At 54.8% G+C, this 130,975-nt stretch overlaps 1 protein-coding gene and 2 long non-coding RNA genes across 9 annotated transcripts; 1 reads left to right on the forward strand and 2 right to left on the reverse strand.

Moving 5' to 3' along the window:
- Window positions 1-672: 672 nt before the first annotated feature.
- On the reverse strand, window positions 673-101,080 carry WNK2 (WNK lysine deficient protein kinase 2). Of its 7 annotated transcripts, XM_038527375.1 has the most exons (30): window positions 100,424-101,080; window positions 76,022-76,194; window positions 75,617-75,837; window positions 72,604-72,761; window positions 70,399-70,487; window positions 68,823-69,042; window positions 65,234-65,516; window positions 61,975-62,177; window positions 60,685-60,816; window positions 60,224-60,415; window positions 58,473-59,027; window positions 56,486-56,779; window positions 55,981-56,030; window positions 55,120-55,288; window positions 54,919-55,035; window positions 54,515-54,685; window positions 54,269-54,314; window positions 53,691-53,810; window positions 30,371-31,104; window positions 30,029-30,098; window positions 28,297-28,358; window positions 27,524-28,215; window positions 25,189-25,400; window positions 24,325-24,513; window positions 23,606-23,704; window positions 18,385-18,429; window positions 16,883-17,142; window positions 14,499-14,610; window positions 3,333-3,438; window positions 673-876 (listed from the first exon to the last, which is right to left on the reverse strand). In XM_038527375.1, the coding sequence occupies exons 1-30, from the start codon at window positions 101,078-101,080 to the stop codon at window positions 870-872; spliced, it is 6,438 nt and encodes a 2,145-aa protein (XP_038383303.1). In that variant the 3' UTR covers window positions 673-869. The 7 variants fall into 7 exon arrangements, with proteins under 7 accessions (XP_038383303.1, XP_038383305.1, XP_038383304.1 ...); XM_038527377.1 differs by lacking the exon at window positions 23,606-23,704; XM_038527376.1 differs by lacking the exon at window positions 14,499-14,610.
- Window positions 86,321-91,423, forward strand: LOC119870862. Its single transcript, XR_005354386.1, has 2 exons — window positions 86,321-88,469; window positions 90,884-91,423. It is a non-coding gene; the product is annotated as an uncharacterized LOC119870862 (long non-coding RNA).
- On the reverse strand, window positions 95,016-97,779 carry LOC111097145. Its single transcript, XR_005354387.1, has 2 exons — window positions 96,571-97,779; window positions 95,016-95,331 (listed from the first exon to the last, which is right to left on the reverse strand). It is a non-coding gene; the product is annotated as an uncharacterized LOC111097145 (long non-coding RNA).
- Window positions 101,081-130,975: the final 29,895 nt, after the last annotated feature.

Here is a 130,975-nt window from a genome sequence, read left to right on the forward strand (position 1 = left end):
CCTGTGACAACCGCAGGTCCTGTGCAGCGGCGGGGCCCCGTGTGCTGCTGCCCAAGGTTAGAGACAGCAAAGCTCCAGTTCCTTGTCCTGACCCCCAAGTGAGACCTCTGAGCTGACTCCAGGGTGGCCCCTGAGACCCCCACCACCAGCCATGTGGCCAATCTTCCTCTATCTGTCCTTGAGGCTGCTGGCATGGTTCCCACTTCCCAAGTGAGGCGCAGTCCTGCCTTGGCCAGCAGCCCACCCTGCACTGTAGCCAGAGGTTGTAGGCTGCTCTGGGGACCCCTTGCCCAGAGCGTGGATGTCAAGCTTCCAGAGACCGAGTGGGGGAGTCCCAGGCCAGCACGCTGGGTGGAGCCACGTGAGCCCAGGGATGGCCACCAGCACAGATGGCCACTGTGGCTCCGGAGCTGCCCTGGCATGATGGGGAAGATGCCTAGAAACCATCCTCGGCCTTGGCCTTGTCTGGGCAAAGTGGGATCCGTCTGAGGATGCTGGGCTGACAGGTGCTCTGTAAAGCGCCAGGTAAATGCTGAAGTTGACCAGCAGGCCAGGAACCCCTCAGCCCAAGGGCCCCTGGAACTGGTCCTGTTGCTGCTCTGGGACACTCTGGCCTCCCATGTTCCCTGCTGTCTTGGGCCACCAGACAGGACAGAGCTGGAAAAACCAAAGTCCCATTTCCCCCAAAATATTCTTTATTCTTGCATTACATTTGTGTTTCCAGTTGTGAATAAAAAATGCTTAGAAAGTGGTTACAAAACAGCGTGAACTGGACACGAGGTGTGGACTCGCCTTCTCCACGTGTGACGACACAGGGCCTGGCGTCGGGGTCGGGCGGGCCTGCGTGAGCTCAGTCGGGCTTCTCACTCTCAGAATCTAGAAAACAAAACCGCCACAGCTCATTACAGGCCCAGCTCGGCCACATGAGGCCCTGGAAGGCGGAACAGCATCATCAGAGGTCATCCTCCCTGAGAAGCCAGTGGCCCATGACCTCACACCGTGTGGGGCCAACCCCAGGTGGCCTTTGCCGCCGCCCAGGGCCACATGGGGCCACCCAGCACCTGCTTGTGCTGCATCCAGCTCCCCGGGTACAGCGAGAGAAGCTGCAGCCCTGAGGCACCCCGGGGCCAGCGCTCCGACAGGTAGATGGGGCCGTGGGGTCTGCACTGGTTCTGAGAGGGGCCCTCCCTCCGGCAGCTCTGCCACAAAGCCGACAGCCTCTCAGCGGGCAGGGGCAAGAGGCACAGCAAACCCCAGCCTGAGCACCTGTGGGGCGCGTGCAGGAGCCCAGACTAGGGAGCCGGACCCTTTGAGGGTGAGCTGGCTGCAGACAGGCCCAGTGCCATAGGGGTCCTCCCCATACACGCCCGTGCCCCAGCCGTCCCTGTGAACCCAGTGCTGATTCAGGAGAAGGTACTAAGGTGCCCACCTCCCCCAGCTCTGGCCGTGATGAGTGACCGCCAACCCGGCTTTGTCCAGTCAGCCCATGGGGACAGGTGAGATTCACGCCCTCCACGAGGCAGAGCCCACCCCAAGAACTACATGCAGTTCAGGTCTAGAGAGGTTAGAAGCCGAGCAGATGGGCCTGGAGGCCAGCAGAGCTGGGTCCTCAGGTCCCGGGCCACATGCAGAGAACGGGGATCCCTCCTAACACCCCGCGGTCGCCCCAAGCCGGCTTGGCAGCCGGCATTCAGTATGCAGGCGTCCTGGGCAAGGCGTCCACTGTAGCTGTGGAGCCGTGTGTAGAGCTGCACCTGGGAGTCTGGCTGGCTTGCTGTACGAGGGCGGGGGGAGGGGTAAGGAAGAGAGGTGGCGCCACACTGTTTTCAAGCAAAAATGTTTATTTTTCTCCTTCATAGATACAATCTCTTGGGGGTTCCGTGCCACTGACCATTCATGTACAAGGCCAGGACCCCAGATCTCACCTCTGCTGCGGCGGGCAGCGGGGGGTGGGGGAGCAAGAGAAGGCAGCCTCCGCCACGTTCGGGAATCAGGTGCACGAAATTCTCCCCCAAGGAAGCAAGGGCATGTTACAGAGAACAGAAATCTCTGACTACAGCATCGTGCCCGGCTGAGACCACGCATCACCTCGAAAACTCAATTCTAACTGAATTGATGGAATAATACACTTAAGATCATTTAGCCAGTTCTGGTGAGGGCCCAAAGTGGAGCACAACTGTCCGGCTCACAGCCAGGTGGCAGCCCTCAGACGAGGACTTGAGCTCCCAGGGCTGTGTGGCCCGGCTGGACGAGTCCCCTCACCCCCAGGGGCCCAATGCTGCCCCCCGGGCAGGGCGACCTGCATGCACAAGGCCAAGTGAGACGCAGGCCTCTGTGGGAGTGACAACAAAGGAGGGGCAGCTGGCGGGAGGGTCAGCAGAGCCCAGGACCAAGGGAGCCATGCGGTCTTGGCGGGGTGGGAGGCCTGCCTGTGCCCCACAGGCTTGGGGTCAACATGGTGTGGGAGTTCATTGAACACTTTCCAGCAGCTCAGCACAGCCCAACACAGCTGCTCACATTCCCTCCTGAGAGCCCTACGGCTGCCAGCGACACGCTGTCCTGGTCACCACACAGCCCTGGGTGACTGGGGGGCAGGACCCAGAGCCCTGCAGCCAGGGAAGGGGGGGGTGTCCATCTGCTCTCAGTGGCCAGAGAAGCCCAGGGAGACCTCGTTTACAATGGAAACCTAAAGGTCAGGCTTTTGCCTTCGATTTATAAACGATTCGTATCTCTGACTTAAAATGGGTTGGGTATCACTGCACAAGCCAACTGTAAATATGATATATAACTTTTCCAACATGTGATTTTTTTTTTAACATCTCCTTCCATCAGGGAACAGAAGCTGGAATTCAAGGCACTGTACTTCCACAGGGTGAGCACAACATTCTAACCATCGATTCAAGCACAGGAGGTGGGTGCGGAGGCTGCCAGTGTGGACCACGGGGACCTGGAGTCAGCTGCAGTGCAGGACGCAGGTACGGCTGCCCGCGCACCGGCCCCCACGCCAGGCACCCCCGGGCAGGCGGAGCAGAACCCGGAGGCCAAGCCACAACCCCGTCACTATGGACTGTTTGGCTTGGCACTCCGGCCGCAAGTGCTAAGACAGAGCTACGTGATGTGCAGTCTAGGGCCAGGCACGTTGACCACCGGTGGCCGCAGGAACACGGGCAGAGCAGGCACGCCCGCTGCCCCCGAGCCTAGGCCAGGGCTGAGGCTCTGGCCATCCACCCGGGCTGCCCAGGGCCCCCAGGACACCGGAGGAGGGAAGAGGATTCCGTACTGACCCAGGGGCTGTGTGCAGGGCGGGGCCGCGAGGCTGGGAAGGGCAGTACCTGGCATGGGTAGGACTGGGGTGGTTCCGGGAACGGCTGCGGTGCACAGAGGGCCGGGTGCTGGAGCCAGACACGGCATCCCCACTGCTGCTCGAGGGACGTTCATCTACAAGACAAGAATAGGAAGGCACAGGTGGCTGCCCACGGCCGGCCCCAGGGCGCCACAGATGCTGTATCCTCAGCAGAGTCAGTCCCAGACTTGCCGCGGCTCATGCCAGAGTGACGGCTTGGCACCAAAAAGCAGCCAGCGCCCTCCCGGTCTCCCTGGAGCTGCAGCCTGGCCGTCCAGGGCCCACAGCAGACCCCGGGGGGCTGGACCCCCATGGGCGCAGCGAATAACCACACAAAGGGCCTGCTGTGGACCAGTCAGGGCCTGAATGGAAGGAGCAAGGCTCAGGAGCCCATGGCAGGGCAGGCCCTCCACCTCCATACCTCAGAGGGAGAAGCACACAAGGTGGGGTGAGAGAGCAGAGACAACTGGACAGACCAGCATGACCATGATACAGAGATGCAGGCCAGCAGCCTTCAAGCCCCCAAGTGCAGGCAGATGTAGTGAAGCAGCCGCAAGAAGGGCGTAGCCAAGTAGGGTCGGCCCAGAAAGACAAGGCAGCTCTCCCTGTGGGTATCACGCCTCTTGCCCTAGGGAGCCCGGGCAACCCTCTCCACAGAAGCAGGGAGTGCAGCTAGAGGAGGTCTCCCCACTGGTTGGGCCTCAATGGAACCTGCAGCCAAATCTCCGCTGCCATGGAACGCCAAACACCCTTCCCCATGGTCGCCCTGCTCCCTGGGCATCCTCCATGGGAGGTGCCAGCCCAGGTGGGAAAAGGAACAGACTGGAAAAGAAAGAGGAAAACCAGCCTCATATGCAGAGGACAAGATTGTGTTTGGAGAAAACCCTAGAGACAAGACTAACAGACTTCCAGAACCAGTGGCTGTAGCAGGATGGTAGGACACAGGTACAAGCCTGGCACTGCACCCTACAACTGGGAAGCCAAGGATACAGTTGTTTCCACATTCTGAAACTTCACTTACTTGGGGATACATTTAATAAAAGATGTGTAACACCTACAACACTTTGCTGAGGGAAAAAAAGACAATGAAACAGATGTCATGTTGACAGGAACACTTAGTTTTGCTAACGCATCAGATTTCACCCAGTTGACCAACGCATTATGATCCCAGGCAAAATCCCAGCAGGCTACTAAGTAGAAAGACACCGTTTCTAAAACGTACATGGAAATATTAAGGAACTAGAAAAATCAAATTCTTTATTTTATAAAAATTTTATTTATTATTTGAGAGAGAGAGAGAAAGAGAGACCAAGAGCATGAGAAAGGGGAGGGGCATAGGCAGAGGGAGAAGCAGACTCCCTGCTGAGCAGGGAGCCCGATGTGGGACTCCATCCCGGAACCTGGGATCATGACCTGAGCCGAAGGCAGATGCTTCACCGACTGAGCCCCCAGGCACCTCGAAAAATCAAATTCTTGGGAGGTTATACCCAACTTGGTACCAAACACACAGTAAAGCCGCAGGACTTAAGGGGATGTGGCACCATCATGGGATGAGAGAATGGCTCAATGTGACAAAACAGTTCAGAAGTGAACTGACACCTACGTGACCACCTGACCAATATCTGTGTGACTCAGCGTGGAAAGGAAGGTGCTGTCACAACCAGATACGCATATAGGGGAAGGAAAACTACCTGAGCCCTCCAGCAAACCGTACAGGTAATTTGACGTAGCTTGCAGGCCTCGATGAAGCAGCTAAAATAATGACGGTTCTAGAAAAAACACAGGAATCTAAGAGAATATCTAGATTTGAAAGAGGCGAAGATCCCTAATATAGGACAAAGAAATCAAATCATTCTGTTTTTTTTTCCCACTTTTTAAATGGTGAATGTGAAATGGCAGAGATTTTAATGAAATGAAAGACAAGCCATTGACGGATAGAATGTATCCAGAACATGTAAATATGGGAAAGGATCTATAATGGACTCCCACACATCGATAATCAAGAGATAATTCAACTTTTAAAAGGTTGAGATCCCCGATGAGACAGCACAGCCAACGGCTGAGCACACACAGTGCAAAAGCCACGGTCTGAAAAACCCCTGCGTTTACACAAAGACTGACTGCTAATCTCAGAGCAGGTGCTGCAGGGCCAAGGAGGCTCGGAAACCTTCCCAAGAACGGATGAGCTTGTGGCTGCTATTCCCCCCTGGATACACAGACACCTCTGGGAACCAGGGCAATGGGGACACTCGCCCCGTTTGCTGCCGACAGCATGCCCCCGCCTGCCTCCTCTGCAGATGCCCACCTCCACCCCAGCTTCTGCACCAGCCCTGAGCACTTCTGACCCCCCGCTCCGGCTCACCTGCGCAAAATGTGCTACTCACACACACTCCGCCACCAGTTTTCCTGCAGACCTGCGCCCCCCACCCCGTACATGCTTGGCGGAACCCCTCTAAAGCAGCACCACCAGCCCAGCAGTGTGCAAGCAGCACTGACAGGCCAACCTCACCACAAAGTGACGCCTGCCCTGGGACAGGGGACACGATCCACACACAGCAGTCCAGCTGCGGCCCCAGCACTGGGCTAGAAGCACACATCTGGTCTGGCTGGACTGTAACACCCCACTGACCTAAACGGACAGATCATCCAAACAGAAAGTCATAGGGAATCAGTGGCTTTGAATGATACACTGGACCAGATGGATGTGACAGACAGATTCAGACACTCCATCCCCAGACAGCAGCACACACATTCTTTTCAAGACACATGGAGCATTCTCCAGAAGAGATCACATATTAGGCCACACAACACGTCTCAACAAATTCAAAAAGACTCCAGTCACGCCATGCATCTTTCCAACCACAATGGTGTGAAAGTAGGAACCAACCAGAAGTAGAAAATCTAGAAAGAACACAAAGGTGTAGAGACAAAATAACATGCTACTAAACAATGAACGGGTCAACCAAGATATCAAAGAGGAAACCCAAAAGTACATGGAGACAAATGAAAATAAAAACACAAGGATCCAAGATCATTGGGATGTGGCAAAAGTGTTCTAAGAGGGAAGTTGAGAGCAATACAGGCCTCCTGCAAGAAGCAAGAAAAACCTCAAATGACCTAACTTTACACCTAAAAGAGCTAGAAAAAGAGGAACAAACAAAACCCAAACCACTAGAAGGAAGGAAATAATAAAGATGGGAGCAGATATAAATGAAAACTAAAAAAAACAACAACAGAACTGATCAATAAAACCAGGAACTTGTTCCTTGAAAAGATCAACCAATTGATAAACCTTTAGCCCAACTGAGAGAGAGAGACAGAGAGACAGACAGAGAGAGAGGAGAGAGAGAGAGAAACTCAAAACCAGAATTGAAAGAGGAGGAACAACCAACACCAGGGAAACACAAAGGACCGTAAGTGAGTACTATGAAAGATTACATGCCAACACACTGGACGACCTAGAAGAAATGGATACATTCCTAGAAACATAAACTACCTCCCCAAACTGAATCAGGAAGAAATAAAAAATTTGGACAGACTGATCACCAACAATGAAACTGCATCACTAATCAAAAAACTCCCAACAAGCCAAAGTCCAGGACCAGGTGGCTTCACAGGTGAATGTTACAAACATTGAAAGAAGAGTTAATCCCTATTCTTCTCAAACTATTCCAAAAAATAGAAGAGGAAGGGAAACTTCCAAATTCATTCCATGAGGCCAGCATTACCCTGATCCCAAAGCCAGATAATGACACCACAAAGCTAGAGAACTATAGGCCGATATCTCTTAATAACACAGGTGCAAAGATCCTCAACAAATAGTAGCACAGCAAATCCAAGGAGACATTAGAAAAACAATTATTCACCACAATCAAGTGGGATTTATTCCTGGGTTGTAAGGGTGGTTCAGGAAATGGAAATCAATCAACGCGATGCATCACATCAACAAGAGAATGCATAAAAACCATATGATCATTTCAATAGATGGAGAAAAACCATTTGACAAAATCCAACATCCATTCATGAAAAAAACTTGACAAAGTGGGGTTAGGGCTAACATACCTTGAGATCATAAAGGCCACATAGGAAAAACCCACAGCAAACATCATATTTAATGGGGAAAAGCTGAGAGCTCTTCCCTAATATCAGGAACAAGACAAGGAGACCCACTCTCACCACTTTTATGCAACATAGTACTGGAAGTCCTAACCATAGCAGTCAGATAAGAAAAAAAAAAAGAAAAGAAATATTTGAAGTACAGAAAGCATATGTGGATGGGGTATAGAAAACAAATATAAAATTTTCAACTAAAAGATTACAATAACTGGGGGCACCAGGGTGGCTCAAGCAGCCAACTTGATTTCAGCTCAGGTCGTTATCTCAGGGTTGTGAGATGGAGCCTGGTGTCAGGCTCCAAGCTCAGCAGGGAGTCTGCTTGAGATTCTCTTTCTCCCCCTCTCTCTTTCCCAAATAAATAAATCTTAAAAAGCACAGGAACTAGAGTTTAAAACTCAATTGACAGGGTTAATAGCAGCACAGACACTGGGAATAATTTAGTGAACTAAACAATCTGAAGAAAATATCCAGAATAAGGTATCAAGAGAGAAAAAATGAGAAAACATTTAAGAGAGCAAGGATAGAGTAAAAGATCTTATATATGGACTGGAGTCTCAGGAGGAAAATAGGGGGAGGAGAGGAGGTCAGCAGTATGGGACAAGGTAATGGCAGAAAAACATACAAATTTGATCAAAAAAATGAAACCACAGAGTTAAGGAGCCCTATGAAGTCTAAGTGGAATAAAAATGTATATTCTTAGGCATCTCATAATAAATCTTCCAGAAACAAAACTATTAGAAGCCAGAAGAAAAAGAATTATCTTTCAAAGGAACAACACGCTGGCAGTTCACTTACAAGAAGGGAAGCCAAATAACAGAATGAAAATGCCACAGTGCTTAAAGAAAATTGTCACTAACCTAGAATTCTATACCCATTAAAAATATCCTTCAAGAATGACAATAAAAGGGATCCCTGGGTGGCGCAGCGGTTTGGTGCCTGCCTTTGGCCCAGGGCGCGATCCTGGAGACCTGGGATCGAATCCCATGTCGGGCTCCCGGTGCATGGAGCCTGCTTCTCCCTCTGCCTATGTCTCTGCCTCTCTCTCTCTCTCTCTCTCTCTCTCTCTCTCTGTGACTATCATAAATAAAAAAGAATGACAATAAAATAAAGATACTTTTATGGGGCACTTGTGTGGATCAGCTGGTTGAGCATCTGACTCTTGGTTTCTGCTTGGGTCGTGATCTCAGGGCCATGGGATTGAACCCCATGTAAGGCTCCTTGCTCAGTGGGGCGTCTGTTGGGGATTCTCTAACCCTCTGCCCCTTCCCTCCTCATGTATGTGTTTGCTCGCTCTCTCATATAAATCAATAAATAATTCTTCCTTTTTTGAAAACACATTTTTAGACAAAAACTGAGACATAAGTCACTGGTACACATACATTAAAGGAAATTCTGGAGGAAAATGCTCTTAGAGGGAAGATTAGAAGAAGAAATGAAAAAGCACAATTAATAGATATGCAGATATCGGTGAATATTGATCGATGAAAAAGACATTGTGAGACTGAAACTCAACCTGGAATCGAAAAAAATAAATGTTAGGAAGGGAGCAAAAGTGATGAAAGTGTTTTATGGTCTTTCCATTGTCTAGGAAATGGGTAAAAGAAAATTAGACTGTGATAATTTAAGGATGTATGCTATCGTATTTGGAATAATCATTTAAATGAACATTAAAAGAAAGTAAAATTTTCAGGCTAATAGTGGGAGGGAAAAAAGAATAAGAAAATATATCTAACAAATTTGAAAGAACACAGGAGAGAAAAAGGAACACAGAACAAATAGGACAAACAGAAAATATATACTAAGATAATGGATTTAAGCTAAAATATAGAGTTGGCTCTGAGCAACATGGGTTTGAACTGTACAGGTCTACCTGTAGGTAGATTTTTTTATAGTGCATTATTGTAAAGGTATTTTCTCTTACTTTTTTCTTAATAATATTTTTTCTCTAGCTTAATTTACTGTAAGAGTACAGTATATAACAACATAAAATATTTCTTAAAAAATATTTCTTAATAAACTGTTCATGTTATTGGTAAGGCTATCAGCAGCTAAGTTTTGGGGGAGTCAAGTTATATGTGGATTTTTTTAAAGATTGTTTATTTACTTATTCATGAGAGACACACAGAGAGAGGCAGAGACACAGGCAGAGGGAGAAGCAGGCTCCTTGTGGGGAGCCTGATAAGAGACTCGATCCCTGGACCTGGAATCATGTCCTGAGCCAAAGGCAGATGCTCAATCAGTGAGCCACCCAGACATCCCATGTACTTTTGGTTCGAATTCCTTTTTCCCTATATAATTTAAAGGGTAAATGCATCATACAATAATAATAATTATGTTCATGGGCACAGAGCATATAAAAATTCAGTCAGTGAGGGGAAAATTACAAAGGGGGGGAGAGATGGAGATGTACAGGAGCAAAGTGTTTATATACTATTGAAACAAAGCTGGTATTCAAACTAGGTCATTATAAGTTTAAGATGTTAACTGTAATCCCCCAGGGAATCAATTAGAAAAAAACTAAAATATATAACAAAGTAAAGAAGGGAATACAAATTACAGAATACAAAATAACAACTAAAATTTAAAAAGGCAATAACTAGAGGAATTGAGAAATAAAAACCTATAAGACAGAAAACAAATAATTAAAAGTCATAATTCCTTTTACTTTATTATTTTAAATGCAAATGTATTAAACTTTCCAATTAATAAGCAGAGATTAACAGAATGGGTAAATAGGCATGGTCAATCTATATGCTGCTCCCAGAGACTCACTTTATTTTTATTATTTTTGCAATTTTTCTTTCCTATTTTTTTTTTTTTAATTTTTATTTATTTATGATAGTCACACCACAGAGAGAGAGAGAGAGGCAGAGACACAGGCAGAGGGAGAAGCAGGCTCCATGCACCGGGAGCCCGACGTGGGATTCGATCCCGGATCTCCAGGATCGCGCCCTGGGCCAAAGGCAGGCGCTGAACCGCTGCGCCACCCAGGGATCCCTCTTTCCTATTTTTTTTAAAGAGAGAGAAGCATGAGCAGAGAGGAGGGGCAGAGAGAGAGAGAGGAAGAAGCAGACTCTCCACTGAGCAGGGAGCCTGAGGTGGGCTTGATCCCAGGACCCCGGGATCATGACCTGAGCCAAAGGCAGACACTTCACTGTCTGAGCCACCCAGGCACCCACCCCAGAGACACACTTTAGATGCAAAGACACAAAGAAGTTGCAAGTAAAAAGATGGAAAAAGAGAGCTGAAGTGGCTCTTTTATTACCAGACAATACTGATTTTAAGTCAAAAAGATTATGAGGCAAAGAACAACACCATATATTGATATAAGGTTTGATCCACTGAGGTACAACAATTACATATGCACTTAAAAACAAAGCCCCAAATTATATGATGTAAACATTGAACTGAAGGGAGAAACAGACAGTTCTAAAATAACCATTATAAACTTGAATTTTAATAAAGGTTAGAACAATGAGACTGATCAATAAGGAGAGGACCTGAAAAGCAACATATACCAATCAGCCCAAATAAAACTCTACCCAACAAGAGCAGGATGCACTTTTTAAAAAAAAATATTGTACTTATTTGTTCATGTGACACACAGAAAGAGAGAGGCAGAGACCTAGGCAGAGGCAAAGGCGGAGGGAGAAGCAAGCAGGCTCCATGCAGGGAGCCTGATGTAAGATTCGATCCTGGTACTCCAGGATCATGCCCTGAGCTGAAGGCAGACGCGCTTAACCGCTGAGCCACCCAGGCGTCTCAGGATACACTTTCTTTTCAAGTGCATATGGAACCTCTCCAGAATAGGCCGTATATTAGGCCACAAAACAAGTCCTAATAAATAAAACAAATATAAACATAATACGAACCTGAACATTTTAAAATTCTACAAAGTCTCTTTTCTAACACAATGAATGAAATTAGAAATCAATAACAACAAAAATACTAGAGGGGTACCCGGGTGGGTCAGTGGTTGAGTGTCTGCTTCTCCCTCTGCCTGTATCTCTGCCTCCCTCTCTGTGTCTCTCATGAATAAAGAAAATCTTTTAAAAAAAATACTAGAAAACTGGCATATATGCAGAAACAAACTAAGCACATACTCAAACAATCCAAGGGGTCAAAGAAATAATCACAAGACAAATTAGAAAATAACTTCTGAGACAAATGGGAAGGAAACACAAAACATAAACGTTTACGAAATAAAGCAAAAGAAGTTCTCAGAAGGAAATTTATAGCTGTAAATGCCTACAAGATCTTAAATCAATAACCTAACTGTACACCATAATAAAGATAAATGAAGTAGAGAATAGGAAGTCATAAAGAAAAAAATAAAGGAAAGTTAAAAATGAAACCAAAAGTCGATTCTTTGGAAAAAAATCAGCAAATTGGCAAAGCTTTAGCTACCAAACTAGATAATTTAAATGAAATAGAAAAATCCCTAGAAACAGAAAAACTACCAAGGCTGACTCAAGAGGAAATAGAGAATCAGAATAGACCTATAACAAGTAGTGAGATGAATCAGTAATCAAAAACCTCTCAACAAAGAGAAGCCAGACTTTTAAAGAAGAATTAACACCAATCTTTCTCAAACCCTGCCAGGAGTTGAAGACAGGAATAATTCCTAGCCCATTCTTTGTGGCCAGCATTAACCTGCTACCAAGGCCAGATAAATACATCACAAGGAAATTACAGACTGATACCCTAATGAATATTTATGCAAAAATCCTCAATAAAACATTAGCAAACTGAATTCGTAAGAGTATGTACACCATAACAAGGTGGGATTTATCCCAGGAATTAATGCAAGGGTGGTTTAACATGAAAATCAATTAACATAATACACCATTAACAAGATAAAGGATAAAGAAACCTACAATCATCTCATTTAATGCAGAAAAAAGTACTTAATAAAATCCAACTCTCTTTCATAACAAAAGCACTCAACAAACTACAAACGGAATTCCCTCAATATTATAAAGACCATATGTGAAAACCCACAGCTAACATTATATACTCAACAGTGAAAGTCTGAAAGCTTTTCCTCCAAGGTCAGGAACAAGAAAAGCATACCTGTTGCTGCCACTTCTGTTCAATATAATATTAGAAGTTCTAGCCAGAGAAATGAGGCAATGGAAGAAAGGTATCCATATTGGAAAGGAAGGAGTAAAATGGTTCCTTTGTTGTCAGAGACAACAAAATCTTACATGTAGATGACCCTAAAGAAAACACACACAACTCCTCCATGAATTCAGCGAGTTGCAGGATACAAAATCAGCTACATTTCCATACGCTAACAATGAACAATCTGAAAGGAAATTAGAGCAGTTATATTTACAATAGCAGAAAAATCATAAAATATTTAGGAATAACTTCAAGGAATTGAATGACTTACACACTGAAAGCCACACACCACCACCAAAGGAAATGAAAGAAGACATAAATAAATGGAACAACACCCCATGCTCATGGACTGAAAGACTTACATTGTAACTGTCAAAACTTCCCAAAGTGATCTATAGATTCATTGCAATCACTCTTAAATTCCCAATGGCATTTTTTTCAAGAAGTAGAAAAACCCATCCTAAAATTAATATGAATTCTCAAGGGACCCCCCCCCCAATAACCAAAACAATCTTGAAAAATTAAAACAAAGTTGGAGGACTCATACTTCCTGATTTCAAAACTTACTACAAAGATATGAAAATCAAAATGATGTGATACTGGAAAAAGAACAAACATATATACCAAGAAACAGAACAGAGAACCAACCAAAGGTTGCAATAGACCTTTGCAAATATGGTCAATTCATAGTCCCCAAGAGCACCAAATCCATTCCATGGGGAAAGGGGAGTCTTTTCAACAAATGGTGCTGGGAAAACTCATTATCCACATGCAAAAGCATGAAACTATACCCTTACTTCACACCATATACAGAAATTAAACTGGATAAAAGGCCTAAACATAAAAGCTAAAATTATTAAATCTTAGAAAGAAACAGGGAGAAAGTTTCACAACACTGGAGTTGGCAATAATTTCTTGGCTATGACATCAAAGACACTGTCCACAAAAGAAAAATAGATAAATTGGTCTTCACGAAAATTAAAAAACTTTTGTGCATGAAAAGACATTGTCCAGGGGCACCTGGGTGGCTCAGTCAGTTTAGCATCTGCCTTCCCCTTAGGTCATGATCCTGGGGTCCTGAGATCAAGCCCCACGTCAGGTGCCCTGATCAGTGAGATTCTGCTTCTCCCTCTCCCTCTGGCCCTCCCCTCCACTCCTGTTTCTCTCTCTCAAATAAATAAATAAGTCTAAAAAAAAAAAATACACAGTAAGAAAGCAATCCACAGAACGGGAAGAAATATTTGCAGATTACGTATCTGATAAGAGATTAAAATCCAGAAAATACAGAGAACTCTTAAAACTCAGTAACAAAAACAAATAACCGACAGGCAAAGGACCTGAACTACTATTTTCCTAATGGTCTACAAATGGCCAATAGGCACATGAAAAGAGGCTCAACATCCCTGATCATCTTGGAAATAGTAAAGCCACAGTGAGATACCACAGTGGTTTCAGGATGGCTACTATTAAAAAAAAAAATCAGAAAATAAAACATGTTGGCGAGGATGAGGAGACACGAGCCCTTGCCCACTGCTGCCCGGAATGCAAACTGCTGCCGCTGCTGTGCAAAACAGTTTGCGGTTCCTCAAAAAGTTAAAAATGGAATTACTACAAGATGCAGTGATTCCATTTCTGGGTATTCCTTCAAAAGAAATGAAATTCAGCAGGGACTCAATGAGGTACCGGCACACCTATTGATGGCAGCACTGCTCACAACAGCTAATGGGGAGAAGCAACCCAAGTATGAATCAGGAGATAAAAGGATGAAATGTGATGTGTACCTACACTGTGGTATTACTCAGCCTTAGAAAGGAAGGACATTCGGACACATGGTATAACATGGATGAACCTCGAGGACATAATGAGTGACACAAGCCAGTCACAAAGCGGACGAATACTGTAGGATCCCACTTACATAGGAACCGACAGCAGTCAGATCCACATGGAGAATTGTGGTTTCCAGGGGCTGCGGAAGGGGTACAGGCATGGGCAGTTCCTTTACTTCCTTTCCAATGAGGACAGAGTCTCTGTTTTGCAAGATGAAAAAATTCTGGAGATGCATGGTGATGGTTGAACAATTATGAATGCTTAGTGCACCTAAAGCTAGCACTTGAAAATGGTTAAGATGGCAGATTTGATGTCATGCATTTCACAATAAAAAAAAAATTGGGGAAAAAAATGAAGTGACTTTAAAAAAATTTTTTTTAAAGATTTTATTTATTTATTCATGAGAGACAGAGAGAGAGAGACAGAGAGGCGGGGGGGGGGGGGGGGGGGGAGAGGCAGAGACACAGGCAGAGGGAGAAGCAGGCTCCATGCAGGGAGCCTGACATGGGACTCGATCCTGGGACTCCAGGATCACACCCTGGGATGCAGGCGGCACTAAACCGCTGAGCCACCCAGGGATCCCCCGACTTTAAAAAATTTTAATTGAAGCATGGTTGACATAAAATACTAAATTAGTTTAAGGTGTGGGACACAGTGATTCAATATACATGTACATCACAAAATGCTGACCCTGATAAACGACTGACGACACTACTGACTGTACCCCCTATGTACTTCTCAGCCCCCAAAGGAATAATGCCCTGAGGCCACACAGCTACACCCTGGCAGCATTATGCTGAATGAAACACGCCAGCCAGGAAATGGCCACCACTACCCGATCCCACTTATGTGAGGGACCTGGAGATTTGACAACACTCCATAGAAAGGGGAAAAAATGGTAATGGGGCCTGGATCAGCAGCGGGGGGGTGGGGGGGGCTAGGGAGTATTTCTCAGTGAGAACTTTCGACCTGGGATAAGGAAGGTTGTAGAAACAGATGGTGTGATGGCAGCAAAGCCTCGTGAAGGAGCAGAATACTAATGAATTACACGCTTAAAAATGATTGAAATGGTGAATATTACGTTATACAGATTTACCACAGCAAAAAAATATTTTAAAAAAACCTTCGTAAGACTCACTGCCATTCAAACAAGGGGATTAGGGAGCTGGCAGTCAGGGCACGTGCAGATGGTGACCCTGTGGGGTCAGGTGGCTGCTGTTTCTAACACTGGGGGGTTTGAGGCCTTAGGGCTGCAGCTCTGGGAGGGACACTCTTCACTCGTCACGTGGAGGGGACAGCGAGGCCTGGGTGCCGCCAGTGTGGCAGGTGTATGTGTAGCATTGTGGCGGCAGCAGCCAGCAGGGCGGATCAACGACTGGGCCGAAAAGCCAGTCCCAGCACATGTCAAAGAACTGAAAACACCCAGAGTTCGTCCTCTCACAAACTCAGGCCAAAAAGCAATCCCAAAGAGATTCTGAGGGAACACATGCCTATCTCGCTTCAAACCGCAGCGGAAATGATAAACTATTTTGAACTGAAGCTCAAAGGAAATGCTACATGTCAAACCCTCCAGGATCGAGATGGAAACCAGGACGAGGGTTTTGTAGAGGTTGAACGCCTGTCATATAAAACCGGAAAGGCGCTAAATCGATGACCAGCACACATCAAGGAACTTTCTAGAACAACTGCAACAAAAAGCAGCCCAGACACAGAAGGAGAGCACAGAAGGAGAAACTAACAACGCATAACAAGGGTCATCTGAGCCACCACAAGTTCTCCGAGTTCTCCCAGGCGGGCCGCGGGGCACTGCGCGGAACGGGGAGGGGGCCACGCACACGTCACTAATGTCAGGCCCAAAACACCTGACAAGCTGCCAAGATAGGATATGATCAGCAGCTTCTGTCAGCTAATCTGAAAACTTGGATAAATTTAGGTATCTACCAACATGTTAAAAAAGCAGAGCTTAACAGAAAAAACAGAAAATCCAAATGGCACAAAAAAGTATAAACGAGGAAACTGGATCCGTGACAAAAACCTTACCCTCCAGGGGATGGAGGGATGTGTGAAAAACACAGCAAAATGTCAGCCACCACGGGCAGGCAGGGCACACAAAATTTCACTGCGCAATTTCCAATGCTTCAGTATATTTGAAATTTTTCGAAATGAAAGGTCACAGGGGACCCTTCCCACACTAAAACAAACAAAACAAAACAAAAAAACCAACCCACCCAGAACAACAACTCCCAGGCTAGGCTTAGCCGTGACGCCTGCTCAACTTTTCAGGAAGAAGTAACATGGCCTGCAAAGGCTCCTCCACGCGGAGCAGGGCACTTCCGCCAGAGGGGCTGCCAGGTGGGCACAGCCCCGTCCCCATCCCCGGGACGCATCCCACGGCTGCCGCCCCCCCAGGCCACGACCCCCCGTGCCCGCTCCCGCCCAGCCCTCCGCCCACACCCACTGCGCCCCACTTACAGCCCGCGCCTCCCCGGGGGCCGGGGGCCAGCCCGCCGTGACCTCCATGCCGTGCAGCCTCTGGGTTTGCTTCAGCTGGTTGAGCGACGGCTTCAGCTGGGCGGCCCCCGTCGTCTTGCTCGTCCACTCGTCCACCAGCTTGTGCAGGTCATCCGTGAAGGTGCCCCTCTTGTTGTTGCTGTTGTTGGCCTGTGCCTGGACGTGCAGGGCGGGCTGGGCGCCTGGCTCGGGGCCCGGGACCAGGCTGCTGGTGGAGGACCCTGGGGAAGCACACACAGGCCACGTCGGGGACGCTGCGCTTGCCGGCCAGGGCGCTCACTCTCAGTGTCTTGCTCAGGCCAGGCAACGCCTTGCTTCAGGAGATGGTCTGTGCTCGGGGGCCCACGCACCAGTGCCAGGCGCTCTGGAACGCTCCCCAGGCCACGAGGGCCAGGCTGTGCTGCGCAGCCGTCACCCGTGCTCGGCATCCACTGTGTGCCCACGCGGCCCAGGGCCCCAGACTCCCACACGGGAGGGAGCTCAGAAAATGCGGGCAGAGAGTCCCAAGGCCTCTGCGCTCCGGACTGGAACATGAAGCTCCGGGGAACAGGACGCTGCTGTCCACCCAGCGTAGGGCAACCGTGGGACAGGCCAAAGGGCTCTGTGGTTTGGAATTGAGGACACACCACCATGCCTCTCCTCAGCAGAGCGGGGTACAAGCACCCAAAGCCTTCCACTGCGGGCCCCAGGCCGGGAGCCATTTGCGGGGTGAGGCCTCCACTGGCAGAACAGGGAGGCCACAGGGAGGTCCGGGGCCATGGGTCAGGGGAGCTGGCCAGAGAAGGCACGCTTGCCTACTTCACTGGAAGATTATGTTTCAGTGTCCAACAGGGAACTTTTGTGTCCTCATCCCCAACATCCAATTTCTGGTTTGGCAATTTAGAATAAGCCAATTTGAAAATTCTCTGTATTAAAATGGCATAACGACCATCTCTTCAAACAAGCCGTTGCAAAATGTAGTGTGCGATGGCTAGCGATGGAAAAGCATGGACACAAACAGTTCAACATTAGTGATGGAACATCACACACACGGAGCTACTTCTACTGGAATGTTTCAGCCAGAAAAAAAAAAAAAAGGACAGGGGAAAAAAAAAAGGTGGGAGGTGAGGGCGGTGGGTGGCCCGGGTGGACAGATACCCATTTCTTCCCGGCATCTCTCCTCGGGGGCACTCATCTTTAGCACTTCAAGGACATACTCATTCCTACGGTTTTGGAAAAGGAGCCAATTAACGATGGGTCACGTGTACACGTTCCAGGGAAGGGGGGCGTCAGCATGTCCACCGGCCAGGACACACGGACTCTAGGAGCCACGGAGATGCGAGGTGCAGCCGCGGGGGCCCTGGACGGTGGGCGCAGGGCAGACACAGCCCCCCCCCCGCGGCCACAGAGACCCTGACGCGCACTAGCCACATGAAAGCCCATGCGATGGAGAGCGGACAAAGGGTAAAAAACCCGATAATTACGACTGCTGTGCTCTTTGCCTAGACAGAGACGCTTCAGGGCAGACCCTGCAAGGGAAGAAGAAACGACACAAGACCACAGCGTTAGGCAGGACAGCACACACGGGGGACAAGCCACCACACTCTAAGCACAAGTCATCAGTGTGCAAGGAGGAGCAAAGGCCAGCGGTTCGGAGAGGGGACCAGCCACCTGGGCTACCCGGGCGGCCCCAAGTCAGTGTGCGGGTTCACGTGAGCTGCGCCGAGGGGCGGAGGTGCAGGGCCGGGCCCCAAGCTTCGGGTAGAAGTGAGTGTGTCTCTAAAAGCGTATTCAAAAAAAAAAAAAAAAAAAAAAAAAAAGAAAAGAAAGAAGAGAAAAGGAAAAAAACAAAAAGAAAAAAGCAGCAGACTACTCGGTTTTCAAACAAGAGGCTTCAGGAGTCCCAGGGACTGAGGCAGAAAACCCCATAGAAGTCCACCAGGAGAGCTCTGAGAGCCGCAGGTTCCGCCCAGCCACACCCCCCCCCCCCCCCCCCCGGCCCTGGGGGTGTGTTTTCCAAGTGCAAAAAGATACATTGTTTTGCAGGTTTGAGGCCAATAGGTGCCCATGGAGGGGAAAGCATGAGGGGTCCTATCTAGGGAGGAGGGGTGGGGCTGGCCCCAGGGTCCTGAACTGCTGCTGCCTCATCTGGTGCCCTGCGTCCACATGGACAGGCTGGAGGGCAGAGCTGGCCCTCTGGGGAGCAGGGCGGGTAGAGGGGGATGGGCAAGGACGAATCAGGCGTCCCCAAGGTCACTCAGCAAGGCTGTGCTGTCCAAAAAGGTCTGTGCTCCCTCCCTGGCTCCACGCCCAGAGGGTGCTCCACACCCGTGCCCAGGAAGGCAGCCTGCCACCCCATATTTGGGGAGAGAGCACAAAGGTCGGCAGGCCCAGGCTCCAAGTAAGCTGCTGCTATGTTAGCTCAGAGGCTGATGTGGGAAAAGGGGGCAATGCTCTGCAGGGGTCTCTAACGTGCAAATAAAAACGAGAGCGCCGAGCAGGAGTGGTCCAGATCAGCTGTTCCCCAGGGGAGCTGCAACAGCTTTTGCTGGTCCATTTCCTGACTTGGAATCCCACTGGGAGCACCGGGCCCTCTGGAGGCTCCACAGCATGGGGGAATGGGGTTCTGGCTTTGAGTGTGCGGGCGCAGCCTTCCCCATCCAGATCCTGGGGCTCTACCATCCTCTGGGTCTCAGCAGCCCCATACAGATGGTCCAAGGATGAGGGACCAACCGGCCAGCCAGATCCCCACAGCCCCACAGCCCCACAGCAGTGGGACCTTCCAGGGCTGATTCCCGCCATCTCCTTGACAATAACGCTCAGCCAAGGAGCTGCCTGCTGGGAGCCCAGGCCTGTGCTCAGGGCCCAGACTCGCAGGGTACACAGGGCCAGGTCCTTCGGCCACCAGCTGCCACACTCAGAGCTGCAGAGCCACACCAGCCCACAGAGGCCTCCACGCCATCCTGGGGCACGGCCCACAGTGAGCAGAACAGACACTCCCTGTCCTTGGTGAACCTTCAATCAGAAACTGACTGGATTGGCCTCTCCATGCCACGGTCATGCCATGCGGTGCAGCGCAGGGCTGCAGTGTCTGGGGAGGAGACTGCACTCAAGCCACCGCCCTGCCCCCCCCACCGGGGGCCCTGACCTCCGCCTCAGTGTCTGTGCCCTGCCCTAGACGCCCAGCTCCACTCACACCCCCTGCCAGCCGGCCTTGGTGCTACCCTGCCCACGGCCACGCATGGGACCTAAAGGAAACCACAGCAAGTCCATGTGGGGCAGGAGGTCTCCTGTACAGACTGCCGTCCTTAGCCAGGGCCTTGGGAAGAGCAGGCTGGGGGCCCCAGGAGTACCTGGGGAGCTTTGACCTGAGCAGGGGTGGCAGTGGAAAGCCACGCAGCTAGCTGTTGGGAAAGTGTTCTCCTGGCCTGTGAAAGGGCGAGGCTGACAGGCAGCGCCCAGGCCCGCGGTGGTGAGGCTGGCAGAGGCGGCTGCTGGTGTGGATGGCCTGCCCAGCCAGGCACCCCCGCCATCCAGACCCTGGCCTGGCTGCCAGGAGGATGCCTCAGGTAAAGCCCAGGTTCTTTGCTGTGGGCGGGGTACACAGTGGCCGGGCCCGGGGCTGCTCCACAGCCTCCAAACACTGATGAGGCTCACGGGGAGCTCCCTGCCCCGGGACGAGAGGCACGTCTCCAAGCCTCGGCCTCACCCTGGACCGCAGCATTGGCCACCTGGTTCCGGGCCTGGAGACAGATAAGCTTCCAGTACTAGACGCCACTCGGGGCTTCTCTGCAACAAGCCATCAAGTCCTCACACGGCTGAGCAACCTGAAGCGTGAAATGGGATTGTCTCTGCCCCGCCCTGCAGTGACAGCCCCAAGGATGTCCAGCTTGGGCAGGCCTTCGTGGGAGTGGCTGCCCGAAGCCCCTCTCCACCCCCACTGCCACAGGTCCCTGCAGGGAGGGTGCAGGACAGCACAGGGGCAGGGCTGGGCCTGGGCCACGCAGAGTGGGAGCCTCCTGGGGAGTCCCAGGGACAGACCTGCTACAGCATGGATGGGCAGTGGATGGGCCCATGAGAGGAACAGAGTGGGCCCGATGCTCTGCGTGCAGACGCCCTGAGGTGCTGGCTCCTGCGCCAATTGGGTGAGCTGCAGCCAGAGGCAGGCAGGCCCGGCAGGTCTGGCAGCAGCTCCCACACAGATGCCTCTCAACCTGCCTGTACCCCCTGAACCCTGAACCATAGTCCCTGAGACCCCCAGGCCCCCATCGGCCACAAGGAAGGGTCTGTGCTTTGTGGGGTCCAGTCCTTCCCTCACAACAGCAGGCCTGTCCGGGTGCCCACCCCAACGGGGCACCCATGCCTTGCCCTCTGCATACTTCCTCCGTGGCCTGGGGTCCCCTCCAGGTCATCTGGGCCCCTCCCCAGCTTGTCTCTGACCTGGTCTGCGTGCTCTCACCATCTCTGAGCACCAAAGAACTGGGGACCGTTTTCTCTACTTTGTAACTTAACCCAGGACTGTTTTTCCAGAGTCTTGTCACCTGTTCTGCCAACAGAAAACTTCTGGGCTTCGTGTCTAGCTGCACCCACAGCCTGTAGCTGCGCCCTCCCCTCTCGGCTGGCCTAGATCCCAGGGACCTGGGCCCCAGGCATACACCTTGGGGTCTTCCTGCAGCCCTGCCCTGAATGCTCTTCTCTCAGCCCTTGGGGTGGTGCCCAGGCTTTACCAGGCACCCACACAGTGTCCTCAGGCCTCCAAGCACCCCAGTCACCAGGGAGCCAGTTGGTGCTGGTCCCCTGAGGAGCCTGGCAGTCTGGGCAGACACCGGGACACATGGCGCATCTTTGCACATCCATAGGCCACGCGTCTGCAGGTAAGCCAGGGCCACCATTGTCCCACATGCTCCTGACCAGCAAACCCAGAGCATGCAGGTGCCATGCCGTGGCCAAGACCAGCAAGGGCCCAGCCGAGTCCTGCCTGAAAAGGGCCACATCAAAACAATGACATCACTGAGCCCATAGCCCCAGCGAAGACCAGGCGAGCTGGGCTGCACATACCACCACCTATAACCAGCCCCACCGGCCCAGGCGTCCCGTCTGCCACCAAGCCCTGCCCTACACATTCTTCTCGGCCACAGATGGAAGTAAAACCTAAATCATACATCCCCGCTGTGCCTCCATTTTCTAAAATCTTAGAATAATCACAGTAAAACAAACGAAAACCCTAAAGTAAGAATGCAGAACCACGTGGATACAAACGTGGATGGGGACGACCTCACAGGGGCACACAGTGCCTGACCGCTCGCACCTGTTTACCCCCCACACCTGCTCTGCCAACCCTGCTTCCCGTGCCTGACCCGACGCCGCAGCCACCTGTCTGATCGCAAGATGCCTGGAGACCCAGGGGCCCTCTCCCCGGGCCCCAGGGGACAGCCACGCACACCTGGGCAGAAGGGGACCCACAGTGAGCGGGGAGCAGGATGCACTCAGTCCCCACCCCCACCCTCCTCAACTCACAACTAAGAGGCTTAGCTGGGCCATGGGCTAGGAGACCCCGGAGGGTCCCTGGGAATCCCTGTGGCTCTGTGTCTGTGACCTGTGCTGCCTGGGGGAGGGTGACACAGCCCCCTGATGGGGATGGATGACCACTGTGGATGTGGCCTCAGGTCCTGACAAATACAATGTATCTTTATTGTACCAGCAAAAAGCCACGTGCCCCAAACTAGCATTTCAAACCCAATTGAAGCTTAATTTTTGGTTTAAAAATCAAAAACCTGAAAGCCCCCTTCCCCCCAGCTTTGGATTCATTTTCCAATTGTTCTGGGGGATAAAATAACGTCGTAAGTAAGGCCCTGAGCCATGCACCCTTTCTGGACATGAGTCCCGGGTGCCAGCTGGGAGGGCATTCCAGGAACCCGAGGGCCGTGAGGCAAGGCTGGAGGAGGGGAATGACTGTCTTGATGTCTGAGGTCTGGGAGGGCAGGGGGTACACAGAGTATTGGGCTCCAGCCAGAGAGTGGCAGCGGCCAGAGGGAGAGCCAGCACCGGGGCTGGGACCTGCTGGGGCACCGAGAGGTTCCCCAGGTGACCGGAGCGGGGACGGGAGGGCTGTCCTAGCTGCAGCACCTTCTCTCAGGCTTTCCACATGCAGGGAGCGGGCATGGGGTCACGCTGCGGAGTGCTGCGGCCCTTGTACAGAAGTCACGCCCTCCAGGGACCTTCTAGAACTGTCTCAGCTCGCTACATGCATGTCTTCAGAATCCAGACACGTGTGAGACACACCATGCGTCTAAAGAAGGCCGGGGCTGGCTTTTTGTTGTCGCTGGAGCTGGGGACAGCGGACGTGTATATGCGCCACGATTGCAACACAAATCAAACTACGTCCAACGTAAAAAATACGAAATCAAACAAACGGGTGAGGAGGAGAAAAACGCAGAGCGCTGTGGGGGCTTGGGGCGGGGTGCCTGAGGCTGGGGGCGGGCGCGCCGCTGCACATGCTTGCGGGGCCGGGCCTGAGCCGCGGGCATGCGCGGGCGCGATCCGGGGCTCTGCGTGGGGCAGGGCAGGGACGGGTGGCTGCGGTGGGAGGGGAGCGTCCTATGGAACGTATGGAAGGTGATGAAGACTGGCGAGGGGGCGGGGGGGGGGCGGGCGGGGAGAAACCAAGGGCCAGGAGGTGGTAAAATACAAAGAACAAATACAGACAGATGGACACAGACACGGGTCCAGTGAGGAATCGAGCGCGAGGTTTGCTACTAGACTTATAGGTCAGTCTCTCAGACGTTGGGTGGTAAACCGTCCAGCCTGCAAATGAATATAGAGGGAAGAGAACAGAGAGACAGGCATCAAGTACAGTCTCTGGGATCCCTGCTACACACCACCAGCCACGGGAGCCTCGTCTTTTAGCGGCCACGGCTCCACCTAGCCCAGCCCGGAGGCCCGCAGCCACCGACTGCCTGATGGAAAGCAGGCCCCGCGGCGGCCCGAGCAGCGACCTGGGCGGGCATGCGGGGCAGGTGGCGGCGGGGTCGCCACGGCGTCTCTGGACAGAGATGCTGGGGAGAGCACCCCCCGCGCGGCTGCCGCACCCACGGCACAGGTGACGACACTTCCTTGTCCAGGCAAACCCGCTCGGGCGCCGCGCCCTCATCCCCCCCTGGCCGTCCCTCCTGACAAAGGCCCCGGGGCGGCGGGGGTGGGCGGAGGGCCAGCGCCCAGGGACCGACGCCTCGTCTGACCAGAGCACGCCTCCCTCTGGGCCTCACACCGCCAGACTCGGTGCCGGGTGGGCCGCCCACTGTCCTCACTCCAGGGCTACAGCTACCGGTTTCTCCTCAAGACGCCTGTGTGCCGCCGGCGCCCCTCTTACACCTCGGGGCCCTGCGCACCTAGCACATGCTCAGAGAGGGCAAGCTGGCAATCACCTGGGCCGTGCGCTCCGCCTCCGTCAGTGGCTAAGCCGGAGCAGATGTCTGCAGACAGGGAGGCCCGCACGGAGCAAGGCTGCTGAGTCTGAACTGCCTTCCCACTCGGGTCTGAAGCTGCTGCGGGCCCTGCCCCGGCGTGGGCAGGGTCCTTAGCAGGAGGGGCTCTGCTGCAGTCTGACAAGTGACCTGGGGGAGGGGGAGAAGGGGCGACAGGCACAGTGAGGCGCTGCAGGTCAGACCAGCCAGCGCGGAGTGCCTCCTACCTCCCTGCTCATTGCTGGGTGACCTTGGGGAGGCACTGGAGTCCCTGTAGCCAACACGCAGGGGTCAGGAAGGTGAGGGACAATGACCTCGGTCTCTGCCCATCGCCAATGCTGCGGCAGACCTACCGTGTGCCAGCATAGCGCGAGGACCATGGCACACATGGGAGGGCACACCTGGGCTCAGAGGCCTGCACACCTGCTCACTCTAACTGGGTTCCAGTTAGCATTAGGAACCATCCTGGCATTCACGTCATCTGCGTCACCTGCAGTTCCCGGACACACACTGCGCTCACAGCTGGCTTCCTGGTGGGCACACCAGGGGGTTCCAGCTCCAGAGGGCACCCCCTATCCCGCTCCCTGAAAGGAGCTGCTCTATTCCCACTTTGTACGGGTGACAGGAAGCAGCCCCAGACCCAGGCAGCACCCTGGAGGGCGGCAAGCTGGAGAGAGAGACCCTGGCCCCTCATACCTGCAAAGGCGGGTCTACTCCAGCAAAAGGAGACCCAAAAAGAGGTCTTTGGGGTGTGGGCAACTGCCTCCCGCCTGCCGGCCCAGCCCCCTACAGCCCCAGCCCCACCGCAGCCACGAGGGCACAGACCTGTGCTGGAAGCCACAACCTTGAGCTGCTGCACCAGCGGGTTGAGCAGCTTGCCAGCCTTCAGCTTGCTCTTGCTCTTCCTCCTGCGGCCAGCGGGAGGGGCCGTGTGGAACAGGCCTAGGTTGGGGGGCAGCGGCTTGCCCAGGCGGCGGTACAGAGCCTCGATCTCTTGCTTCTGCTGGCTCTGCAGCTCCGAGATCTCCTTCAGATGCCTGCAAGAGGGGAGGGGGGCAGGTGGGCATCATGGTTGTTTCAACACCGGCTGTTAGGGGAGCCCCCAGGGGCGGCAGGGCAGAGGACATGCGGGAGAGCTAGAGGGGCCCATTGAGGAAGAGTCCCAGGAGATTCGAGTTTTTGGGTGGCCTATCTCACAAAGCTGCCGCTTTTAGTGGCCAGGAAGCAGGGGACAGATAAGTTTGCATACCTAGGCTCCCAACACATACCCTACACATAAATCCAAGTGAACAGAAAAACAATCAGTGCTCAGAACAGAGCGGCTGCCTCAGCCCTTCCAGGAACACGTGTCACTTCCTCTGAGCCAGGGAACCAGAGGTGGGGCATTGCACGTTAGGGTCTCCTCAGCCAGGGACCTGGGCTTCCCGGAGCTACCGCCAGGGGGGCTCCCAGCATAGGCAACGGCTCCCCCTGCATACACGGGTGTGAAGCGGCCATGAAGACCCAGCTGCAATTACTGACTGAGGGTGATGGAAGTTTCTAGAACAAAGTAGAGAAGGCTCCCTAGGGGATCTGCTGAGCCAGTTCCCTGCCATTGTGCTCGCCTGCCTGCTCACCTGCCAGAACTCTGGGGGCCTGATGCCCCTCAGCCACACCCCAGCCCATCTCGTCAATGCATGGCTGGGAAGCAGCTGCTTCTCTGGGCTAGACTACAGGAAGCAAATTCTCATTTTTACCTCTTTTATCTTCAATGCCTCCCAGACTTTAGGAAAATGATTCTATACAGCAAACTACCTGTTGTGTCAGATTAGCTTCTGACAAGGTGATATTTAGGTGAAATTGCTGAGGGGGAGAGAGATGCCACCATCAGGAGCACCTGCCTCAGAAGGACTATGAGGAGACTGCCATTGTGAGGTCTCAAAGCCCAGGGCTCCTGGGGCTCTAAGAACCACAAGTGCCCTGCCCTGGGGTACCCATGGGGTCTGAGGAAACTACCTTCCAGCAGGTGCTATCAGCTTCCCTCAACTCAGTTACAGAATCTCCCTGCCCCTCCATGGTCCCTCCTTCCTAACAGAATCCACAGCCCCCCACCCCCACCCCCCAGGCAAGAGCCTGGACTTAGGGACGCCTGGGTGGCTCAGTGCTTGAGCATCTGCCTTTGGTTCAGGGCATGATCCTAGGGTCCTGGGATCGGGTCCCACATCCGGCTCCCTGTGAGGAGCCTGCTTCTCCCTCTGCCTATGTCTCTGACTTTCTGTGTCTCTCATGAATAAATAAATAAATAAATAAATAAATAAATAAATAAATAAATAAATAAAATCTTTAAAAAAAAAACGAGTCTGGACTTCCTCCCCCTCAGACTCCCCAAACCCTTCTCCTAGGTGGCACCTCTGGACTTGCCCCGCCCCCTCGGAGCTCTCCTGGCAGCTTCCTCTAGACCTCTGCCCCCCTCCGCCCCGCTCCTCTCCCGGCGGGTTCCCAGGGTGACCCCCCCCCAGAGTGAGAGTGTACAGACCAAACCCCCTGCTCCTCCACAAGGACATCCATCCCAAGACCAAGCGCCTCCCTGAGTGTCTCCAAGTCCAGTGCCCAGGGCACCAGGAAGAGGGACTACAAGTGCCTGGCAAGTGCCTTAGGGCGGGTCCTGGGACCCTGTCTGGGACAGGTCCCAGGGAGGGTGGGGCAGGGCCGAGCAGGTGGGAGGAGGGCAGGGCAGGACTGGGTAGGGGTAGGGGAAGGTGGGGCAGGGGTGGGTGGGTAGATAAGGGAAGTGGAGCTGGGCCGGAGCAGGTGGGAGGAGGATGGGGCATGACTGGGTAGGTAGGGGAGGGTGGGGCCGGGGAGGGGTGGGGTGGGTCAGGACTGGGTAGGGTAGGGCTGGAGTGGGGTGGGGCTGGGCATGGGGTGGGGGGCGGGGCCGGGCAGGCAGGTGGGAGGAAGGTGACTTCTGCCCCTCCCCACTGTGCACACCCCCATGTACAAGGCCAGATGCTGGAGGTCTGCATGGCGTAGTGTCCCCGCACAGCGGACAAGTCACACTTGCTGGGGGAGAACGCAGGCCCACAAGGGCCAGGTGGGGACCAGGGAGCAGACCCACCCCCAGCACAGGACCTGGCTGCGGACATCTCCCTGAGCCCCATGGCCCCTTCTCAGGACCTACTTCTCCCGGAGACTCTGCAGCTCCTTCCTGATGTCTGCATCCTCGATCTCCGAGTCATTGTCACTGCTGATGTAGGATGACTGGGAATGGAAGGAGGTCACGCTGATGGTGGGCACCTTCACGGCTGTCCTGCTGGGTGTGTCGGGACCCGGGGAGCCGGCCCGTGAGGGCCTGTGCAGGAAGGCGGTGGCCCTCTTCACCAAGTCACTGGCCACGCCACCACCACTGACAGGCAGGGAGGCATGCTTCTGTGCAGGGGGCCGCCTGCGTGGACACTCGTCCCCAGAGTCGCTGGACACCGGCTCACCCACGCCCACCTCGATGGACGAGGCTGTCTGCGCCCGCCGGACTGCCAGCTTCACGTCGGGGCTGTGGGGGGCCTCCTCCAGATACACGTCGGGCGGCGCCGAGTAACGCAGGCTGTGGGGGGAGCCCAGGGTCCACTCGTCCTGCGTGCTGACCACCGAGAACCGGCCCACGGTCTTGGCTGGCGAGCTGCCCTCCTGCTGTCCTGGGTGCTTCTGGGGGGACTCTGGGGCCAGAGAGCCCCGCGTCTGGGGGTGGCTGGCCTGGCCATCCTTGGTCCCTGTCCCCAGGCAGCTCTGCAGAGGCTTGGCTGAGGCTTCCCCAGGGGCCCCCCCGCTGCGGTCTGCAGGCTCTGGATGTGCAGGCAAGGCAGAAGCAGCAGCATCCTTGAGATGAAAAGGGAAGGTTAGCACACCAGCAGAGAGGAAACCCTGCCACCTGCTGGGTGCCCGGAAAGCCCTCTTTACCTGGGGGGCACCTGGTGCTGCGGGCAAGCCAGACGCCATCACTTGGCTCGAAGATGACTCTGCTGTAGGAACATCAAAATCATTACTCAGGCTGGTGTGCAGGATGAGGGCGGAGCAGGTGCCTCAGGCAGAATCAGATTAGTGGGAGGGCAGGCTGACCCCTCAGGGAGGGAGCCCCCGCAGGGTGTGTGCTCAGCAACTAGGAAAGCTAAGGGTCAGGAGACACCAAATGACAGGGAGGGGAGGACGGGTAGGCCTACCCCCACTCAGGTCCCCAGGGGCACCTGCTCCAGAACCTCGGGACAGCCATGCCCTCCACACACCTGATGGCCATCACCTGTCCCACCTGTCACTGCTAACACCTGACAGTGTCCATCTGTGTCACCTGTCATCTCCACACCTGAGGGCCTCCCTGACATCTCTGAAGATAAAGGGTCTCGCGAGTCTTGCATCCACAGAGCCAGTTCCTAACCCTGATGCTCCTGTCTGGGAAGGACCTGCCATTTGAGGCTGTCTCCATCCCCCCATCTACAGAGTGTGGATGCAGCCTGGCATTCCTGATCCCCTTCCCAGGACTGCTGAGTGACAGGGCAGCAGGAGCCATGGGCAGACAGGGACTGTGGGTCAGCCCACGGTCAGGATGACACGCTTGTAGTGGGGGTGACAGCTGCCGGCAAGGTTTGGGGAGACCCAGACCCAAATGTCACACACCCCTAACCCACAGGCAATGCTTGATGCCCCTCCTCACATCCCTGCAGTGGGGACCACCCAAAATGTCTTTGCACAGCTCCGGAGGGGGGGTTTACTGTCGATCATGCTCCCTCTCTTTCTGGACAGCTCTGACCTCCAGAAACGTTCACCTTTTCCAAACCACAGTGTGTCTCCTTAGAATTGTCCCCCAAGGCTGGCACTCTGGGAGGAGTCGATGTGGGGGTGGCTATAGCACTGGAGGTCTCTGTTGTGGACATCTTCTCAAGCACAGCGGTCAGGGGATGGAGCGTCCCTTCCCCAGAACATTCCTACTTCACCCCCTGACCCTTGCTTTCCTGGGTGCACACCATGTGGTGCAGCTTCTGACCCCAGTGCCGGCTGTCCCCAGCCCTCTATGGTGTGACACCAAGAACACAGCATCCAGGGGTCCAACCAAAACCCAGCAGACTGCTCCCCTCCCTCTGCAGATGGGGACCCCACTGACACACACCCAGGGTCCTCGTACAAGGCCAGTTGATCTGTATCTTGCTAATCTCCCAAGGAATGCCAGGCCAAGAAGAAATCCCACACCCTACAAGGTCAGACTGACACCCCTGGGCTGAGACAGAGGTGTTCAGGTAATGAATGAGCCCACAGAGACGCACAACACCCGGGACCCTTGGAGGACTGGGGAATGTGATGGCCACAGCCCTGCAATCTTCTGAAGAAACGTGGGGCTGGGGACCGCTGCCAGAGCGCTCAGAGAGTACCGGGCAGTGGGACAGTCCCTGATCGCACCCTGACACCAGCCATTCAGGCTTTCACCCATTTCCATGGAGGACTTTCCCACCTCAGGGCCTGAGTACGTAATGGTCTGGGGGAACACGGTGGGTTTTCACTAACACATCGTGAGGGCTCCTGCTGGGTCTGAGTCCCACCCAAGGTGCTCTGGGGATGCAGGATGGAGAGGCAAAATGGTCTGGGGCAAGGAATGGCACCCCACGAGCACTGGGGATCTGATGGGGGGTTTGGGGCTCATTACCTGTCATTGGCAAGGACCCGGCCTGCTCCAGTGCGGCCCCTGGCCCCGGGGCTGTTTCTGACTTTCCCAGCTGGAGGAAGACATGGAAATGGCCATGAGCCTTGCCACTGACCCCTGTGGCTAAGCAGCAAGTCTCCTGTATACAGGCTGGGCTCCCCCCTAGGCCGCCCTGGCACAGCCGGTCCAGGCCGGGTCCCAACCCCGCACGCACATGTCCCAATTCCCCAAGTGTGGCACATTTGCAACACACACAAGGGTGGCCTCTGAAACTAGACCGCTGGGGCCGAGAGGGGCAGCTGTCTGTGCCTGGGATGCCTGCCTCCCCGGGGGGCCAGGACTCACCACGGACTGGGGCTCCAGGGTCAAGTCTCTATCTCCCACCTCCACAGGGGTCCCGGCCGAGGCTGAGGAGGTGGACACATGTTCTTGGTAGAGCAGAGTTCGCAGCTTCTCGTCCAGGCTCTTGATGGTACTATCCACGAAGCCCACCCTGGGTGGTGGCCCCTCTCCATCAGACTCCAAGGCTGAGGGCGGCTGGGGGGCCACAGTGGGCCCCAGTGGGGGGCTGGGGAGCTGGGGGGTGGCCAAGCTCATGGCCCCCACTGCAGAGGGGAGCGGGGGTTGGGGCTGGCCCAGGACGGGCTGAGGGGTCCCACTGGGGGTGCCCTGGGCAGTGGCCTCCCTGGCTGAGGCGGGCTCTCCCAAACCTGTGGGGTAACGGGGGGCCTCCAGAGGTGGGACACAAGGCCCTCCGCCCACACCCAGAGGCTGCACAGCCAGCGGGATGTCTTGAGTCTCTGCCAGCAGCTGGGGGGTGTCACGCTCGCTGGCCATCCCCTGAGAGGTCCCTGGGGCCCCTGCCAGCACAGCAGTCCCCATGGCTGGGTCTGGCTTGGGGCTGGCAGCTGGTGCAGCCGGGTCCTGGGGCAGAGCAGTCACAGGAGGGGAAGATGGCATCAAAGGGGCTGATGTGCCACCAGGGGTGTCCCTGGGGCCTGCTTGGCTCAGAGTTTGCGAACTGGCTGGGAAGCCGGATTTTTCCTTTAAGGGCAGCTGATCTTTACAGGGTGCTGTGTCTGGAAGAAACAGGAGAAACCAGCCTGTACCCGCCTCCTGCAGTCCTATGTACCTGGTGCTTCTCTGGCCAGGAGGCCTCCTATGACCTGAGGCCCTGCACAGGTCTTCTTGTCCTTGTGTCCAGTGCACCGACTTCATGCACAGGTGGCCTGAGGCACCTCCCGCAGTCCTGCAGCCCCTCACCCCGGCTGTGCCCCCTGGGTGGCACAAGCACACCCACCCCCTTCCCTGAGGTCCTCCTGTAGCACTAGGACATCAGGCACAGCCCACGCCTCCGGTCACAGCCGCTGGGGGCGTATCCCAGACACAGCAAGGTGTGCAGGTAGGGACCCCCCACACCCCTGTACTGCCCAGAGTGAGCAGAAACTTCCCACCACCCGGCTTGATAGGGTTAGAAGCAGGTAACACCAGCGTCCTGCTAGGGACTGGGAGGGGGTCCTGGGGAGGCACCGGGAGCTAGTGATGGAACAGCGCCTGAGCCTGGGAGCCTCAGAGGACGCAGGATGGCCTGTGTCCACAACTGACGTGTCCTTTGGAGCCTACTTTATGTAAAACTGCATAAAACAAAAATGAGAAGCTTACAAAGGAGCCAGTGGGGAGCAAGAGCACCAGGATTCCCCACCCCCAGGTGGAGGCTGCCCCAGTTGTCACTATAGCACCGCCCCCTAAACACGTGGTGTCATGCCACAGGCCATTTGGCCTAATTCTGACACATGAGCGACCTTACGTTGGTTCTTCTCTATGGGGTTTCTCTCTCACCACTGGATCTGGGACATGCATCCACACCTACCAGGGCCCTTGCCTATTTTTCTGCTGAGGTTTTCGGATGGACAGTTCTTTGTGTGCATGGGATGAGTACATTTTGCTGCCTACCTGTATTCTAGATTATCTTCTCTCACGTGGCATGTTGCCCACTTGCTCCATTAGTGGTCTTTCAGGGAACAATACTTCCTAATTGAACATAATCAAATTTAACTCTTAGCCAGTCTTTCCTTTAGCACTTTTTGTGAAGATGTTCTCCAAAGTCACGATTACATTGAGATTCACAATCCAGTTGTAAGGAGTTTAATAGCATGAGGTTAGAAGCCAGGATTACTCTCCCAGGGTGCATAGCACAGGTGTATTTCCGGGCTGTTACATGTCTCTGGTTTTGTCAATACCATACTGTTTTGATTACTGTAGCTCTCTGTAATTTAGTTCAAAATCAGGACATGAGATGCCTCCAGTTTTGTTCATTTTTAAGATTGCTTTGGCTACTTGGGGCCTTTTGTTACTCCATATAAATTTCAGGATTGTTTATTCTATTTCTGTGAAAATGCCGTTCGTATTGGTATTGTACTGAATTTGTAGATGGCTTTGGGTAGTACAGATATTTAACAATATTAATTATTCCAATCCAAGAACATGGGATGCCTTTCCATTTATTTCAGCCTCTTTCATCATTTTCAGGTCTTTCACCTCCCTGGTGAAATTCATTCCTAAGTATGCTGTTCTTTTTGATGTTATTGTGAATGGAATTGCTTTCTTATATATTTTTTTCAGATAGTTTGCTATTAGTGTATAGAAGTGCAACTGATTTTTACATGTTGATTTTGTATCCTCCCACTTCACTGAATTCATTTATTCCAACAGGTTTTGATGTAGTCTTTAAAGATTTTAGATGTAAGATTGTCATCTACAGAGGCAATTTTGCTTCCTCCTTTCTGATTTAGATGTCATTTATTACTTTTTCTTGTCTAATTATTCTGGTTAGAACTTCCAGGATAATGTTGAACAGAAGTGGTGAGTGGGCATCCTTGCGTTGTTCCTAATCCAAAAGGAAAGCCTTTGGCTCCTCACCACTGAATATGATGTTAGCTGTCGCTTTGTCATATAAGACCTTTATTATATAGAAATACATTCTTTTAATATTGTATTTATCGAAAGCTTTACCATGAAAGGATGTTGAATTTTGTCAAATGCTTTTTTTCTGTATCCAAGATAATCATATGATTTTCTCCTTCATTCTGTTGATGTGGTGTATCATTTATTGATTTGCCCATATATTGAACCATTCCTGCATCTCAGGAGTAAGTCCCACATGATTGTGGTTATGATTTGTTTTATGTGCTGTTGAATTCAATTTGCCAGTATTTGGCTGAATTTTTTTGCATCTATAATATTCATCAAGGATACTGGCCTAAAATTTTCTTTTCTTGTAGTGTTCTCTGGCTTTGGTATCAGGGTAATGCTGGCTTGATAAAATGAGTTTGGAAGTGTTCCTTCTTCAATATTTTTGGGAGAGTTTGAAAAGGATTAGTGTTAATTCTTTAAATGTTTGGCAGAATTGGTCAGATGGGTGTCTGACTCTTAATTTCAGCTCAAGTTGTGATCTCAGGGACGTGGAACTGAGCCACATGTCAGGCTCTGTGCTCAGTGCAGATTCTGCTGCTTCAGATTCTCTTTCTTGCTCCCCCCTCCTCCCAACTTGCACTCTCTCTTCGCTTGAAATAAATAAAATCTTAAAAAATAAATAAATGTTTTGTGAAATTCACCAGTGGTCTGGACTTTTCTTTGTTGGGAGAGTTTTGTTTATTGATTTAATCTCCTCACAGTTATAGATCCATTTACATTTTCTATTTTTCATGATTTAATCTTCGTAGGTTGTGTGAGTCTAGAAATTTATTTTTTTCTAGATTATCCAATATGTTGACATATAACTGTTCATGGTAGTTTCTCTTGATTCTTTGTATTACTATGGAATTAGTTGTGACGTTTCCTCTTTTGGTTCTGATTTTGACTTCTTTTTTTCTTAGTTTAGCTAAACGTGTGTCAGTTTTTACCTTTTCAAAAAAGCTTGTTCTTCATTTATATTTTGTATTGTTTTACTGGCCCATTTATTTCTGCATTTATCTTTGTTGTTTTTTTCCTTCTGCAAACTTTGGGGCTTACTTTGTTTTCCTTTTTCTAGTTCTTGAAGGTGTGAAGTGGGGTTCTCATCTCTTAACGTAGACTTTTATCACTACAAACTTTTCTCTTAAAACTGCTTTTGCCACATCTCAAAACTCTTGGTATTTACATTTGTCTCAAGGTACTTTATTATTTCTCTTTTGATTTCTTCTTTGACCCACTGGTTAAATTTGTTAAGACTGGTTTCATGATCTAACAAAATGATCTATCCTGGAGAACTTTCCATGTGCGTTGAGAAGAATGTGTATTCTGCTATCGTTTGAGGGGGAAGGAGGTATTCTGTAAGTTCCTGTTAAGTCCATTTGTTCTAATTTGTTCTAAATTTGTGTCATTCCAGTCAGTATTTCCTTATTGACTTTCTATCTGATCTTCCCGTTGTTGGAAGTGAGGTGTTTAAGTCTACACTATGTCTTTTGATTGGATAACTTAATAACTTATGTATAAAGTAATTATTGATAAGTAAGGACTCACATTGGGAATCCCTGGGTGGCTCAGTGGTTGAGCGCCTGCCTTCAGCCCAGGGCATGATCCTGGAGTCCCGGGATCGAGTCCCACGTCAGGCTCCCTGCATGGAGCCTGCTTCTCCCTCTGCCTGTGTCTCTGCCTCTCTGTGTGTGTGTGTCTCTCATGAATAAAAAAATCTTAAAAAAAAAAAAAAAGAATTACTTTAAGGACTCACTATTGCCATCTTATTGTTATCTGGCTGTGTTATAGTTCTTTTATGACTTTCTTCCTCTCTTGCTATCTTCCTTTGTGATTTGATGATTTCTTGTAGTGGCATGCTTTGTTTCTCTTCTTTTATTTTATTAGAGCTATCTGTGATACCTATGAACCTTACATTAAAAATGTAGTTATTTCTTAAGCTGATAACTTCAATTATATATTGAAACTCTACACTTATACTTCCCCACACACATTTTGTTTTGATAACACAATGTATATCTTTTTAATATTTTACATCTACTAAAAATTATAACTTAGTTATTTTTAATACTTTTGTCTTTTAACATCTATACTAGATTTAAGTGAATCACACACACAACCATCATATTCTGAATGACTGTACTTTCCTCAGTGAGTTTTATATTTTCATATTACTAATTAGTATCCTTTCACTTCAGCTTAAAGACCTCTCTTTAGCATTTCTTTAAGATATAGTGGTGCTGAACTCCCTCAGCTTTTATCTGAGAAAGTTTCTTTCTCCTTCGTTTCTGAATGAGTTTTGCCAGTATTCTTAGTTGTCAGTTTTTTACTTTCAGCACTTCAAATATATCATTCCATTCTCTCCTGACCTGCAAGGTTTCTGCTGAGAAATCTGCTGCAAGTTTATACATAGTCACTTGTTTGAAATGAAGTGGGGGTTTTCTCTATGCCTTCTTGCTTTCAAAATTATCTGTCTTGAGTTTTGATAGTTTAATGTGTCTTAATGAAGTTTTCTTTGGGTTGAATCTGTTTGGGGTCCTGTGAGATTCATGTGCTAGATGTACATAGTTCTTCCTAGATTTGGGAATTTTTTAAAAAAGCTTTCTGCCCTTTCTTTCTTTCCTCTTCTGGGACTCCCACAATGCAAATATTCATTGCTTGATGGTGCTCCATAAATCACATAGGCTTTCTTCATATTTTTTTCATTCTTTTTTTCTCTTCTGATAATGTAATTTCAAATGACCTGTCTTAATGTTCACAAATTCTTTCTTCTGCTTGATTAAGTCTGTTCTTCATGCTGACTACTGCATTTTTTAAAAATTTTCCTTCATTGTTTTCTTCAGCTTCAATATTTATTTGGCTCTTTTCAAGATTTCTGTTTCTTTATTGAATTTCTCATTTTCCTCACATACTTTTCCCTTGATTCTGCTGAGTTGTCTACATATATTCTGTGTTAAAAATAAAACTGTGACTTATTTTACCAGCAGAAATGGGTTAATTTGGGAATAAGACAGAACTGTAGTCTGGCACAAGCAAGCTATGGCAAAACCATAGGCAAGTCAGGAGAACAAAGGAGATGAGGCTCTTTCAGAGAGGAAAGGGGGTGCAGGGAGGGGCTGTTGTAAACTAAAGGTCCCCTGGAGTGAACTGGGACCTGGACATGTAGTGGCTTCTCTTTGGCTGAGCTGTGGCTGCCTCTCATGGGCTGGGCTGTTGCTGGGAAGGAAGAAAGCTTCCTCTCTCCTGCTGGGGTAGTAAGGTAGCATACACCTGTGCGGTCCTCTCTTCCAGGTGGGTCTGCAATTGGAAACCAGTTCTTGGTATGAGAGCTCCCCTGGCAACCTCTGAGCTCCATTTTATTTTCTGTTTCCTCGTAGCTCACCAAACTTCCTTAAAACAGCAAATATGAATCCTTTGACAATTCATACGTCTTCAATCCTTTGGGGTCAGTTACAGGAAAAGTATTGTGTTCCTTGGGAGCCTGGCAGCATCATTTCAGTGCTTCTTATAACCTTGTGTTGCTAATTTTGCATTTGATAAAGCAGCCGTCTCTTGCAGCCTTTACAGATGGGCTTTGGTGGGGAAAGACCACCTGTGAGTGGGTGCAGGCCACCAGCTCTGTGGTTCCAGCTGCAGGACAGGCCCAGTAGTGCGATCTCTGTGCATATCTATGAGCCAAGGTGAGCATCAGCACAGATGGCAGGGACCCTCACCTGCAGGTGCTGTGGAAGCTGTTGGGGTCTTCAGTGGTCAAGGCTGCTGGGTATCTCCTGATCTTCTTCTCTCATGGGAATGTCATAGCTAAGGTGATCCCTCCTGGCACTGGGTCCAGCTGTGGCAGGACCTCATAGTAGTGGCAGCACTGGTGTCTGATGTGCAAGTGCCTATGGCACAGATAGTGAGCAGGGGTCTAGAGTGCAGGCACTCATAGGGGGATGATGGCTCCAGGTTCTGGGGCAAAGCCTAGCCCATGATGATGATGGCTCCAGGGCCTCAGGTGTGGAGTTGCCATTGAGGTGAGGTCTGGAGCTTGGGTGCACCTTGAGTAGCCAGGGGCTGGTGTCTGCACAGGGCTGGGGAGGCAGCAGGCAGTCCTGATCCAAGAGTGGCACAAGGGCAGATCCTTCTGGAAAGAGGGTGCAGCACTATCTCCTTCCCTAGGGGGTCTAGGGCAGCAATGGCTATTGGTTATGCCCACAGCAAACATGTCTTTTGTGAAACAGGCCACTGGGGTCTGCCAACAAGCATGTGGGTCCTCTGCTGTGAAAGCTGTGGGGAACCCAGGCTGCCACAGGGGCTGCAGAGGTCCTCTGAGGCCCTACCCAGAGCATGCCATAGGGACCATGGTGGCACCCGCCATGGGACTGTTAGTGCCCCCACCTTCTTTGATCCTAGCTATATCCTGATGCCACATGTAAGCCTGTCTTCAAGAAAGGGACCCTTTCTCGCAGTAGCATTTGGCTCTGCTATGTTGCCACAGGTTCTTAACTGGACATTTGAGCCTCCCGAGGCTATTTCCATTAATGAACAGAGGTCTACGTTGTTTCTATGTGAGCATGAAGCCTGGTGCCTCCTACTGACATCACTCCTCCCAGTTACCCTTGGAGGCACCTGTTTCTCTCTCCTTGGTATTAATCTGAGCAGAGTTCTCCACTCCTCACATGAATTCCATCTTTCCCTTCCCTTTTTCTCAACGACTATCATCTCTTTTCCAACATCTGTCTGAGTCCAATTGTTTCATTCTGATGAACATTTGTTGGCTGTGACAATGCAGCACCCACCGCCTCCCTCATGTGGTGGAGAACAGCTGTCCCTACTGTCAACTCCAGGGATATGCATGTAACTGTGTGTGCATCCAGCAGCCTGTCCACATTATTGCTTTAGAGACAGGTTTGATGCCTAGTTCTGCAGAGTGGAGTCAGGCCCAGAACTTCAGAATTCCCCTGAACAGAAATAATTCTCTTTTCTGCCTGTATGTGACCCTAGAAGACAACATGCTGAGACCTTCCAGCAATCTCACCACCACAAAGGTCAAGTGTGAGCAGGTTTTTAATTACTGATGAGGGGTGCTTCAGTTGGTTAAGTGTGTGCCTTCAGCTCAGGTCATGATCCCAGGGTCCTGGGATTGAGCCCCACCTCGAGCTCCCTTGCTCAGTGGGGAGTCTGCTTCTCCCTCTACCTGACATTCTCCCTGCTTGTGCTCTGTATCAAATAAATAAAATCTTCAAAAAAAAAATTACTGATCTAACTTTTTTATATTTATAGCATTTTTCAGATTTCCTGTACCTTCTTATGTAAGTTTTGTAAGTCATATTTCTCCAGGACATCATCCACGTTTTCAATCTTGTTGGCATGCAGTTACATAATCTACTCTACTCTTCTTCTCAGTGTTGGTCAGACTGCAGCACTGTCTTTCTCATTCCTGACATTGATCGCACCTTATCTTTTCTATAGTCAGTCTTGTCAAGGGCACATCAATTTTATTAGACATTTCAAAGAGCCAATTTCAAGTTTTGTAGACACTCCTTTGTATGCTTGTTTTTTATTTTATTAAATTGTGCTATTCTCTGTTGTATTTCCTTTTTATTTGGGGTTTTCTTTTTGTACTGGATACTGTTGATTTTCAGCCTTTCTCCTTCCTTATACATTTCTGCAAAATTACAGCTTTAGCTGCATGGCCAAGTTTCGATATGTAATATGTTCACTTGCATGATTTTCATGTCCTTACCATTCCAAGTATTTTCTTAATTTCCATTATAATTTCTTCATTGCTTCATGGGATATTTATAAGTACATTTCTTTTTTAGAAATAAGTACATTTCTTAACTGAAAAACATTAAGAGACTTTTTAGGAATCTCTTGTATTTGAATTTCAGCTTACATCTAAATGTAATTGGAGATCATGTGTTGAATGATTTTGATCCTTTGGAATTTATTGAGATTTGCATTGTTTCCTGCATATGGCTAATTTTAAAATACTCTATGTGGACTTAAACACAATTTTGTATTCTTCAGCCACTGGGTGTTCTACATATACACCACTGTTGCTAATTCTATTGTTAAAATCCATTATGTCCTTATTGATGTTTGTCTTCCTGTTCTAAAGGCTAGAACTTGAATAACGATTATAGATCTATTTCTTCACTTCTGTTAGTTTTTGCTTTATATATGTCGAAGCTATGTTATTAAAGCCACAAAAATATAGAATTATTCTGTCTTCCTGGAGAGCTGAACTTTTCACCATTACATCTTTGACTTAAAGCCTATTTTGTCTGATACAAAAAGATCAACAGTAGCTTTCTCTAGTATTTGCAATGCTGTGTTCTTCCCATTTATTTACATTTAACATTTTGTATTCCAAGGTCTTAAGTTGTTATTGGTTTGTTCTCTTTTTGGCAACCTTTGATATTTAGTTCATATATATTTAATTATTGATCTATTTGGGTAAAAACTACATCTTCCTAATGATTATCTATGTGTCATGGATGTCCAATGTTACTTTTTCTCTCCTTCTTTGTCTTTTGTTTTTTAAGAATTCTTCCCCACTACACCCCACCACGAGTGTGTAAGTGATTTATTTTATAATTCCCACAGAAGCATTCTAGAGACAACAGTATACATTCCTGATTTTAGCTCTTCCCAGGCAATGCACAAACCCAGGAGCCCTGAGTACAATTCTCTCCTCCTAATAAATATGCCTGTATTTTCATATATTTTAACACAACAAATATATTTCAACTCTCAGAAGACACTATGTTTTTATAGTTAGCATTCGCTTAGATTTGTCCGTATATCTATAATGCCATTACTTTTATTCCCTCCTGCATCTCTGACATTCCATCAGGATCACTGTTCTTTTGCTTAAAAACATCCCCTACAGTATTTCTTCAGGTGAGATGTGAAGGGAGGGAACTCCTTCAGTCTCTACTTTGTCTTCATCTAGTAGGATCCTGCCACCAGGTAGGGGTCAAAGCTGGCACTTATTTATCACTTGAGGGTAGTGTTATTTCTTGGTCTCCTGGCAATCGCTGTATCTACCAAGACATGGGCCATCCAAATCACTGTTGCCCTTTAGAGGCACCTGCTTTCTCTTCAAGCATCCTGTCAATTCTTCTGTTTGCTTCTGGTTTTCACTACTTTCACTACAATATACACAAGTATAGTTGTTTCTTTTTGGAGGACTTCTTGAATTTGTGGTTAATGCCTCGCAGTTCTCATTATCTCCTCAACCTTAATTCTGTCCCATTCTCTTCCTTTCTGGGGCACCGATTATATCATGTGTTTGACTATCTCACTGTAATCCCTATATCTTGAATCTCTTTTACTTTAAATATTTTTTGAGTTACCTTTTACTTTGTTAATTCTCCAGTGGTGTACAAACTATCCAGTGAGTCTTAGTTTAACTACTGTATCTTCCAGCTCTACAATTCTGGTTCAGTCAGGATTTCTTGTGTTTTTGTTTTTGGATATATAAGCAAATTCATGACCACAGTAAACACTGTTCACAACTGTTTGTTCATGAACCTTGTAACCTATCCCTCTACCCCTTTCTTGCCACACCCTCCTTCCCGGACAAGTACTTATCTGCTTTCTGTCCCTATATTCTCCATTTTCTAGTCTTTTACATGTGACTGTAGAACATGCAGTTTTGTCTGGCTCCTTTAACATAATTATTTTGAAAATCATTCATGTGGTAGTAAATAGTTCATTCTTTTTATTTTTTTAATTGCAGAATAGCATTATGCTGTATGGATAAAACACAATATGTTTACCTGTACTTGCTGATGGATACCTGGGATGGCTCGAGGTCTGGGCTATTATAAATCAAGCTGTTATAAACACCTGTGAAAGTTCCCTTATGGACATCTTCTTTCATTTCTGTTGGAAAAATACCTAGGAATGGAATGGCTAGATCAATGAAACCATTCAGGATTTAGGCCTGGAGAATGCTTTTTGGGGAGACTTTTCACTATAAATTCAATCTTTTTAATTGGTACGGGAGCATTCAAGTTAACTATTCCATCTTGGATGAGTTTTAGCAGGTTGTAGTTTTTGTGGGATTAGTCCCTTTCATCTAAGTTGTTATATTCACGTGTGTGTGTGTGTGTTTTAAAGATTTTATCTATCTATTCATGAGGAACACACAGAGAGAGAGAGGCAGGCTCCATGCAGGGAGCCCAATGTGGGACTCGATCCCAGGACTCCAGGAGCATGCCCTGAGCCAAAGGCAGGTGCCAAACCGCTGAGCCACTCAGGGATCCACACAGGTGTAGGTTTTTTCGTAGTATTCCATGATTATTTAATTCTTTTATGCAGAATCTGTAGTGATATCTCTTCCTTTATTCTTGATATTGGTTTATCAATATCAGAGATTTATCATAGTGATTCTTTTCAAGAACTAGTTTTTAATCAGTTTTGTCTGTTTTTGTTTCAAATTTCATTGATATCTGTCTGCTCTTTATTCCCTTCATTCTGCTTGCTTTGGATTTATATTTTCTGAGTTTTTAAAAAATTCTTAAGATGGATGCTTCGGTTATTGAATTGAAACTTCATTTTTAATCTACACATGTAGTGCTATCAATTTTCCTCTACTGCATTGGCTGCATTCCACAAGTTTTAATATGTTACATTTTCATTCTTGTTCATTTCAAAATGGTTCTAATTTTCCTTGAGACTTCTTTTTTTGACTTACAGATTTACTTATCTATTACTGAGAGAGTTGAGATCTCCAGGTATAATTGTGTATTTGTCTATGTCTCCTTTCAAAAGAAAGGAGCTATGTTGTTGGAAGTTCCGTTGTTAAAGCTCTGTTAGGTACATTCATATTTAAAAGCGTTATGTCATCTTGATGAATTGACTCTTTTATAATTATGGAATCTCTATTATCAGAGATTTCCTTATACTGTACTTTACATTCTTATGACTTATTTTTTTAAGATTTTATTTATTTATTCATAGACACACACACAGAGAGAGAGAGAGAGAGAGAGAGGCAGAGACACAGGCAGAGGGATAAGCAGGCTCCATGCAAGGAGCCTGACGTGGGACTCGATCCAGGTCTCCAGGATCATGCCCTGGGCTGAAGGCGGCGCTAAACTGCTGAGCCACCCGGGCTGCCCGTTAGGACTTATTTATTTAAAATGAGAAGTCTGGGGGCACCTGGGTGGCTCAGTCAGTTGAGTGTCTGCCTTCAGCTCAAGTCATGATCTCTGGGTTCTGCGATCAAGCTCCACATCAGGCTCCCTCTGCTCCTCCCTACTTATGTGCTTTCTCAAGCTCTATCTCAAATAAATACATAAGATCAAATAAATAAATAATAAAGTGGGAAATCTGTAGCTATTAATCTCCTTCATATGCATCACTCATGCCCCAGCCCCTCCCTTTTCTGATAAACAGCTCGTTTTTTACCTATGCGTCTGTTTTTGTTTTGTTTGTTCATTTTCCTTTTCTTTTTTGTTCATTTGTTTTCAGATTTCACATATAAGTGAAATAATATGGAATTTGTCTCTGATTTATTTCACTTAGTACAGTATCCTCTAGGTCTATCTATGCTGTTGCAAATCACAAGCGTTCATCCCTTTTTTATGGCTGAGTAATATTCCTGTGTATTTCACATCTTTATTATTCATCTACTGATGGGTACTTAGGTTGCTTCTGTATCTTGGCTATTGTGAACAATACTGCAATGACCACAAGAGTGCATATAGCTCTTCAAACTGGTGTTTTCATTTTTCTTTGAATACCCAGAATTTGAATTGCCGGGTTATATGGTAGTTCTAAGTTTTTTAGGAACCTCCATACTGCTTTCTATAGTGGCTGCAACAATTATTATCAACAGTGAACAAAGGCTCCCTTTTCTTCACATCCTCATCAATTCTTGTTCTTTCTTTTTTTAGCCATTCTGTGAGGTGAGCTTTCAGTGAGTCAAAATCATTCTCCTTGTGGTTTTCACTTGCATTCTCTGATGATCAGTGATGCTGACCATCTTTTCGTGTGTCTCTTGGCCATCTGAATGTCTTCAAAGAAATGTCTGTTCGAGTCCTCTGCCCATTTAATCAAGCTGTGTTTTTTATATTAACTTGTGTAAGTTATTTATATATTTTAGATATTAACCCTTATCAGATACATGGTTTACAAATATCTTCTCCGAAAATGTCGATTTCATTTTCTTGTTTCCTTTACTGTGTGCAAAAGCTCTTTAGTTTGATGTAATTCAATTTGTTTATTTTAGTTTTTATTGCCCTTGCCTAAGGATAGTGGTCCAAAAAATACTGTTATGACCAATGTGAAACAGCTTATGGTCTGTTTTCTTCTAGGAGTTTTATGATTCCAAGTGTTTAATCCATTTTGAATATATTTTTATATATGGTATAAGATAATGGTCCAGTTTAATTCTTTTGCGTGGAGCTATCCAATTTTACCAACACTATTTACTGAATAACTGTCTTTTCCCCACTGTATATTCTTGGGGAATATTGTGTACAGTATTGTATACAAGAATATACAATTCTTATATAGAATTGAACACATAAGCATGGGCTCGTTTCTGGGCTCTCTATTCTATTCTATTGATCTATGTGTCTGTTTTCATGCCAGTACGATCCTTTTTTTTTTTTTTTAAACTATAGTTTTGTAATGTAGTTTGAAATCAGGAAGCATGATACCTCCACCTTTGTTCTTGTCTTTCACCTTGTTCTTGTCCTTCTCTGGGGTCTTTTGGCTTATTTGGGGCCTTTTGTGGTTCCACAGAAATTTTAGCAATATTTGTTCCAGTTCTGTGAAAAATGCTATTGGTATTTCTATGAGGATTGCATTAAATCTGTAGATTGCTTTAGGTAGTTTGGACATTATAACAAAATTAATTCTTCCAATCCATGAACAGGTATAACTTTCTATTTATTTGTACTGTTAATTTCTTTCTTCAGCGTCACAGTTTTCAGTGTATAGGTCCTTCTCTTTCTTGGTTAAATTTATTCCCAGGTCCTTCATTCTTCTTGATGCAATTGTAAATAGAATTATCGCAAATTCTGATAATTCATTGTTAATGTATAGAAATACAACTGAGTTATATACGTTAATTCTGTATCCTGCAACTTTACTGAATTCATTTACAGACATATTTTGGAGATACTCTGGGTTCAGTTTCAGACTACTGCAAAGTGAATATTGCAAGAAAGCAAGTCAAATGAATTTTTAAAATTTCCTAATGCATATAAAAGTTACATTTACACTATAATCTGTTAAGTGTAAAATAACAATATGTCTTTTTAAAAAGCAATGTATATACCTTAACTTAAAAATACTTTAATTTTGGATGTGTGGGTGGTTCAGTTGGTTTAGTGTCTTGACTCTTGATTTCGGCTCAGATCATGAGCTCCAGGTCGTGAGATCAAGCCAGGAGTTGGGCTTCACACAGGGTGTGAAGCCTGCTTAAGATTCTTTCCCTCTCCCTTACCCCACCCCGACTTGCTTGCTCTCTCTCTCTAATAAAAATACTTTATTCTAAAAAATGCTAACCATGATCTGAGCTTTCAGTGAGTCAAAATCATTCTCTAGTCTTGCTTTGATGTTAGTGGCTACTGCCCAGGGTGATAGTGCTGAAAATTGGGGTGGCTGTGGCATTTCCTTAAAATAAGATGACAATGAAGTTTGCCACATTGACTCTTCCTTTTAGGAACAATTTCTCTGTAGCATGCAGTGCTGTTTGATACCACTGAACTTCTTTCAAAATTGGACTCAATCATCTCAAATGCTGCCACTACTTTATCAACTAAGTTTATATAATATTCTAAATCCTTTGGTGTCATTCCAACAATCTTCACAGCATTTTCACCAGGAGTAGATTCCACCTCAAGAAACCAATTTATTTTCTTTGCTCATCCATAAAAGGCAACTCTTCATCCATTCAAGTTTTATCATTAAAATGCAGCAATTCAAATACAATAAACAAGTCTGAAATATTGCAAGAATTACCAAAATGTGACACAGAGACACAAACTGAGCAAATACTGTTGGAAAAATAGTGGCAACAGACTTCCTTAACACAGGATTTCCACAATTCTTCAATCTGCAGAAAAATACAGTATCTGTGAAGTGCAATAAAGCACACAATAAATTGAGGTATGCTTGTATAATAGTTTTCTACATATGGCATCATATCATCTGCATATAGTGATAATTATACTTCTTCCTTTCTAATTTGGGTGCCCCTTATTTTTTTTTTCTTGCCTAATTGCTGTGACTATAACTTCCAACACTTGTTAATAAAAGTGATGAAAGTGGACTGTCTTGTTCTTGATCTTAGACAAATGCTTTCATGTTTTCACTATTGAGTGGGTTTGACATATATGGCCTTTAATCTGCTGAGGTACATTTCTTCTATACCCATTTTGTTTAAAGTTCTTATCATAAACGTATAATGAATTTTGTCAAATGCTTTTTCTGCATCTATTGAGATGATCACATGATTGATTATCCTTTCTTTTGTTAATGTAGCACAGGTGTAGAACCATCCTCACATACCTGGAATAGATCTCACTTGATTATGGTGAATGGTTCTTTTAATGTACTGTTGAATTCAGTTTACTAATATTTTGTTGAGACTTATTGCATCTACTGCATCAAGGATACCAATTTGTAATTTTTTTTGTAGTGTCCTTGTCTGGTTTAGTGTCAGGGTAAGGCTGGCCTCACAGAGTTTGGATGCATTCATTCCTCTTTAACTTTCTGGAATAGTTTGAGAAGGATAGGTAGTAACTTTTCTTTAAATGTTTTGTAGAATCCAAGAGGGGAAGATGGCAGTGGGGTACAAGGACCCGAGGCTCATTTAAACACACAAATATAACTAGTTAGGAAATCATCCTAAGTACCCCAGAAATCTATCTGAAGACTGGCAGAACAAATTCCACAACTAAATGTAAAGAAGAAGCCACATGAAGAAAGTAGGAAGTGTAGATAAGGGACTTGGGAGAGAAACAGACAGTGGCTGCAGTGGTAGGGAGGGAGCCACAGTCACAGATGGGTGAGAGACAAACTAGCACAGAGCGGAGCACATGAGGAAAACGAACCCCATAGTAATTGGCTTGGAAAGCAAAAGGGGCTAAATTTCATGAGTTCTTGCAACCAACAGGGCTTAAAGCCCATTGTTTTAAAGGTCAGTGGTCTTGGCTAGGATAGAGCCCAGCTCTTCGAGAGAAGGCAGGCAAACAACCTGCACACATACAATGTGGAAACAGGGATCTAAACAGTTCCCGGGCACACTGTGGGGAGGTTGTGTGCTCACCTCAGAGCCTATCCCACAGACAGACTACTCTAGGAACAGAGGAACTCTCCAGCACCATTTCTCTCCCTTGCTCCTCAGCAAAACACAGGGCCACCTGTGGGAACCAGAGCAGCTTGACACTCACCACCTAACTTGCTTATACCAAGCCTTACTCCCGACCATTCTCCAGAAAAAATGCACTTCCCAGTTACACTTGTCTCAGTCCCAGCACAGTGGGCACCCTCCCCTAGAAGACTCGCCTAAAACCCTACCCACCACATCTCCCAACTTGGGAGTTTGCAGTGGCTCTGTTCTGGCAACATTGGTGGCAAGTCTCATTCCACAAGCAGATCAGAGCACATCAGTCCAAAACCTTTGGAATGTAGCAAAAGTGGTTCTAAGAGGGAAGAATGTGCTACATACTTCCAAGACAGGCCTCCCTCAAGAAGCAGGAAACATCTCAAATAAACAACCTAACCTTACACCTAAAGGAGCTAGAAAATGAACAACAAAGCCAAAAGCCAGCAGAAAAAGGGAGATAATAAAGATTAGAGCAGAAATATATGATATAGAAACTAAAAAACAAAACAAAACAATAGAACAGATCAATGAAACAATACCTATTCATGATAAAAACCTTCAATGAAGTAGGTTTGTAGGGAACATGCCTCAACATAATAAAGGCCATATATGAAAAATCTACAGCTGGGACGCTTGAGTGGCTGTTGGTTAAGCATCCAACTTCTGGTTTTGGCTCAGGTCATGATCTAAGGATCTTGAGATCAAGCCCCACAGACTCCATACTCAGCAAGGAATCTACTAGAGATTCTCTTCCTCTCTCCTTGCCCCTCCCCGCTCTTTTGCTCTAAAATAAATAAATAAATCTTAAAAAAAAAAAAAAAAAAGAAAAACCTGCAGCTAACATTACCCTCAATAGGGAAAAACTGAAAGCCTTTCCCCTAAGGTCGAGAGTAAGACAAGGATGTCTACTCTCATGACTTCTATTCATCACAGCATTGGAAGTCCTAGCCACTGCAGTCAGATAACAACAAGAAATAAAAGGCATCCAAGTCAGCAAGGAAGAAGTCAAATTTTCAACCTGAAAGACTGCACCAAAAAATTGCTAGAACTGATACATGCATTCAGTAAAGTCACAGGATACAAAATCAACGTACAGAAATCTGTTGCATTTCTATACCACAATAATGAAGCAGCAGAAAGAGAAATTATGGAATCGATCCCTTTTATAATTGCCCCATTAATAGTACCTATGGATAAACCTAACCAAGGAGGGGAAAGACTTATACTCTGAAAACTATGAAACACTGATGAAGGCAACTGAAGACAACACAAAGAAATGGAAACACATTCCATGGTCATGAATTGGTAGAAAAATTTTGTTAGTATGTCTGTATCACCCAAAGCAATCTACATACTTAATGCAATCCCTATCAAAATACCAATAGCATTTTTCACAGAACCAGAATGAACAATCCTAAAATTTGTATGGAACCACAGAAGACCCTGAATAACCAAGGCAATCTTGAAAAAGAAAAGCAAAGCTGGAGGCCTCACAATTCCAGACTTCAAGTTATAATACTAACCTGTAATAATCAAAACAGTAGGTTGCTGGCATAAAAAAAGACACATAGATCAACAGAACGGAACAGAAAACCCAGAAATAAACCCACAATTACACAGTTAATCTTTGACAAAAAGGAAAGAATATCCAATGGGGGAAAAAAAATCTAACAAACTTGTTGGGAAAACTGGACAGCTACACGAAAAGAAGTTAACTGGATCACTTTCTCACACCATGCAGAAAAATAAATTTAAAATGGATTAAAGACCTAAATGTGAGATCTGAAACCATTAAAATCCCAGAAGGGAGCACAGACAGTAATGTCTCTGGCATCTCCTGAAGCAACATTTTTCTAGATATGGCCCCTGCAGCAAAGGAAACAGAAGCAAAAATGAACTATTGGGACTTCATCAAAATTAAAAGCCCCTGCACAGCAAAGGAAAAAGTCAACAAAACTAAAAGGAAACCTACAAACTGGCAGAAGATATTTGCAAATGACACATCTGATAAAGGGCTAGTATCTAAAATCTACAAAGAACTCATAAAACTCAACACCCCAAAACCAAATAATCCAGTGAAGAAATGGGCAGAAGACGTGAATAGACATTTCTCCAAAGAAGACATACAGGTGGTCAACAGATACATGAAAAAATGCTCAACATCACTGATCACCAGGGAAATGCAAAACAAAACTACAATGACATATCACACCCGTCAGAATGGCTAAAATTAACAGCAAAAAAAAAAAAGTATTGGAGAGTGGGGAATGCCCTTACACTGTGGGTGGGAATGCAAACTGGTGCAGCCACTGTAGAGAACAGTGTGGAGGTCCTTCAAAGAGTTAAGAATAGGGCTACCCTGTGACCCAGCAATTGCACTATTGGGTATTTACCCCCAAAGAATATAAAAATACTAATTCAAAGGGATGCATGCACCCCTGTGTTTATGGCAGCAGTGGTACAAAAGCCAAATTATGGAAGCAGCCCAAGTGTCCCTCAGCTGATGAAGGGACAAAGAAATACACACACACACACACACACACACACCACACGTATATGCACAATGGACTATTAACCACTAAAAAAAAAGAAGGAAGAAGAAGAGGAAGAAGAAGAGGAAGAAGAGGAGGAAGAAGAGGAGGAGGAAGAGGAGGAGGAGGAGGAGGAAGAGGAAGAGGAAGAGGAAGAAGAAGAAGAAGAAGAAGAAGAAGAAGACGACGACCTTGCCATTCACCATAACACGGGTGGAGCTAAAGAATATAACAAGATACTGTATGATCCCACTCCTATGTGGAATTTGGGAAACAAAACAAACGAGCAAAAGGAAAAAGAGAGAGAAGGATGGCAAACCAAGAAACAGACTCTAACCTACAGAGAACACATTGCTGGTACCAGAGAGGAGGTGGGTGGAGTCAGTGATGGGGATTAAGGGGTGTACTTGTGATGAGCACCAGGTGATCAAAATAAAATTCTTAAAAATAAAAATAAAAATATTGAGTATCACTCAAAAAAGTTATTTTAATTCCAATCTTGTTGACATATACTGTTACATTAGATTCAGGTGTACTTTTCCTGGTTTCTTCAGGTGGAGGTATAAATAACTGATTTGAAAACTTTGTTGTTTTATAATATAAGTATTTCTCCCTATAAATTGCTCTCTACACAAAACTTCAGCTGCGGACATTTGGTTATATTTTGTTTTTATTTTCTTAATAAAAAAAAACAAATTTCCCTTGTGAGAAAAATAGATAAAATAAATATTTGGTAGAATTCACCAGAAGCCTTCTGGTCCTGGACTTTTGTTTAGGGGCAGACTGTTTGTTTAAGATTTTATTTATTTACTCATGAAACACAGAGAGAGACAGGCAGAGACATAGGCAGAGGGAGAAGCAGGCTCCCTGTGGGGAGCCTGATGCAGGACTCAATCCTGGGACCCTGGGATCACAAGCTGAACTGAAGGGAGATGCTCAACCGCTGAACCACCCAGGTACCCCTGGTCAGACTTTTTAAATTACAGATTCAATGTCATTACTTGTAATGGTCTATTCAGATTTTCTTTTTCTTTGCGATTCAGTCTTGGGGTATTATGTGTTTCTAGGAACTTACCCATTTTTTGTAATGTTTTTGTTCCTGGTAATTATTCCTGGTAATTTTCTTTGCTCTAAAGTCTATTTTGTATGATATTAAAGGGACTCCAGTGATCTTTTGACTGGTGTTTGCATGGGATATCTTCACAATGCTTTTTCTTTAAACTTACCTATATCATTATATTTGAAGTTTCTTATAGATGGTAATTAGGTTAGATTTTCTTTTCATCCACTCTTACAATGTCTATCTTTTAAATGATGTGCTACAACCATTTACATTTAATTCAATTACTGTTATGTTCAGATGTAAGTCTAGGAATTTGTTTGTTCCCTGTTTCTCTCTTTTAAAAACTCTGTTTCTTCTTTCTTTCGTTTTTTTTTTTAAGTTATTTTTTTCTATTATATCTTCTGTCTGAGGATCTTTACCAATTCCTTTAGAGCTGGTAACTGGCGACAAATGCTGTTGTCATTACCTGAAAAATTTTTTTTCAGTTTCATTTCCAAGGAATATTTCTTCTGCAAACAGGTTCCTGGGTTGACAGGTTTTTTCCTGACACTTCAGAAATGCTGTGCCACTTCCATCCCAGACTCCATGGTTTCTGGTGACAAATCCGCAGTCATTTAACCACTGCTCCCCTCCAGGCCCTCCATCATTTCCCTCTGGCGGCTTTCACAATTTTTGTCTTTCTTTCTCAGCAGTGTGTGATGTGTCCAGATAACAGATTTCTTTGGGTTCATTCTTTTTGGGATTCATTCAGCTTCTTCAATCTGTAAGTTTGTCTTTCACCAAACTTGGGAAGTCTCTTCCTCCTTATTTCCTCAATTATTTTTTCAGCACTGCACACTTTTTCTGCTTCTGGGACTGATGCCACAAATGTTAGCCCTCTGTTGCCATTCCACAGTCCATGAAGCTCTGTTCATTTTTCTCTAAGTTCTGATTAGTTCCAGGCATTTATTTTTCACTTTTCAAGTTTCCATGTGTCTCCTCTTCTGTATGTATTTTTTTTTTAAAGATTTTATTTATTTATTTGAGAGAGAATGAGAGAAAGATCCCAAGTAGGGGGGAGGGACGGGGAGAAGCAGGCTCCCCACTGAGCATGGAGCCCAAGGTGGGACTTGATCCCAGGACCCTGGGATCATGACCTGAGCTAAAGGCAGACACTTCACCGATGGAGCTCCCCCAGGTGCCCCACATGTCTCCTCTTTGTATCTCATTTCTTCACGAATACTTTCCACTTTAACATTTGTTTCAAGAACATTTGTGACTGCTTGTTGAAGCATGTTTATAATAGTTTCCTTGACGTCTTTGTGAGACCATCCGAACATCTATTTCATCTCATCGTTGTCAAGGTTGGCTGTCTTTTTCTAATGCAAGTTGGCATTTTTGTGGTTTTTCATTTGGTGAATATTTGGATTGCACTGGTTGAGTTGGATTGGACTGGGCTTTGAATGAGACCCTAAGTCTGTTTAAACCCTATGGTGAGATGCAGGCAATCGACCTGCTTGGGTTCACACTGTGAGTTACAACCCACCTTCTGTGACCTGAGGCTATAATGTCCGGTGAGTTCTCAGTGTCTCTGCAGCTCTAACCTGACCTGAAACAGGCATGTACTACTCAGGGGCCAATCTATCCATCACTCAGTTCTGTTTATTATATGCTACTAAGAATCAGATCCATACACGCACAGGCGGGGGTGAGCCTGGGAGTTCATCAATGACACTATGTTGTTGCTTCCCCAAGCTCCTCCTTTTGCGTGATCTCCGTGATCCCCTCCCAACTCCCTGGAGAGAGACCTTCCCCTCCTCCCACAACTATGAGAAACAGAGCCAAGTGGCAGAAGAAAAAGTGAGAAAAGGCAGTGGGTATTGGTTCTGCACCGGCTGAGCCCAGGCTCTACCCAGCAGGGGGAAGGGTTGTCCCCTATCACCAAGCTGGCTCCTCTCCTGGCTGCTACCCCTCAGGATGGTAGGTGGGCTGGGGCACGCAGAGGGGGGTAGAGAGTGGCGAGGGACTCACAACATGCTCTGAGCTTTAGGAGCTCCCTCCTCAGTGGGCATCTGCTAGAGCTCCCCTGTGTGAGTCCAGCACTCACTCCTAGGCTTCATGCTGCCCTGACCTCAGGCCAGAAGGCATCAGAGAGAAACACTAAGCTCACCACCAGCCCAGGAATCCCTGGAATTCTGGCACACTTCCCTCTTTTCCTGTTGCTACTCACTTCTCACATCTCCAAAAGCTGCGCCCTGCCCTGGCCCCGGCGCACTGTGGGTTTCGTGAGTGAAGCGCTGGCATGGCATGCATACACCCTCTCACCCAGAACCAGGACTCTCTGCCCAGTTATTTTTTACTCTGAGTCAAATACCGTGTTCATAAAGCCATGCAATGGCAAGCTTCAGAATGGTGCTGCCTTCCTGCAGAAAGGACTGAGTGCCCGCTCCGAGATCACCCTAACGTGGGCACTGTGCTGAGGTGGCTCCTCTCTCTGCCTGGCTTGTCGCTTCACAGCATGATTCAGCCCCTTTCCTGTAGCCTGCCGAGCGGTGGAAGCTTCTATGCCCAGCCTCTCAATCACCCTGCAGAGATGGGCATGGCCTCCCGGGGAGCAGAGCCAGCCCGGGCGCCCCTGCATCCTAGTCTCCACCCTGCCCTGTACTTTGGCCTGATCTGCACAGTCTTTAGAGGCCCAAATACCTTCCAGCCAACGATCTTTATAATGCATCCAACTTCTCTGGTTGTCCTCTGTGAATGGTTCACCCCAATGAACAGATCTGCCATCCCTGGGGGTAGCCGCTTTTTTTTTTTTTTTAAATAAAGAAATTGGCTCCAAAGGTTTCCTGAGCTCAGGGCACGGATGAGGGAACCAGGGCTTAACTTCGGCCTGTCCTGTGAATCACTGCACCACACTGAAATTCAGCTTTATTTCTATGAGGGCTCTTCTCCCCCCTACAGGTCACTAGATGTGTATGCATAAAATCAAGAAGTAGTAGGTGAGCATATTCTTATTTTAAAGCTGAGCCACTGCAGACAATGCTGCTGCTCCCCTGATCCTTCACAAGGCATGGGCCAGACCCTTTATCTCAGGTTACCAGGTCTGTTTATGGCTCCTCAGGGATTTCATTATCAGGCTGACCTTTTCCCTACGGGAACAAACCTCCAAAAGTATGATGGACGTCGCTGGGAACACACGGTACGAAATGAAAGATGATTTAGAACTATTTTTCATGCATGTGCCATTCATTAAGTTAGGTCAGGTTACATAATTGGCAACTTCTTCCTGTTTTCCTGCCAGCTTACGAGGAATTAAACCTAAAATCTGTTCAAATGACTATTTTCGACCTCCCAAGGGACCAAAAAATCAGGATTTAACGATAGCCCCAAGGGCAAGCTTGCAGACACAGGTCCAGACGGGGGGCAATTCACTATCAGGCAGATTTCCTTGAGGATGATTTAAAATGAGAGAGTCTTACCCACCCCACCCCCAGGACAAGAGAAGCAAGAAGGAGCACTCCCTGAGGGTGGGTCGCATAGAGGGGGGTGAGAAGTGGGGTACACTGGGTACAGAGGGTGAGGCCAGAGCCCTCAGTCTGCACCTAAGCAGCCCAAGGTTGTCACCTGTGTCGTGCACCATGAAGGTAAAGATGGGCTCAAGCCTGAGAGCCTCCCTGGCTGGGCTCACCAGGTGGAGTGTGGTTGCCAGGCTGCTTGGGGCCTCGGGGTGACGGGAGCTGACTGAGTCAGCACACCACACTACAGGGACAAGGGCTGGGAACTCACAGTGGCTCCTACCTTGGCTGGCTTCTGGCTGCACAGAGCTCGGAGGAAGTGGGGGCGAGGACTCAGGAGCCTCCACTGCGGGGTGCTCGGCCACCGGACAGATGATGAACCACCTCTTGCCTGTGTGCAGGACTACGGAGCAGGACACAGAGGGAGGGAGGGACCCCGTAAACTTCTCCCGAGGCCAGTGGGACCCCTCCCCAACTGCACCGCACCTGTCATCAGGGCACTGGGAGCTCACCCCACGGGGGCCATGTGCAGGCAGTCTTGGGCTCGCATGACACCCACAACATGGGCTCAGTTCCCAGGGCACCTGCAGTGCCTTGATGAAGGGGGAACACCAGCTGGGCAACAGGTGGCAGTGGCAAGACCACATGGCACTCAGTCCCCACCAGCACCAGACCCGGTCCCTCAGGTCAGCCTACCCACTCCCAGGGAGATGCTCAGCACACACCACAGCACTCGCCCTCTGATGGCTCAACCCGGATGACATGCTCAGGGGGGTCTTAATAAACACCCGCTAAAAGGCAGAAGGAGTGAGGTGGAAGTGCCTCCTCCGGAGGGCAGATGGGCCCAGAAGGCAGACGTACCGTTCTGCTGATAAACAGGGGCGTTGGCCTGGGACTGGCGGCTCTCCTGGCAGAGGTAGAGGGTCAGGAATCAGCAGACCACATGACACAAGAGTTTGCTTCAGAGGCAGCATAGCCTCAAAACACGCCAGGGGGCCTCTCCCGCTAAGCTGAAGGCGCCCCCCCACCCTGCCCCTCACCCTGCACTTGGGGGCCCCAGGTGGCCACATGCCCCAGCCCTCCCAGGACCCCACCCCCAGGACACACCTCCCTAGCGCCCAGGGTGCAGGTGCTGAGGTATGGTGGGCTGGTCCCAGGGTCAGAGCCGCGGTCAATGTCCGTGTCCTCGCTAAGCATGTCCTCTGCCTTGTCCATGACGTCTTTCATCTGTTCAATGAACGTCTCCCGCTCAGCCTGCAGGATGAAATCGTGCTCCACCTGCAATGGCACAGACAGCCCTGCTGGGGGCACACCACGGGCCATTGGCCTTCCCTGATATCTCCCCTTCGCTCTACTTGGCACTTGGCTCACGGAAGACCCAGCTGGGGCAGGGGGTGGCTGACAGAGGCCACCCTCCAGGTGATGGGCACCACCCACAGCAGGTGGCCACTGCGGGGCCCAGGGAGCCAAGGAGACAGCCCTGCCCACCCCAGGAAGACACCGGGCCTCACCATGTAGGTGGCGATCTCGTCGGGCGCATCCCCGTCCAGGTCGAACTTGAACGTGACCATCTTGTGGTTGTGCGTCTCCAGCTGGCACTCCACCATCTTGTCGCCTGTGTTGCACACCTACGGGCACCCGGGTGGTGAGGCCACCGTGGGCCGTGGTCGGGAAGCCCTGCACCCTTGGGCCCACCCTGCCTGGCCACTCACATTCAGGATGGTGAGCCGCGGGCGGCTGGCTCTCTCCTGGCGAGAGCGGGCACGCGTGGACCGGCGGTGATGTTTCCGGGCAGCCTTGCCTTCCAGCCTCCCCCCGCCAAACGTTCCCTCGCAGCTGTCACTCATCTCTCTTCCAGAGGGGACATCAGAACCTCCGTAGCTGTGTGAAAACCCAGGATGTGACAGCAGCCTGCACACCAGCCACACATGGAAACGGCCAGAAAATGTGGCAGGTGTGAAGCTGGCCCGGACCCCACCTTCAGGGCCCCCAGCCCCTCCTCCTGCTGTCCCACCCGGCTAGGGTGGTGCTGGGGTTGTGGAGAACGCATTGGCCATATGACCCAGGACCTCTGTCCTCTCTGACCCTTGACCTGTGACTCAGGCTGTACTGGTTCACAGAAAACAACAGGATGAAGAAAATCCTCCCCCGTGCCTCAGTTTCCCTGTCTGTGTAACAGCAACAGGAATGTGACAACCACCTGGGAAGACCGCAGGGTCTGAGGGGTTTGCACAGCACTGAGTCTGGTGCTGGTGCACCAGGACACAAGGCCACTCCCTGTGTCCAGTTCCCACCCAATGGGACACGTTCTGTGGCCGGGAGCATGGGGCTGAGGGGCGAGCCACTGCCTCTCCCTTCTAGAATATCCTGGCACCACAGGCACCAGGATGCAGGACACACACAGAGCATGTGACGACCAGGCCAACGAGTATGGACAGAGGCCCGGACAACCCAGACGGCTCCACCATGTCCAGCTGGGAATGGGTGACATCGCAAGAAACCCTGACTCTCGAGGGAGATCCGTGTGAGGCCGTGGCTGCCCCCTCCACCCCACGGGCCAACTGGGCCCTTACCTCTCACAGCTCTGCGGGGGCCCAAGCTGCTTGTCCTGGGAGGCCTGCTCCTGAAACAAAACCACGGATGGGAGGACGGGTCACACCGGGCCCCCCATGGTGCACCTGCTCCTGGCTGGCCCCTCCCACCTCCCCACCCAGGGAGCTGACCACGAGAGGTAGCAGGTGTAAGGGTTTTCTCCTGTGCGGTTGCTAAAAGCCAGGCCTCCCCTTGGCCAACATGCTGACCCACTCTGATCTTCCCAGTAGAGGAGCAGTGGGCCTGCCCCCATCCTCGAGGCAAGGCCCCGCAATTCCACAGGTCTCCACCATGCTTTCTGGCAGAAGTGTCCAAGGAAAGTGCAGTGTACAGGGACAGCGGAGGAGGATTAGGGTTAGAACAGCTGCCACAGGGCACACTTTCCTTAGCTGAGACCTAATACCACCATGCAGGGGGCCACTGGGATGCTGGGGTGGGGGTCGGGGCGAGGCACCAGGGCCAAGCCCCGAAGGCAGGAACACACACCTCTGGGGCCGACTCCACTGTTAGCTGCACGGCCGGGCAGGGGCTGGTAATCCCAGGTCCAGTGGGCGGTGGCACATGGGCAGCAGGCGGCAGGAGTGCGGTGGTCTGGACGGGCAAGCTCTGAGAAGCTGCGGCCACTGCAGGGGCCAGGGAGCTGGGGAGCTGAGGCAGCTCGGGGACCACAGGCGGCAACACTTCTGGCAGAGGTGGGGAGAGGATGGCAGCAGGTGCGGGCACGGTGGGGACCTGGGCATTGACATCCACAGCATACGGAGGTGGGTGGCCAAGCAGGATCTGGGGGCACAGGAGGCAGGGATGCAGGTTGGAGGGCCAGCCATGCCTCTGCCACAGGGTCCTGGAGCGAGGCAGGTGCTTCCCCATGCAGGTGGGTGAGCACCCAGAGTGGGGGTAACAGCTGTCCTCGCCGGTCCAGCACAGCCTCAGCACATTAGCACACAGATTTAGCAGAAACCACTAAGAACGGGGACTCTCAGGTCCCTGTGTGCAGAATCAAACCTCAATCCACGCCTCACTTATGATCCCTCAGTTGAATCCATCTGAAGCTCTAAGGGTGGCATGTACTTAGCACCGAACATGGCTCCCCATGGGCAGCCCCATGCGCTAGCACCTCGCTCACACCGTCAGCCGCACTCAAGAGGAACCAGGGACGCTGGCCTTCGGTGGGCAGCTCTGGAGGTGGGCTGGACTCCTCACGGCCTCCCCTTTAAAAGCTCCTGCTGGGAGCCTCCATCCCGCCAACCTCAGGGACACGGTCAGGGACGGGAAGGCCCACCACTGGCCCCACAAGTGTAGGACAGATCAGCTACGTGGTGCATGCGGTCAGATACGAAAGCCGCCGCTGGGCGGGCACTGTTCCTGCTGGAAGGACCCCAGCTTTGTTTTCAGGGGAGTTTGCTCTCAGCATTGGGAAGCCCATGAGGCGGCCAGCCCAGCCCGTCAACAGGCTGTAGAGAGTGGGGAGCCTGCCGCTAGGCCAGGCCGACAACCTCTGTGCACACAGCACCTTCTTCAGCCACCAGCTGAGCAAGCAACCAGTGCAGACCCCAGGCCTCCGCGTGGCCTTGGCTTTCCTGAAACAGCCCTGACCCATGAGTAGGCGTCACCCCAGGTCACAGACCAGCAGGCATTGGCTCAGTAGGGCTCCAGACTGCGGCACCACCGCAAACCTGATGGTAAAACAGCCCATCTTGCCATCGAACAAAACTACCCTCCTCCTCCAAGAACAGATCCTTTCTGGAATCAGATGTTGAAAGTCCGTGTGCTCTGGGGACGTGGACCAGACAGGAGCAGGCACAGGATGACCCCTAAGGCCTCCACACACTCTGGGGTGGGTCTCCACCATGAAGATGAAGGGGCTTTGGACCCTACCACACAGGAGAGCTTAGAAGGCAAAGAGCTCACTACGAGTACACAGCGCTGAGGCTTAGAGCCAAACGGGGGCTCCAGGGGAGAGGCCCCTGGGAAACAGGCTACAAAAGGGGGCTCCTAGGGGAGAGGCCCCCACTCTGGCTCCCCTCCTCACATGAGGCTGGCCAACAGCCCTGGAGCTCCAAAACACAGGTGGGGGTTCACATGTGGGGCCTCAGGTGTGTATCCCTGCATCCCTCCCTGTCAGTGTGGCATGCTGCCTGAGGTCCCCACCTGACCCTGGACACTGTCCTTGGCTGTTGGGGGAGTGGTGAGCCCCTCCCTCGCCCCTCCCTTAGGAGGCCCCCCCACCCATGCTAGAGCTGACACCACCATACCACAGCTGCCAGCCCAGGGGAGGAGGGCAGGTACCATGAGGCCCCGCCCGGCAGACACCCTGCACACAGAAGCCAGGGCCAAGAAACAGAACCGCCTGCTCGCCCCTCCCTCATCTGCCCCCAGAACCTCATTCCCAAGTTAGATACTAGAGATGTCCCCCCAACTCCCCTCACCCCACCCCCTCCACCTGGAGGGTGCACCCCAGAGGCAGGCGGATTACCTGGCTTCCCGCCCCTGCCGGAGCAGTCTGCTCAGGAAGGCGCGCAACACTTGGCTGGTGGGGCTGCTGCAGCGTGGAAGGCGCGGGCTGCGGAGGGGCTGCCCGCACGCTCTGCGCTACGTGGAGGGGAGATGGCGGGACGTCACTAGGCACCATCTGCGGGAAGGCTGCCGGGTACACGGGCTGGGCCGGGAGCTGGGCCACGGCGGCTGGGTGAAGGGACAGGGCGGCCACACCCTGCGGGGCCACGGCCAGCAGAGGGATGGCAGTGGCGGTGGCAGCCACGTTTGGCACAATGGTCCGACATGGCACGGCCAGCGGTGCCCCAGAGGGGTGGGGCAGCTTGACTGCCTGCAGAGGCAACGCTGGGGACGTGGGCAGGGGGGCAGTGGCGGCGCTGAGTGGAAGGCTTGGCAAGATGACGGCGGGAGAGAAATACTGAGAGGGAGCGGGCACGGTGGGCCCCCCAGCGGCCGGCAGGTCGGGGAGAGCCGCAGGGAGGCTGTCGAGGGAGGCCAGGGGTGCGATGGGGGGCCCCACAGGGAGCGGAGGCACCTGAAAGACATGGGAGCACCTCAGAGTCACCAGGGCTGCAGGGCCTGGCTGCCCGCACCACAGGGCAGCTGCCTTGGGAAGAAACCCAACCACAGACCCAATGTAAACAGGCCCGGGGGGCCCCCTTTGGTGCCATGGGAAGCCCATGCCATGCCCCCGCCCAGTCCCCATGGGTAGCTGCAAGAACAGCGGGCAGCTCTGGTCTGTGCTCAAAGCAGTGACCGCCAGCTTTGCGGCTTCCACACATTTTCATTCAGAGAATCAGGATGGTCAGAGCTGCCAGACTGGCCCTGAAGATCTGAAAGCACTTTGCCTGATTCCCCACCCCTGTGATCCAAATTCCGTGGCGGGCCGTCTCAGGGAATATGCGTCTCCCAGTGCCAACGTGCTGAGGTAGCGCCCCTGTGCTGTGGGGCCTGGGGAGCAGGCCTCTCCCTGCAGCAGAGCTCTGGAACCTTCTACGTCTGGTCATCCTTGCCAGAGACACTCAGTATCTGACTTCCTGGAGAGAGCACCTCCATCATTTCAGATCCTGCAGTGATTCTCCTAAACCTTCCCTGTGGCCGGCGCTCGAGCAGCATCATGTAATACACGCCTTAGCACGATTATAAAGCAGCTGGAGTAGGCACACCAACCTCCGTGTGCTGGAATGCCTCTACCTCCGGACAGCGAACAGCCATTTAACTCAACACCGAAAACAATCCCAACGTGGCTAAGCTGAGGACGAAGATGGTGACAAGAAATATGCGTCCACACCGTATCCACAAACTGCAGGGACACTCACATCTTCATCATGAGGCGGCGCTTCCCGGCCGAGTCCCACCAACATGATGTGATGGACCCATGGGGAATAAGCCGTCAATGGCATTAGCCTGGGTGACAGCACCTGGGCACCACGTGCCATCCAATGTCACTGGTCACAGAGGCCCTGGGCTCCCCAGGAGCATGGCGGGCACAGCACAGACAGCAGCCATAGCTTTGGGCTCCTCCCTGGCTCCACTGGCCCTGATCCTGGACCAAACCTGTCCCTGACCTGGACACGCTCGGGAAAGACGCCAAAGGCAGATGGGCATGGCCACCTACCTAGGTAGCGTTCTTGTCCCCACAACCCACGAGCCCTTATAGCCCAGAGGAGAGAGTGACCGCCAGAGTGGGGGCGGAGGCAAGGGGTTGGTGGGGGGAGGGGGGGCGCTTACCTGAGCAGGCACTTGAGGCAGCGGCTGCAGAGGTGCAGGCGGCATCTGGAGGGACTTCAGCTGAGCAGGGGCCACCACCTGGGACGTTGGAGCTAGGTAGGGAGGCAGGTGGGGGGGCACCGGCTGGAGAGGGCCAACTGGCGGCGGGGCCAGGACAGGGGGCAGGGGTGCTGGCTGGGCCAGTGGAGGCGGCTGGGGAGAGAGGGGGCTTCTCTTAGACCAGCGTCCTGCTGAGACACCCCCGCCCCCGCCGGGTCAGGGAAAACTAACTCACACACACAAACACCCAAAGTGGACCCAACATGCAGATCTGTGCATGCAAGGGCCCTCTACGTGCTGTGGATCTGTGAACCCCACTCCCACCTGCACCGCGGGCCCTGGGCTGGCAGACCTTGCCACCACCAGGCCGGGCACGAGGAAGAGTACCCATGAGGCAGCAGGCAGGGGCAGCCCGTACTCACCTGGTGGCCAGGGGGCACAGGCTGGCCTGGGCCGGTCGGCACGGGGGCAAAGCTTATGGCCGGCTCCGGGAAATGCTGCTGCGGGAGCGGAGGGTGGGTGGGGGCCGGGACAGAGGCCACAGACAGGCCCGGCTGCAGGGAGCACCAAGGGCCACACTCACTAGTTGCCCCAGGTGCCCCTCCCGGCCCGCACACCATGGCTGCAGGGGCCCAACCCTCACTCCCTAGGCCTGTCACCCCTCCGGGGATTCCTTCCTGGGCACAGAGCTTGGCAGAGATGAGAAGTGGGGGCCCCTAAGCTGAGGATGGCCACTACTCCAAGCAAGGAATGTTCTGGAACTTCAGCTCCATGGAATATTATGCAATCGAGAGAAAACAAAAAACATCCTAAGGGGCTTTGCAGCACCAGGGACAGACACTCAGGACGCGGCGCTTGCTTCCCATCTATAGGACCGGGTAAGACCCGTGTATGGAGACACGTCACAAACAGGATACAAAGAATGTGCACAGAGGGGGATGGAGCCGCCACCTCCAGTGGCATGGCCAGCAGGACAATGGGTGGCAGACAGGCGTCCTCACCGCCAGAGGCAGCACTCACATGACCCAGGAGGGAGTTTGAGGACTGAATGCTGGATGTTTGGTACTAATAAGGACAGCCAATAACATGGCCACTTTTAGGGGTAATAACGTTGGGTTCTGTTTTCAAGACTCCTGACCTGGGGCAGCCCTGGTGGCTCAGCAGTTTAGCACCGCTTCAGCCCAGGGCCTGATCCTGGAGACCCAGGATCGAGTCCCACGTCGGGTTCCCTTCATGGAGCCTGCTTCTCCCTCTGCCTGTATCTCTCTGCCTCTCTCTCCCTCATGAATAAATAAAATCTTAAAAAAAAAAAAAAAAAAAAAAGAATCCTGACCCTGTAGATACAGACTGGACCCTCTACAGACAAAACAGCTTTCTGAGGTTTCCCGGGAAAGACCAGGAGGGAGCAGGTCTGAACCGGGGAGGGCGTCAAGCCGGGGGCCCAGCCGTCCACGCCAACTGGGAAGGCCCTCCGGTATCCTGGGGCTGGGAACGAGCAAAGCTGCCACCGCTTGGTGCAGGTGAGCACACCGTATGCTCCCCGTTCATCTGAAGCCACGGAGCCAAAGGGGCCGCACCCCAGGACCAGCTGGGGTCAGCAGCTCAGGGACCTGAGGCCTCAATGTGGCTGGTGCTCGACTTCCCACCAGCCCTGGGGACATGGCGGGGCCCCAGGGACGGGGTCTGGGGCACGAGGGGGCGGGCTGACTCACCGTGGCTGGCTGCTGGTAGGTCCCCAACGGGGGCAGGCTGTAGGGCAGGACGGGGCCATCGCCCACGCTCACGGGCGTACTGCACACACACTGGGCCGGGGCCGGTGCCGCGTCTGCCAAGGAGCCCAGCACCACACTGTGCTGGCTGCTCTGCGAGTCTGAGTACACGGTGGAGCCCTGTCCGCTGTCGAGGGTGCTGTCCGCTGGGGAGGACCAGAGCAGGCTCAGGGGGGACACCCTACGTGTCCCCCCCACACACCCCACGCAACTCTCCGGGAATGCACATGGGCTTCTGTGAACCCCAACGCAGTGAGGGTCCCCAGCCACCTGAGTAGTAACTGCATGTGCAGACCACAGGCCCCAGGACGGTGAGGGGGATGGGGCTGGAACGCACCCAGAGATGCCTTCGCACCCCACAGAACACTGCCTGACATCTGGGCAATCCCCAATGGGCGCCACAGAGCCCAGCGCCCCTCCCACCTCCCTACCCCACCCAACCTCCCCCGCAGCTAGAGCATCGCCCTGTGGCACTTCCAGGGTGCTGGCACCATCCTGCTGCCTTGATGTCCAGATACTGCTCCAGGGCTGATCCGGGCACACCCTCCAACCCGGAGGGCATGAGAATGCCACGTGCCCGGAGCCAACCCAACGGCCGCCCTGCCTGTCATGGGGCAGCTGGCGGTGGATTCCACACAGAGACAGAGGGAGACACAGACGCCCAGAGACAGAGACACAGAGAGAGACACGCAGAGACAGAGACACAGAGACATGCAGAGACAGAGACACAGACACGCAGAGACAGAGAGACACGCCAAAACAGAAATAGAGACATGCAGAGAGATACAAAGACATACACACGGAGACACAAAAAGACAGAGACACGCACAGAGACACAAAAAGAGAGACCTGCAGACATACAGAGACCCAGAGACATTCAGAGACACACACACAGAGTGTATGTGAGAAAAAGAGAAATGTGTACAAACTTGGCAAGTTTAACATAAACTGACTCCAACCATATAAGCAACATTTAAAAATTTTAAAGGGAATATGTTTACTTCTATAATTAAATATTAATTTAAAAATCATCCTTAGGGGGATGCCCAGTGGCTCAGTGGTTTAGTGTCTACCTTCAGTTCAGGCATGACCCCGGGGTCCTGGGATCAAGTTCTACAATGGGCTCCCTGTAGGGAGCCTGCTTTTCCCTCTGCCTGTGTCTCTGCCTCTGTGTCTCTCATGAATAAATAAGTAAAATATTTTTTTAAAAAATCATCCTTAGGGTCACCAGGGTGGCACAGTCACTTGAGCATCCAGCCCTGGGTTTTGGCTCAGGTCATGATCTCAGGGTCGTGGGGTCGAGTCCCTTGTCCTGCTCATGCTCAGCATGGAGTCTGCTTGGGATCCCCTCTGCCTCCCTCTGCCCCATCCCCTCCAACATGCTAAGAATAAATAAGTAAAATTGAAAATTTAAAAACCATCTTTAAAGCCCTTGACAAAGTGCTCCACTAGGTCACTGGTGGACCCAACCCTCTGGCTGAGCTCGGTCCAGGCTGAGGCAGGAGCTCACAACCAGGGCTGGGAGAATCCTACCCAGGATGTTTGCTGTCCCTTCTGACCCTGCAAGTGTGTCTGCCTGCCCATCACTCATCCTGTCACTTAAGCTCGGTCCCAAGTTCCAGGGACGGTAGTGAGGCTGGAGTCCTGGCATGCCACCGTCCTGACGCAGTTTTCAGGCCGTCCACGCACACTGGCCAGCAGGACAGCCGAGGGGGTGAGGACACGCGGAGGGGGGTGAGGGCAAGCATGCGGGGGGTGATGGCGTGCGGGGAGGGGATGAGGGTGCGTGGGGAGGGAGGTGAGGGCGCACAGGGAGGGGTGAGAGCACCTATGTGGGGGTGAGGGTGTGCATGTGGGGGCTGAAGGCGCACAGGGAAGGGGTGAGGACACGCAGGGGGTCAGGACCGTGTGTGAGGGTGTGGCGGGTTGTGGGACAGAGACACAGAGGGAGATGTGCAAGTGCACTAGGTGCACATGTGTGGGCTGTGTACACATATGCATACGCGTGTGTGTGAATGATCACAAGTGCACATTATCTCTAAAGTTACCACCGAGAGGCAGTTAACAGCCCCCAGGAGGAACTCTCACTGGCTCGGCCGTGCACCCTCTCCCACTGTCTGAATCTCACATCACAGGTAAAACCCCCCCTTGACAAGGTGGTTGCTGCACAAAGCTCACAGAGCTGCTGAGGCGGCAGGAAGAGGATGTCCGGAGAAAATGCCCCCCAACACTGAACCCAGATCTCTGTGTGCAGTGACCCCTGACTCCTGCCAGTGTGCTCTGGGTCAAGGTGGTCTCTCCATTCCTTCCTGGAAACTGTTCCCCATGGTCAGGTGTTTAAAGCGTGAAGTGGTGCAGCATGAGAAAAGCTTTTTCCTACAGAATTTATGCTCATTAATTAATATTTTGGTTTATCAAAAAAACGGAGAGATGATGTAGTGGTTTTACTCTTCAAGGCAAACCTGAGCCAGTCGGAAGGAAGCCAACGACAAACTGCCTCCAAGTGACAACCAGCCACCGGTTTGAATTTAAACAGCCTAGTTTGAAGAACATTAGCTATAATTTTAATGATAAATGAAGTATGTGCCTATTACATAAATTGAACGGGCTATTTTGGTCTTTCCACACGAACAACCTGAAAAAGCAGCCTGGGCAGGCTCAGATCTACTTGGCACGTACTCGCAAAATGGACAGGAAACACCACGTCCTGATCCTCAGCCCACAGCTGCATTTTTAGATCACTGAGGGCACAGGCAGGACACTGCTCTGCCCAGATTCTCTCTTCCAGCATCCTGAGATTTAGAGGGATTCCAGCAACCCATGGGTGACATTCGGGGAAGTGTGGTAAAGGTTTCAGAGGTTGGGTAATACCAGGGAGAGGATGGGGAGACAGATACTCCTGGGGGCAAAGGTCCCGGCTGAGAGCACCAAACCGCAGCCACCTGCGGCCCCAGGGCAGTGGTGTCTCAGCCCGGTCGCCCCACCAGGTGGAGGCCAGGACATCCTTGGCTCCATCCCACTGGCTTGGGGCACGGGAGGTCCTGGATCTGTCTGCCTGTCTGTCCTCACCTGTCCTGAGAAACTGAGCTTCACTGAGCCAGAGTCACCCCAATTCCCACCCCAGGAAGAAGGCTCGCCCACACCTGCAGTCCACACCTGCCACATGCACAGGGTGTGAGGGCACAGGGAGGGTGGCACTCACAGGCCAGGGAGGTGGCGCTGGCCGGCAGTGCACTGGGGAGGAGATGCTGGTCCACCTCAGGCTCCTCGGGCTCCGGCGGCCCGGCCTGCGTGTGGTAGGTCACCTGGACCTGCAGGGGTGCAGGTGGACCCCTGGCCTTGTCAGGGCTGCCTGGGTCCCGCTGCTCCGTTGGCTGCAGGGCCGGCCAGATCCTCTCCCGTCGCCACTGGATCAATGCTACACGGTCACGGATGGACTTGGCCACAATCTTCACGTCACTCTCATGAAAGAATCCCGATTCAATCTGCAAAGGGAGGCGCTGTGTCAATACGGGGGCGCTGCTGACGGCACCGCCACCTCCAACCCATGAGGTCTCTGCAGAAGTCCCTCTCCAGGCCCCCACCTCGTCTCCCACTGGGATATGCCCTCCTGCCAACTGTAAATTCCCTGACCTGCATGGCGCCGTGCCCAGGACAGTAAGGATGCAGCAGGTGGCTGTACCCACAGTGAAGGGGTGCAGGGGAGAGACCCTCAGCTGCCCTCATGCCAGGTGCACCCTGGGCATTCGCTGAGAAGGCACGGAGGGAAGGGGGGGCACCACGTAACCTGAGACCAAGAGGGTTGGCACCCATGCCCAGAAAATCCTGGACCCAGGACAGCACTGGAGAGCGTGTGAGCAGAAGCCCAGGCTCTCCCAGAGAACATGAACAACAAAACCACGGCACGGCAGCAGCCAGTGTCCACAGTCACAGTGACAGCCTCGTGGGGAAAGGCAAAAAACACAAACCTTTTGGCATTTGTCAGAAACCGTGTGAGCTCACGGCTTTTGACACACAATAGACACAAGTGCACACAGATGCAGACGTGTGCATGTGGCACGGCACATGTGTGAGTGTACAGAACACTGGGCAGGCCCAGCATGGCACCCTGGCCAGCGTGAGTGTATGCGTCCCCCAGGTAACACGGTGTCAGGAGAAGAACAAGGGGCCTCGACACCTCACTGTGCCTGAAGCCAGAACGGGCTGAGAGAACAAGGGCACGTGCAGGGCACAGGAGCCAGGGCCACGGGGCAAACACAGACATCCAGGCATTGAACTACACAGCGTCACCATGATGATCCAAGCAGCGTGCACACTGCTGGTGTGAGGTCACAGGATGCCCTGTGTGTGCAGCCTCTGTCCCTCCCTACACACCACACCACCAACCCCCGCCCGGGATCCCAGGCTCACAGGAAGCTGCTATGAGTGGCCCCTGAGGAACAACCCACCGGCTGGAAACCTAGTCTCCTGCCAGCAGCCAGGTGAGAAGCAGGGACACCGAAAGACCCTCAGCCCCGAGCAGGCGCGGCTAACACCCAGCCACGCTGCGGGGACAACCCAGAATGAGCAGGGCCCACGAGGCCACCCGCAGGCTCCTGACCACAAGGATGGCATGCAACCATGAGTGCTGAGTCTGGGCAATGCATCATGTGGCCAGACGACTCACCAACAAAACCGTGAGTCCACAGACATCCAAATAAACGGAAAGTTTGGTGAAAATGGGTATTTATATGGTTTCAAGGCACAACTTTGTGTCCTTAATCGTCACTACACGCGGAGACGGCTGACAGACACCCCTCGACCACACAATCACAGGGCATGTCCTCGGGGGGCGGCTGTGGTAAGGACTCAGCCCCTGCCAAGTGCTCTCGTGGACACGCTCACACGTGGTAGGATGGCGAGGCAGACACTGCCCTGAGGAGCTGCTGTTGTGCAGGCATCGCCTCCTGCCAAGGACCACAGGCAGTGAGGTGGCCGAGGAGGAAAGCTGCTCTGTTGCCAAAGATGTAGGCACATGCAGGGAGGTGTGGCATGGCCTGGATGTCATCTCTAAGGGTGACGTCTAAGGACTCTTTGTCGCAAATCTGCAACTTTTCTGTGAGTTCATGATGGGTGAGGTCAAAATCCCATTTCAGAAAACCACCCCGCTGGGCAGATGAGCTGCATTGAAATCCCACAGATGTCCCAGTGTGCAGCCTCCCGGGCAGTGTGAGTGGCAGTCTGAGTGGCAGCGTGAGTGGCCAGGATGCGGGTGGGGGGCCATGCCCGAGGTCAGCGCTGTCCGTCTGCCGCCACGACCAGAGGAAGGAAGACTCCCCACAGACATGCCCGCCCGCTGCTTCTATTTTCTGCCCATGGCCCAGATTTCCTCCGTCTCCATCCTTGCCATCACCCCATTGGTGATCCTCTCCTAGGTTTTTCTTCTATTTTTTCCCAGAGAGGGGAACCCATTCTCTGCCGCACTGACACAGCAGCTACGGCCAGGGCAGGAGGGCTGGCACAGACATGTGGACCCTGGGAAGGGTTCCAGTCCGTCTCCGGGGTCCTCACAAGAGGTTGCCTCTAGGTCAAAGCCAGCCCAGGACCCCAGAGCACCTGCCCTGCTCTCAGCCCCCCACGCCGTTCATCTGGCCCTGTACCGGGAGCCACCTGCTGGGAGGTGGTTTTAGGTGATGACACTGGGGCTGGGATCGCGCTGGTGCCACCCCGACTTTGCAAGAAGCAGGTGTGACCAGTGAAAGCTGTTGCCCAGGGCGGGGCGGCCGGAGGCACTGAGCCCTAGAACGCTGCAGCCCGTGGGCTCCTCGGATCAGCGCTCCACCCAGAGATGACCCAGGAGAGGCCTGGGTTCTGCTACAGAAGCCCCGAGAGTGGGAGGGCCCCGTCCCGAGGTAGGACCTGGCGTCTGCCGTGGCTGGGCAGTGAGGGACAGGGAAGCTACGATACACCCACAGGGAAGGCCCAACCAGCAGGGACCCGACAGGAGCGCTGTCCCGTCTCTGGGCCCAGGGATGTGACCGGCAGCTGGGAAGGTGGGGTGGTCCTGGCCAGGGCTCCGGCCACAGTGGATGCCACAGCACTTGTGCAGGAGCCCAAAGGGGCACAGGCCACTGTCCAAGGCCAGCAGGGGCCCAACCATGCAGCCCCATTCAGTCAGCACTGCCCTGACGCAGCCCCACATCAAGATCCCAGGACCCTCACCTGCCGCAGTCCCAGGTGCCCTCTGCCCTCCACACCGAGCCCGGCCCACCACCCGCACCTTCCGTGGTACAGCTGGCCCATTTCCTCATCTGAGGAAGGGCTCGAGGACGGCGTGGACTCCGTCCAGCCTCTGGGGCCAGGTGCCTGTAAGGAACCAGGTTTCTAAGGCGAGCTACAGTCAGTAAGAGGAGGCAGCCTCTCCGGCAGCGAGCATGCCAACTTTTACTTGCACTCACTTTCTACCGCAAAAATCAGCACCTTGCTGACATCCAGCTCTCTCCCTCCACCCCCGCTCCTGGACACGGTGCCTCAGCAGCCAAGTGAGAGGTCAGAGCAAAGGCTCAGTCACCCACATCCTGGGTCCCCCACAGCCGCTCCATGGGAGCCCTCACCACAGTGCCGGCGTCCGTGCAGCGGGGCCACCTGCGCTGTCCTTCCCAGGCCCATGTGACCCCCGAGTGGCATACGCCCGCTCACCGTGGGGCCGCACCCTGTTCAGTCCTCCCTGGAATCTGGTGACCACACCTCCGCAGGCACACCCCCACACCCACCGTCCCCACCACCCCATCCACGAGCGAGCGCCCCGTTACCATCTCCTGCGCCACACCATCAGGCGTCTCCTTCTCCAGGTCAAAGGTGAACTCGATGGCCCCATTATCCTTGGGCTTCCCCTTCAGCTTCTTGGGGTCCTCTACCCAGAGCCGCAGGGCAATGGTAGATTTCCTGCCGTGGTCCTCCTCTGCCAGCTCCACCCTCACGCCTGTGTCCTCCGCAAAGAAGGCGTGGCTGAGCAGGTCCTTGATCTCGTACCTGAGGAGGGCCAGCCGACAGGGGAGGTGGGGGTGAGGGCATGCCTGCTGGCAGGGCCCCAGACACCGTGCCTGGCTCCTTCTAGGAAGCTCCCCAACTACACCCTTGAGCTCTGTCCTCAAGGACCACATGCAGCAGTTTGCTCCCCGGGATGCAGGCCTGCAGAGGCACCACCGAGCTCCCGGGGCCGCAGGGGAGGCGGCACCCCCCTCCCACTGCTCAGCATCAGGCCGTGGGGGTCCTGGCTCCCAGACACGGGGGCCTTCCAGGGGCTCCTCGGGCTAGGGCATGGCAGGGGGGCACAGCTGCTGGGTGTTGTCATGGAAACCATTCCCCAGCCCCAGACAAGCCTTTGGTTCCCGATCCGGCCGGCCATCCATCGTGGTCCTGGACTCCTCCTGAAGTCCCATCTGTCAGCCCTGCCCTAACTACGGGTGGCGTCTATAGCCCAGGGCCACGGAGCACACAGGAAAGGGGGGCCCTGAGCCCTGGGGAGAGCAGAGGTCACAGCCCCTGCCAGTCCTGCGGGGTCCGTGCAGAGGGTTCTCTAGCTCCACATGGCTTTCTGTACTTCTCTGAGGGGAAATACAGCTCAGGGTTTCTTAGTTACTTTCTCTAAAAGAATAAAATACGATAACCTGCAGGGGGCAGGAGAGTGCCCGAGGATGAGAACAGGGCGCCTGCGTGAGATGATAGTGGCCTGATGGTGGCCTGATGGAGGCTGAGGACAGGGACAGAGTGGCCATATGCTGGGTGCTCAGGGTGGGGAGGGCAAAGGAAGGTGGGGGGAAGAGAGGGGAGGGGGAAGGGAGGAGGAGAGAGGGAGGGGGAGGGGCTGGCAGGGGAGGAGGAAGGCAGGAGGACGGAGGGAGAGGGGAGGAGGGGGAAGGCCAGAGGGAGGGAGGGGGAGGGGGAGAAAGAGAAGGGGGAAGAGGAAGGGAGAGAAGGAAGGGAGGGGGGAGGGGGAGAAGGGGGAGGAGGAAGAGAGGTGAGAGGAGAAAGGGCGGGGGAGGAATGGAGGAGAGGGAAGGGCAGCGTTTTGGAGGGCCAGCTGAGGAGGCTGGTTGGCTGGGGCAGCCCCAGGGTCTGACCTGAGGTGGGCTCTGGTGTAGGGATCCACAGCCTGGAGGTGACGGGGGGGGGGGGGGGGGGGGCAGGCTGAGGGCTTGGGGGTGCCCCTGCTCCAGGCCAGGTAGGTGAAAAGCAGCCAGCAGAGTGGGGAGGCCCCAAGGTGGCCCCCAAGCAGGGGCGTAGACTCCAAGCAGTAGAGCCGAGATCTGGCCTGAAGCAGCAGCCTGTCTCCAGCATGTGGGCCGTGGTGGGGATGTCACCCAGGCCTAGCACCCCACGACTCACCTTTCCTCCTTGTTCTTGCAGATGCACTCCCCAATAATCTCCTTGATCTCAGGATCATGCACCTTCTCAAAACTAGCAGGCTTGATACCCTGTAAGATCAGACAAGCAGTGTCCCATCAGGGCCTTGTTTCCTGCCCGGCGGGCACTAACCTGACAGGGGGAAGGCAGAAGAGGCACGAGCTGGCTGGGGACCCAGGTCCTCCGGAATCCCCAGGAGGGGCTGTTGGGAGCAGTGGGGCCTGGGGAGGAGCCTGGCCTGGCCCTCAGTGGACAAGAGCACTTATACACAGTGCAGCCACGACAGGCAGGACAGCGGCCTTGCTCACCATGCCCTCCCTCGAGGGTGCCCAGGGCGTGGTGTGGTCACTGCGTTGGCCCTGCTGTGGCCTCGGGCAGGGCTGACTTCCAAGGCCTGGTGGCTGCAGGTCCAAGCCACGGAGTTCTGCAGCCAGGCGGCCTTCAGAAGCACCCACACTGACCACAGACACAGCAGGTGCCTGTGGGATGGCACAGCTCAGCTGGCGACAGCCATGGCGTGGGGGAGCAGGAACTGGTGCAGCCCAGCAGGCAAAGGGGCCTGCGGGAGGAGCTGGGACTGAGCTGCATGGCACAGGGCTGCAGGCAGGGACCACTGATTTTTAACCATTTTAAACTCACTGAGGGCCTGACCCATCAGGTCTTCCAATAAGACTCTGATGTAAAGCATAGGACATGTATGCTCCCCCACAGGGTGAGAGGTCAGGAGCGGCCCTCCAGCCCAGGGGCGGCCACAGGAGTTCAGGACCTCAAGTGGCTCCTGCTACCCAGGCGGGGCCCGTTGCACCCTTGGCCCCCTGGCCCCTGGCTCATAACCGATGGGGGTTGTGTTGCACAGCAGAGTCTGCAGCAATAGACAGGGATGTTGGGCTCCAGGCACAGCCAAGGGGTTCCCCTTGGAGATGCAAAGCCCTGGCCTTTCCTGAAGCCACCAGGAAAGGAGGTTGAAGGGGCGGGTCCCTGCGGGAGGCAGGTGGTGTGGCCAACTACCACCACAATTACTGTGCCCACTCGCACCTCTGAAGGCCTGGGGCCCCCCAAGCAGGTGAGGAACAGGTGCTGTTTCCAAGGGGCTCCTGTCCCCAGGCTCAGAGGCAAGGAGCCGGGCAGCTGGCAGCAGGGACACAGAATCCCTGAGAGCCCTGGAGTCAGGGGCGGCAGCTGGACCAGTGGGCCCACAGGGCATGACCACAAACCACACCAAGGATCCGGGAACACGCCTGCCCTCTGCGTTCCTCAGGGAGCAGGACCCAAGCTGACCTGGGCCCACTCAGGAGCCCTGGCCTGAGCTCCATTTCCCGGGGCTGACGGGGGAGCCATGGTGGCTGAGGAGCACCCCAAGGGAACCCATCCTGTCTCCCCAGCCCAGCGGACGGACCACAGCCCCGTGCATGCCCGCATGCAGAGCAGGATTGGTGGGCTGCTCCCCTGCACCCCTCCAAGGCCCGGGAAGGAGGCCCAAACCTCCTCGGTGACCCCTCCCCATGGAGGACCACTGCCCACAGCTGTCAAGCCCGTCCTGTCCAGCCAGCATCACGGGGAGGGGGCCGCACACCTACCTATGCATCTTTGACAAGGGCCACCAGCCAAAGCCCTGTCCCCCCACCTTCCACCCTGAGCAGCAGGGAGGCCTTCAAACAAGCAACTAAGATTGGAGGAGAGAAACGAGCTACACCTGCGCTACACCTGCGGGGAATGCAGGGGGAGGGCGGGGCAAGGGCAGGTGCCCCAGGGCGCCAAGGACCATGCTCCTCCTCATACATCAGCAAAAGTGAGGGGGCACCAGGCAGGGGCAAGGCAGCCTGGACTCAGGGACCATGGGGCCTGGTGCCCAGAAAAGTCAGCCTCACCAGGTAGAACAGCCATGGAGGGAGGACGGGGAGATGTGTTTGCAGAGCCGAAGCTACCCGATTACCGGCTGGCCTGGGGACACACCAGGACACAGGAAACCAGTGGCCCAGGGGTGGCCAGAGAAGGGGCTCTTCGGGCAGGCAGTGGGGGTGCCTCCCAGAGAAACCCCAACAGTCTGCAAGGACCCCTGCACCCACACCACCGCTGCAACCACTGCACTGAATTAGGCAGCCTCAGTTTCCCCTGTGACAGCATCCTTCCCCTGCTCCCACAAAGCGTTTCACAAAGAGCGGCCCTTTGAGTGGCCGGGGGACTCACACAGGTGACCTTCCGGTAGATCTGGGCGGCGTTCTGGCACTCTGAGTAGGGGTACTCCGAGGTGGCCATCTCCAGCATGCACATTCCGAAAGCATAGACGTCCACGGACTCATCGTAATGCTCCTCGTACATCTCGGGCGCCATGAATTCAGGTGTACCTGTGCCCGGGAGCAGCAGATGCAGGGTCAGTGGTCAGGGCCAGGGTCAGGGTCAGAGCTAAGGTCAGGGTCAGGGCCAGGGTCAGCATCGAGCTAGGGTAAGGGTCAGGGTTAGGGTCAGAGTCAGGGCTAGGATAGGGTCAGGGCTAGAGTCAGGGTCAGTCCTGGAACCTGAGGTTCACACAAGAGTGCTCTGCACCCTGGGGGTCCTACACACACACCCAGACCCTCCTGATCCCGGGTCAGATCCGCTCACATCATTAGGAGCCCCCACAGCTCGGAACCCGGTACGCCCCAAGGCATCTGTGCGCCCCACACCGGGGGTGTCAACCACAGAGCAGCACACGTCTCCTGGCCTTGGGCTGGACAACCACTACAGACAAAAAACATGGTCCCCACAGAGCTACCAAATTGCAAAATCCTAGGAGGGCCCCAGATGTACCCAGAGGCACACGAGGGCGCATGTTGGGCAGCAGAGACAAGGTGCCCGCTCAGTGCTCAGGTGCCCAAACACGGGCTGTTTCAAAACATTGCTTACTCTGCATTTTTCAACAGATTGAGTAAAACCAAGCGTTCGGTTGTTAGTGCACAATGACCTCGTCGCCACACAGCGGCAAGCACAGACCCAGGATGACGGGGAGGCAGGGCAGGCAGGGGGTTCCCGCTGATTCCACCTTTAGTTTCTCTGGTCTTGGCTTTTTTTTTTTTTTTTTAATTTTCTGTAACAAACTTCTGCTTTAAAACTCACAAAACCCTCTTATTAAAATAGGTCCAGCCGAACGCAAAGCAAAGGGAGATGTCGGGAACGTCATTCTCAGCAACACTGTCACGTCTCCACCTTCTGGGCTTCCTCCACCTCAAAGCCTTCAAAATCTTCCCGTTTCTTCAACAAGCAGGTGCAGAATAGCAGAGACTCCATGTGAAGGAGCACATGATGTGATGTACTGCGCTGCCTGTGGCTCTCAGGGACGCGGATGGTTACATGAGAGTCCAACTTTTTCTCCTTTACCCATAATTTCCACTTAAACCGTATCATATGTTTAACAAAACAAGTTAACACTTTGGATGAGAAATGGCAAAAACAGGAATCTGTCTCTGGGTTTATGGATCTGTATGAAGAATTCTAGGGGATTCCAAACTGGAAATGACAGAAAGAAGGGAGACAGAGAACAGGAGTCCGAATGTCTCTGTCTTTTTGAGGTTCTGAACCACCGGGCCTGGCCAACGTAAGTGCGGCAAGAGCACAGTGATGCCATCAGATGAGGGCGGCTCTTGGGGACAAACCCCCCAAGGGGCACGTAACCCCTGGCTGTGTGTGCACACGGCATCGAGGGGCTGTGGCCACAGTGCTTGTGATGAGGTCATCGCCTGGGCGCTGGGGACCATCTCACCCAATCCACCCACGGGCCCTTCCCGTCAGCCGACACAGAGCCCCTGGGCCTGGGACCACAGGGCCCCCAAGAGCAAGGGGAGAGGTCCTTGGACACCTCCACCCAATGTGCAAAGTGGGCCGCATCTAAAGTACAAACCCAAATGCAGGCACAAACCCCTACAGCTGCACCCAACAGGGCGTCCAGAGCGTCAACTCTCCCTGCAGGATGCAGCACAGGGCTGGGAGCCTGACTCACAGGCGTGGGGACCCCTCCCCACACACACCTAACCAAGGGACCCTCTTGGTGCTGGCCCTTTGCTGAGGAAGGGGCCTTGCTGCCCAGTGCCCAGTGCCCGGGGAGACGTGCAAATCACCCCCTGTTCTCTGTGAGTTTGGAGCTTCTGTGGCCTCAGCAGACGAAAACTGAGGTGATCAGGGACCCCACAAAGCTGCACACCCTGTACTGGGTTTGGGGCAGACGCACCTGCTGGAGACACCAGCCTTCACATCCCCCCATCAGGCCATCCAGCTTGCACCCAGTACACTGACATTCCACCAGCCATGGGAACCCCAGGGGGCTTGGCCAAGCACCCCACACCCAAGGCCGGACCTACAAAACCTGCTCAGAAACCCAGCAGCTCAGAGGCATGCTCCCACCAGCCAGGCCCCATCCACTTCACAGACCAAGGACCAGGCCTGCATGACACCCCTGGCAGCCACCCTGCCCCAGATGTCACGTTCCAAACCCACTAACCCTGCCCGAGACATTTCCAGATCCCCAGCGGTTTCATCTGCCACAAATAGGCCAAGTTCTGTCCCCAAATGTGCTCATCAGAACAAGCGTGCAGAACCTGAGATCAGCCTCCTGTCCTGCTTTGTCCCCACACATGGCTTCAACTGGCAAGATGGCCCCCTCCTGGCCCCTGACCCCAAGTTGCTAACCAGGACTTCTGCAGCCACACCCAGGGCGGCCCAGCCCTGCAGCACTACCCAGATGTCTCAAACCCTGTCTGCCTGCTGCCCTTCCAAGCACTCTCTCCACAAAGCCCTGGAGAGGCCCCAGCCCAATGCCCGCTGCCACCAGGACTCCAGTGCAGCCTATCCCTGCAGGGAAGCTGTGGATGGGGCCTCACCCCGAAAGGCTATGGGGGACACTTCTCAGAGCAGGACCAAACACTCGGAAAGAAGAGGCTAGCACACCAGCAGCCACAGCAAATCCCCTTGGTCCCATGCCCCATGGGCTCCTCGGGGCCCAGATCCCCAGGGACTCCTGTCTGTGGGCCTCAGGCCCTAGGGCACCGACCTCCCTGCCTGTGCCAGCCTTACTGGCCACAGAGCCTGAGTCCCTCTGTCATTGGGGCTTCCTTCCTGCTGAGCGTCCACTGTCCCGAGGGCACCCACCAGCCTCAGCACCAGACCCACAGCCGGGGACCCCCCAGCAGGCCATCAGGGCTGCAGCTGGGGCCCCGGGGCAAGGGCTTACCGATCACACTCTTGGCAAAGGATGCTCTCTTGAGGGTGGCCAGGCCCAGGTCGCCAATCTTCACAGAGCCAGTGGGCCCCGTGATGAAGATGTTGTCACACTTGAGGTCCCGGTGGATGATGGGGGGCGTCCTGGTGTGCAGGAACAGCAGCCCCTTCAGAATCTGCCGGCACCAGCTGCGCAGCACCTTGGGCTTCATCACCTTGAACCGCTTCAGGTACCTGCGGGCGGGGCGCGGCTCACCAGCGGCTCCTGCAAGGAGGGCGCTTCCAAGACCGGAGGACGTGCATGTGCCACCCAGACCCCAGGCGGGGCTGCTCCTGCGAGAGGCCCTGGCGGACGGAGGCCCCGCGCCCTGGACCCGGCCCACCCCAGGGTCCGGCCAGCCGGCAGGGGCACGCTCACGTCTTCAGTGTCCCTGACGTCATCAGCTCGGTCACCAGCACGATGCACCTCTTGCCCCTGGCGCTGGACTCCCAGAAGTCATAGAAGCGCACGATGTTGGGGTGCTGCAGGCCCTTCAGCATCTCTGCCTCCTCCTTGAACCGCTGCCTCTCCAGCTTGGTGAGCTTCCGGTCCTGGAGAAACACACAGGCTGAGGCCTTCCCGGAGCCAGGGGCCCAAGCGGGGACTGCCTGCCTTCCTCATGGCTCCTGGTATGCAGGGCACAGCAGAGGGAGGGGCCTGGCGTCTGGGGTTGTAAAGGGTCTGCCCTGGCCCCTATGCTGGGTCCTCCCACACTCACGACCTCCAAGTCAGCAGCGCCGTGGCCCCGGATGAGCCCCTGCACCTGGACAAACCAAAACGGTCTCTGGGAGCCTGAGACTCCTGGAGAACCCACACTGCCACACTCGCACATCCTCCCCTAAAACACCTGTAAGGCCTCCTGTCCTCAACACCCGCATTCTGGGTGCTGTCGCAAGAGACACATCGGTTCCCTTCCAATGTACATGTACACGCAACTTCGAGGACACGCGACCAGAGCAGACGAGACCCAGGAACGAGGGTCCCAGGCAGGCCAGCGGTGCCGGGGGCACAGCACACAGGCCTCTAGGGTCTGAGCTGACCAGACATTATGGCTACCTAGGACCCAGCAACACCATTGTCCCTGCTGGGAGTCCCCATGGGGTGGTGCCCACCCAAGGCTATAGCCACGCCCTGCAAGGGAGGCACCAACACCCTTCACCACACAGACCCCTCCAGTACCCACCCTGCACCCTGCCCTGGGGCCACAGCCACAGCCCGCAGAGGTGGGCTCACCCCATGGAGTGCTCAGAGCCAACCACAGGGCTCCACTGTTGCCAGCCACACCCCAGGAACCGGCCATCCGCAGGCCCCAGCTCACACACCTGCACCCTCCAGCCCTGCCCCCACAGACCCTCCCTGGCCTCACAACCCCCAGCAGAGCAAAGAAACACCTGGAGAACCATCCCGTAGCTGACCCCAGAGAAAAATAATTCGGGGACAGATGCACTTCAAAAAATCTAGTTTATGTGCTCAGTGGAATGCAGGAGGCTGACACACATACGTGAAAGCAAGATTCTCATTAAAAAGGAACAGTCGAGAGGCACCAGGGTGGCTCCGCTGGTGGAGGTCCAACTCTGGGGGGGTTCAGGTCATGATCTCAGGGCCATGGGATGGAGCCCTGAGGGGCGTCTGCTGCAGGGTCTCCCTGCCCCTCCCTACTCATACTCTATGTAAGTAAATAGATAAGCATTTTTTTTAAAGTAGCAATCAAGAAAGTGCCCTGGCAAACAAAGCCTCCAGTTTTGTTTTTTTTTTTTAAGATTTTATTTATTTACTCATGAGAGACAGAGAGGCAGAGACACAAGTAGAGGGAGAAGCAGGCTCCCTGCAGGGAGCCCGATATGGGACTCGATCCCAGGGCCTGGGGATCACACCCTGAGCCAAAGGCAGACACTCAAGCACTGAACCACCAAGTGTCCCACGAAGGCTCCAGTTTGGAAATAAGATGAAACATCAGGTACAAATACACTAACATTTAATCCCGGCAATGACATGGAAACATACTTCACTCAGCACACGTGATGATTTACTTAAGAAAAATCAAGCCACAGACCGGAGAAATGGTTCCCAATGACACCTCTGACATGGGACTCCACCCAAACACACAGGACCCCTGCAATTCCACAACCAAACAGGGTGTCAGCAGATAAGATACAGAAATGGCCAACAAGCCACCCCGAGTGTCCAAGAAGACGTCCCTTCCAGCCCTGAGATGACACCTGATGCCCACCAGCAGGCCCAACTAAGGGGGCCACAGAACCGCAGGGGGCGCCAGGAGCAGCTGAGGCCTCTGGACGCATCAGGGGTACAAGGAGGGTTCACACCTGCCCAGGGCCCAGCCACTGCCCTCCAGGGACCCTCCAAGGACCCACCAGGGACCCTCCAGGGACCCTCCAGGGACCCTCCAAGGACCCACCAGGGACCCTCCAGGGACCCTCCAAGGACCCACCAGGGACCCACCCAAGGATCGACCACGGACCCGCCAGGGATCCACCAGGACCCACCCAGGGATCTACCCACAGACCCGCTTGGGACCCACCAGGAACCCTCAGGGACCCACCCAGGGACCTGCCCAGGGCGGCACACGGGTTCAGAGTAGCTCCACACAGAACAGCACCAAAGTCCAGAAAAATCAGAGCACCTGAGGCCAAGGATGTTCACTTCTGGGGTGGGGACTGGGGGGCAGGGGGGATGGATGGGGGGTGCAGGACCTGGAGGCAGGGGGGCAGGGGGAATAGTCTGCGTCCTCACAAAGGATGCGGGTCACACGTGTGTGCATCTCATCCACTTGGACACGTAATATCTGCATCTCATTACATGTAAATAATAGCTCGGGTTTTCAAAGGTCAAAAATTAAAGTGAAAACATCCAATAACCGAATCAGAGGAGCAGAAGTGGTAGCCGAAAGCCTGAGGTCTCAGAAGGGAGATGGCCGCCTGGTGAAGGTGTGTGTGGCGCCCAGGCCAGACCTGCCCCTGAAATACAGGCTCCCCAGCACAGAGCGGGGGATCGCAGTCCTGGAGCCCAGCCACATGGACATCAAACCACAAGGCCAACGGCTCATTCTCTCCCACGTGACAACCACAGCTTCCTTCTGGGCGCCCTGTCAGGCAGTCACTGCAAGAGGGTACCCACAAACCCAGCTCCTGCAGGGGGGGGTCGTGGCCTGGAGGGTGGGTGACAGAGGCAGGCCCTGCCTCATGGGGGGGCACGGGCGCTCCCCAGGTGCCCCCCACCCACTCTGCTTGCGAGGCCCTTCCAACCACCAACCACCCTCTGGTCCCTGATGCTGAGGAACCCCCACATCCTTTATGTGCCATCGTTCGACAGAAGTAAGAGACTTCACTGGACTTTCAAAGAAAAAGTTTGTGTCATAAACAGTAGAACCAACATGGACAGCCCCCCGCTGATGCCAAAGGGGAGAAATCAAAGGCCCTGCGGGAGCATCTAGGGCCGGGCCTGGAAGAGGAAAGTGCAGGGAGCAGGTCTCATTTATATTCTCAGCCACCTGGCTATTTTTAACTGTATGACACACCATTTGATCATTTGAAAGGTCAGCTGGCATGTCCTCAGAGTGCTGCCCAGTGCCCCTCATGGAGCTGCCCAGTCCCGGCCACGGCATGTGGCCAGCTGCTCAGTCACCCCACAGAGGGAGACCCACTGTGTGTGGGCTGAGGTCCTAATGGAGGTGCTAGGGGCCTCAAGGTCATGAAACAGGCCAGAGGGATGCCCCAAGTCAGGTGGTTCCTGCACAGCAGATAAGATACAGAAATGGCCAACAAGCCACCCCGAGTGTCCAAGAAGACTCAGCACATGTGATGATTTACTTAAGAAAAATCAGGTGGTTTTCTGCACAGGGTGGGGTCTGGGGGGTCAGCTCTCCCCACCAGACACGGAGGAGCAGTCACTCAGCAGCTTCCCCCCAGCAGGTCCCCAGAGATAGTGGGGGCCAATCAGATAAGGGACAGAAACATCCTGGGAAATGTCCCTCACCCCTCTAGCAAAGGGCCAGGTGAGGCATGGACAGCCTCCCGGGACAGGTGGTCTGAGGTCAGGGGACAGCCATGGGTACCCCCACCCCCGACCTCTCCCATACCCATAGAGAGTCAGCAGCCCTAGGGGCCTGGGAAGCCATCTCCTCAGCCAAGCAGAGCTGCCCCGCGACCCCGAGCCCAGGCAGGAGAAGGCAGGATCCACACCCAGGGCCAGCAGGAAGGTGCCAACATCTGCAGAGTCCCAGGGGGACGAGCTGACTCACACCCCATCCTGCCATTTGGTTGTAAATGAGAACAAATGCTCGCCTCAAGGACCTCTGCTGAGAACCATCCCAGTCGGGGAATCAGCCCAGGGCGGGGGCTCCAGGGACAGCGGACCCAGGAAGGGGTCTCTGTGGTCCCCAGCCCCAGGGAGAGGGCCCAGCCAGCCCAGGCCTGGAGGACGTGCCTAAGGCGGGAGGTGGGCCAGGGCCTGGGGCGTCCCTGAGGTGGTGACCGCACTGGAGAGCACAGGCATCCACCTCCCTCAGGCACCAGTCACAGGGCTCTGGGCCCGCAGACACCAGATCACACATGCCCAGAAACAGGGTGAGGGCACAGGTGGGCAGAGGTAAAGCCCTGAGACCTGGTGGGAAGGGTAGCACAGCTGCAACAGCACTGTGGCCGCTGGGCCCCCAAGACCACAGGCGTCCTAGGTCACGAGCAGCCACAGGACCCCCACCGCCCTCGTCACAGGGCAGACGGGCCCTGGCAGGAAACCAGCAGGAGACAAGGAGGATGAGGGGGAGTCCAGGCCTGCTCGGGGCCCCCGGCCACATGCACCAGCATCCACAGGGCACAGCACGTCCAGGGCAGGAATGCATGGGGCAAGCCTGAGCCACCTGGGGGCCCAAGCCAGCCTGTCTACCCAGCAAACCTCTCCCAGGACCTCAGGACTATCTGGACCTCAGATAGTCCCGGGCACCCAGATGGATGTGGTCAAGATGGGCCTCCTCTGCTCTCAGGCCTGAGTCAGCCCCCACAGTCCAGCTGGCCCCTTCCTGGCTGGCCACAGGGTCCCAGCTCCAAGTGGAGGCCTTGCTGGCCCGTCTCCTGCTGGAGTCCACTCTTTCCTGGAGGCAGGTGGACGGGGGATCAGGGCAGTGGGACAACGGAAACCATGAGTGGGGTCAGAACCTCGAGGTGTTCTCGGGGGAACATCTGCCCGAACCCTGGGCCCCTGGGCCAGAGATGTGGGCCACCACGGTGTGACATGTGCAGAGGGGCCTATGGGCACGGGAGCCAGCGAGAGAAACCCACCAGCCCTCCCTCCCTCCCGGGCTCCCGCCCAATAGGCAGTGTCTGCCCTGGGTGGGTGACCTGAGGCCCCACACCCTCTAGGAGGGGCCAGCCTCACCCCAGGCCACCCTTGCAGGGACGCCTCAGGCAGATGTGGACACACCTCGGTCACAATCAACTGAGATGAACACCTGCACCAAGGATGGGCCTGCAGGGATGAGGGTGAGGACACTGAGGACTGCCCCACCTCATGGCCAGCTGCTGCCAGGTCACCCTTGTGGGGCGGGGCCAGCCAGGAGTCACCTCCCTTTTGCCTTGTGGCTGTGCCCCCTCGCACAGGGTACAAACACTGGGGCACACCGGGAAGCAGTTAAGGTGTGAGGTCCTCGTGACAATGTACTGAATGCCTTGGAGTCTCCTCAGGAAGCAGAACCCCTCTCCCCTGCCCGCCTCCAACCCACGGAACCCCCAGAACCGCAGTTCTGGCTACTAAGGCGTGGAGGAGGGGATCCTGACACCTCCCAGTGCCACCCCCCCTAAAAGAAGTGGCCAGGACCTCACTCCCCTCCTGTCTAGAGGCCCTGTCCAGCCTGGGTGATCCTGCCAACAGGTCTAAGATGGCCCCAGAGATCAGGCTGCAGGGATTTCTGCCACCAATGGGCTCAAGCCAGGGGAGACATGCTCCCAGGCCTGAGTATCTACAGTGTCCCTTGGGACCAGCACTGCACCAGGGGGTGGGAAGGGGGACGGGGGTGACCCCCAGAGCCAGCACTGTACTGGGGGGACAGGGGAAGGGGGTGACCCCCAGGGCCAGCGCTGCACCAGGGGACACTCTGCCAGACAGACCCAGTACATGTGACAGAAGCTGAGGCCCCAGGGCTCACGTCTGCCCCAAGGCTGTGAACTGACTCCGCAGTTCCTCCCAAGGGGGGCAGCGAGAGCCTTAGGGCCACTGAACAGACAAGATGGTAGGGGGTCAGCGGCGCGCGCGAGCACACACACGCACACACACACACGCACGCGCGCGCACACAGACACACACACACACCTGAAATGAGCCGCGAGCTCTGGGCGTGACTCCAGGAGACACAGGAGCCCCCACCTTCTGCCCCAGACAACAGCCCCAGGCCACACGTGGCTGTGAGTGCCTGACATGGGCTCTTCCCAACACAGAGGTCATCCACGTGTAAGACAGTACACCAGCTTTCTGAGACACGGTAACTCCCTTTTAATTGTTTAAACCTCATTAATAGCTCACGCTTCACATCTTAAAAAAACAATACCCTGGATGTACTGAACCATAGAAAAATATTAAGATGAACTCCACCTGTTCTTTTCATACTTTCAATGTGGCTATTAAACCACGTACTCCCCACGTAGCTCACACTGCACTGCTCCTGCACAGCCCGGCCTCAGAGCGTCAGCAGCAGGCGGACACCAGGCGCTGGGCCACTGAGCAGAGTGTTGGCGTCTGAGGGTGAACACACGAGCTTTCTGTCTACTTTCTCCAGGAGGCCTCCACACTGGGAGAATGAACAGAATGGAGCAGAGAGGCCTTGCAAAGGCTGGGCTCGAGTCCAGACAGGATGAACACGGCCCGCCCTCATCACAGCATCTGCTAAGAGCACAAGTCCATCTTCTCTAGAGGAAACCAAGATCCCCCACCATTTCAAAGATCTCCATGAGCTTCAAATACGCTGATCAAAAATGGCCAGACCGACCAGGCCTGGCCAAGGCCAAATGACAGAACAGCAAGAGGGGAAAAAGGCAAACAATAGCAACAAACCCCCCCAAGGATCCGAATATTGTATCAGACAGACAGCAGCAGTCCTGTGATTGCTGTAGTCAAGAACATATGTAACTGAGAGAGAGAGAGAGAGAAAGAGACAGAAGGGGGGGAGAAAGAGGAGAGAGATGGGGGGAGACAGAGACAGTGGGGGAGAGAGAGAGAGAAACCAAGAAACAGACTCTTAGCTACAGAGAACACACTGATGGTTAGGAGAGGGGAAATGCGTGGGGCTGGGGGAGACAGGTGACGGGAGGAAGGAATGCCTGAAACTAATATTACACTGAATGTGAACTGGAATTAGGATAAAATTTAAAAACATAAAAAACTATCCAAAAAATCTGAAACATAAAAAATTCTTAAAAATGTCTTTTTCTTATGCAAGAAGTCAAATAGATAACCGAGATTCACCAAAATCTGTGTGCTAAGAACCAAATGGAAACTGGAACTAAGAAAGGAAACAGGGAACTTGAGACGGGGGCTCAGCAGCAAGTAAGACATGGCTGGAGACGGGATCGGCAAAGTGGAAGGCAAGCCCACAGGAAACACGCAGACTGGGACACAGATGCACAAACGCTGGAAACACGAGGAAGAGGAAACGCAGCTCATAGGACATGGTGAGAAGGTCCAACCTGTGCATAAATGGGATTCTGGAAGAACAAGGCATAAAGATGGGAATAAGGCAACATGCATAAAATAGTAAGTCCAAAGTTTTCCAAAACTGAAGCAAGACACTCAGACATAGATTCAAGAGGCGCTTGTATCAACCACGAGCAGGTGAAGCACAGGAAACAAACCACACTGGGTACGTTATGGCACGGAGTCCTCCACACCCCACAGGGCCTGCCCACCCCAGACTCCTAGACAGAACCCCACAGCCCCACAACCACCCTCCCCGCACTGCCCCTGCCTGCCAGGGCACAGAGCACTGAGGGAAGGGCCAGCCTCACGTATCAGTGTCCTTGAGCATGTCCTCTGTCCATCTGGACAAAGGCTGGCTCCTCCCTCCCGTGTATGGGCATCAGGATTCCCCGGGACGGGGCCAGGGCCAGGACTCAGGCTATGTGTGACCTGTACAAATGGATTGTCAGCTTTCTTGCTGAGGCTGTGCCACGTGCTCGGCCCCCAGTTCTGGGGTAGCACTCATCACAGGGAGTCTGCCCACCAGATGTGCCGGGCGTCCCCGATCCAGAAGGAGCCTGGGGGAGGTGTCCCACATGGGGCAGCGGGCACTGGGAGCCCCAGGGCGCACACACAGCCACCTGACCAAGGCAGCGCCACACAGGGCCACACAGCCTGACATGGCTTCGCCCCCAGCAGGCCTCTGTCCCAGCTGGTCCCCCCAGCATGCCCCAATCCCTACAGACCCCCGCCCTCCAAGTGGGCCATGTGGGCGCACAGGTGCCCAGGCAGGGCGCATGCAGGGCGAGCGGGCGGTAACAGCACGGGTGCTCTTCCCGCACGGAAACCTGTTTCTTCCACCGCCTTCAGGAGGACGCAAAGACCGCGTTACACAGACGACACGTGCCAGAAGGCAGGCTGTGCCCCCGCAGGGAAGCCATCCAAGCCTCGTGGCCTGGGTGCCCGCCGAGCCTCCACCGCACGGCTATTTATAGCAGAGCCTGCCCACGGCGGCCGTGGAGGGACAGGGAGAGCAGGGGCAGGCCGAGGGGCCGACCAAACGGTGAAGGAGAAGGGCTGCCTTCAGGAGGCAGGCATGGGGGCACCACTTCCTCTCCGCCCAGTCCTCTGCAGTTGGCTCAACTTCACCCACTATGAGCAGAGCGGCCCTCAGCCTGCCTCTGTCCCCTCCCTAGGGTGGGGACCACCATGCCCTCTCCCCTGTCTGTTCCCTAAACAGCTTCCAGGAGCAGAAGTCCTCATTCTGTAAAACCCACAGACCTGAATGCCTCCCCCTGTTGCTCCGGCTGGGGGGGGGTGGTGCTGTAGGTGCAGATGTGGCAGGAGACAGCCTCGTGGGGGGCACCCGAGGCCCCTGCCCCCCAAGCCTGTACTTGGGAGCTCACGCGAGATGCAGACTTTGGGAAGATTAATGAATGAGACACAACCAGTAACACTGAGAGAGGAGGCTGGACGGCAGTTCTCTTTCTGGCCTGTTTGGGATTTCCAGGATGACAAGGCAGAAATCGCTCTACTGGGCCTCAGCCCCTGATCTAGATGCCCCAGGCCTGACCCTGCGGGGGCAGCCTGGCCCGGCCCGACAGCCCCCTGCAAGCTGCAGATGAGGAGAGGGAGGGTCAGGCAGGGAGTGGCTCCAGGGACCCCAAGGCACTGCACACCCAGCCACCCCACCACGTGTGTCCCAGGGAAGCCCGGGAGAGGGCATCTCCAGCGTCTGAGGGGCCGGGGCCACACAACCCACTAGGCTTGCTCCTCAGGCACTCCCCTCCTGAGGACAGCAGGTGCATCGCAGGCCATCCCCAGCAGTCCTCACAGGCACACAGGTGCACCTGCCCCTCCCCAGGCACGTGCACCCAAGCAAGGGCCCCTGGAAATCCACAGCCCAGCCACAACGCCCACATGTGTGGGGGTCATACCCCAGAGTCTCCTCGGTGCCCCCCTGGAGATGCCTCAGCAGCAGGTGCCAAATACTGCACCTGCACATACTGCACCTGTGCTCATGGCCACCAGGACCAGGAGAGTGAGGGGCGTCCCGACTCCCGAGCCCAACATGACGCCATCCATGCGGGCCCTGTAGGGGCAGGAAGATGTCCTGGAAGGGGACACCCAAGACCACCCTAAACTCTGCTCTTATGGCCACCGGCTAAGCCATGAGGCTGAGGGGCTTCTGAGTGGCCTCTACCACGGCCACCCCATCCCCCCATCACCCAGAGTCACTGCCCTGAGCCCCAAACAGCCCGTGGACCCCCTACAGGCAGCTCCCAGGAGCCAGCATCTTCCACCCTGTCTACAGGGAAGAGCCAGCATCTACACAACCACGCGAAGCCCTCAGACCTCCCTGAAAGCTGCCCCAGCTCTCTCTGTGCGGTGCTCACTCAAAGAGTAAAAGTCAACACCAAAGATAAAATAAAATCTCTCCGCAGTGCCAAAAATACCTCCCCTCGGGATGAGGGAGCAGGCGCCAGCTTCCACAGCAGTAACTGTTGCTATGGATACAGGGCTCCAGCAGGCAGGGGGGTGGGAACAGAGATGAGGGAGGGAGGGGGCAGGGATGGCAGGGGATGAGGAGGGTTCAGGGAGGGGATGGGGCAGGGATGGGGAGGGGGCAGAGATGGGGGCAGGGATGGGGGAGGGATGGAGGGGGATAGAGCTGGAGGAGGGATAGGGAGGGATGGGGGAGGGGCAGAATTGGGGGAGGGGACAGGGATGGAGGAGGGATGGGGAGGGGGATAAAGATGAGGACAGGGATGGAGGCAGACATGGGGGAGAGGCAGAGCCGGGGGAGGGGGACAGAGATGGAGGAAGGCAGAGCCAGAGGAGGGGAGGGTAGTCTATGCTGTGGAGGCCATACCAGCCAAGCGTCCCCCTGCACACCCAGCCCTGGGAAGTTGGGCTGTGAGCCAGACCTGGTGGGGGGTGGGGGGGTACTGAAGGGCAGTGTGTGCACCAGAAAGCAGGGCATAAAGTGGACCTCCTAGGGAGGGGGGGCCCCAGATGGCCCTGACTCCTAGCCTGGCACTGACCCTCTGATCTGGACTGTGCCCCCACAGGGGAGCAGCACCACCAGTGGAACCCTGAGGAAACCCCACTCCCAGACTCCCTGCCTAGGGACCCCGGGCCCTGAGGCCCCACCTGGCACATGAGGTCTACTTTCCCTGTGGCCCCAGGACGTGTGTGGCTCTGCGATGGGCCTGTGCACCAACCCCTCTAAGTGCCGGGCCCAGGGGCAGGAGCCTGAGCTCCCCAGGACCCCCAGAGCCCCTCCAGGAATCCCCGGGCCATGGGCTGGCCCTGCCCCACTGCCTGAGGTTCTGCCCCATGGTGCTGGCCCTGTCCCCAGGAGGGGTGAGCAGGACGCTGCCCGCAGGGATGGGTTCCTAGAGAGGGGCTCCACCAACCCACTACCCTCACTGCTCCTGGCTCCTCCCCTCTAGCTCTTTGCCCTTGTCCTTGAAGAGGACTTCCATACCACTCCCCAGTGTCCCCGCACACCCACTGACCAGGCCAGGCAGTCAGGGCACCTGGGCTGCTCCTGAGCAGTACCCAATCACCCCCTGACACGAAGCCCCGCGGGCCCCAGCACCGCTCATAAGGAGCCCTGCCCATGGCCCTCTGTGGTCCGGGTGGCCCCTCGGGCCCTGGGCTGCACGCCGTCCACAAGGAGGCAGGATGACTTCCTGTCGCCGCCCAGCAAATGCCGTGCGGTCCACACCGCAAACCCTCTTTCTTTGAGCTCTAGGAGCCAGAGGCAGGAAGGAGGCCTCCAGGCCAAGTCAACAAGGTTTACACAGGGCCACCCCCCCCCGGGGGGGCTCCTCAGAGATTCTCTCCCCTGTCCACATTCTAGAGGCCACCACGTCCTTCTGTGGTCAGCACCCAAGGGATGACACCGGGTACCCCCAGCAGGGCTCTTCACGCAAGTACACCTGCAGAGTCCCTCCCGTAAGGGGGCAAAGCTACAGGCTGAGGCGTGCAGCCCCCACCCAGCCTCCCACATACCCTTGGGCCTGGAAAGGGCAGCTGCCCCTGCAGACTCCCCGCCAACCATCCCCGGGCCACCCCTGCCTGCCAGGGCAGTGAGGGTGTCTCCAGCACCACGGCCTCCGTAAGTAGAGGCCAGCCTCCCTGGGGTGCAGCCAGGGCTCAACCAGAGAAGGTGAGCAGGTCTGCACAGGGCTTCGGTGCACTGGCAGGAAACTGCCACCCTGCTTATTACAACCACTAATAATTATACCCTCGTGACTCAACCTCCACCAGCTACCCCTATCCTGGCCTCGCCCATAGTATTCTCCTTCCCCAGAGAGAACGCAGCAGAACCCTTTGCCAGAGGCCATCAGCAGTGAGGCTGCCCGGGATGCCCCAGGTACTGCCCCGCCCAAGGGCAAAGGCCCCGCCCAAGGGCAGGGCTGTGGCTCCCCTGCGAGGACCCAAGCACCTGCTCCAGGTCGTCGGCAGGGCTGCTGCAAAGGGCTCGGCCTTCCCACGGAAGCACTCCGGGGCAGGCAGGCCTGTCCCCAGGCGTGCCAGCCCAAGACAGCACGTGTGTATGCCCAGCCAGCCAGCAGAGAAGACGGGATCAGGAGCTGCTGCTGCCACACGCAGACCACAGGGGCAAGCGTGTGACACGTCTGCAGCACCAACAGGGCCCTACAGTGCCGGCTGGGCGCGCACCCCTCTGCTGGGCCGTGGGGTGTCCCCGCCAAGCCCTCGTCCCCTGGCTTCTCTGAACCTCTCCCCAGAGCCTGTGACCAAGAATGGGTCCCTCTTCTCGCGTCTGAAGGGCAAGACCCCACAGTGACCTCTGGCCAGGCGGGCAGCCTCCGGAGAGGCCCAGCCGGTTCCAGGTGGAGAGCTAGCAAGGCCGCCCTCTCCCCCTCACCAGGCCACAGGGGCCCGCTCAGCCCAGAAGCACAAAGGGCCTGCCTCAAAGCGCGAATCCGTGAGCCATCCAGGAAGCAGCCCGCGGGGCCGGAACGTTCCAGGATCACCGTCTCATCCCTCGGAACAGAGCAGCCCTTTGTTTGCTATCTCGGCCATCATCAAATATTTACAGGGGCTCACGGCCTATTCCAGGCAGGCCGCTGGGAGCCAACTGCCGCACTCCCCTGGACACGCGGAGGCGCAGGTGAGCAGGTGGGGCGAGGCGGGGCCTCCTGCAGCAGGACGCAGCGTGTCCTCTGGGGGGCCGCAGCCCAGGGCCGGCCAGGTGGGGCAGCTGGGGGAAGTGGAGGGCAGTGGTGTGAGCACATCCACCCAGCTGGCGAGAAGGTGCCCCGGGGCTGCACCCACGCCCTGACACCCTGTGGGTGGGGCAGGCAGTCGGCTGACACCCAGAGGCCAGGAACCCAGTCCACAGCCAGGGCTGGGGATGCCCTGTCCCACCCCCTGCAGCCTCCCTGGGGTCTCTGCCGCACCCTCGCTGCACCCTCCCAGCTCCACGGACTTGGGGAAGCACTCCTGAGATCAGACAAGCCATCACCCTGAGAGACAATTGCCCTCCTGTTTCCCTCCCCTCCTGCCCTGGCCACCCCGGGCACCCACACAGTCTGGCCCCCATGCCTGGGCCCCGAGCCCCCGCCTAGAACCCTCAAAAGTCCAGCTCAGGGGGTGCTGAGAAGAAAAACAGCTGGGCCTCGGTCCGGGAGCCGGCCGGCTCCACCTGGGCCCCTCCGCACAGAGACCTCAGCATCGCTGCCCACCAGGAGCGGGGGCCATTGCCTGCGGAGGATGGGGGTGTCCTCCTCCAAGGGCCCCTCCACCCCAGGCTGCTGAGAAGCGGTGACCCCGTGGACCCCGTGCAGAGTGACGACAGAGTTCTCCCTGAACCCAAGCTTACGGCCCCTCTGCCCCCAGGAGACGGCCCTCCTACTGCTGTGTGACAGCCGTCCAGGCAGGTGCCAGTGGCCCTGTGCTGGCCACCCAGCCAGGAATTCCCCAGCGCACAGACACAACCTGGTGGCTTCCTTCTGGGGCCCCAACAACAGCCGCACTGAGGACACAGGACGACCCCCCCCACCACCACCGTGCACCTGGTCCCTGCTGGAGGCCAGCACCTGCTGTGGGCAGGGCTGGGGTGGGGGTGGGGGTGTGAGCCCACCCCCACAAAGGCCCCAGGGACTGGGGAGGCAGGCGGGCCGCGGGCTGTGGGCTGTGAGTCACTGTCACACGTGTGAGCTCCGACACCACAATCATGACTTTGCAAAAATACCAAAGCACAGAAAACAGCGGAAAGAAGGGCAGGGGCCCAGGTGAGGGCTGCCGCATCAGGAAAGAGGTTTGGGGCAGTGTCGGCGTCCCTCCCATCAGCACCTTCCCAGAAGGGTCCCTAGGGAACCCCACCCTGCAGCACCCCCACGTCCTCACAACCCCCCCGCCCCTGCCCAGCAGCCCAATGCTGGAGTGAACAGAGGAGTGAACAGAGCCAGCAGGGGCTCCGGGCATGGACGATTCAGCCCAAATGGAGGACTGGGGTGTGGTCCCCTGGGGCTCCCTGATCCCGAAGGCAGGAGGCCTGCAGCCCGAGCCCCAGAGCCCCCGCACCCGCAGCCCAGCGTCCTGCCTCGTGTCCTGCTCCACTGCTGACCCCCTGGGAGGGTCCAGCATGATCCTTCCCAAGGTCTGGATGGTTCTAGCCACAGTGTCCCCAGACCCCAAGGCCCCAGGTCAGAGATAGTGGGGCAGCAGAGCAGCCCCTCCCTCACAGAGTCCCTTCCTCGTCACCTGATCTGGACCTGCCTTGGCCAGAGACCCGCACCCACGCCCCCAGGGGCACCTTGCGAGGACACAGTCTCTGTGGGACATGGCAGTGGACAAAGACTCAGACAGTGACAGGACACAGCGGAGGGATTGTGCTAGACAAAAACCGACATGACGACCAGACATAGCTCACAACTGGGGCCTGGATCCTGGACCCAAACCCGATTAGCTCCACTGGGAGGCACAGCCTGTGGCAGAGCATGGTCACCAAGTCAGACATGAGCGAGACGCACAGGTGCTTTCATGGGCACGCAAGGGGGCAAGTGCGCGGAGCCACAGGGACCAGACACATGGCAGGACACAGACCCTGGCCATCCAACTTCCCTAAGTTTTTCTAAATAAAATGTTTGTGGGGAAATGGAGACAGCATCGCTGGTGCGGGAGGAAGCCTGACGAGGGGTAAGGTGTCCGGGGTGGCGGGGGGAGACATGAGGTATCTGGACAGACCTGGGCGGGCACCCTCCCACAGCCTGACCCCCTCCCGCCAACAAAAGCCCCCACCCTTCACCCAAGGCCGAGACCCCTCTCCTGTAAAAGCGAGAAACCCAAAATTTCTCATGGTGGTTCTGCAGACCCAACTAGTGCGCAAGTGGTCTGGGAGCCTGAGAAGGGCCTCCCCACCCCTTGGGGCTGCAGCCAGCTGATAGCCATGCCCAGACCTCCCCATGGACAAGGCCCCAGGCCAGGGCAGGATGCGGGGCCCCAAGCCAAGCCTCACTACATGCCCCTCCACCCCAGTGGCTCCTCTGCCCCAGGGCTCATACTGTGGCATCTTTATTTCAGGGATCACTGTGGGGAGGCCTCCCTCCTGAACATGTTGGGAGACTCACCACCTCAGGAAGGCGGGCGTGAGAGGGACCACCTGTCCGGGCCCTCCTGGCACCAACACCCCTGGATAGACCTACGGGGAGCCCCTAACCCAGAGCTGCCGCCTTGTGCCCAGGAAGACTCAGTCCAGCACCAGCTTCTCCCCGCACAGCCAGCCCAGTGGAGAACTTTCTAGAACAGCACACAGACAGCGACAAACCCTGAACCACAGCCTCCATGTAAAAACCAACGGCATGAGAAGACCCTTTAGACACAGAAAGATTTTAATACCTGTCACACCCCCCTGGGGCACCTGGATGGCATAGTCGGATGAGCACCCGACTCCTGATTTCAGCTCAGGTGGTGATCTCAGGATCCTGGGATCCAGCCCCACATGGCCCCCTGCGCAGGGCAGAGTCCACTGAGGTTTCCCTCTCTCCCTCAGCCCCTCCCACCACACGCAAACATGCCCTCTTTCTAAAAATAAAATAAATCCTAAAAAACTGAATGAATGAATGAATGTGTGGGTGGGTGACTCAATCCCGGGACGCCCTGTGATAGAGGCCACAGGTGCAGAACACCCACAGTGTAGGGACAAGAACCCGAAGGTCAGGCCACATCAGAACATAAAGGGGACTGGAATCAGGCATTATCTAGGCGGCTGTGACGGTGGCTTTTCTGACCGTGTTTGCAGAGGTACTAGGTCCCTGCAAGGATTTAGCAGGAAAGACAGAATTCGCCCCCCAGAGCCTCCCTTTGTCAACATGCACATCAGGGACATTGACAGCTGCCGGCTGGCCTACAGGTGAGCTCCTACAGGTGAGCTCCTCACCGAGGCATCTCCCTCCGTAGCGGGTTGTGGTTCTACCTCGCCTCACGGGTGGCTTCACTACCTGGAAACGCCCTGAGCCCCCCCGCCCCCCATCACCCGGTCCCTGCCTCGGCCTGTGGCAATCCTGACCTGTTCACAGCTGTATAGCTGAGCCTTTTCCAGAACTCACGTCATTGGAACCTTCTCCACCCACATTCTTCTTAATAACGTCCAGTTAGGGCTCATCTCTGTCTTCCCACAGCTGGCAGCACATCTCCTTCGCTGCCAAGTCACCTTCCCTGGGCTCATGGACCCGGCCGATGTGTCCAGCACCCACGGAAGGACGTTCCCGATGCTTCGGCAATTACTAATAAAGCTGGGTAAACATCAGAGTGTGGGATTTTGTGTGCAGTTAAGTTTTTTAGCTGGTTGAGGTCAACACCTAGGGTTTGCCTGCTGATCAAATGGCAAGAGCGTGTTTAGCTTCTTTGGTTGTGGGGGTTTTTTTATGATTTTATTTAGTTGGGAGAGCGAGAGAGAGAGTAGGGTTGGGGCAGAGGGAGAAGCAGACCCTCTCCCCCAGCAAGGAGCCTGATATGGGGCTCGATCCCAGGACCCTAGGGTCACAACCTGAGCTGAAGCCAGAGGCTTCACCGACGGAGCCCCCCACGCACCCCTGGCATGTTTTGTCTTGTGAGAACCTGCCGAGCCATCTTCAGCAGCGAGGGTGGCAACTTGTGTCCCCTGTAGCCTGCCGGGGTGCACCAGGTGCTGTTGGTGTCCTGGACATCCGCTGGGCCAGCAGGCGAGCGATGGGATCCTGTTTTAATCTGCATTTCCCTGCTGACACGTGACGTGGAGCATCTTTTCACGTGTTTGTTTGCTGTCTGCTTGTCTCCTCCGGTGAGGTGTCTGTTGAATAAGGTCTTTGGCCCGTTTTTCAATCAGGTTGTTTGTTCTCTAACTGCTGAGTTTTAGGAATTCCTTTATGTTATGCGACAGCAAAAGTTTGTGTTTTGTTTTCCCATGATTGTGCCCTTGGTTTGTACCTAAAATGTCACTGCCAAGAGCATCACCCTGAGACCAAAACCAAACAAAGACCGCACAAAAAAAGAGAACTACAGGCCAACATCCCTGATAAACACAGATGCATAAATCCTCAACAAAACAGTAGCAAATTGAATCCAACACTACATTAAAAAATCATTCACCACAATCAAGCGGGATTTATTCCTGGGCTGCAGGGGTTCAACATGCACAAATCAATCTGCGTGATAGATCCCATCAACAAGAACAATGTGATCGTTTCAATAGATGCAGAAAACACATTTGAGAAAGTACAATATGCATTCTGGAAAAAAGCTCTCAACAGTTATACATACGTGTAGGTATACACGTATATATGAAAAACCCAAGCTAACATACTCAATGGGTAAAAACTAAGCGCTCTTCCCTGAAAGTCACAAACATGACCGGGATGCCCACTCTCACTGCTGTTGATCATCACAGCACTGAAGTCCTAGCCTCAGCAATCAGACAAGAAGAAATAAAAGGCATCCATATTGGTAAGGAAGAAACAAAAATTTCACTATTTGTAGATGACATGATACTCTATAGAGAATCGCTAAAGACTCCACCAAAAAAATGACTAGAACTGATCAATGAAACCAGTAAAGTCCCAAGATACAAAATCAATGTACAGAAACCTGTTGCATTTCTATACAGAATAAGAAAGTAGTGGAAAGACAAATTAAGAAAATAATGCCATTTACAATTGCCATGAAAACAATAAAATACCAAGGAAAAAAACCAATGAAGGAAGGCAAAAACCTATACTCTGAAAACTATAAAGCACTGATGAAGGAAATCGAAGAGGATACAAGGAAATGGAAAAACATTCCATGTTCATGGATGGGGAGAACAATATTGTTAAAATGTCTACACGACCCAAAGCAATCTGGAATAAACAATCCTAAAATTGGTATGGAACCACCAAAGACCCCCAATAGCCAAAGCAACCTTGAAAAAGCAAAGCAAAGCTGAGGGCATCACAGTTCCTGACTCCCAGTTATATTACAGAGCTGTGGTGATCAAGAGAGTATGGTATTGACCCAAAAACAGACACACAGATCAGTAGGACAGAATAAAGAACCCAGAAATGAACACACAATTACAGAGTCAATTAATTTTAAACAAAGCAAGAAAAAACATCCAATGTTTAAAAAAAAAAAGTCTCTTCCACAAATGGTGCTGGGCAAACTGGACAACTGCACGCAGAAGAATGAAACTAGAGCACTTTCTCACACTATGCACAAAAATAACATCAAAATAGATGAAAGACCTAAATTTGAGACAGGAAACCATCAAAATCCTAGAGGAGAACACAAGCAGGAACCTCTGTAACCTTGGCCACAGCAACTTCTTACTAGATACATTGCCAGAGACAAGAAAAACAAAAGCAAAAATGAACTATTGGGACTTCATCAAGATAAAGAGCTTCTGCACAGTAAAGGGAACAGTCAACAAAACTAAAAGACAACCTACAGAATGCGAGAAGATATTTGCACATGACACATCAGACAACAGGGCTAGTATCCAAGATCCATAAAGAACTTATCAAGCTCCGCACCCAAGAAACAAACAATCCAGTCATGAAATGGGCAGGAGACATGAACAGATGTTTCTCCAAAGAAGACCTCCACATGGCCAACAACCACATGAGAAAATGCTCTGCATCACTTGGCATCAGGGAAATACAAACCAAAACCACAAGGAGATCCTGCCTCACACCAGTGAGAATGGCGAAAATTACCAAGACATGAAACAAATGTTGGAGAGGATGTGGAAAAAGGAGAACCTTCTTACACTGCTGGCGGGAATGCAAACCAGTGCAGCCACTCTGGAAAACTGTGGAGGTTCATCAAGGAGTTAAAAATAGAGCTGCCCCGTGACCCAGAAATTGCACTACTGGGTTGCAATTTTTGGGTGCAAATTGCACCCAAAGATACAGATGCAGTAAAACGCCGGACACCTGCCCCACAGTGTACATAGCAGTAATGTCTACAATAGCCAAACTGTAGAAGGGCCTCGATGTCCTTTGACAGATGAAAGGATAAAGAAGATGTGGTATATATATATACAACGGAATATTACTCAGCCATCAAAAGGATTAATACCTAACATTTACATTGACGTGGATGGAACTGGAGGGTATTATGCTGAGTGAAGTCAGTCAGAGAAAGACAAATATCATATGATCTCACTTATATGTGGAATTTAAAAAACAAAACAGAGAGAGAGAAACCAAGAAACAGACTCTTAGCTACAGAGAACACACTGCTGGTACCAGAGGGGAGGTGGGGGGGATGGGGAGACAGGTGACAGGAGGAAGGAGTGAGAAGAGTAAGGTCTGCATGTGGGTTCACTTCTTTGCGCGTGGACGTCCAGTTGTTCCAACACCCTGTGTTGAAGAGACGGCCTCCACTCCACTGATTTCCCTTTGCTCCTTTGTCGCAGGGCGGTTAACTCCATCACGTGGGTCTGTCCTGTCTCGTTGAACCAGTTGTCTGCTCTTTCGCCCATTCCACACTGTCTTCATCTTCTTTCTTTTATCCTTTTCCAAAAAAACTTAACGTGTATTTAAAGAAAGCTGACACCAATGAGAGGCAATGATCGAGCAGTCCGGAAAATCTTAGAATTCAGCCCTCCGGGGAACAGAACCAGGTCTGAAAACTTATTTGAAGTGAGAAAACCTGCAGCCAACCATCCCCACCTGGGGCCTCTCCACACCCAACATGGGCCCTAATCTGCGTGTGGCCACAGGCAGATCCTCGGCAGCTCCTCAGAAACTCCAGCTACCGGGGTCACACCCTCCCTTACCCAGCAGGGAGCACAGGCCCCAGCCCGCCTGCACCTGGGGGGCCTACCCCACGGGGACCAACTACGCCTGCAGGCAGGCCTCCATGCTCTTCTAGGGTCAGCCAGCTCTCACTCCAGTCTCTGCTTTCACAATCATGTGCAGGGTGTGCTTCACCCTGCTCAGGGCTCGATGCCAGACATTTCCCGACAGTCCCGACCACCCCAGGACGGTCAGCCTGCACTCTTCCCACATCACAAGCAGGTAAACCAAGGCTCACAGCAGGTGCCTTCCCCAGGCCTCCCCACGGGGACACTGTGGGCCTGGGATGCCCAGCCCACCTGCCAGGCTCCTACATGCCCCCCAGCACCTTAGGCCAGTTGCCACCCCACTCGGCTACATGTGGGGCAAAGGAGACCCAGGCACACAGCCCGAAACTCCATTGACCAGGTCAAGTTCTATTCCCTCAGAGAGGTTGACCTGAAGCTCCATGTTGTCACCTTGGACATCATCCAGCCTCAGCCTACAGCTGGGCTGGAGCTACAGGCCCCCAGTGAGGCCTACAGCCACGCACAGGGCCAGCCTGCCAGCCCAGGACCTCAGGATGGCCTCCCCCCACACGTGTCCGTCCCGCCTCCCACAAGCTTCTAGAAAACACCCCTCCTCTGTAAGGGCCTTGCTCTCCCACCGTGGGGTGGTCTGTCCCGCTCCCCCAGGCTGGAACCAGGGCATGCGCTCAACAAATGCCAGCTGGGCCAATGAGCCACAGCCGCCTGTGCCGCTGACAGGGGACCTGGCATCTGGAACCTCCTGGGACAGCTCCCCACCACCTGTGTTCCAGCTAACAGCCCACCTGCAAAGCCTGTGCACCTGCCTAAGCCACGACCCAGAAATGACACTGGCAGTTGGGGGGTGAGGATGCCCACTAGCCCCCCACACTGAGTCTGGGGCCCATGTGACTTGGCCATCATCAGGCCCGAATCTGGCTCAGCCCACCTCCGAAGATGCCCTGAAAGGCACCTGCTGAGCCGTGGGAACATGCCACAAGCATCCAGGGCGCCCACAACAGTGACCACAGCTTGGGGTGCTCATCTATCACTGCTGACCACACTGCCCCCCAACATGGCACCCCAGGGCTGCAAAGGCAGGGGGACAGAGAGCCTGTCAACAGAGGTCTCCCGGCAACCAAACCAGAACCAGAACCACAAAGGGCCCAGCATCGGAAACGGGGAACGTGGCTCAAGGCAACAAGCTCTATGCTGGCCTGCTGACTTCAAACCCCAGTTGTCGACAGAACTGCACAATCACATCATGTGCAAATAAAGACACGCAAGATGCCCAGCAGCCAGCGTCCACCTGGGCCCCAAGGGCCACACATCATGCTCCAGCAAGCACAGCGGCCTCCTCATGTAGCCCCCACTCACAGGTCTGACCACGCATGGCCACTGAGAGAGCACACAAGGCCACCGAGGGGGCCTCTCAACCCGGGTACGAAGCCACCCAGCACAGCAGGTGTCCCTGGTCTGCGGAAGACACAGGTGGGGCACACGCGGCCATGGAGGGTCTGCTGGGCTGGACTGGAGGGAGGCTGACCCACGATGCTCTGAGGGCAACAAGGGGACGGGCACACCCAGCACACCCACACACCCACACGCAATGAGCCTCCCCGGGTGCAGCCAGGTGAGCGGCACATAGACATCTGGTATGGCAGGCACGTTGGGGACACACAAGGGGGATGCCAGAGGTCCCCTGTCAGCAGGCCCTGTGGTCTCCAGGCCTGGCGTGCCCCTCGGAAGCCCAATCACCCCTGGGCAAGGCAGAGCAGAGGACGACATCACGAGAGCACCCACGGGGTCTGGGAACCCGTGCCTGGCTGCTGTGCTCAGCCCCCCACAGCTTATCTGTAGATTCATCCTGCCCTACGAGGGCCCCACAGGTACTCCCAGCAGAGGGTCCAGGATCAACACCCCCATGAGGCAGCACAACCCCCACAGGGCACGCAGGCCCCAACTCCAGCACAAGAAGCACGGTCCCAGGAGGGACCCCCCCACCACCCCGGAGCAGTGCTCAGCCCTGCAAAAGCAGCTCCCAAAGCCTCCTGAAGACGGACCACAGCTTCCCCGAAGGCAGGGCCACAGACAGGGGATACTGAAACCAGGCTCTCTCCAAGATCCTGAAGAAGACACAAGTGACAAACAACCCTGGGGAGGCCAGTAGCCCACCTGACACAGCTTCCAGGTGCCAGCCGCACCTGGGCTGGCCGCGCTCTCTGCCCTCAGGGACCCCCACTGGCTCAGAGGTGGCAGCAGGTTCCCTCAGATCTGCCCCTACACAGGGACTGGGTCTACACAGGCCCAGAGCTAGCCAGGGACAGCACGGGGGACATGGGACATGTGCAGGGGCAGCCCCTCGGGGTGTGTGCATGTACTTCTGCTACTGCTCTCATAATATATCTGGTACCAGATTAAAAGTTCATTCAAAAGAATAAAGGCGGGGAGGTAATACTTTAAAATGGCTTCCCTCTAACAGCCAACGTGAGCTCGGGCTGTCCTGAGGACTGAGGAGGGACCATGCCTGGTCGCAGAGCCCTTCCCACACTGATTCACAGAGGTCGTCCTCGGAGCCAACCCCCGCCCCAGGTCTGGACACTGCCTTTCCCGCTCTGGCGAGGCGATGTCCTCTGTTCTGGCGGAGGCCACCAGGTGCACCTGCCCCCCCAGCGTCCTAAGGGCAGGAGAAGGAAACACTCTGGAGAGTCAGTTTTGGGGCATTCCAAAGCCGCCAGCCAAGGTATCTCCAGGGGGCTGAGGAAGGGGAGGCTACGGAGCTCTCCATGCTAAAGGCACAGCTCCTGGTCACCCACCCTCTACCGGGACACTGACCACAGCAATCCTGGGGGCCGGGAGCTGATGAGCACCTCCACGCGGGGCACTAGGAAACCCCTCCCCGGGCACAAACCCAACGTGCCACCTGCTGCCCTGCCTGGCCGCATGGTGGTCCCAGAGCCCTCCTCGCACCCTCGCCTCCTCCACAGAGAATGGCCTGCCAGGATAGAAGCTTCCTCTCTTGCCTGTGTCCTCGAGGGTGACCTTGGGGGGTCCCCAACAACACGCATGGTATATAACAGCCTCCTGGTTGGCAAGGAGGCCACTGGACACCCCCGGGCTCTTGGCTGCTGCCCGACTGCTCCAGACCCCATCTCCCATAGGGCCCCCCGGGACCGGCCCAGCAGAGGCAGCTGACCCCAGATGCTGCCCAAGGAACCGGAGGAAACACTAGCTGCCCCGTCGTCGGGGGAATTACAAGGACAGCGTCCCGCCGATGGGACTCCCAGCACCTCCTGTTCAGGACACTCGGGAAGCCCTCTCCAGCCTTCCCACCACCACCCAGAGTCCAGGCATAAAAGACCCCTGGACAGCAGCCAGGCTCCAGGCCTGTGTTCTGCTCAGGGAGCTGGAGGCAGAGCCGAGCCGCCTGCCTTACCTTACAGGGAACGGAAACGAAGAACCCTTCCAAGGGTCATGTGCGCCTGCAATGCCTCATCACGGCTGAGGCCTACCTCAGAGCCCGCCTCCTGCCGCCCCCAGTCCTGCCCGCCACCCTGCACTGGCCTTCCTTCCAAGGCAAAGCACCAGTGGGGGCCCGCGGCGCCAGGCAGGGTCACCTGGTGAGAGGGAGAGGGTGGGAAGAGAAGGCACAGGGCCCGCTCGGAAACCCGGGGTCCCCGGCTCCTCTGCGGTCCTCCCTTTCTCCTGCGGCAGCGAAGCCCTGCTGCTCAGGGAGGGAGCAGGCTCAAGCCACGCCATCATCCTTGGCACACCAGGGCCCCAAGACCACAAACCACCAAAGCCACCTCTCAGCCACGAGGAAGCAGGACTCGGTCCCTCCTGGCGGGCTCCACTGGATGCCACCAGCCCTGCCGACAAAACTCCACATTCCTACTGCAAAGCCAAGGGACTGCAGGAAAGGGTGGCCTCCGCAGTTCTTTGTCTCTGGAGAGGGGCCAAGGACAGGTTGACACCCACCAAGTGAATGGGGCTCACACACACACAGGCCATGCTGCAGGGGCCCAAAGGACAGACCAACCGAACCCAGTTTCTGAGCCAGAGGCAGGCAGCCTGCAGTGTGGCGAGCTGCCCTGCATCAGGCCTGGAAGGCTCCGCTAACTTCACAGGGTGCCGGGTAGGCTTACACCCGGCCTCCAGCTCTCCTTGCTCAGGAGAGCCCCACGCCTGGCAGCTGACCCCCTCACCTCCCCCCAGTGAGGGAGGGCCTGTAAACACCGCTCTGCCGGGCACTGTCCTGGCTTCCAAGGCTGGCCCAGGCAGCTCAGGTTACCGTTTATATAATCTTCCGGGGCTAGGGCTGACACAGCCAACGTGAGGGCAAGGTTATGAAAAATCCATGTCCAGAGCCTTTGCATCAAAAAGAAAAGAAAAAAAAAAAAAAGAAAAAGAAAAAGAAAAAAAAGGGGGGGAGCCCCAACCCTCCCTGCATTTTGTACGACTTGGTCTTACGACCTCTGACACGTCCATTTCTCGAGCCCCTGGGCTCTGGGAGCGCGGGGAGGCCGCGGAGGCACTTCCAGGCCCTGGGCAACCCCACCTCGCACAGACCCGGGTGGGCGCAGCCCCGCCACCGTCCCCGCCGCCACCGTCCCCGCCGGGGCACCTCCACCTCGCCGGGCTCCAGAAGGCGCTGGCTTCCCGCAGCCGCGCTCCGCTGCGCACAGACACCTGGCTGCGGCCCACCCGGCCGAGCCGAGCCCCACCGTCACACACGCCCTCCAAGCCCCACCGGCCGGCGCGGACGCACCCCGGGCCACCGCACAGGCCGCCCGCACCCTCACCTGCAGCTCGCACCAGGCCACCTCCACCCAGGTCTCCGTGTCCAGCCCCTTGTAGACCGTCTTGAACGAGCCGCGGCCCAGTTCGATGTCGAACTTGAGGAAGCGGCCGTCCAGGGAGGTGGCCACGGCCTTGAGGTCATCCTCGTCGTCCTCCTCCTCCTCGGGCTCTTCCCGGCGCGCGCGCCCGGGCTCGGGCCTCGCCTCGGGCGCCGCCGCGTCCTCCCGCGCCGCGGCCGCCGCCGCCTCCTGCTGCTCCCGGGGGTCGCCGGGGGGCGAGGGCGCGGGGTCCGGGCGGAGCTCCTGCGCGCCCGCGGGCTCGGGGCCGGGGTCGGCTGGGGCGCCGGGGGGCGCGGCGGCCGCGGGGGCTGCAGGGGCGGCGGGGCGGCCGCGGGCGCGCTCGGCGATGAGGCGGCGGGTCTTGCAGAGCAGGAGCACCCGGCGCTGCAGCGGCTGCGGGGGCTGCGCGCTCGGCGCCTCGGCCGCCTCCAGGCCCGGCGGCTCCTCCTGGTCCGACTCCACCACACTGCGCCGCAGGAAGCGCTGGGGCCCGGGCCGCGCCGCCCGCGCCCGCGGCACCGCCGCCGACTCCGCCATGCCCGCGGGCCCCGCGCCGCGCCCGGCCTCCGTCAGCAAGCGGGGGCCGCCATCGCCGTCCATCTCTGCGGGCAAGGACACCGGCCGCGTGAGCGCCCGCCGCCGCACCTGCCCGGCCGCGGAGGGGACGGCGCCGCCGCGCCCGCCCGCGCGCCCCCCGCCCCGGGGAGGGTCTGCACCGCGACCCGCCGGCCGGGCTGCGGGGGCGAGGGGCGCCCGCCGGGGCCTCCCCGGGGGCGGGCTGCGGCGGAGGCCGGGGGAGAGGCTCGCGCGCCCCGCCGAGCCGGGGAGGGGGCTTCCGGGCGTCCCTGGGGTCCCCGCGGAGAGAGCGAGGCACCGGCCAGGCGGCGGCTCCACCACAAAGGACGCGGCCCGGGGCGCAGGAGGGGCGCGGGGAGGGGGCTGCGGCGGCGCGGCGCGGCGCGCACACAAAGGCGGCGGGCGGGGGGCTCCGCACTCACAGGGCGAGCGGGCGCCGTCCATGCCCGGGGCCGGCGGGCGGGGCAGGCGGGGCGAGCGGGGCCGCGCTGGGGCCGGGGCCGGGGCCGGGGGCCGGGGCCGGGGCCGGGGCCGGGGCCGGGGGCCGAGTCGCTGTCGGGGCCGGGCTTCTCGCTCCGGGCCGGGTCTCCGCGCTGCTCCCTCGTCCGGGCCGCTGCGGGGCCGCACTCCCGCGTGCTGCTCCGGCTCCGCGCTGCTGCGCTCGGGCACCGGCTCCGACCCGGCGCGGGGAGGGCGGGGCCTCGGCTGCCCGCCCCCGGCCGGCGCGGGGAGGGCGGGGCCTGGCACGCCCACCTGGCCGTGGGCGCGCGCGGCCACCTGCGGGCGGGCGGGCGGCTCTGGTCCCCGCCCTCCCCGCGGCCGCGCGGCTCGGGGCCGGGCTCTGGAATGCCCGGCGGGCTGCTGGCCGCGGAGGGTCCCGCCTGTCCACCCACGTCCTCGCCTGGCCCCGCCGGCGCGCCAGACCTCGCAGCCCTGCGCCAGGGCAGAATGGGCGGGCTGCAAGGCAAAGGCCCGGCCGGTGGTCCCCCCACAATCCCCAGCGGCAGAGCAGCTCGAGACCCCAGCCCCGGGGCTGAGCCTGGGAGGGGTGGAGTGTCCTTCCCCCTGCATCTCAACAGGATCCATGGGGACTGACCACCAGGAGGGGGGTGCTGTGGTCATCATGCCCACTCTGCGGCTGAGCAGACGGAGGCCCGAAGTCCCAGAGCTTCTAGGACAGAGGCTGCACTGGGATGCTAGTGCATAGGGGCCTGTGAGGCTTCCGGGAGCCCCTGCACCCACAGCGCTCTGCGTCCCCCACCCCGGACAAATGCCACCTCCCACTGGGAGCCTTTCCTGATCTCTCCTTCCCTCTTTCTCCTCTGGTCTCCCTGACAGAACCCTGTCTCGGGCATCTTGAACCTTATTTCCAGGAGGTGGCCTATGGCAAAGACCTCTGTGCTCATTTCAGAGCCCCTATGCCCTGGGAGGCCCTGAGCTCTTCTGTCCAGGGGAGCTGTGCAGTGGTGCCCAGCTTGGCGCTGCCCCTGCTCTGGCATGCCACCAGACCTAGGGCTGCCCGTGGGCTCCAAGGCCCTGGCACAAAGTACCCCAGGGGACCTCAGACCATCACAGTTATGAGGGGTGTGCCCAGCTGCTGTCACCCAGAGCAGCTGACTTCCCAACTGCTGGAGCCAGTCACGACTGATGCACCAGGGCCGACAGCCCTTCCCAGCTCCACTCACTGACACCCTGTGGCGCTGCGAGCACTTGCACCATGGACGTGGGCAGATGCTGCAGACGGAGCTTCTCCCCTCAGAGTGTGGTTCCACGGTGCAATGGTGCTGAGCTGGGCAACTGGCACATGCTCTCCAGTTGTCAGATCTACCTCTTGTCCAGCCCAGAGCCCGGAGGAAGAAGGGACAACCTCCAACACCAGCCCCGCTGGCCTGAGACGCCACGAGGCAGGGATCTGAGTGGGATTTCCCAGGCCCGGGGATGGGGGCAGGGGCTGCTGAGGCTCTTTCTGTCCAGAGCCTAGAGACCGCTAACCTGCCATTTGCAGGACTGTAGCTGAGTCCTCCTGTAGCAAGCCTCAGTTTCCCCTGCAGAAGCAGCCTGCCCATCCTGTTTGTCCACCTTGAAGACTGCCAGTTCCTCCAAGACTCTGTCAGTCTGGGAGGCATCCCCAGCCAGGCCTGTCCAAGGGAGACTGAGGAGAGGTGGAGCTGAGTGCATTGTGGACAGACCTGAGGCAGCCTGGCCTCCTCCCTGCTTTCTGGGCCACCCTGGCCACGAGCGAGCACCGTGCCCGTCTGGTGACAAAGGACACAGCTGGACACTCACAGCATTGCCTGCAGGCTATGCCCACCCCCAGCTGGCAGATGTGCATAGCATGGCAGCCATACCCCCATATCACAGAGGCAGCTTAGGCCACGGGGAGTGGGGAGAACCTGTCCCTGACTGAGTGCTACACATTCTGAGCCCTCCGGGGTGGTTTCAGGCAGCTGTGCTTACATGCCTCCAGTGACAGGGAGTTCATTCCCTCTGCTGACCCATGTCCATTGGAGTCCAGGGCTAAGCAGCCAGTAGACAGGTCACAGTCCTCTTTCTCAAGGACCCTCGGGCTGGGCTCAGCAGCAGGTCCCTGGATCCAGCCTGAGGGATCCTTGGGCGGACCTTAGGACCAGGGCTCTGCCAGGTCCGTGTCCTTAGATCTCATGACAGCTCTGAGCCTCCATCCACTGGCTCCGATGGGGTAACAAGCACTGCCCGTCTGCTCTGCTGCTTATCCCAAGGCTCCCATGAGGCCAGGCTGTAGAGGAACACATGCAAGCTGCCTTGACTGGAGCCACTACCCGGAGCTGCTACAGCTGTCAGGCCAAGGGCCACAATGAGTCCTTCATCACAGATGAGTAAGTTGAGGCCCAATACAGAGACTTTTTGGCTTAAGTAGTTTGCTCAAGGCCACAGAGCTGGAGTCATGCCCCACCCCTCCGCAGCAGATGAGGGGGCTCCCTGGGACTCCAGGGCAGGCAGTCCTGGTGCCTGGGCCTGGTCTGCCAGGGAGCTGGCCAGGGCACACACCTGCCCCATGCAGGCTCATGTCCAGGCCAGGACCCCAGCAGGAGCCATGGCTGTATCATCACACTGCTCTTCTGGAGATGGCCAGAGTGGTCCAGCAGGAGGACTTCTGCTAGGGAGAGCAGGGTCGGCCTTGCCCCCAGGAAGCCCTATCGCCAGGTACCTGGGGGTGGGTCTGCCTCTGAGGAGACCTCTGGGACTGTAGCTGGGCTTGTGGTCAGATACGGTGAGGCCAGGCCACCTTCCAGGGCCCCCCGATAGTCCATAGGCCACAGCACAGGGAGGTGGCCCCTCCCCACCAGGGGCTCCCTCAGACACCACGGATTCACTCAATAGGTATGTGGGGCCGGCCCCAGCTGCAGGTGAGACCTCGGGGCCCAAGTGGATCCTCTGGAGCTCAGGTCCTGGGGGGAACGGGAGTTCCCTTATGGACAGTAGACCTGGATGAAGTGAGAGCACTTTGTGCACTCCGGAGAGCAGTGCACAAAGGTGTCCACTGAAGGATCGCGTACCAGAGGCATTAGGAATGGCGTCAATGCCCAGTAGTTGCAAATGAGCAGGTAAATGATATTTCACAGGATCCAATAGGACAAATCTACTTAAATACTCTTCCTAGAATGTATGACCCAGCAAGTGATTAGAGGTCATACCCCGTGACACAGCAGGAAAAGCCCCGGAGGGACAGGGAAAGCATGCCTGGACGGGAGCAGAGGGCACTTCTGCCTCTGTGCGTCTTCCTGCACATGGTGGGTGGAGAGGTGGCTCCGCCACAGTCTGGTGGCAACAGTGGGAAAGGTGCTCAGGCGGACCCCTGCGCAGAGGAGGCTCCGCCGACAGCAAGGTTGGAGACGCTTCCTTCAGATCCTGGTATCGCCTGCTGGCCTTGACCTTCAGCCCATCCTCAGCTGCTTTCTCGGAGTGGCAGCTGCTGTGTCAGTCCTCATGCTGAAGGATGGGGATAGAGTGGCTCTCCTGGACTCCGTGTCCTTCCCTGGAACCTGCTGTGGATAGAGGAAGAGCCTGGTTCCATGTGCTCAGGACCACAGAGCTGAGGAGCAGGCATGTGCAGGGAGCAGAGAGGAGGCAAGTGGGCAACCAGGCAGTCCCGTGTCTTGGCACTCGCCCAACAGGCTGGGTGGGGGTCTTCAGGCCCGTCTGTGCCTCGTCGTGGTCCTGCCAACGGGGGCCGCAGGGCTCGCAGGGGTCTCTTCTGCCCAGAGTTGCCACTCGGCACCCGGTGGGCCCCATGCAGCCCTGTGGAAGCTCCAGGGGGACCCACCACTCTCCGCACAACACACTTCCTCCACCCACTGTGGGGCTCGGGCTGACCTCCATGGGGTTTCCAGCTACTCAGAGCTCCCCATGGCACCTGCCTCTGCGTGGGCCTGGCCATTCAGACTGAGGAGGCGCCCGGTGACCTGAGGCGGCATTAAACCTCTGCCAGGCCCGGCACACACCCTGGAACATGGCCACATCATGGGAGGCACACTCGTTGAGGGAGGCAGAGACGGGAGGAGGAAGATGGACAGGTGGTCTCCTCTGAAGGTCTGGGATGCTCGGCCAATACCCATTATTCACAGCACTTGTGTTGTATGAAGTCACTGCCAACGCCACGTCGGAGACCATCGAGCCACGGCACTTGGGGAGACTGCATCTGGTGCCCAAGGGATGCTTGTCCCCTACGTGCATCCTCTTACACTCAGGGATGCTACACGGCTCATCAGCATGATGCCAGGGCCATTTTAATCAGCAAAATCACCAACAAAAGGCATAAAAACACAAAAGCCAAAACAAACCTTGACGCCAAAGAGATTGAGAGCAGGACGGCAGCTTGCAACATGAGAGCTGGACCAGGAGACAGGGCATCGGCTGTCACACGTGGCGGGGACACGCCTCAGCAGCGTGTGGTTTTCATGGCTCTGAGCGCAGCCACAGGTGACCCAGAAGATGAGGCAATTGCTGATTATGGCTCAGAAACAAACTTTCACAAGTAGGTAAATTCACAAACATGGACTCCATCCACGAGTGCTGAGCCTGGGCCGCATCTAGAGCAAACGGGTGAATCTAGTCCCATAAGCCTCTGCCTGGTAGACCAACAGCCAGTAGGAAGATAGACAAGAGAGGTAAGGAGAGAATCAACAGCAAGAACACAGCCTCAGAAAACCTGGGGAAAGTGCCACTTTGCTCACAATAAAAAGGTCACCGATTACAGCTGTAAACAGACCATCCTGATGCTACGTTCCCACAGACAGGCTGCGCTGAGAGCCTGAGGGTGACTGCGGCCCTGGGGACACCAGCTGCCCCGTGGGCTGCAGACACACGCGCACCTGCCCTTGGACGCAAGGACCTCGTCCCGGGGTGTGGCCTGGATTGTGCACCTGAGCATCTGCACATCAAGCTCAAGGACCAAGAATTCACCATCAACGGCTTTTCTGCATCTGCCTGGGTGCAGCAGGGCCTGCCGTGAGTCCACTGTGTCCAAGTATCATCTCCTCTGATGTGTGAGGAGCCAGGCCTGTGGCTCTGGCCTCTGACACATCCAGAATCAGGAGAGCTGTCCCCTGTGGGGCCCCCACAGCATGGGTGCAGGTGCTGGGGAGCTTTCTCCGCCAGTTCCTGCTGAGGCCCAGGTCACGGCATGCCCCGTCCCCCTCACCCGCAGGGCCCCAGGCAAAATGCAGCCTGGCAGGTAGGAGGCTCGTTCTAACTGCCGGCTGCCCATCCCCCCGGCTCAGCATGCTGGGCACCGCTGCAGGTGTAGGGCACAGGTCACGGCTGCAGGGGCAGCATCTCATTCCCTGCGAGGTTTTATATGAGCTGCAGGTGCAGGAACACCATCACCAATCAATAAACCACAGCGGTGACCCTCTGATGAGCAAGACTTCATGATCTTGGAGATGGAATTGCCGTTTGGCAAAATAACTGTGCACTGATGACCGGAGGCCTTCACTGCCGTAGAGAGACCTGAGGTGTGGCTGGCATCCCTCGGGACTGCCAGCTCACGGGGGTCGGCCAGGCCAGGACCTGCTCCGGAGATCCCGGGGTGAGGACATGGGGTGGTGCATGCTGCACGGGGCTCTGGTCTGTGTCTGGGGAGAGGTGGCCTTGGGCCTGAGACTGCAGGGTGTAGGCCAGTGTGGACGCCAGCCAGGGCATAGCAGGCCTTGTGACTGAGGCCTGGGGAGGGGTGCCCGGCGAGCAGACCACAGAGGCTGGTGAAGAGAGGCTGCTTGCCCGCCCAGAGGGAGCTTTCCAGGAACACTCATCAGACGTGCATGTGGGCCTCCCAGCACAGGCGCAGTGGGGCTGGGGAGCTGGGCTGTAGAACAAAGGCAAACTGAAATTCAAAATATTCAGGAATGACAACAAGACAGGCGTTTCCTCGAGGAAACGAGTTCACAGCAGATGTGCAGGGTAAGGGTATTGTTAACACGGGAAGAGCTGCGGGGGGCGTCCGACTAGGTTTCGGCTCCTGGTCGTGATGTTGGGCTCTCGGGATTGTGGGATCAAGCCCCACATGCGGCTCTGTGCTCAGCACGGAGTCAGGTTGGGATTCTTTCCCTCTCTCTCCCCCTCCTGCATCCTCACCCCTTCTTTTCTCTAAAATAAATAAAAAAATATTTTTTAAAGATTTATTTATTTATTCATGAGTGACACACAGAGAGGCAGGGACATAAGCTCCCTGCAGTGAGCCCGACCTGGGACTCGATCCCAGGACCCCGGGGTCACGCCCTGAGCCCAAGGCAGATGCTCAACCCCTGAGCCACCCAGGCACCCCTAAATAAAAACCTTTTAAAACACATACAAAGAACTCGCGGGAGTCAGTATGAGTCCGAAAGACCAAATTCCCCAGAGTCAGGAGAGCCGAGGAACGAGCTCAGACAGTCAAGGTCACAGTGGTCTTGGGGTGGGAGGGGCCCAAGGGTCCTCCAGGACGTCGGCCACCTCGCCTGGGTAACAAAGCCACTGAGCTGGCAGCAGGACGGCCATTCTCCCCCAGTCCGCAGGACCAGCTTTCAGGAGAGCAATTTGGCAAAATCTTACCAACTTCTCCTCTTGGAACTTCCCTGAGGGAGGCACATGCGGGCCCACGATTTTTCAACCCTGAGTTCCTGGAACTGCCAACAGACAGAAGGCCCCATGTCTAAGGCCTGGGGACCCCACGTCCCCCTAAACCATGGGATCCGAGCCTCCGCATCCCGGCCCCACAAGCCTGGGGCAGCTCAAGGAAGGCTCCTGAGGGCTGAAGGCAGGATCCCTGTGAAACCTGGTGCAGGAAACATGCCCGATGTCAGAGTGTTCTTCTCATTGGCATGAATTCCCCTCCCTTTCCTCCGTGTCTCTCCAACAGTGGCCTAGCTGGCCCGTGCGTGTGCGTGTGCCCGAGTGGCCACCCCCCATTCGCTGTGGGGTCACACTCTGCACTATGGTCGCAGTAGATCCTCTCCGGCCCCTGGGAGAGGTCGTGCCCATTTGCACTCCCACCAGAGGGGCCACCTCGCCCACGGAGCATGTTAATTGGCTTCTGCGTGAGGAGGAAAGCAGGGCTGTAATTTCCGCATCTCCTGCTGCGTGAGCACAGCTTCTGCCCCACGGCCCAGGCTGCTCCCCATTCCCAACATCTCTTCCCTGCTAACTGCCCAGGGTGGGGGGGCTGTGCGCCCTGTCCCGCCTCCTAAGCCCTGGCCCCCACCCCCTCAGAGGCCATGGAGGCTGCCTAGGCCAGGTGTACGAGTCACCCTCGCTCGCCTGGGTCCCACCATGCAGGGCCTTCGCCCCGAGATGGATGCCAGGGTGGCGGCCCCTGGGCTACCCCAGGCTTCGCCATCGGCAGCCACCACCCCTCAGCTCGCCCCTCCGGCCCCACCATGCCCAGGTCACCGCAAGGATGAGGGGGGACATTTGCAGGGCTCAAAGGCACGGCCAGGCTGCATCATAAGAGGATCAGTCCCTGGGGCTCCAGGTGCTAAGACTGCGCCCGCCCCCCCCCCCGCCTCCCACAGATGGTGCTGGGGCCAGTTCCCCCAACCCCGGCTCTGCTGTCCACCGGTGCCATGGCTGGGGCGCAGCTGATGCGCTGACCACTCTGTCCACACCCGGCTCCTGCTGGTCAGGCTCCTGTCTGCTGGCATCGTCGGACAGGGCGTCTACCGGGGACCCGAGCAGCTGCCCCAACCCCTCCCAGCCCTCAGGCCTGCCTGAAGCCCTCCCCAGGGACTGCCACGGGAGGCCAGGGTCCCCCGTGCCACTGGGACCCGAGGCTGTGAGCCCAGGTGTTCTGGGGGCGGCGCCTGGGCCCGGGACAGAGTGCAGGGTGCATGGGATCTGCCCTCAGAATGACTGGCGACAGGACCATCATCCCCCTGCCAGGGTTGGTGGCCCGCAGAGGGCAGCTGCAGGGACACCCATCCCCCCTCCCTCCCCACAGCCCTGACCTGTCTTCACAGTGAGACCACATGTGCCTGACTTCATTCATGGCAGGAGAGAGCTGGCCACCACCCAGCAGGTGTCCACCACCCCCCCACTCCCGCCTGTTTCTGTCCACAGGGCCACGGGAGGCCCAGCGCTGCATTTCCAGAGCACGCTCTGCACATGGCTCCTCCTGCCTTGGGGACCCAGGGGCAGTGGGCACATGGATGTTCCTTTCCTGAAAACCAGGCATCTGTTAGCCTATTTGTGTTGTAGACTCTTTCCGCCGCAAAGCATGACACACTCCCCACGAAGGCACTGGGCGGCCTAGTGAATCCCCAGTGCGCTCTCCGGTGACACCCCCAGGTGTCCACATCCCGAGGTGCTCCTGTCCTGTCCCCACGGTGTTGTTCCCATCCCTGTTCTGCATGAGCCTGCCACAGGCTTTGTGGGGAGGGGGGCAGAGCAAGGGACGGCTTCCCACCCTCAGATCACCCTTCTAGAGCAGGCTCCTCGCCCGAAGTCCTGTTCAAGCTTCCGCCGAGGGCGCCACGTGTACGACCAGCAGGAGGACCAGGGCTTCATGTCCCCCAGCAGGCGGCAGGGACCTAGCAGAGGGCCATTCAGAGAGCCACCGCCCAAGCGTCCACCGTTCCGCTGTCAGGCGCCCTCAGCACAGTGGCCAGAGCCCGGGCAGGCCACCACAGGTGCTGCCCCCTCTGCCAGCAGCTTACCCGTGGCTGGGAGGTGAGGGGACCCCGCTGTACCCACACTGTTCCTAGTGGCCACGCGGTGGGCAGCATGTTGCCCGTCCCAATCTGTGCCACGACGTCGTCCTCTGCAGTTTTACAAACGCCGAGGACCTGCGCTCTGCTGGGAATGCAGCTTACAGGGTGATTTCACACGCAGGTTCCCCCTGGCTCCCCACCACACGGAGGCTCTCCAGGGTGTCCCTGCCACACCTGGCACCCAGGGTGGCCGCGGACACTGCCCCCCAACCCCCACCCCTGTCTGCTAGTGAGACGGGCTCTTTGGGGTGAGTGGCCTCATCGCCACCAATGTATGGAGAAGGAGGGCACCCCCTGTGACCCCAGCACCTGCCTGATGGCCGTTGTGCTCCACCTGTCCCTTCTAGACCACTTGCAGCATGCGCATGTCTCACATGTACGTGTCCACGCCTTCAGAAAAGCTGGGTCTTCCTCAGGGGCAGGTGCTGTGCTGGGGTCAGGGACACAGCCCTGGATGAGGCAGGGTCCCCAGGGTCATAATCCAGGCAGGGTCCCAGCACATCCCGGAGCCTCCCCCCACACCCTGTGGACAGGCCCCCGCAGACGGGCTTCTGGAGCAAGCAGCGCCCCTGGGAGGGCCTGAGTGCACCCCGTGACCTGCCATGCAGCTCTGGGGAGGCAGCCAGGGGGCAGCGTCCACACCCTTCCCCAGCATGTGTCCCACCTGCAAGGACGGGAGGGCGGGGAAGGGACAAGCGAACATGGTAGCCGTTGCCCAGATGATCCAGGGGTCACCTGGGAAGCGGCCCCATACGATCAGCTGTGCAGCCCTGGGCAGGCCGCTGACAGCCCTGGACTCACCTTGCAGACTCACAGGATGGAAGCCACAGCAGCACAGGGCCTGGGGCTCATCCTGAGCTCCCAACACCTGGGGCTGGGCCCAGGGCCGCCAGCCCAGGGAAATCCCTCCAGGACAGGTATCCTGTGTCTTAGGGCACACTCGGGCTGTGGCTACCCCAGGATGGCCCAGCAGGGTCCTGGGGATGGCGAATACTCTGCGGACGACCCAAACAGCCGCCCAGAGCCACGGCCCCTGCTCTGGCTCCTGCCGGCCAGGTTCCTCGCCACATCTCCCCTGAGAAAGAACAACAAGGTAAAAACAAACTAGCCCGTGGCCTTGTCGGAGTGGACACATCTAGAAACTGGGCAGGAACGCCGAGCAGCATGTGGGGTACATCAAAACCCACCCTGGCGGTGGCCTCTGCACACCAAGCACGTCCATTTTTCAGTTGAGACAGTTCACATGCACTGAAGTTGTCAGGTGAGCGCCCGGGGGGTCACCACAGCCACAGACACCCACAGCCACCGCACCGCCCGCACCCAGGACAGACTCGCAGTGCCAGGGGACGCGGCTCTGCAGGCCACACGTGGCTTCTCCCCCATAGCCAGGTGCCCTTGGGCCCGTCGCCCTGGAGTGTGTCCCCGCGACTGCACCCCCTTCACACTCACGGACCCCAACCACCAACCCGCTGTCATGTGGTGGTGGCTGTGTGGGTTCTTTCCCGATTTGGGCCACAAATGTTCACCCACACGTTGTCCCGTAAGCACCCGTGGGGCTCCTGGGGCCCAAGGCTGTTGTGCACCAGCCCTTGGGGGAACCCCACACCAGCCGTGGGCCCCGTGTTCCCCATCCTAATCCCGCCATGGTTCGGGTGCACATCTCCTGGGAGACTGGTGACCTCCTGGGGGATGTCTATTCGAGGCCTCTGACTGAACCAGGTTCTTTGCTGCTGACCGTCAGGGATGCCGTGTGTGCTCTGGACGTGAGGCTGCAGTCAGATCCATGACCTCCCTGGGTGGCCTGTCCCAGGCAGCGCCCTCTGACCTCTGACCCATGAAAGTGCGTTCGTGCTGAAGACGCCATGTGTCACCTTCAGGGGTCTGTACCCGACCGGATGTTGAAGTACATGCCACACACGGCTCTGTCCAAGCTGGGCCCTTTCCATCCTGCTCCAAGCCCTCCCCACCGCCCACCTACCCCCCTCTGTGACCCTCTGACCCTCGAAGACCTGGGCTCTTGCACCCCTCCCGGTGCCCAGAGGAGGAGCAGCCTGAGGGATGAGGCACAGCCACACAGCTGCCTACAGGGCTCTCCTTCCTCTGAGAGGGCAGGAGGGATGAGCTGCCCCTCAGCTGCCTCTTACAGTGGCCTGCCCCTGGCTCTGGGAGGGGCAATGCTTGGCTCCTGGGGGAGTGGGTCTGAGGTCCTGGGTCACTGTGCGGCAGCAGGGATGGGCTGGCTGGCTCAGTGACCCCCACACACCCCAAGGACACATGCACAGGCCCCGGCACACACGTTGGTAGGATCCACACCGCAGGGGTTCAGGTCAGTAGCCTGAGGGCCGGCCCGGGGCCTGGGGTCAGGGTTTGGGGCCTGGGCTGGAAGAGGAGGGATGCTGTCTCCGAGCCAGCAGCCTGGAGCTGAGCACTGACAGAAGGGGCCCAGGGCGTGGGTGCTGGAGGCCTTGGTCCTGCTCCCTGAAGGGCCCGCAGCCGTAGGGTGGGGAAGGTTGGGGCGCAGGCCAGGGAGGCGCAGGCCTCAGTCCTTGGCATCCTTCCCACACACCTGGGAGGGAAACGGCCCCAAGATGGCATCCCCTGGGTGTGGGGCCACACACAGGCTGGGCAGCAGAGGCTTTCTCAAGGTGCTTCAGTCATGAGAACAAGACTGGTCACTGATCAAACCAGAAATGAGAGGAGGACCAGAGTGTCCTGGAACCGACGAGGATGGACGCACAGCAGGGATACATGGAGGCCGCGGCCACACACCCTCTAGGGGCTGTGTCTCAGCCAAGCTGCACAGGGGCTGCCCTGCGTCTCCAAAGCAGCTCTATGGATAGTGGGCAGGCCAGCAAGGGCAGTGCCGGCGCCTCAACCTCAGCATCCTCAAGGGCAGCCTGAAGCACAGACTCCTGGCCTCCCCGCCGTGGGTCTACAGTAAGGGCCCTGGAATCGGCATTTCTGAACCCCCCTGTGACCCCGGGCAGGCCTGGGGCTCCGACGACCTGCAGGCCCAGGAGCAGAGGGAGAGGCTTCACCATGGAGTATTCTGGATCTCCTCCTGTGTGACCAGACTGCTCAACCAAACATGTAAGTCAGATGCAGGCTTCCGGAAGAACGTGTGGCACGATGGCTGCGTGCATCCACTGTGGTTCCCCCTCCTCACACCCAGGGACCCTGCCTGCACACAGGGGTGCACCCCCGGTTCCCTCATGTCTCTTTATGGCCACGTGGCTGGGGTTGGGCCATTGATGTGAACACATGTGTCCAGACATGTCTGACCAGTGTCCCAGAGTGGAGGCTCTACCTGCCTTCTCCCTTCCTCCTTCTGGCTGGGTGAGATGTAAGCACAGTGGCTGGAACTCCGGCATCTACCTCAGGCCACGAGGGGAGGCTGTGCGTTGACAAGGGCACGGGACGGGGGAGCCCCCACAGCAACCCTGCCCTGCCGGCCCCAGGGCAGCCTCTACGGGAGGAAGAAGAAACGTCGTTCTTGCTTAAGCACCTCGAACTTTGGGGGTTGGGTCCCTTGTAGACACACCCAGCCCTGAGCAACATAGCATCTAGCCTGTCACCAGCACCCCCCGAGGATCAGCCCAAAGGCTCAGCTGCACCCGGAGCAGGTAGAAAGGAGCCCAGACCTGGGCACACTGTTAGTCACTGGACCCTGGTCTGAGGGCTGCGGCCCCAACAAAATGAGGTGTGTCGACTCACATGCTTTTCTGACCATGCACTTTGCCAATTGAATTAGATCTTCCTCTGGTTGATATTGGAGTGAGTCTTCATTTCCTGACCATCTGCTGTTTGGGTGGCGGGAAAGTCCTCTGAGTGCCAGAGCAGAAGCAGCCAGGGCTGCACACGTTGCACAGATGCCCTTGGAGCAGGCAGACAAGTGGCTGTGTTCCCAGGGAGGCCCCACAGCCACGCCGTAAGCAGGGGTCCGGGCTGTAGCAGGCTGAGTCCTCACCGCAGCCCTGCTGTCCAGACACTCGTGAAACCAGGCTGAAAGGGAAGGGTGCTGAGCAAGAGAGTGTGTGTGAGTGTGTGCACGCACGTGAGGATGTGTTGGGGAGGCTGTTCTGTGAACTCTTGCAGGAGTGCAAGTGTGTGAGTACATGCGTGCATGCACGTGTACGTGTGTGGGCATGTAAACACATGTGTGCACAGGAGCGTGTGTGCACAGAACGTGTGTCTCTCACGGAGTGTCTGAGAGAGGCAAGGGTGCAGAGAGGAGCAAACAGCCTCAATCCTTGGGCCCTCGCAGGCAGCACAGCGCAAACCTGCCCCAGGCCCTGGGCACACCTGCTTGCTGGTTTGCACATGCCAGGCTGATGTGCAGCCCCCATAATGTAGGCACAGGCCCAAGGGCCAAGCCAGGGGGAGGGGAACAGGGAGGTGGGCAGGGGGCAACAGGACGCAGGCCAAGGCCTCGAGTGGGGCACACAGGTCAAGAGGACATGGGAGGCCAACCTTAGGCCAGGCAGGGCTCCAAGGTCACAGTAGGTGCACGCTGTGCACCGAGGCCTTCATCCCACACTGTGGACCCCCAGCGCCCTGCACTGGGGGCTTGACCTCACACTGGCCGCTGAGGGTGTTCAGAGCATGGACACTGCGAGGAAGAGGCTCTGGGTCGGGAGCCAAGACATACGATCACAGGGGCTGATGTGTGGACTTGGTAAAACCTCCTGCTCATCCCTAAACCCCACTGGGGCACAAGCTGGGAAATCCATCCGCAAGACCCATGTCCTGGAGTGGGGAGGGAGGCGGGCAGGGGGCCTTGCGCCCACCACCCATGCCACATACAGAAGGACCCCAAGTGCTGGGAAAGGTGCACAGCAGCCCCCCGCCAGCCAGCACCAAACCGCCATCGCCCGGACTCCTGCTTTCCCAGCGACTTGCCTGCCACACAATCATTCCTCCTTCCCCATAAACCTGTGCTCCTCTCTCGGTTGCTCTAACCTACGCCACGGTTTCAAGGTCGCTCGCTTGTCCCGGGTTGCAATTCTCTGCTGTTCTCAAAGGAATCCTTTTTTGCTGGTAAAATAACCGGCAGTTCTATTTTTCAGGTCAACACTGCCTGGTGCTGGAGAAGACGCCCGCCCAGCACAAGGCTGGCAGGCGGGCAGGTAGCGGTGCCCACAGAGCCCGATGACCCCACTTCCTCGCGACCCTTGGGCTCGGGGGCCGTGTCTGCTGGGTCTCCAGCTCACGCTCTCCGCATTCTGAGCTCTCCAGGCTTCACTCCGGATCTGTGTTCAGGCTTCTTTCTGAGACTATCTGTTTGGTCTTTGGTCCCAGTCCCTTTTGGAACCACACTGTTCCCAGCTGGAAATGTGCTGGCTTCGCTTGGATTTCTTTTGGAACAGACTGTTCCTGTTGAAAGTGTGCTGCTTAAGGATTTCTCTCTTTGCTCTAGAGAAGAACCTCTAAGAAATGGGATCCCAGTTGTCAAAATGCTCCGAGGGTGCCTGCCCGCCGCCCCCGCTGCCCCGAGATCCTGGCCAGTCCTACGTGTGAGCACTGCAGCCCCTCCACACATGCATTTCTAACTACACGGACCAAGTGAACCACAAGGTTTCAGAACTTCAGTGGACCTTACAGGGACCACACGCTACCCAAGACTTTCTTCACAGCTGACTGGATCACGGCTCTATGGTTGTTGCAACTAAAGCCACCTCTTTGCAAAATTTTCAGATGGAGGGGGGCCTGGGTGGCTCATTCGGTTGAGCATCTGATTCATTTTGGCTCAGGTCATGATCTTGGGGTCGTGGGATTGAGCCCCGCATCAGGCTCTATGCTCAGCACGGAGTCTGCTTGAGATTCTCTCCCTCTCCCTCCATCCCTGCCCCTGCTTGCTCTCTTTCTCTCTTTCTCTCTCAAATAAATAAGTAAAAAAAAAAAAAAAAAAGCATTAATTTGTAGACTGAGGTAGACAGCCTACAAATTAGACTGGGGGTGTGGACAGACCCCACCCCTCTTTTCCGTTCCTGACACGCAACTGCCACTGTGTGCTCTGGAGCTCCTTGCGTGGGGCCCCCACCTCCCCTGCTCCCTCCCTTGCCCATCTGACTCTCTCAACCAGCGTTCCCTTCCTTCTGAGCCTCTCCTACCCTCCTCCCAAATGTACTAAACCGGCCCCTCTAAACTCAAGGCTTCCGAGGATCCAAATAAACCCCAACTTTCTTATGTTCCCTGGACTTAGGCTGAATCGCCAGCCACAGAGAGTTTCCTAAAGTGACAGAGGACCCCACTGGCCTGCTGAAGAATTTAAATAGTTACTCAGATCTACCAACCTGGTTTCTCAGACCCCAGCAGTCAGGCCACGTGTTATCAGCAATTACCAAGCCAAACACTGGAGGAAGCTAACTGGAGGGAAACAGTCTGAAGGGGATTTAGAGACACAGACCCAAACTCTGGGCCAGAGGCCCGAGCGCTCACTGGAACCTCCCGCAAGCATGTAGGGGGGCTTCTCCCAACACCAAATCCTGACACACCTGCTTATCACTATCACAACAGACTCCAAATTGTCATTTTATGTGCTAATATTGCACACTATCCATAACTTGCATTATCAGACAAGAACATGAGTGTTTGAACATCTTATATCATATTCTGTAGGTTCGCTTTGGTGGGTGAAAAGTATTTTATCGTACAGATTAACAACTTCCTTAGCTAATGCTCCATTTCCACCTTGGACTTCCAAGTTGCTTCTATTTTTACTACTGTAAACAATAATACCTGAAGTATCTTGATGTGTAATTTCAAATTTAACTCTTAGATATTAATTTCAATTTACACAACCATAAGCAACACATAAGGCACATTTCTATACTTCCTTACAAGCAATGGGTATTTTTCAAATATGTTTATTTGGGGGAAAAGATTTGTAAAACTATGATAAATTATAGTCAACATTAATGAACACCTTCTGTGGTACATAGCTTATATGTGTATATTATATAATCTCACAAAAATTATAATTAGTTACTAATTTTAATCCTAATTTCACAGATTAGTAAATTGAGGCATAAAGTTAATATATGTTCTACATCAACACAGCCAATCGAGTTGATGCTATGATTAGAGATATTTTTTGTGGCTGTAAAATGTCTTTTATGTTATAAGTCTTTGGTATTTTTTTTCTTTTGTGCATTCTCTGTTCATTTCTTTCTTCTATATTTTCTTTTTTTCTTTGATATTTTCATTGGGATATTTGGCTTTATGTTATTGACTTAAAATAATTTTTAGTATCTAAAAATATTGACAATTTAATTGTAGATAGTTCCATGTTTCATCCCCAGTTTATTTGCTGTTTTTCTATGTTGCTTATGACAGATGGTAGTTTGAAAGAATATTAGTCAAAAATTTTCAATCTTCTTCTTTTTGTTTTATTGCAATAGATTTGACATACATGATCCTGGTTTCAGGTGTACAACGTAGTGATCCAACAAGTCAGTTCATTACATTATGCTCACTGATTCCAAATGGTCTTTAGAGAAAATTCTGGTCTTCCTTTAGGCATGGAATCCAACCTGGTAGCACTGAACTCTACATTTATTAAGGGGTCAATCTGGAAACTTTCTCTTTCAGTTGAAAGGACCAGAATGGAATGGGAAACTATGTCTGCCCCAGATTTAGTCAGTACGGCAAACAAGCTTGTTCGAATCTTAAATAAGTCACATAAAACAAAGTCCACTGAAATTCTCCAATTTTCAACTCTGGCAAATGGAGGCCCCTAATACCAAAAACCTCATGGTGCTTGCTGTTATTGCAAAGGGCCAGGATGTTGGAGAAAAGATCATTACCAACTTAAGTGCTCCAGGCACCTTCTACCCTCTACTCAATGTTTTCCAGTATTCCTGATTCCCAGTGATGGGGCTCCAAGGAACTCTTGGCTTTTCTCAGTCCTCGCTCTTAATCCACCTGGAGAAACCACTCTTCAGACTGGGATGAATCTCTGTATTGACCCTCAGGGCTCAACCTCCCCCCCCCCACCCCAATGAAGCAGCCCCTGTCAACTTGATGGGGGCAATCAAAGTAGCCAACTAGGTAAATCCAATGCCCCTTCAACATCTTTTATTTGCTCCATCTCTGAGCTAACTAGAGCTAATTCCAAAGACATGAATCATCCGTCCCTATTAGATCAGCTGCCATCTTCCTTATGGGCAAAATCCCTGGCGATTATTGGCAGAACCCACAGTGCCTACGTTGCTCGTCTCACCTGCTCAAACCATAATCCAGGGATAACCGTCCTGCTCCCAGACTCTCACTCCAGGTTTGGTGCATGGATCTCATATTGCTTCCCCATCTCAGGGATGTCAATACAGCTTAGTTGTGGTCTGTATGTTCTGTGACTGGACCTACGCTTCCCCTGTAGACAGGCCACTGCTCCTTCTGTGGCTGAAAGTCTGTGAGAAAGGTTGTCCCTATCTGGAGACTCCTCTCAACCTTCACAACGATTGGGGAACCCGCTTCACCTGTCAAGTGTTTCGACAAATCTGTGCCATCTGGCTGGTATCACCACACTTGCCCTGTGCCCACCATCCTCAGTCCTCAGAGCTGGTCACACTCACTGATGGCATCATGATGTCTCAATGGGCAAATCTGTAGAGACCCCTCTGCACATCTTGGCCAAAAGCACTGCCGTGGGTCTTTCTAAATCTCAGATCCATTCTCTGGAACTCCTGGACTCTCATCCTTGGAGATAGTCCCAGGACCTCAGCCCGCTTGGCCTCCGCCTCCTTGGACCCACAGCTGATAAAAGGAGACCCACTGCGATGGTGTCGAGGCCCAGCTGCTTCTATTACAAATAACCATGGTTTGGCAGAGCCATCTTTTCATGGTGTGCTCCTGGGGACGGGGACCCGCATCACACCTTGCAACTGCAGATTTCGGCTATCAGAAAAGATGCCTCCAGGATTCTCTCCAACCTCGCTGGAAAGTGCGCCAAACTCCAGGGAGTAGGCTCTTGGATTCACGTGACATATGCAAAGAATGCACCAGACCCTGACTGGCCCTACACACCATCTGGTGACCCCGAAGTCCAGATTTCCCAGAATGGAAGCAGATGATACCTAACCACACAGCTTTCTCACTATGTCTGGACCAGGCCAGGATATCTTCTTCTCACTGTTGTTTCTTCTCTCTTTTGTAAGGAGACAATGCCCCTTTCTGCTTTATCCAGTCCTTGTGAAAGAGGGAAACCTCTTCTTTATGTCTTTTAAAATAGCCTTATTATGATTCCAGGACAAGTTAATTTTCACTTGCTTTCCTCAAAGGGTTAGAAGGTTCAGAATTCACAAAAGTCTTCTTTCTTCTGAACTATTAACTGACTTTGGATTCTTATCCGAATTCCTGGTCTCTGAATTGGCAGGCTTATAGGCTGTGTTATCAATAGCAGATTTGGTTCCCAACAGTTCTTTTGAGATAACAACACTGTTTTACAACGTCTTTGAAGTTGTGCTGTTTTTACAAATGTTCATCAGCTGTTGCTTCATATTTATATCTGCATGGTATCTTCCCGAATGTACTTGGTTAATTCTTTCCGTGTGCTCCTACAGTTTCCACAAATCAGCTTTTGTAATTGCTTCAGGCAGAAACTTCCAGGAGGTATACATGACCCCATGTTTGCCTTCTTGAGAACCACTCTTCCCTAAGTCGTAATAAATACCAGTAGATATTTCAGTTGGCTACTTTCAGACCTGAAAGTTTCCTGGTTTAGGATCATTGTCCAATTTGGAATTGTTATGTAACTTCTTTTGTCTTGTATAATTATTTTGAGTTTTGTATTTTGTTCCCTGTCAAACCTGTGTAAAAATGATGTACAGTAAGGGGATGATCTCCAGTGCTTAGGATCTTGACAAATGTGGACCACAGAAGGTAGGTACTGGAGTTTCTTCCCCCTGACCTTCCTTGTTACTCCAATTGGCTTCCAGTCTGTACAATTTCCCTCCAAAGTGGGCCATGACACCTGGAAAGCCCCTTTCTGGTGCCGAGGGACAAAGGACACTGAATTCTAAAAACCTGACTCTTGATCAGTGATACTTTTAGGAAAAATAATCTTTTTTTAAAAAGTAGCAGTTAAGTTAGTGCTACTTTAAAATTTTTTATTTATTTATATGAGACAGAGAGAGAGAGAGAGAACACCCGCACACAGGGGGAGTGGGAGAAGCACACTCCCCGCTGAGCAAGGAGTGGACTTAGGCCTCGACCCCAGAACCCCGGGATCATGACCTGAGCAGACGTTCACGGACTGAGTCCCCCAGGCGCCCACAGAAAAACAAATCTTGATCCAAAGGGGGAAATGTGAAAATTAGTAAAAGGAAACCTGGCTGAAGTGGAGCCTAGGGCAGCAGGGGGAGTTCACACAGTCCTCGGCCCCGTGTGTCCCTTTGGGTCCCCCCACAGACCCAGCTCTCAGATGCACCCCTGGCAGCAGTGGGCGCTGTGCCCTGGGTCGCCAGGAGGGTGTCGTGTGTGCTGCATCCCCGGCAGGGGGCGCTGCGCCCCGCATCCCCCACAGAAACCCTACACCACTGCTGCCCGTGGGAAACCTCCTCACCCTGAGCCCCCACGTTGCTCCTGTTGCTCCAAGGGCCTCTGCCTCACAAGCACCCTCCCCGCCCCTCTGACTCACCGGTTTGGCGTTCCCGTTCCCGCCGCGTGTGTGTGGCCAGAAGGTAGGGCCGCAGCTTTTTGCTCCCTCGCTGGGATTCTCCGCTATTCCTGAATAAATCAATTTTCTTCTGGGAAAATCATTGTTTTATTTTTAAAGTCAACAGATATACACATATAACAAATAAAGAGAAAGAACGCCTTAAAGTCAAGGCTAAAAAGATGAACCCCAAATTTAAAATGAGCCAAAGCTCTCTCTCTCCAAAAATTAATTAACTAATAAACAGATGCAATGAGCCAAAGACTTGAGGAGATGCTTCCCGGGAAAAGGCCCACAGGCAGCCCTGAGCACCCCGGGGTGCCCCGAGACCCCCGAAAAAAGGGCAGGGTGCACAAGGGGACCTGGCCCTCGCTGTGAGGACACGGTGGCCCACGTGTGCAGTGTGTGACTCCGTGAACGTGCATCTACCAGAAATCCCACTCTGTTTGCCCAGGAGCAGTGTGAACATGTGTTTACATGAGTCCTCGCACGCGAGCGTGAAGAGCGGCTTCCTCAGAAGGCGCCCTCGGGGTAGGCCTGGCAGCGGCCTGCAGCTCCGGGTAGGAGCAGGGAGCGGGGAGAGGGCCGGCTCCTGACTTCCCGCACCTGACATGCCCGTTCCTGCCATGCCCTCCCCGGATTCTCCACCCGCTGTGTGCGCCAGAGAGGCCGGATGCCTAATTGAGACTCATTTCCTGTGATTCTAGAACGGGCAGCTGAATGTGAACCTGGCAGCCTGTGGAGCAGGGAGAGATGCTTGCCTCACAGGACTTTCTGGGGACAACAGTGTCCCAAGTGTTGACATTCGTGATGGTCCTTGTATGTGATTCTCCAGGCAGGGATGAGTCACAATTCGGCGCTGACCTCTGCAGCCCGTCCACCCTGCCCTGCCCTGCCCCGTCCACACCACCCCATCCCCTCAAGCCCCGTGCAGCCCCGCCACACCCCATCCACCCCACCCTGCCCTGCCCCACCCCGTCCAGACCGGCCCAGGGGACAGTCCTGCTGTGGACGAGGACTCACCAGGGGGCAGGGGGAGCTGGAGATGGTGAGAGGTTTGTCCGAGGAGCAGGCCAGGGAGGTGCCAGGTAGGGGGACCTTCCACTCAGCTGCCCAGAAGCAGCAGGGCTCCGGCCTCCCCGGTGGCCTGTGCCCCCTTGGTGCCCCGGCCAGCGGAGCGGCGCTCAGGCGCTGTAAGCTCCTGGTAGAACCTCCAGGTACTTGACCGGCCACGTCGGATTTAGTCATGAAGAGAGAATCGCTCCCCTAGACGCCAACAGAGGCGTACCTGTAGACCAGTCCGGGCAGCAGAAGAGAGGCTGGCTTCTCCAAGGAGCCCAGGGATCGCCTGGGGTGGTCCTCTGTGGTCGTGAGCTCGAGTCTGGCCCTTCCCCTGGGGCTGAGAGTGCCCCCTGCTCACCCTCCACTCTCCATGGCAGCGGATTTCCTTCCCAATCTCACACTGTAGAGTGGGGAGGGTATTTCTATGGAGAGACCCAGATAAATGTAGGGCTTCTGTCGCTAAAAATCAGGAGGGCGACAGGGGAACTCAGAGGCAGTGTCCACCCGGGCACAGCACAGCCCAGGCAACAGGTGGAAGTAGGGTCCATTCTGCTCCTATTTCCCGACTCTTCTGCAGTGAAGAGCAGCCCAGGGCCCCAAAGGGCAGTGTGCTGGGGACATTTGGGGCTTCTGCTTTCAGGAGAAAAGGGAGCAGATATGGGCTAGTGGCTTGTCCCTGCTACTCCCTGGCCTGCACACAGATGCGATGCCTGGAACTGTGGCCACCACCTTGTGACCCCAAGGCAGCAACGGGAGAAGGCCAAGAACGTAGAGCTACCACCCAGACAGCATTGAGCCTCTGACGAGGCAGCGGCTGGCCAGGCCTGATCTAGTGACACGACGGGAGGAATCATGTTTCTGTTACATGAAGCTCCGTCCATCGTTCCTACCGGGTAGGTACATTTAGCTCATAACCTGCTTGACAGCGGCCCCCGAGGACCAGTTCTCAGGACTGGGTGAATGCCTGGGGTCCCCGGCTGCCATCGGGCCACTTGCCAGAGAGGAGGACATCGCTGCTGCCACCACTCGTGATAATGTCTTGCCTGACGCCCGGCTGCAGTGACAGCCGGCATCTCCCCACTCGGAGCATCCAGACACAGGCTTATGTTGCTCCCAGAACCCATCTCCCATGAGTCGGGTGTCCCCTCCATCCCCAACCACGCCCAGCATGGAAGGAAGGGAAAGGTCATCTGCAGCCTTTCTAATCAGAACGTGTGTTTTAGGCAATTTCTGGAAAACAAATGAGTGGCAGAAAAATTAATGCTGCTATTTTCAAATATGGCTGGAAACTTGTACTCTAGTCCTTGGTAGGTGTCTTTTATACCAGGGCAAGGGCAGGCTCACCTCGCAAGGCTGCATCCTGGAGGACCCCCTATGACCCCTGTGAGGCTGGGCCTCAGTCCAGGGCTGACGCCATCACCAGGATGCTGTGCTGATGAGGAGCGGCCACCCCAGGGGGAGCTAGGTACCAGGGCCTCAGCGAGAGGGTGGACCCCGGGTCACGGAGGCCTGTCGCAGGACCACCCACAGGAGTCCCCCATGTCCCTCAGGCCAGAGCCACATTACACACACACCCTAAGCCAGGCCCCCTGCCCGCTCTCTGGAGGAGCCCAGGGCCACCATGTACCCGTGCCCCGACAGACATAGGTGGGCAGCAGCTTCGAAAGCAGCCACACTACACAGGTGAGCGAGGGGGCAATGGGGGTCTTTTGGCCTCCCCCCCACCCATGGCTTTCCCTCCTTCACTCTGTGTCTCCATCTGTCTCTCTGCCTCTCTCTGTATCTCCAACTTGTATCTCCATCCTGTCTCCCTCTCTCTGTGTCTCCATCTCTCTCTGCATCCCCCTCTCTCTCTATCTCTCTGTTGTCTCTCCATCTCTGTGTCCCTCTCCCCACATCTTTCTCTGTGAGGCTTACCAGACCCCCTCCTCTTCTGAATCCTTTCTGTTTCCTGGGAGTCTGTGAGTGAGGACACGGGGTGAGGAGCGAGCTGGTGTCCCCTGATCGCTGGGCTCCACCCCCGGCCTTGACCCCGACGGCAGCACCCCGCAGCCTCTGCCCACGTGTGATGGCGATGGAGGGACCCCTCGGGGGACTTAGCCAGTGCCCACGGCCGTGATTTGGTGTTGCTTGTGGTGGTCAGGCTCCCCGCGACCATCCCCATCTGTCCTCTGGCCACCAGGCCCCACTCCGCTTTCCCACAGGCCACATCCAAGGCCGAGCCCCGGGGGGTGAGGGGACACAGTGGCCTGGGCTCCCACTGATGACCTTCTCACTCCTGCCAGGGAGGCACCTGCTGCGGCCCGCCCCCACCACAGCGACTCCAGCCACCCTGGTGGCCCCCAAGCCTCCTTGAAGTCTGAGCTATGCCGGGGCCCTGACCACCACCTGTGCCCTTGTCCCTGTGGGTGGGACCTGCAGCATGTGGAGCTGGGGACCCCAACCCTACCTGCTACCCTGGGAGAGCACTACGGGGATGTCTGGGCTCTCCAGCCTCCCCCTCTACCCACGGGTTCGACCACTCTGCAGGCCTCAGTTTTCTTGTCTATGAAATGGGATAATAGTACCTATAGCTGGCTTGTTGTGAGGGCCACTTGCTGTTGGCCCGTCCTGCCCAGGACACCCTTCAGCAGGGTCACAGGTTGGTGCTCCTCAGCACCCAGGCTCCACCATGGGATCTCCCCCACAGAGTCAGACCGTGGCCTGAGGCCACATGGCCAGAGGTGAGCTGGTCTGTCAGGCTCCTGTCGTCCCCCCTCAGTCCTCCCCTGATGATTTCCTCATGATCAGGCATCACTCCTCCTGCTCCACAGCCAGGTCACAGCCTTCCCTAAAGGACGCACCACAGACCGTGCACGTGGGGGACTGTGGGCTGGGAGCAGAGGCCACTGCTGGAGGTTCCTACAATCCTCAGGAGGCCAGAGGCATCACAGGGATAGGGGCATCAAGGGGACTGGGGCATCTTGGGGATGCGGGCATCTCGGGGACAGATTGTGGGGGATCACAGGCATCTTGGGGACGCGGGCATCATGGGGCCACAGGAGATCACAGGCATCACGGGGATCACGGTCATCAGGACCCAGAGATGCGGGAGATGTCCTCAGGAGCCCGGGGAGGTGGGGCCAGGGTGCAGGTGCTCCCCAAGGCGTCCCTACTGCTGCCTGGGCCCCCCCACCCCCCGCATCCACTCCTGGGGATGCTCCAGGAGTGCTGGGAAGAGGTCACCGGACAGGGGCCAGCAAGGCCAGTAGAAGCGCGTCGATTAGGGGTTAGGAGCACCAGTGTCACCACAGGAGGGTCTCACATTTGTTGCAGTTACATGGTGAGGCGGCGGCACACACACACCTGCACCGGCACACACATCACCTGCACCTGCACCGGGTATGCCCTGGGGAGCCTGCAAGTACACACAGGTCGGAGGAGGAAGATCCCCCCACCCCCGCCACCCCAATGACACTGTCTGCGTCACTGCAGTGGCGCTGGCATCCAAGGGTCCTGGTGAATGAATCCCTGCGGCAGCCATACAGTGCTGACTTGACACCAACCCAAGCCGGGCCTTGCAGGTCCAGCTGTGGTCACACGACTGACTCCCACTGCCACAAGGGACAAGTGACCTGGCGTCACAGAGGAGTGCGCTGCGGCCCTGGGTGACCAGCAGGGAAACCCCACGTCGTCCTCCCGGTGGGTCCCCAAGATGCTGGAGCTCTTCTGGTACCACAGAGCAGCTCGGCCTTAGGACCAAAGTACAGTTTTCGTTTCTATGGCTGTGAAACAAGTGACCCTAAGATGCGGTAGCCAAAAAACTGATAATCATTCAGTGTGGTAGTTTCTGTGGCCGAGAACCAGAAGTGATTCTGCAGGGTGGCTCTGGCATGGGGTCGCCCGTGAGGCTGTAGTCTCACCTGGAGGCTCCACGGACGGGCACCCGCTTCCAGAAGATTCCCTCCCTCAGTGGTGCCGGCTGCTGGCTGGGGGCATCAGCGCCTGCCCACACGGGGGTCTCCACAGTGCAGACTGTGTGTCCCCAGCATGTGGTGCCCCCAGAGCAGGCAGCCCAGGAGGGAAAAGGCAGAGCCCCGGTGCACCGGACGACCCGGCCTCAAGGGCACTGGCTCGCTCTGCCCAGGTCACTAGTCGCACAGGCCGGGCCAATCCCCTGTGAGGGAGACCACACGTGGCTTGCAGGTGAAAGCAAGCATCGTCAGGGCGTCTGGAGGCCACGGTCTCGCTCACGGAAACACGTTCTTGAAGAGGTCATGGAAGCATGCAGACAGGGTTGTTGCAGTTTTGCTTCGAGAAGAAGGAAAGAGGAACACCTGGGTAGCTCAGCGGTTGGGCACCTGCCTTTGGCCCAGGGTGTGATCCTGGAGTCCTGGAATTGAATCCCACGTCGGGCTCCTTGCACGGAGTCTGCTTCTCCTTCTGCCTGTGTCTCTGCCTCTCTCTCTCTCTCTGTCTCTCTCTCTCTGTTCTCATAAATTAATAAAATCTTTAAAAAAGAGAGAGAGAGAGAGAGAGACAGAGAGAGAGAGAAGCAGAAAAGAGAAGGAAAACATCACGTGCATCACTTGAGTAAGTTATGATTCGACCACAAAAGCATCGTAGGCTGTCCTGTGCCGAGGGAGAATTTTCACAATGTGGAGAGATGTGCTCGTCGCACGTAACTAAGCCACATATGACGTAAGCACAACGATCCTGTTGTGTAAAGGACATGACTTCATATAAAGAAGAGTGGTGTGGAAGGCTATGTGTCCGGGCCAGTTCTGGTCACGATGACATGTGTGCACATGCCTCCCTCACGGGGCGGAGGACACTCCCTACCACGGTGACCTGAGGACAAGCCACCTGCAGCCTCAGTGGCTGTCCCAACCTGAGGCCTTGGGAGGACTCGCATGCCCTGTTGCGAGGCTGGGGAGCCCAGGCCCCCGAAAGAGAGGCTTGGCCCCAAGGAGCAGGTGGTCCCAGGTCGGGGACACGCCGAGCCCCAGCCAACCCCCAGATGCACGAGCAGGGCACTCCCTCACCTTCCCAGCCGCTCTTGTACCAGATGCATGTGAGCAGCCCGCCCCTCCTCCCACAGCATAGACTTAATCTCTCTGTTCTCACCTTCACTTCCTTTTTTTTCCTTTTTAAAAATTTTATTTATTTACTCATGAGAGACACACAGAGAGAGAGAGAGAGAGAGAGAGAGGCAGAGACATAGGCAGAGGGAGAAGCAGGCTCCATGCAAGAAACCTGATGTGGGACTCGATCCCAGGACTCCAGGATCAGACCTGAGTGAAGGCAGATGCTCAATTGCTGAGCCACCCAGGTGCCCCACACCTTCACTTCCTAAATTCTATTCCACATTATGTTGCTTATTAGAGTATTTTATTATGTCTATTAACTGCATATTGTTTATATTATTACAACAGGTTTCAGCGTTTATGTACATCTTTAGTGTTCATGTCTTATCATTTATATAAGTGTTTTAAATTATTTTATGTAAAGAATGTATGTGTGAGAAATAAGCTTTCGCAAAGTTTGAAAAGGGAATCTGGCCGCTGCAGGCGGCCTGCACCTCCAGCCTCAGACACTGGTAACTCATGCTATTTTGACACGACGCCTATCTTGCTGACCAGTCCTTCCTCTGAAGTCACGGCACGAGTGCTGTGCTGAGCTACAGTGTGTCCTCACGCATGACACTGACCATGATGTACAGGCTGCCCCAGCACGTGCATGCCGTACAGCATGTGCGCGAGTTTCCCACTAGAAATTTATTTCAGGGCAGCCCGGGTGGCTCAGCGGTTTGGCGCCACCTTCAGCCCAGGGCATGATCCTGGAGTCCCAGGATCAAGTCCCACGTCGGGCATCCTGCATGGAGGCTGCTTCTCCCTCTGCCTGTGTCTCTGCCTCTCTCTCTCTCTCTCTCTCTCTCTGTGTGTGTCTCTCATGAACAAATAAAATCTTTAAAAAAAATAAATTTATTTCAGATCATCATGGTCAGTGATTGAGGGTCAATGCATGTGGGGCATGAGGGCGTTGCACCCCCTCGCGGACAGCGTGTAAGGTTTGCCTCTGGAGGGCTCGGCCACTGAGCTGCACGGCCGGCGGACTCAGAGGTGCCAGCCTGCAGCAGGCCACATGGATCGCCTGCCCACGGCCCTCAGGGAATGAGCCCTGGCTTTACTCCAGGGGCAGGTTGCCTCCTGCAGCATTGGCGAGGCGCTGAAATGTAAGTAGAATTTACAGAGTCATCTGCGAAGCTCCTTAAGGAGAGCCAGGCAACCGGAAACCACCCCCACCGGCCGCCCCTATGCCTGCCTCCGGCACCACCGATGGTGGGATCTCCAGCAGCCATCTTGGGCCATGAGGCTACTACTCTGAGGGTGGAAACTCCACAGTATGCAAGGCAGAGAAGAAAAGTCCCCAATAACACCATGGAGAAGTCATGCCAGCCTCAGACTTCCTGATTTCATGCTTGTTTCATGACAGAGAACAATCCTGTATTTGTAAAGTCTTTGAACTTTCCGTTACTAGCAACTGGGCTCCTTAACGTCTTCAAAACGTCGCTAGTCTTGGTTTCAGCACATTAAAGTCTTAGACATTATTGATAGTTGTCACATGGGGCTTAATTGTTGCTTACTGGTGCACTTTTGGAGACACTTCCTAGTCGGAAAGGGTAGCACAAGCAAAGCTGCACACGCTGGGAAAAGTAGCCACTGTCAGGGACACAGGAGTCTTCTTGGAATGAGGCCACCTGCTATCATCTTCCCCGAGGTCAGGTGAGCTGTGGCTGGAAGCACTTGGGCCACAGGAACCACTTCCGGTTTCCATTCTCTCCCCCTCCCCCTCCTCCCCCCTCCCTCCCCGTCCCTGCCCCTCCCCCTCTCCTCTCCTCCCCCCTCCTCCCTCCCTGCCTCTAACAGTTTCCTCAGGAGCAGGGTCGGACTCAGGAGCCAGGAGCGGGAGGCGACATGTGCACCGCGGAGCCCCGCCCTACTGGCGCTCGGTGAAAGGCTATTTCTGTCCTCCCCGTGTTCAGGCAAGACGCAGCCCCGAGTCCAATAAATGCCCCTTTGTACTGGTTGGGTTTCCCCCAACTTGTGAGATGCCCTCAAGGAGAGCGGCTGCACACTGTCCCGGCCTCTGCCCAGCAACGGGCCTACCAGAGCCAGGCCTGCTGCCAGCCTGGACGCCAGCAGAGCAGGGCGGAGACGGGACGCTCGGGGAGCCTCCCCACAGGGTGGGCAACGACTTCGAGTCCGGCCAGGCAGTGGGCCCCGCGGAGAGGCAAGCAGGTCACACGCATGTCCTGGTTCCCAAACTGGCCTCGACGAGGTGACCGGGGCCCTGGCGGTCTGGAGGTTCGGCCCCCGAGCGGCAGTGGCCACAGGAGCAGCCCTGGGGTGGGCCAGCCCCTGCAGACCTGGCCTCCAGGACACGCCTGGCCCCTACCTGCTTTCTGGGCAAGCTTGTCACCCTTAAACCTGTGTGCCCGCTCCTCGGGAAGGAGCCGCTGTGGAATCCAAGCAGAAATTCTCAGCCTGCAGCCTTCTGATCAGCCGTGGCTGACCCCTGGATGGAAGCAGGGACCCGCTGCCAGGCTGGCCCAAGGAGCCTGCGGGGAGAGCTAGGAGCCTGGCGTGTTCAGGCTGAGAAGCCAAGCAGGTGTCCCAGGGTGGGCAGCGGCCAGAGAGCAAAGGGCAGCCTGCGCCCGTGTGGCCCCGTCTGCAGTTGTTCTTAGAGAAACGTCCTCCAGGACCCCTGCTTGTGGACAACAAACCCTTCCCGGGAGAAGGCAGCCTCGCCTTCCCTTGGACCAAGTTTGCTCATCACCCGCGAGACGTGACCAGGGACAGGATGGTCCTCAGGAACGCAGCAGCATGAGGATGGCGCTGGCTGGGTCGGGGACCTGGGAAGACCCTCCGCAGGCCTCCTTCCTTCCTGAGCCGATGCAGACCCATCTCCTAACATGCCACGCTGATGGACGAGCCTGGACTTTCCCGCGGCAGGGGACATGTGCCCCGTGCTGGGAGTGGCAAGTGCCAGTGTCTGTGGGTGGGAGGCTTCCCCTTCGGTGCCCCTCAGTCAGATCCATGGCTTGATTTAAATCCTCACTTTGGGGCTCAGCTGGGGTCCCCAGTCCAGCTGCACAGCCTCCCCGGGAACTGGGGATGTGCCAGAAGGCCGGGCCCCTCAGTGGTTGTGATGCTGATGGGAGCAGAGGCAGGACAAGGACATCCCCCTGGATGGGGCCACAAGGTGTGGTGTCTGGCAGGTTTGGAAGGTGCAGGGCGGGGACAGGGGTGGGATTTGTGCCTCTGGGGTCCAAATACACCCCCCAGCATGGGGTCTGAGGCACCGGAGGAAAGGCCCCAGCAGCTGGGGTGGATAGGGTGAGCTCAGGACACCTGAGGACAAATCTCCCTTCTGGGAGCACAGGTTCTGCTCACTGAGGCCCCAGCGGAGGCCCTGAGCAACTCCTGACAGTTACATCCCGGGGCTCATGGTAGTGGTGTCTCTATGTGGTCAGAACCTGCGGGATCCTGGACCCCAAAGCAGGAAACAACCTGGAAGCCACCAGGAGCTTCCATGTGTGTGCAGAGGGGGTGGGGATGTCCCTGGGAGGGGCAGGGAGAGACCTGGGTGTGCAGGGTGGATCAGGGTATCCGGAGTCTTCCTGGAGGAGGTGGCCCCCAGAGTTGGAGAATGGGGGATCTCTGGCCCTGGGCAGGGGGAGGCAGGGAAGGAGGCTGCAGGCCTGGAGCGTGTGGGCCCTACGGTCCCGCAGCCACTGCGGCCCAGAGGGCCTCCCCTTGGCCTGCAGTCAGGCCTTCCTCCCGGTGGCTCCCTGGACTGGCCAGCGGCCTTTCAGAAGCAGTAGGAGGAACCCAGACTATGCCAGAGCTGCCAGCAGTGTCTCTTTGCCAAACCACACAGGCCACCTGCCCGGGACTCCAGACAGCCGTCCACACGCCCACGATCACTTGCGTGGCTGTG

This window comes from Canis lupus, chromosome 1, assembly GCF_011100685.1.
Source record: "Canis lupus familiaris isolate Mischka breed German Shepherd chromosome 1, alternate assembly UU_Cfam_GSD_1.0, whole genome shotgun sequence".
Taxonomy (NCBI): Eukaryota; Metazoa; Chordata; class Mammalia; order Carnivora; family Canidae; genus Canis; species Canis lupus.

Bases quoted from the DNA above. Each gene is read 5' to 3' on its own strand.
- WNK2 (XM_038527375.1), bottom strand. From the start codon at position 101,080: ATGGACGGCGATGGCGGCCCCCGCTTGCTGACGGAGGCCGGGCGCGGC. The intron at 70,488-72,603 runs GTGAGTCCCCCG...CTGATCTTACAG, and splicing joins TCTACCGGAAGGTCACCTGT to GGTATCAAGCCTGCTAGTTT. The intron at 28,216-28,296 runs GTAAAGAGGGCT...TTTCATCTCAAG, and splicing joins CAGCACCAGGTGCCCCCCAG to GATGCTGCTGCTTCTGCCTT.